The 143,022-nt window shown below is 49.4% G+C and overlaps 2 protein-coding genes across 4 annotated transcripts; one reads left to right on the top strand and one right to left on the bottom strand.

The window, feature by feature from the left end:
- Window positions 1-6,570: 6,570 nt before the first annotated feature.
- On the top strand, window positions 6,571-56,969 carry ST3GAL5 (ST3 beta-galactoside alpha-2,3-sialyltransferase 5). 2 transcript variants are annotated; one of them, XM_079941041.1, is made up of 7 exons: window positions 6,571-6,782; window positions 32,404-32,527; window positions 34,997-35,108; window positions 45,280-45,623; window positions 49,759-49,945; window positions 51,406-51,564; window positions 55,736-56,969. In XM_079941041.1, the coding sequence occupies exons 1-7, from the start codon at window positions 6,689-6,691 to the stop codon at window positions 55,982-55,984; spliced, it is 1,269 nt and encodes a 422-aa protein (XP_079797167.1). In that variant the 5' UTR covers window positions 6,571-6,688; the 3' UTR covers window positions 55,985-56,969. The 2 variants fall into 2 exon arrangements, with proteins under 2 accessions (XP_079797167.1, XP_079797168.1); XM_079941042.1 differs by lacking the exon at window positions 6,571-6,782 and adding an exon at window positions 6,795-7,329.
- Window positions 56,970-99,663: 42,694 nt separating this feature from the next.
- On the bottom strand, window positions 99,664-134,021 carry ATOH8 (atonal bHLH transcription factor 8). Of its 2 annotated transcripts, none has more exons than XM_079941348.1 (3): window positions 133,137-134,021; window positions 123,349-123,540; window positions 99,664-100,711 (listed from the first exon to the last, which is right to left on the bottom strand). In XM_079941348.1, the coding sequence occupies exons 1-3, from the start codon at window positions 133,890-133,892 to the stop codon at window positions 100,706-100,708; spliced, it is 954 nt and encodes a 317-aa protein (XP_079797474.1). In that variant the 5' UTR covers window positions 133,893-134,021; the 3' UTR covers window positions 99,664-100,705. The 2 variants fall into 2 exon arrangements, with proteins under 2 accessions (XP_079797474.1, XP_079797475.1); XM_079941349.1 differs by lacking the exon at window positions 99,664-100,711 and adding an exon at window positions 118,908-119,053.
- Between the last annotated feature and the right edge of the window lie 9,001 nt (window positions 134,022-143,022).

Consider the following 143,022-nt stretch of genomic DNA (forward strand, 5'->3'; position numbering starts at 1 on the left):
TCAGGAACAAGACAAGGATGCCTACTTTTGCCACTTTTATTGAACATAGTATTGGAAGTCCTAGCCACAGCAATCAGACAAGAAAAAGAAATAAATGGAATCCAAATTGGAAAGGAAGAAGTAAAACTGTCACTGTTTGCAGATGACATGATACTATACACAGAATATCCTAAAGATCCCACCAAACAACTACCAGAACTCATCAATGAATTTGGTAAAATTTCAGGATAAAAAATTAATACAGAGATCATTTCTATACACTAAGAGTGAACTATCGGAAAGAGAAATTAAGAAAATAATCTCATTTACAATCACATCAAAAAAAATAAAATACCTGGGAATAAATCTAACTAAGGAGGTGAATGACCTCTACTTAGAAACCTATAAGATTCTGATGAAACTGAAGATGACCCAAACAAATGGAAAGATATACACATAGATTAGAAGAACTAATATTGTTAAACTTACCAAGCTACCCAGTGCAATCTACAGATTCAACATAATCACTATCAAAATACCAATGGCATTTTTCACAAAACTAGAACAAATAATTCTAAACTTTGTTTGGAAACACAAAAGACCCCAAGTAACCAAAACAGTCTTGGAAAAGAAAAACAAAGCTGCAGGTATTATGCTCCCTGATTTCAAACTATATTACAAAACTTCAGTAAGCAAAACAGTATTGTACTAGCACAAAAACAGACACAGAGATCAATGGAACAGAATAGAAAGCCCAGAAATGAACTCACACTTATATGGGCAATTAATCTCCGACAAAGTAGGCAAGAATATATAATGGGGGAAAGAACATCTTCAATAAATGGTGTTGGGAAAACTGGACAGCTACACGCAAAAGGACCAAACTGGACTACTCTCACACACCATGCACAAAAATAAATTCAAAATGGATTAAAGACTTCAATGTAAGACCTGAAAGGTCGAAGAGTATAGGCAGTATACTCTTTGACCTCAGTCTTTGTAATTTTGCGGGGGGATATTTCTCCTCAGGCAAAGGAAACAAAAGCAAAAATAAAAAAAAATGGGACTACATCAAACTAAAAAGCTTTTGCATAGCAAAGGAAACTACCAACAAAACGAATAGGTCACCTACTGAATGGGAGAAGATATTTGCAGGCGATATATCCAATAAGGGGTCAATACCCAAAATATACAAAGAATTCATACAACTCAACATCAAGAAAACAAACAACAGATTAAAAAATGGACAGAGGATCTAAATAGACATTTTTCCAAAGAAGAAACACAAATGGCCAATAGGCACATGAAAAGATGCTCAACATTACTAATCATCAGGGAAATGCAAATTAAAACCACAAAGAGATACCATCACACCTGCCAGAATGGCTATCATCAAAAAGACAACAAATAACAAATTTTGGCGGAGATGTGGAGAAAAGGAAACCCTTGTGCACTGTTGCAGCCACTATGGAAAGCAGTATGGAGAACCCTCCAAAAATTGAAAATGGACTACCATATGATCTAGCAATTCCACTCCTGGATATTTATCTGAAGAAAATGAAAATATTAACTCAAAAAGATATATGCACCCCTATGTTCACTGCAGCATTATTTACAATAGCCAAGATATGGAAGCAACTTAAGCGCCCATCAATAGATGAATGGGTAAAGAAGATGTGAGATACACACACACACACACACACACACACACACACACTGGAATATTACTCAGCCATAAAAAAAAGAATGAAATCTTGCCATTTGTGGTAACATATATGGACCTAAAGGGTATTACGCTAAGTGAAATAATTCAGACAGAAAAAGACATAGACTGTATTTCACCTATATGTGGTATCTAAAAAACAAATGAACAAACATAACAAAACAGAAACGGAGTTATAGATACAGAGAACAAACAGGTTTTTGCCAGAGGGGAGAAAGGTGAAGGGAGGAAAGAAATAGGTGAGGGTGATTAAGAGATACAAACTTCCAGTTGCAAAATAAATGAGTAACGAGTATGAAATGTACAGTGTGGGGAATATAGTCAATAATTATTTAATATCTTTATATGGTGACAGATTGTAACTGGACTTATCATGGTGATCATTTTGAAATGTATAGAAATATTGAACCACTATACTATATAACAGGAACTAACATAGTGTTGTAGGTTGATTATACTTTAAAAACAAGCAAACAATAAACAAGCAGACTCAGAAAAAGAGATCAGGCTTGTGGTTACCAAACGCAGAGGATGGGGGGGAGGTGAATTGGATGAGAGCAGTCAAAAAGTACAAACTTCCAGATATACAGTAAATAAGTACTAGGGATGTAATGTACAACATGATAAATATAATCAACACTGTTGTACATTATATATGAACACTGTTAAGAGAGTAAATCTTAAGAGTTCTCACCATGAGGGAATAATTTTTTTCTATTTCTTTAATTTTGTATCTGTATGAGATGATGGGTGTTCACTAAACTTATTATGATAATCATTTCATGATGTATGTAAGTCAAAGCATTATGTTGTGCATCTTAAATTTATACAGTGCTGTATGTCAATTATATCTCAATAAAACTGGAAGAAAAAATTAAATTCTTTAAAAAAACATAATTCATAAAAAATAATAAAATTATATGTTAATATGTTGGCAAAAAAGCCTATGTTTTCCAAAACAAAAAGATGGTGAGAAGAATGGCTTTTTTAAAAAACATATTTGCAAGTCTCTTTAAGTCTGGCTTAATAGAATTAAGCTGGATTTTCATATCTGCTTCTGCATTCAATCTGTTGAAAATCGTTTTGGTTAAAGTACGTGAAGAAAACCTGCTTCACATTAACATGTAATTGGAAAAGCGAGGAATATTTTAATGGCCTTTTAGGATAATTGTGGATATTCTTTGATAGTACACCAAAACTCTACAAGAGGTGATTTCTTAAAAGTTTGTTGCATTGTGGAATCTGAAACCTTATCTATGAACTTTTCATACTGTTAAATTAAAATCCATTGGGGAATTCCCTGGCGGTCCAGTGGTTAGGACTCCGCGCTTCCACTGCAGGTGGCAGGCGTTCAATCCCTGGTTGGGGAACTAAGATTCCCATATGCCACGTGGCTCGGCCAGTAAATAAATAAACAAGTCAAATCTGTTTTATATTAAAATATAAATAAAATAAAAGAAAACCTATTGTCTGCCTTGCATTTAAAATGGATCTTTTACCCACACATGATTTTGTAACATCATGCATTAGCCATTTGGAAAACATCGATTCACTGAGTAAATGCAGGTCTTCCAAATATTGGCACACAATACATTATCCAATGTCCAAAAATCACCTTCATTTATATTACCATTGATCACATCAGAAAAGTCCTGAAATACTGACAAGCTGTCAAGCTGATGGTGATACAAGTTTTCCAAAATTCCAAATCCCTTTTGAAATCTGGAATTTTTTCACCATTGGCAACAAGTAGTCAATTGTCCTTGAAGAGACAGGATTGCTTAGTTGATTTTCAGGAAAATGTCTACCAAATACCCAAGTTGAAATAACCATAATTTGTCAGCTGTTTTCTCAAGCAAAAATGGTGTTCCATGAAAAAAACAAAACAAAAACCAACCAGCTAGTTCAGCTTGCAACTCAAACGATTGCATCAGTGCTTCTCCTTACACAACCATCATACTTCAGTTTGCAGCAAAAGTGTTTTATGTGCAGTTTCCATTTTGCCATATAAAATATTTAAAAGGTGTGTACTCAAGAGAGATTGAGATTTTTTTTTAATTATTTAATTTTTAAATTATTTATTTGGTTGGTGCAAGCAGCTTTTCTCTAGTTGCGTTGAGCAGGGGCTACTCTTCATTGCGGTGCGCGGGCTTCTCATTGTGGCGGCTTCTCCTGTTGCAGAGCATGGGCTCTAGGCGCGTGGGCTCAGTAGTTGTGGCTCACAGGCTTAGTTGCTCCACGGCATGTGGGATCTTCCCGGACCAGGGCTCGAACCCATGTCCCCTGCATTGGCAGGCGGATTCTTAACTGCTGCGCTACCAGGAAGGTCCCAGAGATTGAGATTTTAATGAGGTAATCACATTTTTGCTGCTCCATCAAGAACATTCTTAAATGAAACCGCATTTTTTTTTCACCATGAACGTGTGGTGGTGAAAATACTACTACAGTTGCATACCTTTTGCACACCTTTGCTTTTGCACCATCAGTGAGAAAGGTAAATAAAGTCTTAGATTATAATGAAATAATTTTGACTTCAGAGATACTCTGAAAGGTCCTCAGGGATCCGATCCCCACCCCCGCCCCTCCCCAGCCAAGGGTCTGCGGACCATACTTTGAGAACCACCAATCGCAGCCCAGTCATAGAGCTAAGAGTGGGGCAGACTTACCTAAACTGTATGTTGCATCACAGAGGGGGAAGATGGGATGGATGTTGGGGGCAGTGCCTGCTAGAAGAATGACCAAAGTAATGAGCATAAGGAACTAACAAATTACAAAATCATGGGTGCTGTCCCAGATTCACAAATAGCCCCACCATTTTTCTAGTCAGGGTCCAAAGGCTTTTCTGAGACCAGTCACTGACTTGAAGAGATTCTAGTTGAGGCTTTGAGATCCAGTGGCTGATTCTCATCTACCGTTTGGGGATCTCTGTCTTAACCCTGAACAGTAACTAAGCGTGGCAGGGACTCCCCTGGCGGTCCCGTGGTTAAGACTCTGTGCTTCCACTGCATGGGGTGCAGGTTAGATGCCTGGCCGGGGAACTAAGATCCTGCATGCCCTGTGGTGTGGCCAAAAGTAACTAAGGGTGACCCTGCGGGCAGTGGAAAGGATGTTTAGGGCACAGCTTGTCTTGCTGCACAAGTGGGTCAGCTTCTCTCACTACCCTCCAAGCCAGAGTACTGCTGACCCCCGTGCCAGCCATAAAGGGTGTCTGGGCCATGCCTGCCTCAGGGCTGGCTGAAATGGGGAGGTGGATGGATGAGGGTCCTGCCCAGGAGAGGACAGTGGTGGTGATAAGGCCTCATCATGGTTCTGCTAGTGGTGGATTGACTGGAAGGTCAACTGTTCCTGCTCTAAATAAATACTTCCAAACAAGGCCTGGCTTTATGGACAAGCAGTATCTGGGAGAAAAGGGGAAAAGCCGCTGAGGCAAGTAGAGGTAAAGAGTATCTGATAATCAGGCAGGCAGCCGCTGAGGCAAGTAGAGGTAAAGAGTATCTGATAATCAGGCAGGCCTCTGCTGGTCTCCAAGAGAGGAGGGGGAGGTGCTCAGCATTTTCCTTGCAGCTGTCACTGACCCCGGAGACAACAGGGAGCTAGGCTGCTGCTCTGTTGGCCAGCCTTGGCCAATACACTGGATTCAGATCTCCTAGTGACAGCTTTTCCTCCAACATTTTCAAAATGCTCATGTGTCTTCAAATTAAAATAATCCAGAAACATTTTTACTACAAAATCCCTCTGAAAGGTGTGAAGGCAGAGTCCTTCCAACCCTTCATCTCCGAGATTTCCCTTCTGATCTTGTTACCCAGATACCACAATTTTTTTTTCCCCCCAGCACCCCTGCCCCCACCCAGGGAAGAACACAGACAGCTCCAAAGAGAGTCTGGAGCTATACAAACCGTGTGCAAGCTGTTGAACAAAAAGAGTGACAGGACTCTCGGTGCACGCAAATATATTTTGCTCCTTGTCTAGGATCTTCTTTTTCAAACGGGAACTGGAACCGGTATCACAGGCACATGACTGCGATGCTCTGTGCTCACCAACCCGAAAGGAAATTATGAGAGCAGATCAACTTCACTGACTTTACTGAAGAGTCAACAAGTCCTACGGCACAGCAATGTACCAGGCGCATTATACACACCTGCCTGTGTTAAAGAAATAACATATCCGTGCTTTCAAGTCCTCTTAATTCCTGAATTTGGGGATTCACTAATATTCACACTTTTAAAAATTGTATGACACTTCCGCTCCAGAATTGAGGGGGACTCCGGAGTTATGGAAATGGGAGCTCCAAGCACAGGTTCTGATCCTGGCTCTGCCACTAAATGCCCTAATGATTTAGGGTGACTCACTTCTGCTCTCTGGGTCTTAATTACCCATCTGTGAAACTAGTGCTCCCTCGATTTTTTCTGATACGTGGAACAACAGAAAGCTGTTCGGCAAATGCCCAGACACACTCAGGCTGCTCTCATTGTGTCGAGGGCTCCAGGAACTCCAAACCAGTATTGCCTGCGGGTCCGTCCTAGAGAATAAAGCACGTGACTACATAAAGCCCCTTCATTCAGCGGCTCCGCATCTACGAGTCCTCTGTGCAGTAAAAGCCTATAACCAGCCTATAAACACCTTTTGTTCCTTCGCCATCTAACCGCACGCAGAGATCCAGAGGGCGGTGGGTGCCCGGGACCCTCACCCGGGCCAGCACACAGCCAAGCGCGTTTCCAGCTACGGGCGTCTGGCTGGGGGTGGCCAGTTCCCCTAAGCCCGCAGGGTGGAGGATTGAGCATCGGTGGAGCAGGGCAGCCTCTGGGGCCCTCGCGCGCTCCGATTGGTTCTCGTGTCCTCGTGACTCCAGGCCCCGCCCCACGCCCCTCCTCCGCATCTGAGCTGGGGAGCGGACGGTCCAGGACTGAATGGGCGCTAGCGCGGCGCAGGGGGCGGGCCGGGGCGCCGGGCCCAGGACTGGTGGCAGGCTGGCGCCCGCTCCCTAATATGCGGACGAAGGCGGAGGGCGGCGCGGAGCGGCGTCCCCTACAGCCGCGGACCAAGGCGGCGGCGGCGGCGGCGGCGGCACCTGCCGGTCGAGGTACGTGGCGCAGCCCCCTCCTCTGCGTAGCGGGGCCCGCGGGCAGGGGGCGGCGGCTCAGATCCGTCCCTGCCCCCGCGTGGCTGGGCCCGGAGACTCCGCCCAAACCCCCGCGGGCAGCGCCCAGGGCACGGTTCCCCAAAACGCGCCTGGCGGGGGCGCAGGCTGGGAGTCGTGGCCTCGCGCGGAGTGGACCGGCGGGAGGCGCCGCGGCCCGCGCAAGTGTGGACGCGGTGGAGGCGGAGGGGTGAACGACCGGGACGTGGGGTCCAGGCGCGGTGTCCCTTTCCCCTCAGTCTTTCACATCGACTTGGGGTTTAATTCATTGCTGGAAGCTTCCGAGCCCAGGAGAGCAGAGTTGACTCATTTTCCCGGGACAGAATTGGGGGACCCTATGACTAGCAGCTCTGGAAACTGACCTTTGCATCCATCGGGAAAGCGTGCGGTGTCTGCAGGTAGAAATTCGCCAGTGATCTTCCCTGCTTCCTCAATGCGGCCAGCCCTGCGGAAGAGACACGTTTTGGTGACCTTTGGTTTCTCCTGAATTGTAAGCAATGGCATTCATATGAGCCTTTAGTGTGTAAGTAATGCAAGATTTTCGGGGAGCATCTTCGAATAGGAAGAGGCGAGGGGTCCTGCCCAACCCCACATCAGGTGGGTGACCTTGGCGGACACTGATCCCCCTGTAGGACTCCATCTCCTGATCTGTACTGGGAGGTTTGACCTGCTGATGGCCAAGGCCCCTTTCAGGCCCCTGGTTCTGTGGTTCTGACTGCAAAATGTGTTGACCAATGAAGAGGGTCCTGCAGAATCATTAGCTGACTTGAAAGACAAATTTATGTCCTCATGTCTTAATTCATGTTTACGACGTTGCTTCATTAGGTATTGTTCATTTAAAAGGGAAAATGGTTTTACCTGCTACCCTTCATCTGGCACCCTCGGGTTGCCTGCTCATTAGGCCACGCACCATGCTGGGTGTTGGGATTACAAAGAGAAAGGAGACGCATCTCCTGCCCTCTGGTGTTAAGCGGAGCCCTTCTCTTGGTAATGCTCTTCCACAGAAGAGTTGCGCTATCCTGAACCTGGAAGAGGAATCCTGTCTGTTGAGTGAAGGGGCACAAACTCAAAACTGTCAGGATGGGTTGTGGTTTCACTCACATAATCCTGAAAGCTTGATGGTTTAGAAGAATGTCTTAAATTTCTAGTCGTAGAGCAGGGGATCACCTAAATTCCAGTCAGTGCTGGGACAAGGAGAGACTGATGTGAATTGGCAGAGCCCTGTGACTGGAATGTCATTAGCCTTTTCATGTGTCTGTCCGTTGTCTGAGTGCCGCTGTTTCTGTAAGATAAAATGAACCTTGGTTACGATTAGTAGCTGTGTCTTCCTCTAGGCGAGAAAAGAAATGGGTGAGGTGGGAAGGCACGAAGGTGTTTGTAGAAGACGGAGAGGGCCAACAGGCAGAAATTCTAAAAATGCACATTTATGACTACCTATTTTGAAAATACTTATAATTTTGGCACAGACTGCCAAATTGTTTCATATTACCACAATAGATTAGTATTGAATTTTTGTAATTTAATTTTTATTGGAGTATAGTTGATGTACAATGTTGTGTTAATTTCTGCTGTACAGCAAAGTGTATCAGTTATACATGTACATATATCCACACTTTTTTAGATTCTTTTCCCATATAGGTTATTACAGAGTACTGAGTAGAGTTCACTGTGCTATACAGTAGGTCCCTATTAGTTATCTGGTGTATATACGGTAGCGTGTATATGTCAATCCCAATCTCCCAGTTTATCCCTCCCCCCACCCCCTTTAGTAACCATAAGTTTCTTTTCTACATCTGTGACTCTATTTCTGTTTTGTAAATAAGTTCATTTGTACCATTTTTTTAGATTCCACATATAAGTGATATTATATGATATTTGTCTGACTTCACTTAGTATGACAATCTCTAGGTCTATCCATGTTGCTGCAAATGGCATTATTTCGTTCTTTTTTATGGCTGAGTAGTAGTATTGAATTTTAAGACTATATTCAAGACAGGATAAGAACAAACCCTTTGTTCTTTGATGTGTCTCCTTCAGTCCTTCCCTGCTTTCCCTGCTGGTCTGTTTGGCAGGAGTTTATCTAGCAGGTTGGCTCTTGGGAGGTGAATGGGACAGTAAAAAAGGTTCTGGGTCCTCTGTGTGAGTCATCCAGGTGCTGAGGGTGGAAGGGCTAGTCTTGGAAGAGGGTCAAACCTCACTTTCCACACCTTGCTAGTTCCTGAGAAGCGATTTAATCTGAACTGCCTGTGGAGACACTCCCAGAGAGCATGCTCTATGTTTTTGGTCTAGCTGGGAAGCCTGGGCAGAATTAAAGCAACTGGGAGTATACACACATTAATGATGGAACGAACTTCCCTAACTGCTGAGGAAGGAGAAGCAAGGGCTGGATCGGTATGAGGGGTATAAGTTAGCAAAGGCATCCAGAAGTGGGTGAATCAATGGCCTAGTGTGGGAGGGAGCCATGACTGCATGACTGTGGTTGGTGACACGCAGGCTGTCCGGGGAGAGAGACCCAGCTTGAGCACACGTGCAGAGGGGGAGTGAGGAAGAGGGATAGGGGAGCGGGAGAAAAACGAGGTTGGAGGGCTACAAGGACGCTACCAGGCTTTCCTTACCTGGACAGCTTTTTCTTTGTTTTTCTAAGTAGAGCATACATACTAGGAAAGTAGGCATAAGTATACTACTGTTCAACAGATTTTCCAAACTCAGCAAGACATTTTTGTTCCCCCTTTAGAGTGTGGAAGAACATCCAGGATTAAGTTACTGGATGGTTCATCAACGCCTTATACCCATGAATTCTTCCCCTTTTCCAGTTTTAAATATCTGGAATTAATAGTTCAGAATCAGGTGGTATGATTTGATTAATTTAAACAGGGAAAAAGTGATACAAATAACAAATTTGTTTTGATGGAATAGTAGGTTGTGTTTTGAACATGAAGTCTGCCTTTAAGACTAGGTGTCATTTTCATAATTAAAGGCTTATATGTATTGAGTTCATCAACTCCTTTCTGCTTTTCACAAGCGTCTTGTTCTCATTTCCAATCTAGACTTCAGCAGCAAGAGAGGAGAACAGAGTTGTGGTACTTTTACAGGGCTGCCAGTACTCTCCTCTCTTTGCTTGTCATTTTCTGCAGTCAAGTCCTTAGTCGCCCAGGATTTGGTAGCTGGTTTCCTTGCTTATTCTTCCTCTAGACCAGCTCTGTCCAACGGAAATATAACCCAAGCCATGTATATAATTAAAATTTTTCTAGTAGCTACATTTAAAAAATTAAAAGGAAACCGGTGGATCAAAGTTTCAGTTTCCCAGGAAGATAAAAAAAAACCTTCTAACTCTTATGCTTATTCTTCTAACCTAATGACACAGCTTCAAACTGTATAAAGTAAAAAGTGACAGAATGACAGAAAAAGTTGACAAACCTGCCGTAATAGTGAGAGATTTTAGCATATCTCTTTCCGTAATTGATAGAACAAGCTTACTAAAAACGAGTAAGGGATTTTTTTTTTCCAATAAGGGATTGATTCAACAAGCAACACAATTAATAAGCTTGATCAAACTGATTAAATAGAAAACATAGTTCCAGCAAGTGAAGATTATATGTTTACAAAAATCGAACATATACCAGGTCATAAAGTAAGTCCTAACATTTAAAATAATCGGTATCGTATTGACCAAGTTCTCTGAACACAGTGAAACTAAATTATGTATCAATTTAAGAATATAATTTTAAAAATTAAAAATTTTGAATTTGAAAGATAAAGAAGTAATAACAATGAAAATATATAAATCAAAACTTGTAGAATGGGGCTTCCCTGGTGGCGCAGTGGTTGAGAGTCCGCCTGCCGATGCAGGGGACACGGGTTCGTGCCCTGGTCCGGGAGGATCCCACATGCTGCGGAGCGGCTGGGCCCGTGGGCCATGGCCGCTGAGCCTGCGCGTCCGGAGCCTGTGCTCTGCAGCGAGAGAGGCCACAACAGTGAGAGGCCCGCTTACCGCAAAAAAAAAAAAAAACTTGTAGAATGAATTGTACACGTAAGGCTTGTGGGATGCAACTAAATCAGTATTTAAAGAGAAATACACAGTCTTAATTACTCATATTAGCAAGAAAATAGTCAAAAACTAATGAGCTAGTCAGCTAAATTAGGAAGAAGTTAGGAACACAGCAATTAAAATAAATCCAAGGAGTTAGAAGGAAGGAATTTAAAAAAAAAAGGTGACTTAATTTTAATAATATATTTTAGTTAACCCAATATGTATAATATATTATGAAATCAATATAAAAATTGTTATTGAGCTATTTTACATTCTTCTGGTCAAACTAAGTCTTCAAAGCCTTGTGTGTATCTTATACTTTTATTAGCGCACATCTCAATGTGGTCTGGCCATGTCTGAATTACTCAGCAGCCACACGTGACTATGGTGTCTTCGCCTCCTGTAAATGTTGAGGAGATCTGTGGTGATAAACAGGACAGTCAGAGCTAACAGTGGTGGGGTTCAGTTATCTGCCAAGTGAATCGAGGGTCATGGGAATCTAAGAGTGTTTTGTGGTTAGCAGAGGGTGGCTCTTTTTGAAAATCTTATAAGCACCCCCCCCAACAAACCCACATGCTACAAAACATAGGACAGAAACAAAGATAAATGCTCTACTGACTCACTTTGTCCTTACCTGTTTTAGACATGTTACGTATATGTGTGTGTGTGTGTGTATATATATATATATATATATATATGTTCTTTTAATTTTCACAAAAGCCATATGAGTTTGGTACCATTATTATCCCCATTTTACAGATGAGGATATTGAGGCTCAGGGAGGTTAAGAAACTAAGAAACTCGAGGGAACAGAGCCGGGATCCAGACTCAGGCAGTCTGGCCTGGAGGGCGCAGATGAGGCAAATGCATCCCTGTCTTTGCAGTGTACAGGACATTCCTACCCCACCCCTCAGAAGGGCTCCTAAGAGGATGATCTGAGGTGGCTGAGGCAGCTCTGTTCCCTGGTCCAGGTTCCTGCGTTTCCAGGCACAGCATTGTCACTCTGCTGGGTCTCCACGACAGCCTCCTCACTGGTCCTGCCTCACAAAAGGACTTCCCCATCTCCAGTCCTGCCTCAAACTCCAATTCCAGTTCAAATCCACACCCCAACCCCCAGTTGCTTCTTTTATCTTAGGATAAAATTCCAACCCACCATGGCATGACCTGCTTCCTTTCCCAGCCTCTGGGTACGTTGTTCCCTCTGGGGCTAGACCTTCAGAAACTCCCCTCAGTGCCTACTGTCCCTGCTCAGGCGGCACCTGTCTCCCCACCCCCAGCAAGTCCTACCCATTCTTTTCCTGGGGTGGGGGTGAGCCTTTTCTAAGCCCCTCCCAAACACACACATACACACGTCCTCCAAATGTAAAATACCTCCTGACACTGCCCTCATGTCCAATGTAGAGTGAGTTAAAAAGAAAAATGAGGAAAATAATTACATTGGTGTTAGATCTACTTGTCTGATTTTGAAAATGAGATGAGAGCTTTTAGAAGAGGCTGTTTCTGTGTTGCTTCTTGCTCTACCCCCAGGCACGTACTCCCTGCCTGTTTAAAAACGGGGTTACGTGAATGACAGTATGCCTGGTTGGGAGCTTGCCCAAGTGCTGGTTTCCCAAATTTTTGGAGCAGAGAGTAAAAGGGACATGTGATTGGGGTGTGAAAGGCAACTGTATGTTTTAACCATGCCTCTTACAGACCTAAATACATGTTGTCAGTTTTAGGAACTCAAACATGCTTAACTTATTCTGGGCTTAAAGCGACCCAAACAAAACTTTCCTTTGTCTCCTGTGTTTGCTCCCTCTCTTTCAAGTCTCTCAACTGCCAGGGCCTGTCAGCCTCCAGGTTGTTCCCTGTCGCTGTCCCTCCAGTTCCTTTTCTGGGGTCATTACCACTTTCTGGTAATGGATTTGGGGTTTTACATGACTAGTATGGTTCTTCTGTTCCAGTAGAACAAAGAGGGTTATTGAATACAGCCAGCCCTCCGTATCAACCAACCGTGGCTCAGAAATACTCAAAACGGAAACTTTCTTGAAAGTTCCGAAAAACAACGCTTGAGTTTGCCGCATAGTGTCAGCTACATACATAGCATTTACATTGTATTAGGTATTATAAGTAATCTAGAGATGATTTAAAGTATACGGGAGGGGGGCTTCCCCAGTGGCGCAGTGGTTGGGAGACCGCCTGCCAATGCAGGGGACACGGGTTCGTGTCCCGGTCCGGGAAGATCCTGCATGCCACGGAGCGGCTGGGCCCGTGAGCCATGGCCGCTGGGCCTGCGCGTCCGGAGCCTGTGCTCCGCAACAGGAGAGGCCACAACAGTGAGAGGCCCGCGTACCGCAAAAAAAAAGAAAAATAAATAAAGTATACGGGAGGATGTGCATAGGTTATATGCAAATACTGCACCGTTTAACATAAGGGACTTGAGCATCCATGGATATGGTATCCAAGGGGGGGTCCGGGAACCAATTTCCTCTGGATACTGAGGGACCACTGTACCGGATTAGTGTATCAACTGCCTATCGAATCCTCCACCTTCCCTTCCCCATTGACCAGCCAGCTGCTCCCTGAGGACTATTGCTAAGGTCCTGTTTGGGGATGTCTCTTCATAATCCCAAACCTTAAGAAGCCATATCCTCACCCTTTCTTTCTGGGGTGGGGTCTTGGTTATTTTAGAATTTGCACACTCACTTTTCCATCATCTACCTGGTGTTTCCCTTTATGCTCCTGTTTGGGGGAAGGTCGCCATTTTGGAGCTTGTTTCTGTTGGGTCCCGGAGTTGCTTTTGTTAACTGTTCATTCTACTGACTTTCACTTTCTCCTGTTAAGTATTCTTTATTCAGCCTGACTCCTTGTATTTCCTTTAGATTAAGAGGGAAATCTCCCGTTAAAAAGGCAGCTTCTAGATTTGGCTTTATCTATGGCACTCATGAGGTTGCCACAGACGTGCTCTGCTGTGGCATATTCTGCTCGTCTAATTTGCTGTCACGTGGAGGCCCACCGCCAGAGAGCTGTTACGTAAGGTGTTTCGTTAGAGCTTGGTGGGGCCCAAGGAGGACAGGCGGTTCTCTGGGCAGTTTCCTCAGTTTATCCCAGTGTCCTGTCTTATTCCCTCTGGCCTCCTCCTCTTTGATGGGTGCCCACACCTCCGCCGGGCAATCAGCTCAGCGGCTGGTGGGATGGTGGCAGCTGGTGGAGCCTTCTTGCATACTTTGCTATTCTTTTTCTTCTTTTTCTCCTGTTAGCGGCCTGAATTTGTTATGCAGGCCGGATCTCGGCTGGCTGGGTGCGACAAGAACAGCCCCTGCCAGCTCAGTCACCAAGTTCCGTGGCCTCTTCTTCCTCCACCACTCTTGTCGGCCCCCATCTCGCCGTCCCTGCTCTGGCTCAGCTGCCCCATCACCCCTGGCTGCGGTGGTCACAGCAGCCCCTTGACCGCTCCGTCCGTCGCCTCCTACATCCCAGTGTGAGCTCTCCGCCCCCCTGCTTAAGAACCACTTAAGGCCGCTTCCTCCTCTGGGGCCAGTTGGGAGGGCCTGGTTCCTTCTTTGTCACATCTTCTGCCACTTCCCCCCAGGTCCCCTGTGACCTGGCCTGAGCAGCCCTCTCTGGGCATCTTGACATGTCCTTCCTTCCATCCAGAGTGCCTGCTCTCTCTTCTTTCTGTCTCTGAGGTCTTGCCTATCCCTCAAAGATCCGTTTACACATCATGTCCTCAGGGAGGCCTCCTTGATTTCGTCTGATGGAGCTAGTGGTCCCTTGGCCCGGGGCTCTCCAGGTTCCTCTGTTATTTGGCATTTTGAGTAGTTAACTATTTTTTGCTTTCCCTAGCTGGGTTTTTCATTTCAAGAGAAAGGCTGTGTCTTAGTTTTCTTTATATTCCCAGTGCTTGGTGTATGCTTATTAAATGTCTGTTTAAAGGATTATTAGGTGAACAAAGGAAATTATACAGCAGTACAGACCAGCCCTCCCCAGCTGGGGCTCTACAAGAGAATTAAGCCCTAATGCGCTAAGGTCACCATTGTATACTATGAATGAACTTCTCACCTGTGCTTCTGGAGTGATTCTAGTTATATACCATCCTTGGGAGAATTAAGAAAATAGACACTCAGGGACTTCCCTGGCGGTCTAGTGGTTAAGACTTCACACCTTCCAGGGCAGTGGGTGAGGGTTTGATCCCTGGTCAGGGAGCTAGGATCCCACATGTCTCGCAGCTGGAAAACCAAAACGTAAAACAGAAGTAATATTGTAACAAATTCAATGAAGACTTTAAAAATGGTCCACGTCAAAAAAAAAAAAAATCTTGAAAGAAAATAGACACTCAAATCCTTTTCTGTAGGGCTTAATCTCCAGTGGACCCAGCCTGAAGAGGGCTAGTATAGGTAATATGATCCCAAACCTGATAAAATATACATACGCCACGAGGAAAGGCAGATGGAATATAGACCAGAATGTTAGCAGTGGATATCACTGCACTGTAGTGTAACGACCGGTGTGTGATTTCAAAATGTTCTCTCTGAAGTTTCTAACTTTGCGATAACAGAGTTGTTGTTGTTGTTGTTTTTTAACGTTTCTTGAATAATCCAACTCGGAGTTCCTAAACCTGATTGTGCTTTAATATAAGGCAAGGGAGAGTTGGAGTTTTGTTTTTGAATATAGCTCCCTGTGCCATGCCACAGCGGACCAGAAATCACCGAGCTGACCCCTCAGCATTGCCCCTGGAGAACCAGGCCTCCACAGGAGGATGGGTAGCTGTCAGCCCTCTGAACCTGGGTGTTGCCACTGGACACTTGTAAATGAACGGCTGTGTCCAGCAGGCATGACTCAACGTAAGAGAAAATAGCACAGTCATAGGCACTCATGGTATACTCTCCAAAGCAAATCTAGAGGTGTTTTTTTCTTAATAGCAAAGAGTGAACACACCTTGTGGTTATCTGAATTAAGTCTGGTAGAGGCGTCTCAATGCTACTTCTTGCTCATCAGCTACTGCTTCAACCAGCCCTGGATTTTTTTCCTGAACTTTGACCTTGCTTGACCTCACACAGAATTGTATCCTTATCCTGGGTGCTGAAACCAGTAGATTGGATGAGGAACAGGGTAATTACTTAGTCTCTAAGTATCTCCCATCAAGTTACTTATTAATTACAAAGGGAAAAGAGTAACTTGACAGTAGTTAAACTTGCCTTACACAGCTTTTTTTTTTTTTTTTTTTTTTTTTTTTTTGCGGTACGCGGGCCTCTCACTGTTGTGGCCTCTCCCGTTGCGGAGCACAGGCTCCGGACGCGCAGGCTCAGCGGCCATGGCTCACGGGCCCAGCCGCTCCGCGGCATGTGGGATCTTCCCGGACCGGGGCACGAACCCGTGTCCCCTGCATCGGCAGGCGGACTCTCAACCACTGCGCCACCAGGGAAGCCCTACAGCAATATTCTTGTCGCACAACCTCTGCAGGTGCCCCTTCAGCCAATCTGTCACACAACTACCAGTAACTAAAACCTAGAGCTGATGCTTTGACGTCCTTGCTCAAAGCCTTTTAATGTTTCCCTGCTGTTTCGAGAATATACCCCAACACATCACCATGGTAGACAAGGCCTTCCAGAAGCTCATTCCTGTAGCCAGCTGTTCTTCCATCACTTCCTGTCAATACTCAATGCCTGAGAACCACAGGACTGAGCTGTCATTGGTTTCCATTCTTCTGTTCTCAACACCTTTTTACGAAGCATATCCCCCTCCCCTCCCACTCTCTTCATCTGGCTACCTCCAATGTGTCGTTTAAGATTCAGCTCAAGTGTCCCATCATCCTCGTCACCCGAGGATGGGGCTAGACCCCCTCCTCTACTCTCCCATGGTTCTCTTGGATGGCTTCATCACTGCTTTCATCACACAGCTGTATAACCAACTGCTTTGTGTGTGTCTCCTCTACTGGAAGGCAGGGGCCGTATCTTCTTCATCCTTGTATTCCAAATGCAGGGTACGTAGTAGGTGCTCAAGAAACGTTCCTTCCGTAACCAAATAAAAAGTTTGCGTTGGCATGGTAGATCTGTACTGGACCAGTTGGCATGCAATGTTGCAGCATACAAAATGAGTTCACTTATTTCCCTTCATTTTATCATTGCAAGGACAGGGGATGAGCAGGCCATACAATGCCCATTATAGATGAGAAATTGAGGCTCGGGGAACCTAAGTGTCAGACGTCTGGTGTCAGACGTCTTTTACATGGTAAAGCTCTCTCTCTCTCTCAGACCTGGATCTTCTGACTTGTGGTCCAAGTCTTTCTCTCTGACAGATTTCAGTCGTGATTTTTGCTGGTTGACTAAGTGTTGGGGGTGAACTTCACGGAGAGCAGGTGTTTTGTTCATTTTGTCCACTGTTCTTCAAATGCCTAGAACCCATGGTAGGTACTGAATACACATTTGTTGAATTAATTAATTCATGAGTTAGTGAATGCCAGCCTGAAGTCAAGTTTTGTTGGTTGCAGTGGGGAAGCCAAGCATTTGAGAATTCAATAACAGTGTATAAAAGAGATATCAAACTATCCCTCAGTTCTAGAACAGGAGGTAGAAAGAGAGCACTTTCTCTCCTGAACCAGATCATAGGATGTCTGTAGGGTCTCTCAGAGCTGAAGTCCATGACATTCCACTCTCCCTGAGCAGGTGAGAAGAAGCGTTAGCTGGCGGTCAGCTTCTACCACACCAGGAGTGGGGTTCTTGGAAAGGTATTATCCCTCCCAACTGTCAGGACTGGGGCTGGAGCTCATTGCCTTCCAAGAATGTGACCGATGGCAAATTCAAGTTCAAAAGAAGATTGGATTTCAAGGCAACTGGAAGCTATTCTGTCAAAGCCAAGTTTTACAGGGAGAGTTTCTTCCTGTCTCCTCTCTTCTCCTCCCCCCACCCCCAGGGCTTGTGGAGACCTGAAAAAGAACACACAGTGCTCAACTGTTTCCCTAATTGAGAAAAGGAGAGACAGAAAACCAGGCTCTGGACTCATTCACGAGCCCAGGGAGGATCCAAGAAGTGCATCTCCCTGGGTGCCCTGGTTACTTGCATTGAGTCCAACATGGTGACCAGTGGATGCCTAGGCTGGGCCTGAGCACTGTGTCCAGCACTCAGCATCCTCTCTCAGGAAAAGAGACCTTTACCACGCTGTTGACTGTAATGGAAAAAGAAGGGGCCACTAAGAACAAATTGAAATCTTACCTGCGTGCAGAACTTCTCCAGTTTACTATCCCAACAATACCGCGAAGCAATTACACAGGTGCCACCAACATTTTGCAGATGAGACATCTGGGACCAAGAGAGGTGAAAGGTCATGGTCACACTGCCAGCCGACGGTAGTGCAGGCTTGAAGCACGCCCTTGATGGAAGACAGCCACCAATGCCTGAGTACCTCTTCCGTGCCTGGGACACGTCTAAGCACTTTCATGTATTAGGCATCTCATGTTCATAGCAACACTATGAAGTAGATGCTACTTTTATTTCCATTTCATAGAGGAGGAAACAGAAGCTCAGAAACATGAAGCAAGTTGCCGTTAATAGTGGAGCCAGAATCCGTTTTTTTTGTTTTTTGTTTTTTTTTTGCAGTACGCGGGCCTCTCACTGTTGTGGCCTCTCCCGTTGCAGAGCACAGGCTCCAGACGCGCAGGCTCAGCGGCCATGGCTCACGGGCCCAGCCGCTCCGCGGCATGTGGGATCCTCCCGGACCGGGGCACGAACCCATGTCCCTTGCATCGGCAGGCGGGCTCTCAACCGCTGCGCCACCAGGGAAGCCCGCTGCCTTACCCAACTTTGACCAATTGATTTAACATCACCAGTAATGGGACAAAGCAACATCAGGTGCCTCCTGAGAAAATGCACCAAGACGGACGAGCACCACTTCTGTGATATTCCTGCCGGAAATGTGTAACTTGAATCATGAAGAAACGGACAAATCTCCACTGAGGGACATTCTACAAAACGGTTAGCCTGTACTTTTCAAAAAAGGCCAAAGTCATGAAACATAAAGGAACTCTTTCAGATCAGAGGAGGCTGAAAAGATATGACAGCTGAATGCCACATGTGATCCTGTTTTTGCTCTGAGGCCATTATTGGGACTGCTAAAGAAATTTGTCTGAGGTCTTTAAATTAGAGAACAGTATTAAAGTAACAGTAATTTCCTGATTTTTATCATAATACTGCAGTTGTGTCTGGGAATGTCCTTGTTTTTAGGAAATACTAAAATATTTAGGGGTGAAAGTCATTGTGTCCTCAGCTTACTTTCAAGTGGTTAAAAAAGTAGTATCGGCTTCCCTGGTGGCACAGTGCTTGAGAGTCCGCCTGCCGATGCAGGGGACACGGGTTCGTGCCCCGGTCCGGGAGGATCCCACATGCCACGGAGCGGCTGGGCCCGTGAGCCATGGCAGCTGAGCCTGCGCGTCCGGAGCCTGTGCTCCGCAGCGGGAGAGGCCACAACAGTGAGAGGCCCGTGTACCGCAAGAAAAAAAAAAAGTGGTGTGTGCATCATATAATAGAATCACCAAGCAAATGTGGTAGAATGGTAACAAGTGGGTAGTCTGGGTGAGGGGAATTCTTTGTAGTTTTCTTGCAGTCTCTCTGTAAGTTTGAGATTATTTCCAAAAATAAAGTTTTTAAAACCCAGAAGCCTCCAGATCATGGTGCCGCGGCCAGTGTAGGATCAGAGGCCAGCGCTCTCAGTGGCTGCCTTTCCAGGGTTGCTGCTGAATCATTTGCAGCAACACTGAGCTCTCTTCAGAACTGGTTTTGTAGAATACAGGATAGAGACCACTCGGTGTGGTTTCACCTGACAGGAAGGTTCTTTCTCCAACTCCCTGTTGATGTCGCCACCACTGTTGTCCCAGAAGGCGTCGCTCCTGCTGCATCCCCGGGTATCTGGTCAACCAACTCCAATGCACATATTTGCCTGGTTGGGAATAGACCTCCAGCTGTCCTGCGAAAGAGGCTTCCCAGGCAGAGTGTAACTTCATTAGCACCCAACCTGCTTCTTACATGTTAGCAGACATCCTCAGAGAGGTGACTTGGCCACCGTGACACAGGCAACAGCCAAACAGTTAAGTATTTTCTCCCTCTTTTCTTGAAAAACAAAACAGATCCAGTCTCTCTTTTATTTCTATTGGATTTTTCCTCAGCTTTAGTGAGATATAATTGACATATAACATTGTATGAATTTAAGTTGTACAACATGTAGACTTGATACACTCGTATGTTGCCAAATGATGACCACCATAGCCTTGGCTAAAACATCCATTACTTCACATAGTTTTTTTTTTTTTTTTTTTTTTGTGGTGAGAACATTTAAGATCTATTCTCTTAGCAACTTTCAAGTATGCAAATACAGTATTACTAACTATAATCACCATGCTGTGCATTAGATCCCCAGAACTTATTCTTATAACTGGGCACTGACACCTCCCCATTTCTCCCACCCACCCCCCCCGGCCCCTGTTGACTACCACTCTACTCTCTGTTTCTACGAGTTATACTTTTTTAGATTCCACATATAAGTGTTGTTCCAGTTGCTCTTTTATTTCCTTGGTGGTGAGTGGGACAATCATTTATCTCCCTTCCTCACCCTTCCTCACCATACACATGCAGTGATGCTTGTTTGAAAAAGGATTCCTGTCCCTGTTCTCTGTATGCCAGGTGTGCCCTGGAGACTGTACAAATAACCAATGATTGTGATATCTGGACGCATAGAAGGGTCTGGTCTTCACATCTGCCTCCTGTTAGGATCTTGCTGAGTTTGGGTTAGCTTTTCTGTGGGGATCTGGGTCCAGGCTGCTGACCAGTGCATTCATTTATTCATTGGTTCATTCGTTCAAGTATTTAAGTGCCTTTTACATGCTAGGCACTGTTTTAGGTTCTGAGGTTACAGCAGTGAACAACACCGACAGTCTAGGAATCTTATGTTTTAGGGGGGAGAGCAGACAGTAGGCAAATACGTACGGGTCGTAATGAGTGTATGAGGTAAAGTAAAGCAGGAAAGTGAATCACAGGGCTTAGGGTGAGAATGCAGTGCTACAGAGGGTGATCAAGGAGGCGACTTTATTTATTTATTTTGCGGTATGCGGGCCTCTCGCTGTTGTGGCCTCTCCCGTCGCGGAGCACAGGCTCCGGACGCACAGGCTCAGCGGCCATGGCTCACGGGCCCAGCCGCTCCGCGGCATGAGGGATCCTCCGGACCGGGACACGAACCCGTGTCCCTGCATCGGCAGGTGGACTCTCAACCACTGCGCCACCAGGGAAGCCCAAGGAGGCAACTTTTGAATAAAAACCAGGATAAAAATGGTGCGGGAGGGAGCCTTCTGGAAGAGGGGCAGAGGGAACCACCAGTGAAGACCCTGAAGTGGAAGTGGGGATGGCCTCCCCACCCCTTGAGGAAGAGCAGGAGGCCTGCTAGGCTGAAGCAGAGAGAAGAGGCGAGTGAGGAGAGTGGGGGACGGGGAGAGGGCTCCAGATTTGGCACTGCAACAGTCGATGTCCTGTTAATATCTTTTGTCACTTCAGTAAAACCTTGGAGAAATACCATCTGCAGTTGCCGGGCATGTTCTCATTTTGGAAAATGTTTACGTACTGTGAGGGCTCAGTTAATTGCCTTGAACAATTTTAAACATATAAAAAGCAGGCGATTGAATGATAGTCATCATGTATTCTCCGCATTGGAGCTATACCGGTTGATTAGAAGTAGATTAAAAAGCATACCTCAGAATCATCTTGCAGTTGCTTGCATCTTGGTAGGTGGTCAAAATTAGTAGAGTGTAGACTACATATTCGCAGAGCAACACTTTTATTTGCTTTCTCAGAAGACAGGTCCTCATAATTTTGTGCAGTTTGCAGGAGGATTTGAAAATCTTTAGGCTGAAATCTGTTGTTAATCGCAGCTGTGAGAAGCTTGCTGGAGAGCAAGGGTTCCTAAAGGGCCATACCCACAGAACTCGGGGGAACGTGCTTAAAATGCACATCTGGTGTCCTCACCTGGTCCTGCCAGGTGGGAAATTCTGGGGATGTTACAGCAGCAAGTGGTTCTTGTGCGTGGTCAGGTTGGAGAACCGCAGGCTGAGACGGGTGGAGGCATTGATCAATTAAATTGAACAAAGAAGCTTTGGGGAGATGTCTGAGCGTGATCTCAGCATCAGTGCTCTCACCAGCACTTTTGTTGTGGTTTTGACATCATGGGTGAAATCTCACATTCCTAAAATAGAAATGAGACACTGCCTACCCAGCAGAAATAGGAAGGTCCCATATAGCAGAGGTTTGCACCCTTTGCCGGTGGGCATGGACTGAGATGGTTAAGGTGATCTGCTTGAGTTGCATGGATCCAGGAGTGAAAGCGGTCCTTCCTCCCCCATGCACGCCTGTGAACCCGCCTCAGCAGGCTGGTGTGTGAATGCAGGGCTGTGCCTGCCAGTTGGTTCCTGTTCCATTGTACACATGAGAACACGACCACGTATCTTGCTGAATCAGGATTTTCTGAGCTTATGCAACCCAAACCAAATCTAGAAAAAGATTGGATACCGAAGGTCAAGTAACATCAATTTTCAGCCCACAGTCTTTGATTTTCAGTTTTTGCATTGTTTAATTACCTGCAATCCTTTAAAAACTACAGCAGTATTGAGATTTTAATATATATAGTGACTTTATCCCAATGGGTAAAGTCAGGGGCGATTTTGTCCTCCAGGGTTTGTTTGGCAAGGTCAGAAGACATTTTTGGTTGTCACAACTGGGAGAGAGGGCAGGACCAGAGATGCTAGCAGCATCTAGTGGGCGGAGGCCAGGGATGCTGTGAAACATCCCACAGTGCACAAGACAGCCTCCCTGCCTCCTACAACGAGGAATTACCCAGCCCCAAATGTCAGTAGTGCCGAGGCAGAGGAACCCTGCAAGCGATCAACTCCATGCCTCTTATCTGTGTTATATGTTAGGATTCTAAGCGAGTGTTCCTGTTTGAAACACAAAAAGAGTTCCACGGCTGAAACTGGTTTGAAATTAGCCACCTAGATTATATGAGGATGCCTGTCAGCTTGGTTGGACAGGGAGCACAGGTCACCAAGACTCTGTGAGCCCCAGATAAGGCCCTGGCTGGTGTGCTTTTGAACTTTTCCAACGAGACCATCTTCCCCCCGCCACTTCTCCTTCCTGTTGGCTGGGGGCAGAAGAAAGTTTAGTTTAGAACTTCACTCTGACCCACTGCTTCCCAGCTTCTGGGCCCTAGCCCCGTGGCTTTGGTGATAGTACCTGTGGGTGGGCTTTGGGGAGGCCACCGTGCCTGTGTCTGCGCTGGATGTCAGGCACCACACTTGTGAACAGCCTCCTTTCCTGAAGCCCTCCCCACGCAGTTGGAGTCACGTTCCTGTTGTCATTTCCCTGGACCTCGGGTTTCTAGAAAGCGGGGACTGAATCCATTTCATCTTGGCATTCCCACAGAGCATGTTGGAGGAACTGATGAAATTAGAAGTCACCCTTTTTTCTGTGTACAGTGGGGGCACCCATATTACTTTTTTAGGTTAAAGCGATCCAAAATGCATTTTGTTTTAGGAACTGTTGTGCTCCTTTCTTAAATAGTTGAATTTCCGGAGCGTTATGGAACCCAGGCTTGGAACTGTCACAGCAGAGTCACAGATTTTACTTGAGGTTTCCTTTTCTGATTTCCAGCAGCACCTCCTGTGCTTCTTCCTCACCTCTCCAACCCCTAGAAGGCTCTGCCTTTTGTTCTTCCCCTTGGAGATCTAATCTCTTTAGAACAGCCTTAATTGTTCCTTTATCTAAACAGCCCCAGGCCCTTATCGCGGCTGTGGCTGGCCCTACTGCTGATTTAGAGATTCCCTCTCTCCTCCTTCATTACTGGCAGAATCCTAATTTTGTGTGGAAGCAGCCTGCCCAATTTGTGAAAAGCTCCTGGCCAACTTTGCGGCTGGGGGTAGTCACGTGATGCAGTTCTGGCTAACAAGATAGAATTGGAAGCCTGTCAGGGATTTCTGGGGAGGTTTTTCCTTTCCTGATGGGGGTGCTTCCCCTTCCTCTCTGGCTCATCCCTCTTCTCCTTCCTGCTTGGAGTTTGGAGCAGAGGCTGGTGGGAGCCAGGGACAGGGACAGCTTTGCAGAGCCACTGCGCCTGTTCTGTAAGAAAAACACACGCCTGGGGAATTCCCTGGCAGTCTAGTGGTTAGGACTTCAAACATCCACTGCAGGGGGTACAGGTTTGATCCCTGGTTGGGGAACTAAGATCCCGCATGCCTCGTGGCATGGCCAAAAAAAAGAAAAAAAAAAAAAAAGACACCCCCAGTTGGCTGAAAGCCTCGGCTGGTGCCCAGGTTTCTGTTACGTGCGACCAAGTGCACCCCTGACTGATACTCCAGCTTAGATCCCTCCCCAGGGCTCCAAGCTGGCATTTATCAGCCTAATGGCCCACTGGCACTGGGGACTCCGCAAGGGCACACGTCCTCCTTGTGACCTCCCTGACACTTGAGTTCTCCTCCCGCCTGCCTGCTTGCCATATCTGACCTGCCTCAAGCCCTGTCTCTTCTGCAGCTGGAAGCCCTTCCTGCCCGCCTGGCCACAGCATGGGGGCTGGGGCACAGGGTCTGCTGCTGAGACCAGTCCAGTCTCTGGCTCTCCCCCTCCACCCCGTCCCTGCTGCCTCCCCGGCGACTCTCTTCCACATCTCATGACCCCCCTGAATAAAATCTTCAGGGGCTTCTCATGATCGTCCGTGACCTTCTGCCATCACCCATATGTTGACCCTGCTGACCTAATGACCTGTCTTAGGTCAGGTTCCCTAGAAGCAGAGCCTGGAACAGGAATTGTGGTCTCAGCTGCTCCCCCAGGGAGCTCTGGAGCTCGAATTGCTCTCCAGGGTAATCCCAGGCCTTTTGTCCCCCTGTCAGTCAATCGTTTGCTGGGGACAGAGGACAGATCCTCAGAAAAGGGGGCAGCGGTGTGCTGTCAGCAGTCAACACTCACAGCCGAGATGTGGCACCAGCCCTGGGGCGTCCAACGAGACCACAGTATTGCCCTTAACTCCTGCCTGCGCCCACACCCCAGGCCATACTTTCGCAGCTGTACCTAGTCACTCGCTCTCCAGACTCCCCAGGCCTCTGCTTTGCTCATTCCTTCTGCCCACGGGGTGGGTCTCCCCTCCTCACCCAGCCCCCTCTGCTCCTGCTGTAGCTGGGTGTGTTATCCTTGGCACTGGGAGGTGTTTAATCTCTGTGCATTCCAAAGCCGTCTCCCCCTGAGGCAGGCTTTCTGTCTTGTCTCCTGTCCTCCTTTATCAAGTACAGTTCTTCATCTAAAACATAAAATCCAAGCATGATTTCAGTGACTGTCTTCTCCACTTTCCCGTGGATGGCGTGTGACTTGTACCAGTCGAGGTTCACAGGAGAGAAGTTAATCAGTCTCGGACCTGCCAAGAAAGGCTGGCTGGAGGGAGGGGCGTTCTGGGGAGTCCAGGCCGCATTTCCAGCTGCGTCCTGGGCGTCTTTGTCGAGTTATTTATCATCTCAAGTTCTTCACATCATCATCACTAAACCACAAAAATTGACTTCCAGTCCTATTGCTTTCCGTAACCGGGACCCAGGTTGATCTTTGCCTGCTTCTTTTTGGCGCTAGTCTTCATCATTTCTTTTTTTTTTTTTTGCGGTACGTGGGCCTCTCACTGTTGTGGCCTCTCCCATCGCGGAGCACAGGCTCCGGACGCGCAGGCTCAGCGGCCACGGCTCACAGGCCCAGCCGCTCCGCGGCATGTGGGATCCTCCCGGACAGGGACATGAACCCACGTCCCCTGCATCGGCAGGCGGACTCTCAACCACTGCGCCACCAGGGAAGCCCCTTCATCATTTCTTTTTTTTTTTTAACATCTTTATTGGGGTATAATTGCTTTACAATGGTGTGTTAGTTTCTGCTTTATAACAAAGTGAATCAGTCATACATAAACATATCATCATTTCTTGATCGATCTCTGTCCTCGTCCCATCCTCTTCCTCACCAGGATGGGCCTCAGGCTCCCTTTCCACCCGAGCGTCCAGTGTCGTGCCCCGCTGTCCCCGGACAGCCTAGGGTGAGGCTTCCTTCTCTCTTGCTGTGAAGTCCTTCTCAAGACACCTTCCACCTTGAAGGGCATATGCTCTTCCGGCTGCCGTGTTAATATCTAAGCTCTACCTGCTCATCTTCCCAGATTGTCCGCTCCAGCTGTGTCGGTTTATTTACTGCTTTGTCAGTTTCAGGTTTTTGTTAATAATCTGTGCTTTGGCGTGCCTTTATTATTAAAAAAAATAAAGAACCAAAAAACCTTCACATACAGGCATACCCACCTAATTCCAATATCTACCGTGCCTAAGCACCCCCAGGTGGAAGGGCGTGGACCTGGACATGGATAGATGTTGGCTGAAAATTTCAGCTCCCTACTTGTCTGTGTGTGACCTTCGGCAGGTTAAATGCAGATAGCAATTCAAAAAAGTAGGTGTTTGGGTTTTTTAAATATTGATTGATTGATTGATGTGGCAGCATCGGGTCTTAGTTGCGGCACGTGGGATCTTTGTTGTGGTATGCGGGCTTCTCTAGTTGTGGTGTGAGGGCTCCAGAGCGGGTGGGTTCAGTAGTTGCGGCGTGCAGGCTTAGTTGCCCCGTGGCACGTGGGATCTTAGTTCCCTGACCAGGGATCGAACCTGCGTCCCCTGCATTGGAAGGTGGATTCTTAACCACTGGACCACCAGGGAAGTCCCCAAAGAAGGTGTTTTTCGGATTTAATGATATCGTGTGTAGGCTTATTCCTCCCAATAAATATTAATGTCCTACCCTCTCTTGCACCAGTAATTGGCTCTACAGTTAATCTGACAGTTTGTCATGTACTGCTTTGCAGCATCTGTTGTATTCTTATCTTGGATGGTTAAGTCTTAATTTGAAAATGTTAGTGCCAGTTCTACAAGTGGACTGAAGGCCTGGACCTTGCCTTAGTATTTCTTCATCAGGGCCTTAATAAGAATGATTTCTTCATCAGGTATACAGGCACTTGAGAAGCATCTGTGACAGTTTTACCTGTGAGTAGAAATATATAATTTTGAAAGCCAGGCCTTTTCTGCGTAGAAAGGGTTAGTGGAGGCTCTTACTCTGGCAGTCTGAATGAAAGGAGGGACACATCTATGAGCCTTGGGACCCTAGCACTTAGAAGGAGGTGGTAGGGGACGAGCTGCCCGTGAAGGAAATGGAGAAGCAGAGCCAGGAGAGTGCCACGGGACAGATGGTGATGGCTTGCCAACACACGTCCTGGGAGGAATGCCTGAAACCAGCATCACCTCTGAAACCTCATAAGAAGCTTGAGTATTTATTCAGTAAATACGTATTAGTTGCCTATTGTGTGCCCCTTACCATCCTAGGCACTGGGAACTCAGTGGTGAGCAAAACAAAGACCCCTGCTTTCATGGAGTCTACATTCCGGTGGGGAAGACGAGAGATAAATGTATATTAAAAAGACAGAAATGATGTGTAACACGTCTCATGATGATAAGCGTTTTAATTGCACTTTTCATTGCAACCCGTCCTCCACCAAACAGCACATTAAAGACAAAAGCAATGAATGGACACAGTGCAGATGGTGTAGAGATGATCATGACTAGAAATACGTAAACCCCAGGTTCTCCGAGGGAGCATCTTAAGGCCACCCAGCCGTACGTCAACAGCACGTGTGTGAAGATGACTCTGCTTGGCCCTCCTTTTGTCGTGTTGAATCCATATGGTCCCTTCTAAATTGGAAGAAGACATTCCAACCCAAGTAGGAGGATTCACTGACTTCACGGGAAATCAAATTCTCCTACCTTGAGTAGGTGCACCCTAGAACACGATTATAGGTATATAGACGTAATTTTTTACAGACCTGCTTTTTTCTTGCAGTATCTTTCTGTGCCAATAAATGTATGAACCGAATACCTTGAGTGCTTCTCAGACTTTAATGTTCGTATGAATCCTGTGATTCAGCAGATGGAGGGGGCAGTGCTGAGACTTTGCAAGTCTAACCTGCTCCCAGCTGATGCTGAGGCTGTGGTCACAGATTGCACTTCCTGTAGCAAAGGCTTTAACAACTGCAGAGTATTCTAAGTGGTTTGCACCATAATTTACCAACAAATTCCCCCGTTGCTCGACATGTTAGATGTTTCAGTAGAGTTTACACTTTACTCTTTGCTCTTAGAATTGCTGTTAACATTCAGTTTTAGTTTTAATCTTAAATATCATTGGGAAAGTACACTTGTGGGGAGGGGGAGTTTATCTTGTTTGATAACAGGCCATAGGCGAGTCATGCACATTCCATTCAATGTGGGATGTTTCTTAAGGGCCTGCTGTGTGCCAAGCCCTATCCTAGGTGTTAGGGTTACAAAGATGAGCAGAGCCCCGGCCCTGCAGCTCAGTCCTCCAGGTGCTTGCAGAAAGGTAGAGGAGACCCCAAACGTACACAGAACATTTCAGTTCATAAACAGAGATGGGGAAGTGCCCAGGGACAGTTGTGGTGTTGAAAATGATCTTCACAGAGCAGGAGAAGGGTTTAAGGATGAAAGGAGACACTTCACCAGGCAGATCGTTGGTGGGGGGATTCCCACCAGGATTCCAGACGGAGCGTGCATCTGTACAAAGGCACGGAGGCAACAGTGTGGCACATCCAGGCTTCTAACAGTACTTCTTTGTGGCTAGAGTGTAACAGACAAGTTTGTCACCTGAAGTCACAGCACCTGAGATGAGCTGGGAGCCCGTAAGCAGGTACACGGAAAGATGGCGTTGAAGGGACAAAACGGAGACAGGGGAGTCTGGGTAAGTGACCTCCACTAGGAGAATGCCCGTGGGCCCGGGAAGTTCAAGAAGGTGTGATCGAGAGGCCCTGGGGATTGATTGAGCCTGGGGTTGCCAGGGAGAAGTCTGGGGTCAACCTGCAGGTTTGGACTTGGATGACTGAGTAGATGGTACAGCTACCAAATGATGGGAGAAAAGATTCTGCTTTGTGATTTTGTTTGAGGAGAAGATAGCAGGCAGGTCGTTAGCTAGACAGGTCTGAGCTGGGTGAGAGGCCTGCAGAGGGTGATGGATTTGGGGTCTGATCCCTTGAGGAGGTGAGTAAAAGGCAAGTGGTGAACCTTGTGAATATACGTGAGCGAGGAGGAAATGGTGCTGAGGATGGGAACCGGGACCCTGGGGTCCTGCACCGTGTGTAGGGGAGTTTACCGTTGCAGGGGTCGGGAGGGAAGCGTGGTTCTAAGGCACCCGGCGTGGTGCGCAGACCGAGTGAAGGAGCGGCTGGGCTGTCAGGGTGGGGAGGAGGGGCCGGTGAAGGAAGCTGGGCGTTTAGAAAGGGGTTGGGGAGAGAGAGACTGACCGGGACCTGACTGGGTGAGCGCAGGAGGGGCTTCGGGAGGACGCTGCCTCTCCAGAGATCCCCAGGAAGGGACATGGATAGGATTGGAGACAGGCCCCTGATGGGGCTGGAGTGGAAACCTGTGGCCAGAAATGAGAGTGCCTAAAGGATGCAGATGTCTTAAAGCCCTGTCAGATAGTTGTATAAAATGCCTGTCACTTCCCTCTCTGTGTAACAGTAGCAACAGCCAGCACTGAGGTAGTGCTTCTTATGTGCAACCACCATTCCCACATGAATCCTGGGAGGTAGGTAATATTGGACCCATTTTCCAGATGGGGAAACTGAGCTACAAGAGTTAGAGTCAGTTGCCCCAGACTTCTCAGGTGGCAGGTGGAGGAGCTGAGCCTAGGGGTCTCTCCTGAGATCCCCTCCAGTGTGATAGGAAAAACAAAACAAAAACACAACCGTCTTTTTCTTTTCTTTTGTATCTCTCTCTCTCTTTTTTCTTTTTTTTGAGCGTTGGAATGCTGCGTGAGTGTGTTGTGTGGCAGTAGTGGTGAGAAGAGGAAGGAGTCCAGGACTGTAGACCCTCCTCTCACCTCCAGAACCTCTTCCTGTTTGGTTCCACTTTCCTAAAAGTAGCAGAAGAGAGTTATCTGATCTCCCAGTCCATATCCAGCAGGAAACCAGAAACCATGGAGATATGAAAGGCTGCCCCCTCCCTTTGCCTTCCAGTTTTCCACCCAGACAGCACACAATCATGGTTCCTCAGGAAGCTGGGTGGCACAAGAGAGAGTCTGGGAATGCAGTTTGCAGGCTTGCGGCCTGAGTGGCAGAGCAGATGAGAAAGAGGGGGCAGAGTAGAGCCCAGAGCCCACAGCGCCAGCCAGCGCGCCAGCCGTGGGCAAGGGTGGGATCCCGGTTCCAATACCACCGTCTGCTTTGTTCTCGGGAGGTCCATGCGGGTGTGAAGTGTCATTCTGGTCATAAAAACACGGGCATCATAGAATCTTCCTTTTTATAGATGCCCTGGTCATAGGCAGCCCCCTAGGACCCACCACTTGGCTGACTGTGCATCTAAGTAACCATGAAGCTGTGGTGATTGAAAACCTTCCAGGGTCTCAGTTGATCTCGCTTCTCCTTTAAGAATTCAGTAGATTCTTCAGCAGAGGTTTGCTAGTGAGGCCCTTGGCTCAGTTTTTTGAAACTACTCAAGTGGAGTGATGCAAGTCTATGAAAATTCTTGTACTCTAGTGTTACACAGTTAAAATTGCAGTTGAGGGAGAGTGTGTACAGTAGCAAGAAATCAAATACTTGGATGTCAATTTGATAAAAGATTTTTTTTTCAAAGAAAATGACACAGCACTAATGGGGGAAATGAAGTGAATAATGAGGTATAACTTCCTCCTGGCTTCAAGACTAAGTATAGTAAAGACATTATTTCTTGAATTAATATGTAAATATCATAACACAATCGGTGCCTGTATTAGCTGGGATTTAATTAACAGTTGCTTCAACAAGACGGAGGGTTATTTCTCCTTCATGTAAGAGTCCAGAGGCAGGCAGTCTAAGGTGGATTGGCAGCTCCGTCCTTGGGCTGGTCCAGGGACCCGGGCCCCTTCTCTCTTGTTGCTCCTCCATCCCTTGGGTGACATGCTGCGTGGTCCAAACTGGCTCATCAAGTGTCAGTATTTCAGCCAGCAGGAAGGGGGATAAAGGAGAAAAGGGCGTATGCCAAGGAAAGCACCCTGAAAGTTCTCCGGGTCACTTTTGCTTGTATCCCATTGACTAGAACTTAGTCACAAGGCTGTACTTAGCTCCAAGGGTGGCTGAGAAATGTACTCTTTTTTCTGGGAGGCCATGTGGCCCGCTAAAAATCCAGAGGAGAGAGGAAGGGGGAAACTGATATGAGGGGAGATGTTTTGATTTCTACTACAATACCCCTTGTAATATTGCTTAAAAATTGAAAATTTGAGAATAAAATTAATTCAAAAGAATAAGTAGGCAGGCATACAAGAGAACATATGTATTTTTTAAAGAAAACCTCTTTTAAAGTTGCCATTAAAATTTTTTTAAACTGCTATGTTTTCTTTTTCTTTTTTTCTTAGTGTAACCCTTTTCCTGTCTTTTAATATACCACTTTCTTTTTAAACTTTTATTATCGAATATTTCAAAAAGTTTTGAGAATTGTATAGTAAGCCCCATGTACCCATTGCCCAGATTCTACAGCAGTTTAAAGCTCAACTTGTGTCAGCTATTCCCACAAACACTTATCCCCTTTTTTGAAGCAGATTTCATTTCTCCTGTTTCATCTGTAAATAGTTCCGTAAGTATCTCTAATAGTTAAAGACTCAACAAAAATTAGACTTTTACTTTTGGGATAGTTGTAGAGTCACACACAGTTGTAAGAAATAACACAGATTACTCCTTTCCCCCCAATGGTAGCATCTTGCAAAACCGTAGAATAGCACAGCTGGGATAGTGACAGGGGTACAGTCAAGATACAGAATATTTCCATCACCAAAAGGACCCCTCCTGTTGCCCTTCCATAGCCACTGCACCACCCGCTCCCTAACCCCTGACACCTAATCTGTTTACATTTCTGTAATTTTGTCATTTCAAGAATATTATATAAATGGAATCCTGCAACGTGTAACCTTTTAGTATTGGCTCAGCATAATTGCCTCGAGATTCATCCAGTGGCGTGTATCAATCGGTCACTCATTTCTTTGGCTGAGTAGTATTTCACGGTACGGCTATACCGCATCAAAGCTCTTTAGGAGGGCTTCCCTGGTGGCGCAGTGGTTGAGAGTCCGCCTGCCGATGCAGGGGACACGGGTTCGTGCCCCGGTCCGGGAAGATCCCACATGCCGTGGAGCGGCTGGGCCCGTGAGCCATGGCCGCTGAGCCTGCGCGTCCGGAGCCTGTGCTCCGCAACGGGAGAGGTCACAACAGCGAGAGGCCCGCGTACCGCAAAAAAAAAAAAAGCTCTTTAGGAAATTCCCTGGCGGTCCAGTGGTTAGGACTCAGCGCTTTCATTGCCAAGGGCCCAGGTTCAGTCCCTGGTCGGGGAACTAAGATCCCACAAGCTGCGCAGAGAGGCCAAGAAAAAAAAAAAAAAAAAGCTCTTTAAAAGCATAATCTGCTGAACTCACTTTCCTCTTTCCCTTCTCCTGCCCTCTCCTCTCTTCACAGCAATGCCAAGCCAGTACAACCGTGTGAAGCTGAAAAGCGATTGCTCGCGGCCCTCCCTGCAATGGTACACCCGTGCTCAGAACAAGATGAGAAGACCCAGCTTGTTGTTAAAAGACATCCTCAAGTAAGCACGAGCCCTCAGGTCGCAAGACACCTCTGATTTGGGTCAACTGGGTAGAACTGGGGGAAAAATTCAGTGAGAACCCTGAAGATGGCTCTCATCCGCTGTCACCCTTGTTCAGGATCATTTAAAGGCACATCTGGGTTTCCCTGGTGGCGCAGTGGTTGAGAGTCCGCCTGCCGATGCAGGGGACACGGGTTCGTGCCCCGGTCCGGGAAGATCCCACGTGCCGCGGAGCGGCTGGGCCCGTGAGCCATGGCCTCTGAGCCTGCGCGTCCGGAGCCTGTGCTCCACAACGGGAAAGGCCACAACAGTGAGAGGCCCGCGTACCGCAAAAAAAAAAAAAAAAAAAAGAAAGAAATAAGGCACATCTGAGTCAAGGCTCAGAGCACAGGTGCTGTGGGCTCCTGCATCAGGCTGTGCTTGGTGGGAGTCTCCAGGCTCCACAGCTTCCAGTGCACAGCCCTTCCAGCCGCTGCCCAGTGCAAGAGGGCTGTCCCCTTTGCCTTTGCCATTTCCGGTGAATCTAAAAATACAGTTAATTAAAGTCCCCTACAGGCATTTGAATAACATTGAACATCAAACACTAAAAAGGATGAGAGGGGTACCAGCCAGGTCACCCGTACATCCTAGTAAGAGATAGAATTGTTTTTTTGTTTTTTTAATATTTTATTATATTTATTTATTTAATTTTGGCCACTCGGCAAGGCTTGTGGGATCTCAGTTCCCCGACCGAGGATTGAACCCAGGCCACTGCAGTGAAAGCACCCAATCCTAACCACTAGACCACCAGGGAACTCCCGAGATAGAATTGTTAAAGGAGGAACTTGTCAGTTTTACTTGGTACCAGCCAAACTAGGTGGTAAACTACCCTTTCTTTCATGCCGACAGGTAGAAATCCAACCCTGAAATCTAGCCTCCCATCTCATGTTACTAATTCGGGAGGTGTAGAAGAAGAAAGGTGGGAAAGGAAATGTATGTTAATAAACACTCAGATCATTTTCCATCTCCTTTTGTCATCAGCCAGTAATTATCGAGGCCCCCATACGCCTGGCACCATGCTGGGTGCTGGCCGCATGGGAGATAGACCTGGGCCCCGTGCTGCTTACAGTGTGGCCGAGACAGACTTGCAACCAGGAATTACAGAACAACGGAATCAGGGCTGTAGATTCTGGGCCTGCTTTTAACTTTTTCTTCCTTCCTTTTTTTTTTTTCTTTTCTGGCCACACCGCACAGCTTGTGGGATCATAGTTCCCCGACCAGGGATTGAACCCGTACTCCCTGCATCTAAAGCTCGGAGTTCTAACCACTGGACCGCCAGGGAATTCCCCCTTTTTTTTCTTTTATAATCAAAATAAGGGAATTATTAATGCACTGAATATAATACCTTTTCTGGGACTGGAGAAAAGAATAGGTCATACTGCATTCACAAGATTCGAAAGATGTTAAAGGTACTCAGTAAAACATCTTCCCATCCCTGCTCCCCACATTTCCTCTTTCCACTTAAAGATGACCAATATTAGCAGTCTTGTGTATGTAAGAAATACTGTGTGTGTGTATTCCCCTCCCCCGACCGTCTCTTTTTTATGCAAATGGTTGCATCCCATTCACTTAGCGTTGTATTTGATCCCAGAGAAGAATTAAGATGCTTGTCCAAGTTTTCATGGTAGAGTCTATTGAAATGAGAATCAAGAAGTCTTGAAAACACTTCCTAGCAATACTTTCTTGCAACATAATCCTCAAATATTAAGAACTATTTAGCATCTATGGTATACTATGCTAAATGCTATATATATATATTTTTTTAATTTTAAAAAATTTATTTATTTGGTCACACCGGGTCTTCTCTGCGGCAGGTGGGCTCCTTAGTTGTGGCACGTGGGCTCCTTAGTTGTAGAGTGAACTCTTAATGCGGCATGCATGTGAGATCTAGTTCCCTCACCAGGGATTGAACCTGGGCCCCATGCATTGGGAGCGCAGAATCTTAACCACTGCGCCACCAGGGAAGTCCCAAGACTGACTTTTTTTTTCTTTTTTTTAATTGAGGCAAGGAATATGACTTTATTCCGAAAGCCAGGCATCTGAGAAGATGGCAGACTAAAGTCTCAAAATAACCATCTTCAGGACTGACTATTTTAAAGTGGCAAAAAATTGAAGCTGAGATTCTGTCGTTCAAAATTTATTACTTAGTTTTTTTTTAAGTCCAGTAATCTATATTGTGATTCAGATTTTATTGCAGTACCTTTGCAGAAAATTTTTTTTTCTATATTTGCTTATAACAAAGACAGTCATAAATGACTTGTTAGAAAAATAAGAAATGCTACCTTAAATTAAGAGGTCTTCTTAAAGACTGTACTTTTATGCTGTGTGGCAGGCAGACTCTATTTGGGTTAGGTTTTCAGTTATTTCACATGATCTCTCTTGATCATCACATGACGACGTCATTATATGTAATTGATCTTTTTTTTCTAGGTGTACATTGCTTGTGTTTGGAGTGTGGATCCTTTATATCCTCAAGTTAAATTATACTACTGAAGAATGTGACATGAAAAAAGTGCATTATGTGGACCCCAACCGCATAAAGGTTAGATATTCCATCAGTGTGGTTTCAATTAGAATATTTCCAAGTGTACGCTTAAATAGTAATATTGTCTCTCAAGTGTTATAAATAAATGTTCATGAAAGTTATAAACAGAAGGGAAAACACTTAACCTTAGCACTTCAAAATGCCCACCTAACACTCACTGTTCTTCCCCCATGTACTGAAGTCGTGGGGTGAGGTGAGTTCCATTTGACCCCGTAGGGCACCTGTCATGGAGTTAATACACCATGACGCTGCCGGCGTACCTGTTCTTAAAGCAGGTCAGGAAGAAATTCTTTTAGTATCATTTGTCATTTCTGTGTTTTATTTTTCGTTTTAATGATTTCACATTGTATTTCAAGATTTTTCCTTCAATGTATATTTATTTTTTTAATCAGTTGACATATTAAATCCTGATTTCACTGATTGTTTGAGTTGTAAATTATCTGATACTGTTCAGCCTTGGACAAAAGACAGGTGATTTTAAGTAAAGTAGCATGGTAATAATGATAACCGACATGTATAGCTGCTTTACATACATTATCTCATTTAGTGATCATCATGACTGAGAGATATCCCAGGATTCTCTGCATCTTACAGATGATGGCCTGGGAGGTTAGGCTGCTGGCCCAAGTTCACACCTAGTTTAGTTAACTATTTTAGTTAATCTAGTTTAGTATATACTGTGTAGCTGTTCTGAAAATGCTTTAGCAATAGAAACTCATTGAACCCTCATAACAGTCCTGGGGATACAGCTGCTGTTATCATCCTCACGTCATAGATGAGTATAGGGAAGAACCTTAAGTAACCTGTCTAAGGTTATCTCAGCAAGTAAGTGGTGGTGTGAAGGCTTGGACCCAGCAGTGTGGTTTCAGAGTCCCGTCTCCTGATGACTCTGCTCTCTGCTGGGGTAGGGAGCGTCCACCAAGAGGAAGCCAGAAGTTACAGGTGGCATGATGCAGAGGAGAGAGCTCAAACTTCTGACCTGGATTCAAATCTAAATGCCACTTCGTAACAGTGAGACCCGAGGCAAGTGACTGAATCGTTTGGAGTCCCAGTTTCCTCAGCTGTGAGGTGTAGATAACAACATCTATGCAGTGGGGTGGTCATCCAAGTCCAGTAAGCTAGTATGCACAAAGCTCCTTTTCTAGGCCTGGTTTTTATTCACGTGTTTCTCTTCTGTATATGCTTTGAAGTACCTCACATTTTTCATAGCACAGACAGGTATAAACATGTAAATGAAAGGAGTGTATTGTAGTTAATACATGCACAGCTTGGCCTGTGCAGAACCCTTGTGTCTCAGGGGTCTTGCTGATCACGGGGCCTTCCTCCCCTGCTGTTTCTGCCCCTCAGATGTTGGCCGACTCAGTTCATCTCGGCAGCATGAGCCCCTCCTCTCTGCTGGAGCAGGATGTGGTCCCGCATCGTCCGCTCGGGCTTTCCCTCCCGAACGGCTGGCCTTGCAGACGTTCCCAAATCCCTTTCAATTCCAAGGCCTTCCACAGCTCGCTTGGATAAACTTTGCAGACATCCTGTCTCTGTTTTTTGTCTCCTGGAAAAACCCTGAAATGCTGACACTTGACACTGTGATATACGATTGCTGATATCTGTGAACTCGTCCCTTTGCTACACTTCTCCACATTCTCTGTGCGTCCCCCTCTGTCCTGTCCATTTCATTCATCAGGCCGTTGACCTCCTGACCAACAACAGAGATCATTGCTCTCGAGTCTGGGTTAATTGAGGAGAGACGTGAGCTCTCTGTGCAAGAGTAGAGCACTGTGTGTACTTGTGAGATGGATGGAGAAGATGTGGTTTGCTAACACCTTGGGTGAAATCAACTTAGTGGTTTTCGTGCCTGGCCAGCGCTGCCTGCATCAACTGTGCTGTGACGGCCTACAGCTGTTTTCTTTTTAGCTACATTAATAGGCCAGTGGTGGTCTGTTTAAGTTTCCCCTAAGGAATTCCTAGTGACTTTTAAAATTTGTTTGGCCCCACCTCGTGGCTTGCGGGATCTTAGTTCTTCAACCCAGGATTGAACCCGGGCCCCAGCAGTGAAAGCACCAAGCCCTCACCACTGGATCGCCAGGGAATTCCCTAGTGATTTCTGAGAAGGACCAGAGAAGAGATTCTAGACCTTGTCCCCGAGGAACCTTTGAAGGGATGGGAACATTTGCATAGAGAAGACCAGTGCAGGACACATGGCAGCTCCTGCCAACAAGCCAGAGGCCTGCCCCGGTGGCCTCACTGGAAGAACTTCGGGTCAAGGGTGACAGCCAAGCCGCAAGGAGAAGGGTTTGATGGTCCACGACATCCAAAGATGGAAAAACTGAGCTACCTTTGTGGCGAATCTCTGGAGGTCTTTGACCAAAGCCAGGATAACTATTTTGGGGTAGAACTCAGGCATCAGACAGTTGGTGGCTCAAGGACCTTGGGATCCCTTCCAGCCCTGGAATTCCGTGCTTCACTGCAATCATCTAGTACCTGGCCGGAAAGTGTAGGCTGGGTTCTTCCTATTCTGAATGAGCTTCCTTCTTCCTCATTATGGTTTTGATCTGATAACTAATGATGTTGACCATCTTTTCATGTACTCTTTGGCCATTTGTAGGTCTTCTAAGGAGAGATGTCTATTCAGATTCTTTGCCCAATTTTTAATTGGCCTGTCTTTTTATTATTGAGCTGTTTAAGTGTTCTCTGTGTATTCTAGATACCAGTTCCTTATCAGATATATGATTTGCAGCTATTTTTTCCCATTCTGCGCGTGGTCTTTTTACTTTTATTTGATGGTATCATTTTTAGCACACAAGTTTCTAATTTTGATGAAGTCCATTTTATCTACTTTTCATTTTGTTCCTTGTGCTTTTGATGTCATATCTAAGAAACCATTGCCTAATGTTTCCTTCTAAAAGTTTTCTAGTTGTAGCTCTTATATGTAGGCCTTTGATCCACTTTTGAGCTACTTTTTATATATGGTGTGAAGTCAGGGTCCAGCGTCATTCTTTTGCTTGTGGCTTTCCAGTTGTCCCAGCATCTTTGCTGAGCACTTTACTCTGTGTTTGCTGCATTGTGTGTTTTTTTTTAATGTATTTTATTGAAGTAGAGTTGATTTACAATGTTGTGTTAATTTCCGCTGTATGGCAAAGTGATTCAGTTTTATATATTTTATATATACACACGCGCACACACGCATATATTCTTTTTCATTTTTTCCATATTTTCCATTATGGTTTATCACAGGATATTGAATATAGTTCCTTGTGCTCTACAGTAGGACCTTGTTGTTTATCCATTCTCTCTGTAATAGTTTGTATTTGCTGCATTCTTTCTTCTCTGCCTGGAGCCCTTCCTTTGCCTCTCTGTTATTCATCTTTTACATCAAATCTCAGCTCAGGGGTTACTTTTTCTAAGATCCTTCTCCGATCACCCTTCCCTCTTGTCTTCTAGGAACCCCCTCCTACCTTAATCTTGACAGTTACCACGGTGGTACTTTTAACTGTTTTGTCTTCCCCACTTGTCCTCCAGGCAAGCCCTTGGGAGATAGGGATTGTGGGATAACATTTTACATTAACGAATATGTACTTATATGTATTGAACTCCAGAGGGAGGAGAGATATTACTCAAACCTCCGCACGGTGTCTCATCTTTGAACTCCAGATTGCACAGAAAATCCACAGTTAAATTTTAACAGGCAATTCTTTGAGGACTTTCAGTTATGTACATTAAGTTTAATATCCCTTTGAGGGATAGGACAGATACCTCCTATCCAACTCTTCATATCCCCCAGTAAACAGACTCTCCCTTCTCTTTCCCCCTAAACCATGGCATGTGAGTCCCCCCCTTTAGGCTGGTGGGACCAGTTTTAAACCTAAGCTCACTGCTGGGCCAGTAACAGCCTCTCATGGGTGCTAGTGCCCTGTCCCGACTGGCTCCAGTAAGGATTCCTAACTCGTCCCTGATGGGGGGATGGAAGGACCTGATGAGTGAGATCAGCCTCCCAAGCCCCACTGCCTGCGTGGAGAAGGGGTGACGGCTGCCTGAAGGAAGGACACTACGGTTCCCGAAGAGGAAGGAACAGGAAATGGAGACCCAGGAGGTAGCCCACGGTGACCGCCACGTCAACCCATTTCCAAAAGACTTCTAAAAAGATCATTATTTTTTCCAATTAGAAAGTCCCCCGTAATGGTGTGGAAAGAAGGAGGAACGGGGGCACGGTTAAGTCAAACAGGTTTGTGCAAGTCTCCGTTCAGAAATTAATAAAGTAGAAAGTGAAAGCCTGCTCTAACCGTGGTGGAATGAGGGGTGACTTTTATTCTATTGCTTGAGACTTTTTTAAAAAAATGTAGCTTTTTAGCACTATTGACTCTGTCAGATTGCCCTACTTTTCACAGTGGTCGTGACAGCGTGTGCAGAAAGCCCATGTCTCAGCGGGCTTTGCAAAGTAGAGGAACAGCAAGAGTTAGCTACTGCCGAGGATTTGGGGTGGGGAGTAGCAGGATATGAGACTGAAAATGAGACAGGGCCAGAGCGTGAGAGGCCTTGAATGCCACACTGAGCAGTTCCTAACTTTGATATCTGGTCACACGTCCCTAAACAAGAAGAGAAATCCTCTCTCAAATCCCCAGAATAGAGGAAGTAGCCAGCAAGCCGGCTGGTATGAAGGGCTGGGAGATGGTGTTCAGCGTGAGCTCTCTACAAAGAAAAGCCTGCCTCCAGGCTTCGGTGGAGATTGAGCCTTACTACCAAGAGAGTTTGGACGAATCAGAATGATTGTGGCTGTGTATCAGCAGAAGAGGGTCTCAGGGTCGTGAGAGTGGGGCCCTGTGAGCTTTGTTGATGACATTCAACAACTTGCAAGGTCAATAACCCTGCTGGACTCTGAATACCTGGTTGCATTCTGCCTGCATGTATACAGCGGAAGTGTGGCCATGTTTGCTGTGGGTTTTATATTTTCTATTTAAAGATGTCCCTGAACGTGCCATTTGTGAAAAAAGACAAACAGTGGTCTCTGCGGGGATGCTTGGATAGTTTGAATGTGGTGCAGATGTGAAATTGCACTTAAAAGGTGTGAAGGATTTCCCTGGTGGCGCAGTGGTTGGGAGTCCGCCTGCTGGTGCAGGGGACACGGGTTCGTGCCCCGGTCCGGGAGGATCCCACATGCCGCAGAGCGGCTGGGCCCGTGGGCCATGGCCGCTGAGTCTGCGCGTCCGGAGCCTGTGCTCTGCAACGGGAGAGGCCACAACAGTGAGAGGCCTGCGTACCACAAAAAAAAAAAAAAAAAAAAAAAAATGTGTGAAGAGCACATTCACATCAATTTAGGTTCAGACCGCATGGTAGCACCAGTTTGAACTTGGCCTTCTCTCAGGAACTAAAGACCACACATCGCCCTGGGGACTGCATCCTGGGCTGTGTGGTTCATCATGGCCAAGTTTACGTCTTCACCGTGACTCCATAGACCTACACTCACGTATCCAAAGTCAGCAGAGTAGGACTCCCCTGGTGGCCCAGTGGTTAAGACTCCGCGTTCCCAGCGCAGGGGGCACGGGTTCGATCCTAGGTCGGGGAACTACGATCCTGCAAGCAACGCAGTGTGGCCCAAAAAAAAAAAAAAAAGTAAGCAGAGTAACCCTGGGCTGAGTTAAATCAGTCCAGACACTCGCACTTCCAAACCGATCCGTTTCTCTCCTGGGTCCTGCTCTTGCTTTTCCCAGACCATCCTTCAGTGGTCTCATACAGGTGAGGAAACTGAAGCCTTGAAAAGCCTTCAAGTTCATGCTTTAACCAAGTGTACACTACTGATAAAGAGATCCGAAACGGGGTCTAGATCCAGATCGTCTGATGGTTTTCTTCTTAACCGTGTATTGTGGTAAAATGTACGTACAGAAGACTTCCACCTTCGAAGCATCCGGTTGGAGGAGTGTTAGTAGATTTACAGTTAAATGTACACCATCACCACAATCCTATTTAGAACATTTCAGCACACAAGTTAGATTCCCTCTCACCCCTTCTGTGGTCAATCGCTACCCTCAACTACCAGCCCGAGGCAACCATTGATCGGCTGAGATTTTACTGTGCTGTTCCCTCTGTGACTTGTTTATTCAGATTTTTCTGCTTTTAACCGGTAAAAGTTACAGACAGCTGACTCATGGAAGTTAAACCAGAGTTTACAAACGTGGAAATGAAAGTGTCGTTGCATAAGTCATACCCTCGGTTCATGCGGTCCGTGGCGGAGTTGGGCTCCTACCCAGGTCCAGTCAGCCCCAGGCCCCAAACTCTCCTTCATCCCACATGCTGTGCCCTGTCCTGGGTTTAAATCAATAAATAAAAGAACACATTGCCTTTTACTAAGAATTATGCCACTTACCTATATTTCTGAGAAGGGTTGTCCTAAAAATTATGGGGTAGAAATGAAAATGGAGATTTTTACTGAGGAAAATTCGTTTTTTAGTATCCTTCAGGGGATTCTCACATTGTGGTTTAACATCCTTCAGGGGATTCTCACATTGTGGTTTTCCGTGGTACATCACCACATCAGTGACAACTGAAACTGCCTGATGTCTGTTTATTCTCAGTTGTGGGCAGCCAGCAAGCTCAGCCTTTAAGCCTTTCAAGAAATGAAGCTCTTGTGTCCATGCCTCGATTTGGGAGAAGAGGGGTTCCTGTATCTTTGGGGAGGTCACCAGTCCTCTGGTTCCCAGTGGTTCTCATCCGAGACGGATGCCATCCGGACCCCACTGCGTCCTTCCTCTCCAGCCTGCTCCGGCTCCCAGGCTTGGCACTGTCTGCAGTGGAGAAGAGGAAGGTCGAGATGCTTGCGGTCATGACCGCAGCTCCACGAGGCGAGCTGTCCTCCCAAGGCATTTTTCTTCTGAGCTTTGAAACCTGAAAGAGGAAGGAGGGAGGCTGAGCCACTTATGGGGCGTGTTACATGTTTAAACGAGTTGAAACAAGAGAAGGAAAGGAATCGCTGTGGCTTTGGCCATTTCCAGTGGCATTTAGAACATTGTCCCTGGGATTGATTGACTGCACCTGCGGAGGGACGGGAGGGGTCACCATCAGAAGATGCTCTTTCCACAGTCTAGAAAATTAAGTCTGAAGCCTGAGATGGAACTCTTTGCCAGAATGGAAATGGAATGAAATGTCACTCCTTCCAAATGAGACTAGAACATTTGGCGCCCAAGAGAGTCATGCTCTGGTGTCCGGCTCCATCACCTAACCCCTCTCTCCAGTCCTGAGTCAGTCACTAAGCTTCTGTCTCTTGGCGCTTCTCGGATGTTCATTTCTATCCCAGGAGATTTGTAAAACAAGATGCTTGGGATGTCCTTCCATAGTGAAGAATTAGACCTTTTGTTCTCTAAAAACTTGTTCACAACCCTCAGGCCCGGGGTGTAGAGACAAGTATGGATGGTACATGTGGCTCCTCTGCTTGCCCTGCCCCCCAGTTGGGCATTAAGTGCCTGTAGGTGCAGAGTGTCACCAACCTGGAGGCCCGGTCAGGGCGAGCCCTCCACGCAGGGGCTGTTCTGGGTTACGACCGATTTCCTCGCGAAGATGCTAATTCGCGAGGTATCAGTGGTGGTGTTTGTCACCTGCTCTCTGTGGGCAGAGGCTGGGATTGTAGGGGTTTGGGAGGTGATGAGGCGACGTGAGCCTGCCAGCTCAGCCCTCTTCCTGGGCGTGCCACCTGCAACCCACAAAGCTCAGGACCGTCTTGCGAGGTGTCCTAGGTGTCGTGCCGGTGACCTCAGACAGTGACCTTATGTCGTGTCTGCGGCATCTTCTGAGGCTCAAAGAAAATCCATTCCCTTCTTCAGACATGGGGCCAGACTCTTAAGATGTAGACGGCGTGCTCTTCCCAGTACTAAGAACTTTCTGAAGCTGTAATTTAAAGAAAAGGGAGTGGGGTTCTCCTGCAGTAAGATTATTATTTCCACAAAAATTTTATTATACAAAAATCAGACAAGACTTCGAGGAAAAACATAGTTGAGACAAACATTTAAAACTGTATATGGCTGGGCTTCCCTGGTGGCGCAGTGGTTGAGAGTCCGCCTGCCAATGCAGGGGACACGGGTTCGTGCCCCGGTCCGGGAAGATCCCACATGCCGCGGAGCGGCTGGGCCCGTGAGCCATGGCCGCTGAGCCTGCACGTCCGGAGCCTGTGCTCCACAACGGGAGAGGCCACAAACAGTGAGAGGCCCGCGTACCACAAAAAAAAAAAAAACTGTATATGGCAATTATAATCCTCATAATAGTACTGACACAGTTCAAAAGACATATCCTAAAAATAAATATCCCAGCAAATAAAATAGAGGAACACACACACACACGCACACACACACACACACGCACACGCAGCTTGGTGGGAGGAGGGATACGGTAGGGCCAAGACTGCTGCACGTGGCAATGAGGACAGAAAGCTCAGTGATGCTGCCAGATGATCCCGAGGCAGCATTTGGCCAGACTGAGCCCAGGGGCAGACTGGGGGGCAAGTGGGTGTCTGTCCCTTGTCTCTCCGTGTCTTGCTGTGTTCAGCCGGGCTAGTGTACTTGGCCTTCAACAGTCATTTCTTGTTGTTGCAAAATATTAACGTGCAGGGAAGATGGTATACAAAACCAAGGCAACTTCTTTGTTGACCGGACACCGTGGCAGGTTACACCTGGTTCCCATTCCAGACTGTGTGAAGCTCATTACTCCCTCTGATAAATAAGCCTGTTTCTCATCCAACTAGACAGGAACCTGAAATAGGAAATCTTTTTCTCTTTTGGCTGTGCTGCACAGCATGTGGGATCTTAGTTCCCTGACCAGGGGTTAAACCCATGCCCCCTGCATTGGGAGCTCGGAGTCTTAACCGCAGGACCGCCAGTAAAGTCCCGGAAATCATTTTTTTTTAATTGTGTTTAAAAAAGAAACCCACATAAAATTTACCGTCTTCATTATTTTTAAATGCATAGTTTGGCCCTGTTAAGTATATTCACATTGTTGTGAAACAGATTTCTGGAACGTTTTCATCTTGCAGAACTGAAACTCTACCCATTAAACAGCAGTTCCCCATTTCCCCTCCCCCTCAGCCCCTGGTAACTACTGTTCTTCCTATTTCTGCGAATTTGACTGTTAGATACCGTCTATAAATGGAGTCCTACAGTATTTGTCTTTTTGCGGCTGGCTTATTTCACTGAGTATAATGTCCTCAAGATTCATCCACGTTGTAGCGCATGTAAGGATTTGTGTGTGTGTGTGTGGCCACACCACGCGATTTGCGGGATCTTAGTTCCCCGACCAGGGATCGAACCCAGGCCTTCGGCATTGGAAGCACAGAGTCCTAACCACTGGACCACCAGGGAATTCCCATGTCAGGATTTTATGAAACATGAAATCTTAAACACCTCAAATTTGAACAGCTTAAACACCTCAAAATTTCTTCAAAATTTACTTGTTCAAAATTTATTTGAAAATTTGTTCAGATTTGTTCAAATCTTGTTCAAAATTTATTTGAACACCCTGAATTTATTTGAACAGCTTAGGCTGGGAGGGTAGGAGGTGGGGGTCCTTCCTGTTCTACTTGTGCCGTGAAATAAATACCCTTGTTGAGTTTGTCTCCTTGTCATGTGCTTCTCCCATGTTTCCCCCTCAAGTTTCTAGCATAAATTAACTCTTTAAAGCAGATTTTTGTTGTTGTTTTTTAAAATTTATTTATTTTATTTATTTGCTTTTGGCTGCGTTGGGTCTTTGTTGCTGCGCGCGGGCTAGAGGGGGACCACTCTTCATTGCGGTGCGAGGTCTTCTTATTGCAGTGGCTCCTCTGGTTGCAGAGCACGGGCTCTAGGCGCGCGGGCTTCGGTAGTTGTGCCGTGTGGGCTCAGTAGTTGTGGCGCGTGGGCTCAGTAGTTGTGGATCAAGGACCCTAGAGCACAGGATCAGTAGTTGTGGCGCACGGGCTTAGTTGCCCTGCAGCATGTGGGATCTTCCCGGACCAGGGCTCGAACCCGTGTCCCCTGCGTCGGCAGGTGGATTCTTAACCACTGCGCCACCAGGGAAGCCCCCTAAAGCAGACGTTTTGTGTTACAAGACAGTCATCCACAAGGGAGCTACACCAAACATCGCAGGACAAAGTGTCACCTGTCAGAGTATATTTATGATGCCTGAGAGCCTTTGAAGCTCAGGCCTGTGTGCTTCATTCCAGAGAGCCCAGCAATATGCCCAGGAAGTCCTGCAGAAGGAATGCCGGCCCCAGTTCGCCAAGAGGTCGATGGTGCAGCTCTTCAGGCACAGGTACACCTCGGACCTGCCACCTTTCGTGACGAAGGCCCCCGCAGGGAGCGAGGCCGAGTACAAGTACGACCCTCCTTTCGGATTCCGCAAGTTCTCCGAGAAAGTCCAGAGCCTCTTGGAACTCTTGCCCGAGCATGACTTTCCTGCACACTTGAAAGCCAAGAGCTGCAGGCGTTGTGTGGTCATTGGAAGTGGTGGAATCCTCCACGGGCTAGAGCTGGGCCGGGCCCTGAACCAGTTCGATGTTGTGATAAGGTACGTTGGCTTTCAGACCATCCTCTCCCGTCTGGACTTTAGTTCTCTGCTGTGGGTCAGGGCAGCACCAAAAACAGGAGGGACCCAGGCAGCCCTACATGTCCCTGCCTGCAGGGGACTCACTGTTTGAGAAGTGGAAACAAAGACATGAAAGGATTGGACGCCCCAAACTGTGCAGTACTGACCCTAATTTTGGTAAAAACCCTTTCAGAGGAGGTGAAGGTTGGAAGGATCGGTAGATTCAGATAAGCCAGCAAAGGTGGAAGGCTGTGCTAGGCAGGGCCCAGAGGAGGAGGCAGTGCAGGGAGCTTGAGTCCGTGGGACACCTGGCTTCTGGGAGTGGGGGTTGGGGTAGGTGAGCCCTGGAAGGTGGTACCGGTTGGGACCAGAAAGCACACAGAGGTGTTTGAAAGCCACATAACAGGCAATAGGCAGTCATCCTACATTACAGGAGTTTCTGATAGTTTGACAGTCACGTCAGGGGACGCCAAGGTTTCTAGTCTGGGGTCTGAGACGTTAGTGGGACCGCTGTCAGAAACGGAGAAGTTGAGGAAAATCTCTGGCTAGTGAGGGAGGATGACAAGATCCATCTCAGATATTCTGAGCCTGAAAGTGGTGCTAGATCCCCATAATGCCTTTAGCCCCAGTAGCTGTGACCTCGGGCAAGTTTCCTCGCTGTCCTGTGCCTCCGTTTCCTCGCTGTCCCGTGCCTCCGTTTCCTCGCTGTCCCGTGCCTCCGTTTCCTCGCTGTCCCGTGCCTCCGTTTCCTCGCTGTCCCGTGCCTCCGTTTCCTCGCTGTCCCGTGCCTCCGTTTCCTCGCTGTCCCGTGCCTCCGTTTCCTCGCTGTCCCGTGCCTCCGTTTCCTCGCTGTCCCGTGCCTCCGTTTCCTCGCTGTCCCGTGCCTCCGTTTCCTCGCTGTCCCGTGCCTCCGTTTCCTCGCTGTCCCGTGCCTCCGTTTCCTCATCTGTAAATGGGGGCAGTGATGGCACAGACCTTACAGGGTGACTGTGAAAACAAAACGAGTTCACATCTAGATGTAAAGCACTTGGAACAGTGTCAGAATTGGGTAGATGCTCAGTACATGTTAGCAGCTATTTTGGGAGGATGTGTAGGAAGCTAAGGAGGAAAGGACACGGGGTGTAAGATGTTTGTAGGAAAGAACCAGACTTTTGTAAGGGCCAAGAGATAGAAGAAACAAGAACTACGTTTTCAGGTGAAACGTGGGAAGTGAGGGTGTGGGAGTGGGGTTGTGGGCTTTGGTGGGGTGAAGGAGGAGGGAACTGCTTCCTTTCTCTGGGTGCTTCCTGTGTGCCCGACACTGTCACGTGCCCTGGATGTTCTCGTTCCATAGTGAAGCCATCCCCTTAGCCAGTGTCAGGCATGAGGACACAGAGACACTGTAGGGCACAGAGTCCAGGCCAGAGCCTAGCATTCCGAAGGCAGGGTTTTGAGGCTTCCAGAACCTCACCCTGACTCTGTGTAAGCAGCTGAATGATCAGCTGTGCACAGGCAGCACTGGGGGAGGCAGACAGGACCCCATATGCCCTTCTAATGGTGTGCGACCGATATACGGGAGGAGAAGAGGTAAGAAACTGGGGTGCGCACTCCGGTCCAGAGGAGAGATGCAGTGGAAGAGAAGGGCGGCCTTGAGCTGACCTTGAAGAATGGTGGCATTTAGCCCTTTAGGAAGGAGGTGGCCAGGAGATCTGGTTGGGGAAGCTTACCTGGCAGGAGGAACGAGGACCTGGGAGAGGGAAAGGGGGCTGGACAGGTGGCTCAATGCCCAGTGATGGTGAGGCCAGGCTGGACAGCATGGACTTCAGGCACAGGCACTGGGGGACACGGAGCACTGGGGACCCAGGAAGGGGACTTAGACTGATTATGATGGAGATCAGTTGAAAAACTTTTTTGGGGTAACTTTTATTTTATTTTATTTTTTATTTATTTATTTTTTTTTTTTGCGGTACGCGGGCCTCTCACTGTTGTGGCCTCTCCCGCTGCGGAGCACAGGCTCCGGACGCGCAGGCTCAGCGGCCATGGCTCACGGGCCCAGCCGCTCTGCGGCATGTGGGATCTTCCCGGACCGGCTCACGAACCCGTGTCCCCTGCATCGGCAGGCGGACTCTCAACCACTGCGCCACCAGGGAAGCCCTATTTTATTTATTTATTTTTAAAATTAATATTTATTGGAGTATAGTTGATTTACAATGCCGTGATAGTTTCTGCTGTACAGAAAAGTGAATCAGCTGTGTGTGTATATATATATATATCTCCACTCTTTTTTAGATTCTTTTCCCATATAGGTCATTACAGAGTATTGAGTAGAGTTCCCTGTGCTATACAGTCGGTCCCTATTAGTTACCTGTTTTATATATCGTAGTATGTATATGTCAATCCTAGTCTCCCAATTTACCTCTCCCGCCCTGGGGTAACTTTTAGGTTTAAAGCAATTCTGAACTTAACAGGAAAGTTGCAAGAGTAGTACAAAGAACTCCCATTCACCCTTTTCCCAGATTCCTCAGTTGATAACGCTGTATCACACTGGCTTTATAATTTTCTCTCTTTATATACTATTATTCTTTTCTGAACCCTTTAAGAGTTAGTTACACATCTCAAACTCCTTCTTTACCCCTAAATACTTCAGTGTGCGTTTCTTAAGAACAAGGACATTCTCTTATAGAACCGCATGATGATATTCAGAATTACGGAATTAACACTGATGCAGTACAGACCTTAGCTACAGTCCTTATTCAGACTTCACCAGTTATTCCAGTCGTGTCCATTATTTAAAAAGAAAGGAAAAGAGGGCTTCCCTGGTGGCACAGTGGTTAAGAATCCACCTCCAAGGCAGGGGACACGGGTTCAAGCCCTGGTCCAGGAAGATCCCACATGCCACGGAGCAACTAAGCCCATGCACCACAACTACTGAGCCCACGTGCCACAGCTACTGAAGCCTGCTCACCTAGAGCCCTTGCTCCACAGCAAGAGAAGCCACCGCAATGAGAAGCTCGTGCACCGCAACAAAGAGTAGCCCCTGCTCGCCACAACTAGAGAAAGCCCGTGTGCTGCAACGAAGACCAAAAAAATGCAGCCAAAAATAAATAAGTAATAAAATATAAAGAAAGGAAAAGAAAAAGAAAATTCCTCATCCAGGATCATGCCGTGCATTTAGTTGTCATGTCTAATAATAGCTTTTTTTTTTTTTTTTTTTTGCGGTACGCGGGCCTCTCACTGCTGTGGTCTCTCCCGTTGCGGAGCACAGGCTCCGGATGCGCAGGCTCAGCAGCCATGGCCCACGGGCTCAGCCGCTCCGCGGCATGTGGGATCCTCCGGAATCCGGGCACTAACCCGTGTCCCCTGCATTGGCAGGCGGACTCCCAACCACTGCGCCACCAGGGAAGCCCTAATAATAGCTTTTAATAATCCAAGAGTTAGGTATCTGAGTTCTGGAAGAGGAAGTGACGGTGGAATAGAAAAGAAAGGTTTGTACAGGTGTGATAATACAGGGAAAGAACCAAACAGACTTTTTTTGAGATTTCAAAACTGTGTACCTGTGTGAGTGGTACTGCTTTGGGAAGAATTCTTAGCATTTTCCCCAGAGCATCCACCCCGGCAAAGCCTTCATTGATCTAACGGTTCTGAGTGCCCCAAATTCCTGCTTTAATTTAAGACCAGGTTGCACTTGGACCCAGTGCCCTCCTCGGGCCCAACCCTGTCTATATATAACTATGGTTTGTGTCTGCCTTTCCCCGGTTTTTAGGTTTTCTTTTTTGATTCCCTTTTTGAAATTCTGGCAAGAACCACTAATATCTAAGCACAATGGGAAGCTTTCAAGGAAACATTACTAGTGCCCAGAGTGTAATGTGTTTGGGTTGGCTTAAAGTGGCAGGACTAGATGGAATTGCTTGTCATTCAGAAATTGGATACGGGAGTCTCTTGCAGACTGAAGACTGCGTTCATCAAGCACCTGGAAAGGGCAGAGCTGAGGGATGACAGGGCTGCTGGGAGGGGTGCCCTACCCCCCAACCACACCCTCGTTCCCAGTCCTAAAAAAATGTGGAAAACACGCTGCAGGAATTTGGCATGTGTTAAAGTGGTTAATGTCAGTTTGTCTTTGTCCTTTTTACTTAAATAGGTTAAACAGTGCACCGGTTGAAGGATATTCAGAGCATGTTGGAAATAAAACTACTATAAGGATGACTTATCCGGAGGGTGCACCACTGTCTGACCTTGAATATTATTCCAATGACTTGTTTGTTACTGTTTTATTTAAAAGTGTTGACTTCAACTGGCTTCAGGCGATGGTCAAAAATGAAACCCTGGTAAGCACTAGAAATTCAGCCATCAGATATGCCTCCGTAAAAAGCGAAGGGGCCTCTGATTGGAATTAACAGGTTTTTATTTTTAAACTAACACACATGCTTTCAAATAAACACTCCCTTTGTAGAAGCCCCTCAGAACTTCCCCTGGAAATTGCTTTCAGAACTTGACTGAGTCACATGTGGAAACTGGGATCATTACTTAGTGGAAATAACAAGCTTGGGACCAAAATGGCTATCATTGAGGTTGGCCACCCACCTCATTCACCAGACATGAATTTACATGGCTTCTGACTATTTTCAGAAATTAGTTTTATGTGCATGAGTATAAACCATTATTGAGGCAATTCAGAAGAAGATACATAAATTCTCCGAAGAGTATTTTCAAAGAGATTCTCCAAAAATGCTTTGGTGGTGTTCTTTTTTTTTTCCTTTTTTTAATGTTTATTTATTTGGCCGCGCTGGGTGTTAGTTGTGGCAGGCGGGCTCCTTAGTTGCGGCATGCAAACTCTTAGTTGCGGCATGCCTGTGGGATCTAGTTCCCTGACCAGGGATAGAACCCGGGCCCCCCGCATGGGGAGCGCGGCGTCTTATGCAGTGCGCCACCGGGGAAACCCCTGGTGGTGTTCTCGCTGGAGTCAATTCACGGCGTTCCAGAGGGGCAGATGTGGAGGAGATGGCCCCAACTTGGTCATATTCCTTTTCTTTGTCTTTACAATAATCTCTCACCTTACTTTATAGTCCCCCAGCCCCCCACATTATGTTGAAATGAATTCCAGAGGTCAGCTGTTAAGCAGTGTGTGTGCGTTTATATGCACTTGCACAAACCAGCTGACTGTAAAGTTAACAGGACATATCAGACCTTTCACAGAAGCTTCACGTGCTGGAGAATTTGTATCTCCAAAGCTCGATTCCGTACAGGTTACTGTGGTCCTCTGGATTTTCTCTTGGGTAGTTGTTCTAGTTGAAAGATGAAGCACATACGAAATGACTTACAGTCAGTTACCAAGAGACATCACAGGACTAGGAAGTGGAGTAAGTGGAGAAGGGGGTGCGTGGTGGGGGCCTGAGCACAGGAGGGGCACCCAGAACACTTCATACCCTCGAATTGGATCTGTTTGCTTGGTTTTCCCTGGGCAAAATGGTGGCTTTGGATCCTAAAAAGGCTGACTCTCTCAGGTCATTACCTGAAGAATTTCTTCCCCAAATCAATAAGAGCTGCTTCTGCAGTTCCTTTCCTTGTCCAGTGCCACCTTCATAGATCAGATCCTTAGAGTTGCTTGCCTGAGTTGAGGTACTGGATTTGCATAGATCTGTGACTTGGCCACAGAATGCAGCCTACAAACCCACAAGGGGCCACACCCACGGTTCTGGCCTCATTAGCAGGGGATGCGCTCTGCCCGCTCCGCTGATAAGATGACTTGATTAAATCCCCCTAACGATCGCTTGCTTTCTTTCCTTAGCCGTTTTGGGTGCGACTCTTCTTTTGGAAGCAGGTGGCGGAAAAAATCCCACTCCAGCCAAAACAGTTCAGGATTTTGAATCCGGTTATCATCAAAGAGACTGCCTTTGACATCCTTCGATACTCAGAGCCTCAGTCAAGGTTCTGGGGCCGAGATAAGGTATTTTTGTCGCTACTGAAACTTAACTGTTCTTCTCTGTGTTGGAAAGGAGGCACCTATACAGCTTTCAGTTAGGCTCAGCTGTATACCCAGAAGCATCTTCCAGGGGTGAAACCTAGTCATTGATTAGATGTTCCATGTGTTTTTCCCTCTCTACATCGTCACCTTAGGGCTCCCCACTGATTGATCCCCCCACTCCTGGTGGCTCATCTGACTAGTACAGTCGGCACGTTAGCACTTCGGTCACTGAGATATTATTTAAGGTATTCTTACTCCAGGATTCCATATAATTAGCTGCAGGACACTGAAAGGAACTTCGGTGATCAGAAAGTTCTTTACATTTTAACTCTACAGGCCACTTGGGTGAAAATTGACGTTTATCCTCACTTTATAGGTGAGAGCAGTGCTTTTCAGTTGATGCCTGGATCCCACCCCAGACGTTCTGATTTAATCTGTCTGTGTTGTGGTCTGTACGTTGGGATTTTCAGAGTTCCCTGGGTGATTTTTATTTTTCAGCCTGCTCTGAGAACCTTGGTGCTATAGGCTGTTCACTGCGGTAGGTTCTTTACCTGCAATTAGCCTGTGTTGCTACTGGGCGGAGATGCCTTTATTACCTGTTTCTTCATGATCTGAATAGCTAAACCTGTGTCTTTAAATAAAACTTTTTTAAAAGCAGTGGAAATGGTTTAAGCAAAACATTTATATTTAAGGAAAAGCAAGGAATTTTGAAACATGGGGACTGCTACCCACACTGGGGACCTGAGATACCTCCTAGGAAATGGGGCTGGTCCAGGGTGCAATTTGCAAATGGAGCTAGATTCAGGGGTCCTCATCCAATAGGCAGATGAGCAGAGTCTTCTATTTGCCCTTTGAATCAAATTCTAATTAAAAAGATGCTTTAACACAACTGTGTAAATTTTAAAGGAAGAATTCTGTGCTTGTTAAGGAAAACAAATACCTGAATAGTCTCCTTAAAAACAAAAACCTAGTTCTTCACTGCGATCAGTAAGAGCTAAATCCAACTCTGGCTCCAACTTCAGGCTTGAACACCTCGGGTGAAATGGTTCACATAGTGGAAGCTGTTCCCTTCGCAGTCCGCTGTTTTCCTCCAGGGCTCTGGCCTTTCCATCCATGGGGAGCCCAGGAGGGCCATGTAGTTTCTGCCCACTGCAGGAACGTGTCCAGAACCCGTGATGTGTTTTCCCTCTCATAGGAGAGCAGCCCTACCCCCGACCAGTGACTGTCGGGTCTCTGATTGGCTTTAGCTGGGCTCTCCCACACAGAGCACATGGGTTCCTCCGGAATGTGGGCTTACAACTTTTAACCTGTTGGCATCGCTTTTAACAAAACAATTTTATAAAAAAGACAACATACTTTGGCAAGATTCTTAAACTAAGTTATAAAGAGGTTTCACTATAAGTGCACTTAGATTTCTGTATCTTTTAAACTGCCCCGTTTCTTTATTAGATTCCATAGTATTTTTTTTAAACACAGGCAGATGCTCATTTGTTGGCTTGCAGGTCGATTTTATTTTAAAAATAACCTTTAAAAAATGGACAGATTTAATTACGTGAAATACGAAATTGCTGAATGGTGAAGGGTATCAGAAACAAAGTTAGTGGGGGAAAATTTATCATAGAAATCACAGAGTAAATATTCTCAAAGCATTTAGAGATCTTATTAAATCAAAAAGAAAAAGATGAGCCAATAAAGAAATGAGGAAAGGATATGAACAGACATTTCACAGAAGAAATTAGTACAGCCCAGGAATACATGATAAAATGTTCATCTTCACCAGTAATCAAGTAAAAGCGAATTAGAGCCACAGTGACATTTTTTGCCTGTTTTCTTAGCAGAGATTTAAAAGCTTGATAATGTCCTTGTTTGGCAGGAATGTAGGTAGAATTATAAGTTGGCACTTTTTCCGGATGGTGGTTTGGCAATACATATATCACTTTAAAACATGAATAGTCTTGGGCTTCCCTGGTGGCGCAGTGGTTGAGAGTCCGCCTGCTGATGCAGGGGACACGGGTTCGTGCCCCGGTCCGGGAGGATCCCACATGCCACGGAGCGGCTGGGCCCGTGAGCCATGGCCGCTGAGCCTGCGCGTCCAGAGCCTGTGCTCCGCAGCGGGAGAGGCCACAGCAGTGAGAGGCCCGCGTACCGCAAAAAAAAAATATATATATATGAATAGTCTTTGACCCCGCAATTTGACTCTAAAAATTTTATTAGAAGGAAATTAGAGAAAATCTGCAAGGCTATTCTATGATGTTCATCATAGCATTGATAGCAAAGGACTAAAAACAGCCTAAACATTCATCATTAGAGAATTGTTTAAACGTTATGGTATAGTCGATGCAATATCGTGTGACTGTCGAGGATGAAGAAAAACTAATGGATATGAAAACACCTCCACAATGTATTAAGCAAGAAAATCAAGTTGCAGAACATTTATTTAATCCCGTTTTTGTTTAAAAACTAAAAATGTATATATAGTTGCATAGGAAAAAGCTTGGAAAGAATGACCAAACTGTGAAGAATGCCCTTCTCTGGAGAGTGAGTCTATAGGAGTCTTTTACATTCTACTTTATAATTTATCATTTGAATTGAATATTTGCTTATTTTTTATCATTGTCAAAATGGTATTCTTCTTTTGGATAAAAACAGTAACTTGGAAGATGGCTTCTGATCTAAAATTACATCGTCAGAAACTCCCTCATGCATCTGCCCTCCCAGCAGACAGAGAAGCCTGTTGGACAGTGAGGGCTGCTCTTGGGGGACGTGTTCTGGAGATAACGTGCTCTGGGGAGCTTTTGATAGTTTCTGAGTTTCTCTCCATGCATTACCCCTATATACTCCTCCACGGACACTGATGGGTACTCCTAAGGTGCTGTGTGCCGAGCTGGCCGCAGGTGGAGAAGACAGGGCGCACTGCCTTAGAGTCCTAAGCCCAAACAGGAGGCTGGCTTCTTTAGGGTCAATTTCCCTTGGTTTTTATTTCCAAACATGTAAAATGACTGTTGAGTTCCTTTTTAATAAGGGAGGTTGGCTTTGAGAGGTAGACAGGACACACTGGGGAGCAGGAAGCAGTTTTTATCAAATGATGGGTTCCCTGGATGTTCGCTATTCCCACCTTAATCTCTGAACTCTGAAAGGTTCACTGTTGTTCCAGTTTACAGAAAAGGAGAGCTGGTCATGGAAGTCACAGACTCGGCTGAGATGAACCAAGGAGGTATATTTGCACATGAAAGACGATACAAGAGAATATCGAGTACTAGATGGGCAGCAGTCTCCAAGGAGGGCTTAGGCACTGCAGGGCTTTCCGTATTCCTGTCTGCCGCCCTGTGTGCTGTCTTTACCCAAGTCTGTGAGGGAGATCCCGAGAACCAGTTCCAGATTTACAAGTGGCAAGATATTGGACGTGAAGAGGGAGTGGTGATACAGTCAGAATCCAAAATTCTGGACATCTGGCATTCTAGGCCAAAGTCAGCAAGGGTACATTTTGGAAAAAACAAATGTGAAAGCCCGTAATTTGAGGCGAAAAATGTACTTGCCTGAACAGAGAGCCAGCAGAAACTGGCTGAGCTGCAGGACGTGTGAAAATGGCCTGGGGGTGTTATTTGCCAGAAAGGCAAGTAGGGGTGAAGTAAGACTGTCTTCACAAGTAAGGGGTGAAGACAGTCTTCACCAACGAGAGCTGAGCCCGCTCTGTTCTCAGGCAGAGGCTGTACAGGAGCCAGCCAGGACGGGACGGGTTCCCAAACCATGTCCGGAGAAGGGCTGTGGCCACTTGTCCCAGAGCAGACCTTGTAGACGTTTGTCGCATGAGAGAGGAAATGGGTTAGTCTTGCTATTATGGTCATTCTGTGCAGGACCGGTGGGTGGAAGTTTTAGAAAGAATACCTTTTAGCTTGGTGCAGCAGGACCTGCCAGGCTGCCCCTTGCTGTGTGTTAAAAGAATTCACATCACAGACCATGATTTAGAGTCTAGATTCCTGACCTGGATGGCAAGTCAGACTTTAGAATTGGGTGATATTTGAAATTGTGTGACGTATAAATTGCAGCCCCCAGTGCCACTTTCATCACTTTGCATGGCATGTAGCCTACCTGTAAAGCAGCGACTTGTGCTAAGACCTTTTTTTTTTTTTTTTTTGTCTTTTCTCCTTTCCAGAACGTCCCCACGATTGGTGTCATTGCCGTTGTCTTAGCCACGCATCTGTGCGATGAAGTCAGTTTGGCAGGCTTTGGCTATGACCTCAGCCAACCCAGAACACCTTTGCACTACTTTGACAATCTCTGTATGGCTGCCATGAACTTTCAGACCATGCACAATGTGACCACAGAGACGGGGTTCCTCCTGAAGCTGGTCAGAGAGGGCGTGGTGAGGGATCTCAGCGGAGGCATCCATTGTGAATTTTGAACCCAGAAAACCTCACTTGAAAATGCAGTTCTGACCAGGAGGGCTGTTTTTCACAGCCTTCTTGACGCGTCCTGCAAGAACTTTGAAGTGCAGCTGGTGTTTTTTAACTTTTAATTTAAAAAACAAAAACAATACAAAAAGTTCTGCTCTTCCCACTTTTTTTCCCTATTTATTTGAAGCCAGTGTTTTTGCACAAAATTTTGTAAGTTAATTTTGAGAATGGGAAAGACTTTCCAAAGAGAATTGTATGTAATGATGTTTTATTGTATTTTAAGAAAGTTATTTAATTTGTAAAAACTCTGTTCATGTCTACTGCACATAGAATCCCAGGTCATTATGTGGAAGAAGGGAGGCGACTCCTTTGATGACAGCCCTGAATGCCTGACTCTGGTTCTCTGTTAGTCTGTTTGGTGGGACAGATGTCGGAAGCACTTCCAGGGTGACGTGCTGGGTAGCTAAACCACTGGGACTGGTTGGGCCATGCTGCTGCATGAGGCCTGGGCCGGTCGGAGAAGTTCACCGTCCCTCTCTGTTGATCTGCCTTCTGCAGGAAGACTTGTAGGAATCAAGCAGGGGAGCTGTCCTGCAGGTCCCAGGTCAAGGAGGGACACAGAGACATTTTCTGTGTCCTCCGAGTACTGCAACACTGCCCCAGGCGGACAACTCTTGGATTTCTTGAGAGTTTTTAACTGCCTTCCAAACACTTAAATGTTAATCCAGATTATTCCACTGTCTGTCTGAGGTGGCTTATAAAAATTAGGACAAAACCTCTGTTCTCCGGAGTCGTAGAGGAATAAACTCTTTCCAGGAATAATCATGTTTTCTGAAACACTGAAATGAAGTCTTCCCAGTGTTATAAATTGCCTGTTTAAGAAAAAACGTTTTTTTTTTTTTTTTTGAACGCCTCCTTGGCAGTGTGTACCAGGCAGTGTGCTGGTCAAAAAAAAAAAAAAAAAAAAAGAATAAAAGCTTTTGAGGAACTCTTACAGTCTAGTTAATTTGAGTGCTTTTTTTTTTTTTCCCCTAGAAAATAAGTTTATAAGTCTAGCTAAAATGTCCTTCTTGGATGCCACTGCTAGTCAGGACCTCACTGCAGATGCCTGTGAGGAGGGCTGGGGGATGAAGGGGTCTCCTCTGCTGGCTGCTACTGCCACCCCTCCCCCAATTCTATTTCTCCCACAGCCCCCGGTGCAGCTCTTGACTCCCAGGCCAGGCCGATGGCTCCCGCATCTGCCGGCTCCTCGGCATATGCGGGGCAAGGAGCCAGGTCATAGCTCTGAATGAGTCCCTTGGATCTCCAAGGTTCTGGGGTCAAGCTCAGAGCAGCCTGCGTAGCAAAATAGGATTTCTCTGGTTTTATGTCTTTTCTTAAAATTTTCTATGGATTCTACTCTGTAAGATACTGTTTAGGAAAAAATGCTTTAAAATTCCTATCTGGGGCTTCCCTGGTGGCGCAGTGGTTGAGAGTCCGCCTGCCGATGCAGGGGACACGGGTTCGTGCCCCGGTCCGGGAAGATCCCACGTGCCGCGCAGTGGCTGGGCCCGTGAGCCATGGCCGCTGAGCCTGCGCGTCCGGAGCCTGTGCTCCATAACGGGAGAGGCCACAACAGTGAGAGGCCCGCGTACCGCAAAAAAAAAAAAAAAAGAAAGAAAATTCCTATCTGTTAAACGGTGAGACTTAGCTCTGAATATTGAGACTCAGGAAACGGCCTGCAGCTGTCCTGTGTTTCAGGTGAGGCCAGGCCTGCACCACACACCTCCACCCCCTCGTTCCTCAGGGGCTACTTAGAGAAGCCCAAATGCTTATTAGAAAAGACAAGAAACAGCCAGGGTCCAACAGTTGGAAAGCTTTCCCGGTGCGCCCCTTCACGGGTGCGCGTGGTCTCGTGGTCTCGTTTCCCCTGCCTTGCACAGCTGCTGGGAAGTAGCCCGTCCAGCACTTCCTCAGCTTTCAACAAATACCAGACCTGGCCTCGTCCCTCCCCTCCTACTCTGTGTGTCTTTTTTTAATTCATTTTTACATTGTTTTGCCCGTGCCTCTCAATGTTTAATTACTGGCAGGCAGTAAGTGCCCTAAGTGAATAAAAAGGCGTATTTTTTTCAATGACCTTTCATGGTGTCCACCAATGAGAGTTGACCAGAGACCATCTTTGAGAACTTTAAGCACTTCGGCAGTTTTCATTAGAAGTTGCTTCTCTGCTTCAGGGTTGTGTCTCCGCCTGCTTTTCTGGGAACAGACCTCCAGGTGCCCCAGGGTGTCACAAGGTTGGTCTCCAGTAACTTGAGTTTCCTCCGTCACACTTTCAACTTTGTGCAGCCTTGTAGGCACACATGCTCTTACGTGGATGTAATCATTGGTTTTGAGGCAACTTAGGATGACTTACACATGTTCTGTACTTTAACATACTTCTCACTAGAACTTTGAGCCACAGAAAATTTCAGTGTGTTTTAGTTTTCTGTTTTTTCCTACAGAGAGCTTATTCTCTCCAGAAACCTAGGCTGGACGTAGAAAAATGTTTTGGGGACCAGGATGAGTATCTCCTGATGACGTGTGCCATGTTTCTAGGCAAAGATGAATTGGGATCTTCTGAACAACTTCATTCCTCTAGGTGTTACCTTGTCTTCTTCACTGATACTTTTGTGTCACGGTGGTGGTGGTGTTTTTTTTAAATTTCCCAACAATGTACTAATAAGGCATTGGTGATGTCTATTCTCACAGATTTGGGGGTGGGGGCGGGTCTCATCATCTGTGGACCCATTAGTTAAAATAAGTTGTCAAGCCCACTTTTTGGACTGTTTCTGTTGAACTATGACCTTTTGACCGGCAACGGTCAATCTGGTTTGCAGACATGGGCTGATTATAAAAGAGAACAAGAAGTAGTCACACCCTAGTCTCCCCAGGGTATTAAAGATTTCTGAAACCAAGGACCTCTTTATTTTAACTACATTCTAACTCCAGTGCTTTTGGACTTGATATCAAAGGGATTGTTACGTTCACCTTATTTCTGTCTCAGGAGAAACTTTCAGACCAGCATCATAGGAAGATTTTGAAATGGGATCTATTCTCCTTGGCAGCTTTACAGCATCCAAGTGTGGGTTATTTTTTCTTCCTTTCTTTGGTGCACTTCAGTCAAGCGCATTAAGAAAGATGGAAATGACTAGTTCTTTGATTTAGCAGAATTCCCCTTAGAATGAAGTGAGCTTTTAGAATGCTTGTGTAGCAAGCAGGAACTGTGCAACGCTGGGCCTGACTTCCGTTCACGCACATGGTGACAAAATGCTTCCCTCAAACGAAGGACTCTGTGTTGCTGCCCGTGGGACCGACACCGTCTTCCCAGACGCTGACCCTCCCTGAAGGCCGCCCAGATGACCGCACCTTCAGCTCTCAGACTAAAGTGCAGACAACAGGGGAAAAGACCCAGTACATAGCGCACCCCCTGCCCTTCCCTGGAGGGCCAGGCACCCTGGCCCAAACTTGTCTTTTTCTCTTCTTTCCTACATCCCAATGCCATTTTAGCCTGTTTTTGTGTTCACAGAACAAGGTGTTTATCTGTATTTACCTACAACCGACACAACATAAAACTGAAGTAAATTGAAGAGAACCATTCATTCATATGCACATTCAAATTTTGACAAGAGGGCTTCCCTGGTGGTGCAGTGGTTGAGAGTCCGCCTGCCAATGCAGGGGACACGGGTTCGTGCCCCGGTCCGGGAGGATCCCACATTCCACGGAGCGGCTGGGCCTATGAGCCATGGCTGCTGAGCCTGCGCGTCCAGAGCCTGTGCTCCGCAACGGGAGAGGCCACAGCAGTGAGAGGCCCGCATACCGCAAAAAAAAAAAAATTTTGACAAGAAAGTAGTACTCCCCAAAAGGAAACTGCAGTCTTCGTAGTTGGACTTTCATTACCCAAATGATTCAATTTGACTAGTTCCCAGTATTAAATTCCAACCCATTCTGCAGACAGGAAAAGTAGCCACTCAGCGGGGCTGTGGTGAAATGAGAATAAATTACATGCTGTGAAATTTAGTTATGACTTTTTTAAAAGATTTTTCCAATGAGCTGTGTCAATAAGACATGTCCAAAGAATGACAGGTTTATAAGTTTCCTTCTGTCTGGCAGAAGTGAGATGTCAAGTTTTGCTCTGGTGTCAGGCAGCCATCCAAGATTGGGCAGATGTAGCCATTACAGCCTTTGTGTAGCTGGAAATATTAACAAAGTGAACTTTCAGAAAATGTACAGTAAGAAACTATTCAGGAGATATGTCATAACAGCAATAACTTTGTACACTAAAAACTTGTAACTTCTAAAGGAGTAACGTATTTCCACTCTGTTCTCTGTTACCTGGCTTATATTCTTTTGATTTATCGAAGAAAGTCAGTTTCAAGAAAAATGACATTAAAGACAATGACGGAATTCCCTGGCGGTCCAGTGGTTGGGACTCCGCGCTTTCACTCCTGAGGGCGCAGGTTCAATCCCTTGTGGGGGAACTAAGATCCCACAGGTCACACAGTGTGGCCAACAAATAAATAAATAATAAAATAAATGGTGGACAAAATACTTTCTGACTATGAGGTTTTGTTCTAGAGCTGCTTCCTCTTCCAGTGTGATATTTAGTATGAACAGGAAGACTCAAAAAAAATATACGTACACACACACACACACTCCAAACAGGCAAAACTATAGATTCCAGTGTAAACCAAAAGTCTTGTCCTAAAGTTAAAAGTTGAGTGGAATGTCCCAGCAGTGGCCTTTCCCCCTCTGTCTCGTCTGTGGCTCATCTATGTCACTTTGCTCTAAATTGACCTAAATTTAAGAACACGGTGTGTACTGTGATCCTGGAGGGTGAGCTGAGGAGAAGTCAGAGGGACAGACCCTCTGTTCTCTTACTAACCTCTCCTATTCTCCCAACATCACCACCACTCATGATCCGGAAACAGGACCAGGAATCAGGAAACATCTGGTCGACCTCTTGCTTCACGGCTGAGCATTTAGGGTTCATGCACGCCAGCCTGGCATCTCTCATCTGGAAGGGGTGGGCAGGCTCAGTTCCAATTATACTGTCCAATTAGCTTGTCAAATATCCTGGTTTTGACTTTAAATAGTATAATCACCATACTCATTGCTTTATAGATTTATTCCTAGTGACCTATTTTGTGTTTTTTTAAAGTATTTATGCCAAGACAGTTGGAGTAACTTTCAGAAGGGGTTCTCCGGACCACTTACATCTCAGCCTGAAGCTACTTCAAAGTTGCTCCAGAATTTTCCCCAAACCTTTCTCTATAGAGAGCCAGTCCTGATTTTCTTCCCCTCTCCCTTTTCTCTGCCCACCCCACCCCCTGTTCACATCCTGTACTAAACATTGATTTAGCTTCTCTCCAACTAGAAAGAATCCTTCCTCTTTAGGAAGTTTGCGAAATTAGGCTGACAACTGAGGAGATTCTGGCCTGGAGCTAGGAGGCAGATTTAAAAACCACAGCCTTGTGTCAAAACTTCCTGCAGAAACAAAGGACTATCTAATTTCTATTGTCCAATTTTGAATACTCCTGAAAAAAGTTAACAGGATTTTAAATATCATTTAGCATTGAGATATGAAATAGAAAGAAGAAAAGCTTATTTAGATCATTTTTCATTTCTTCAGGCTTTTTGAAGTCTCTGTGCATGACCTCCTTTGCATAACAAACTTGGGTTTCAGTAGCCCTGCAGCTGGCCTATGCACTGGGGAAATCCAAAACGTCTATTAACACCCACTGCTACAGCTTTGTTGTAAGAGAGAAAGGAGAGGGAAATATTTTTACATGTTTGTCCTATTGGCCAACAGCCCAAAGTTGGTAATGTCCGCAGCGACAGCATGGCGGGGCGCTGGTCCACCATCCGCTTTGTGGGTGCCTCCACATTAGTCATTGTCTGGCTCAAGGGTCTGTTGGCCTCATCTCTGGGAGAGGTCTGACCAGGTGAGAACAAAGGCCGTGCTGATTCCTACCTGCTCCAGATGCAGCCCCACATTCTCCAAAACTTGGAACTGAAACCCTGATTGTTCTATCTTTAAAAACAGTAAAATATACCAGCTCCTAGAATACAAAAGTGAGACCAACCGTGGGGGCCCCTTCTGCTGACTCGATTCTGTGGCTCTGGCTGACCGTTCTGTATGGAACACCATTGGTTCAAACGCTGAGAACAGCTGATGGTCTGCCCACGGTTCCAGACAGATGCTCTTGGCTATACGTTAGTACTCAGTGGACCTGCCCCAAAGATCCTGTCCCGTGACACCTGGTGCTAGCTCCTCGCCCGCTCTGCCAGCATGGTCATCCTTAGTGCGATAGCCTTCCTAGAGCCACGGCTGGACCCTGATGGACAGGCTGCAGACAAAATGGACCCTGTCCTAGTGCCCTGGAGTTCAGTCCAGAGGGGAAAAAACATTAAAGACATGAACAGGACAACGCAGGCATTAGAGCACAGGGGAGGGCACTGTAGAGCCAGGAAAGTCAGCCTGAGACCAAGGGGGTAGTTAGAGGAGAGAGGAGGAGTGGGGAAGCAGAGCGAAGAGATTGGTGGAGGTGACACAGCAGGACCCGCTTTATCAGAGCAAACCCAAAAGGCAAGTATGCATAGGCTCAGGGTGAAGCTTCTAGAGGCATGAAGCCCTGCGGGCCAGGCTAAGCTGAATGTCGGGGTAAAAAGCAATCTGGAGCCACCACAGGGTGTTACTGGGAGAGCAACTTGATTCAGTTTATACTGAAACACATCTCTGTGGCTGCAGGTGGACGGAGAATGGGGGTGGGGCCGATGGGGAACCGGAAACAGAAAGGATGGGAAAACCAAGGAAGGTGATTTCACTGTTGGCAAGACTAAAAAGTGGGTGGTGCTGGAGGGCTGGGCCTGGTGGGCAAGGTGGCCCTACCTCGGCCATGACACCCCTGTATGCTTTGGGGAGAACCACAGTCCCTCTCTGAGCTTCTCATCTGTTAAACAGGAAATGGGGGGGTGGGATGGGGAGGGCAGCACACATTAATTTCTCTTTAAAAAGAAGAAAACCCCGACACGAAAAGGAGTGGCTGTTAGAATGGGCCACAGCGCCGCCTAGTGTCTTGCGGTGCGTGCGCGGCTCTCAGAGCCCTGGGCTTCCAAGCAGCCCCAAGGGCGGCCGGTGGGACCCACTCCTCTGCGTGTCAGGCCTCTTCTTCGGCTGGGCTAATTTCCTCCTTCCTGCCCGATCTCTGACCACTTCTCTTTGGGTTCCCCTTCCTCCTCCCACGCCTCTGGCCGTGATCCTCTTTTCCCCTTCCCGTTGTAATTTCTCCCTGGAGGGTCATCCACTCCCATGGGTCACACTTTGATACAGCCTCTCTTTACTCCACACCCAGGTCTGCAGTGAGGCCTCCCCGTCAAGTCTCCAGAGCCACAGCCCAGCGTGTCCACCTCCTTCAGGACACTGCCTCCTCCCCAGCTAGCCTGGACCTCAGACTCCAAATGCCAAAAATTCCAGGGCTCTTCTGCTGAACGACTCAGTTTCTGATAGGCAGAATCTCACAGATACCATGACCCCGAGTCCTCCAGTTTCAGGTGGAAGGTCAGGTGGATTCTGCCTTTGCAACACCTCTTACATCCAAGTTTGTCCCTTGTTAAGTGGACGGTTTGGGAGAGTGAGGCTCTGGGAGGCAGTGGAGCTCCTATAGACCCTGCAGAGCCCAGCTTGGCCTTGACAATTCCTTGATCTGCTGGTCCCTGCCCACCACAACTCCTGATTCCTAGACCCGCCATCAGGAAGAAACACTACTTGTGTTTTTTCTTTATGGTACAAATAATACACATCCACAGGAGATACTGATACATTTAAACATACATGCTGGGACTTCCCTGGTGGTCCAGTGGTTAGTGGCCATTGTTCTAGAAAATGTCCTGCTTGGCCTAGTTTGCGTAGAACGTTGTTCAAGTCATTTATTGTAGAGCGTTGTTCAAGTCATTTATTTCCTTGTTGGCCTTCTGCCCAGTTGTTCTATCCAATGTATATAAAACAAGCCTTAATAAACTTAAAAGGATTGAAATGATGCAAAGAATGTTATCCAATCACAATGCAGTAAAATTAGAAGTTAGTCAAAGAAATAAATTAGGGAAATTCACAAGGATGTGGAAATTAAATGACACACAACTGAGTAGCCAAAGAGTTAAAGAAAAAATTTATGAGAAATTAGAAAATACTTTGAAATTAATGAAAATAAAAAACACAAAGTACCAGAAATTGTGGGATGAAGTTAAGCAGTCCTTAGAAAGAAATTTATAACTGTAAATGCCTACATTAAAAAAGAAAATCTCAGGACTTCCCTGGTGGTCCAGTGGTTAGGACTCCACATTTCCACTGCAGGGGGCGTGGGTTCGATCCCTGGTCGGGGAACTAGGATCCCGCATGCCATGTGGTGCGGCCAAAATAAATAAATAAATAAAGCTTAAAAAAAAAAAAAGATATCAAGTCAACAGCCTAACCTTCCACCTTGAGACACTAGAAAAAAGAAGAGCCAACTAAACCCAAAGCAAGAAGAAGGAGAGAAATTACAAGGATTAGCATAGAAATTAATGAAATGGAGACTAGAAAAATTATAGGATCAACAAAACAAAAAGCTGGTTCTTTGAAAAGATCAACAAAATTGACAAACCTTTGGCTACATTGATCAAGAAAAATGAGAATACTTAAATTACTAAATTAAAAAATAAACAAGGGTATATTACTACTGACCTTCCTTATAGAAAATAATCATAAGTGGCTACTATGAGCAACTGAATTCCAACAAATTAGATAATAGATGAAGAGGAAAAACTCCTAGAAAGACATAGAAACTAATTCAAGAAAAAAAAATCTGAATAGACCTATAACAAGTAAAGAGATCAAGTTAATAATTAATCAATAAACTTCCCACAAAGGATAGCCCAGGCCTAGATGGCTTCATTGGTGAATTCTACCAAACACTTAAAGAATCAATACCAATTTTTCACAAACGCTTCCAAAACACAGAAGAGAACACTTCCCAACTCATTCTGTGAGACCAGTATTACCCTGATATCAAAACCAGAAAAGACATCACAAGAAAAGAAAACTATAGAGCAATATCTCTTATGAGTATAGATGCAAAAATCCTCAACAAAATATTATCAAATCTAATCCAGCACTCTATTAATAGAATTATACACCAGGACCAGGGATTTATCCCAGGAAAGCAAGGTTGGTTTAACTTAGAAAAAACACTTTTTGTAATACACTATATCAATAGAATAAAAAACAAAATTCACATGATCATCCCACTAGATGGGGGCAGGAGAATCATTTGACAAAATCCAATACCATTTCATGGTAAAAAAAAACACTCAACAAGTTAAGAATAGAAGGGAAATTTCTTAACTGGATAAAAGACATCTACAAAAGGCCCACAGCTAATGGGTTTTCACTTAATGGTGAAAGACTAAATGCTTTCCCCCAAACTGGAGATTTCTAGGCAAGAAAACGAAATATCAGTCACCCAGATTGGAAAGGAACAATTACAACAGTCTCTGTTTTCAGATAACATAATCTTGCACATAGAAAATCCTAAGGTATCCACTGAAAATGATTGAAGTAATAAATGAGTTCAGCGAGTTTGCAGAATACGAGATCGACTTATAAAAATCAATCATATTTCTGTATAATAGCTTTGAGCACACTAAAAATGAAATTACAAAAACAATTCTATTTACAATAGTATCAAAAAGAATAAAATACTTATGAATATAAAAGTATACTTTTAACAAAAGAAGTGCAAAAGTCATAGTCTGAAAACTACCAAACACTGTTGAAAAATTAAAGAAGACCTAAATAAGGGGAAAGACATCCCATGTTCATTGATCAAAAAACTTAAAATTGCTAAGATGGCAGCACTCCTCCCAAACTGATCTACAGATTCAGTGCAATCTCTATCAAAATTCCAAATGCCTGATTTGCAGTAATGGATCAGATGACCCTAAAATTCATATGGACATGCAAGGAAACACAAGTAGCCAAAGTAATCTAGAAAAAGAAAAAAAAAAGTTGGAAGATACACACTTCCAAATTTCAAAACTTACAATAAAGTGACATTAATCAAAACAATGTGGTACTGGCATAAGGATAGTTAAATAGACCAACAGTACAGAATTGAAAGTCTAGAAATAAACTCATACATAGACAGCCAATTGATTTTTTTTCTTTTTCTTTTTAATCCATTCTTTTTCAGATTCTTTTCCCATATAGGTTATTACAGAATACTGAGTAAAGTTCCCTGTGCTATACAGATTTTCAACAAGGGTTCCAAGTCCTTTCAATGGGGAAAGAGCAGTCTCCCCAATAAATGCTGTTGGGACAACTAGATTTCCACAAGCAAAAGAATGAAGTTGGATCCCTATCTCACACCACATACAAAAAACTAATTCTAAATGGATCAATGGCCTAAATATGAGAGCTAAAACTATATATATATAAAAAAAAACTTAGCAGGAAACATAAGGGTAAATCTTTATGACCTTGGATTTGACATTGACTTTTTAGATATGACAACAAAGTTATGAACAACAAAAGAAAGGAAGGTGAGGGCATTGGGGTACTTATAGGATTAGCAGGGTGGCCTTAGGTGTGGGGCAAGGTGATTGGATGTATGGGAAAAAGATGAAGTAATTGGTGTTTGGGAAGGTGCATCTGGGTTACATGCTTCTGCATATTCATGTGCTTAGCATGATCTGAGGGTGGAGTTTTCTGGCCCTCTGATGTCAAAAGGCTGTTGGTTGGACATCTGCACAGGCCAGGTCTAGGATTCATGGTCCCAGTCGTCCCCCAGCCGTCTTGCACTGAATAGGAGCTGACTCCAAGTTCCTGTAGAACAGCTGGCTGTGTGAAGCTGGGAAGGTATGTAATTAAAGAGAGGGGGGAAAAAAGAAAGAAAAAAACTAAAGTGAACTTAATCAACGAAGGCAGTTTACAAGCAAAGGACTTTTAACAAGTTGTTCCTTTATCTGTTGTTATGTAAGACAAGTTCAAGAATTTCTGTTATCAGCTTCTGTTAATTCTATGGGGCATGGTTTCATAAACAATGGAAATTTATTTTCTCGCAGTTCTGGAAACTGGAACTGCAAGTTAGAGGGAGTTGCCAGTAGGTGTCTGGTGTGGGCTTTCCCCTGGGCCTGCAGACGGCTGCCTTCTTGCTCTGTGCTCACATGATGTCTCTCCTAATAAGGACACTAATTGTATTGGATCAGGGCCCCACCATTATGATCTCATTGCAACCTTAACTACTACCTCAGAGGCCCCACCTCCAAATACAGCCACACCGGGAGTTAGGGCATCAACATGTGAATTTGGGGAAGACACAAACACTTGGTGAGAGTTCTGTGTGAGCTCGAGTAGAATGTGTATTCTGTTCTTGTTGGGTAAGTATTCTATAAGTGTCAATTAGATCCAGACAACTGATGGTGCTCTTTAGCTCAACTATGTAATTACTGATTTTCTGTCTCCTTGATCTGTCAGTTTGTTCAGCTTTTCTCCTGCTGTAAGGATGGGAGCAACGACTTCCAAGATTTCAGAGCTAAAACCGGGGTCCCCCTGATTTGCTGTTTTGAGTTTGTAACTCAATAAGAGGTGGGGAAGTAGAGACAGCCCCCTCCCGGGGTGCCCTTGGGAATGTATGTAGATGAAATGTCTTCATTCATTCATGTTGGAAAGGAAGAAGGTTGCCTTTGGAGTGTGGAAAATAAAGATGGGATGGAGACAGGGGCAGAGGAGAAGGAAGAGGTCTCAGAAGGGATCCTGAGGCTGTGGCCCCAGTACCAGATACAGAAGGCTGCCTAATGTTCCCACAGGGCATCCAGAAAGAGTGTTTACAAACTCAGAGAGACACTGGAGCATAAGCATGAGGGGGCTTTGGGGACCTTATGTTCGATGCGCAGGTTGGATGCCAACGAGTCAGAATTTCCAGAGGGTCAAGCAGACAGAATCCGCAGTATTGAAACTGTCTACCAGCCCCAGAATCTCCGCCAGGCACTGTGCCAGGCACTTTGCAAACATTATCCCTAATCCCTACAGTAAACCTGTAAAGGCGATGATACCCCACTTCACAGATGGGAAAACTAAGACCCCAGGGGAAAAGCTGACTTACCCAAGCCACATTGCTGATGAGTCTCGAGGCCAGGATTCATTTTACAGATGAGGCAACAGAGGTCCAAAGATGTGACATCACTTGCACAAGATCACACAGATGGTAGAGTTGTGGACTTTGAATCAATTCTATCCCTTCATGGCACACAACCTTGTACAGATGCTCCGCTGCCTAACCAGAGGTTATTGCCCTGTCTCACCCACCCCAGGGCTCAGGAAGGCCCTGGTAAGGATCTTGGCTCTGCAGAAATCAGGGAACCTCAGGAAGGGCTCTCGCAGCCAGAGGCCTTGATCATGCAGCAGTGGGGCAAACGGTGTGGAGACATCCTGTTACTCTAAAAAGACCCAGGTGTCCCAAGCCAAAAGGTTGCTAAATTCAGGCTGGCATTTGCTGCCAGAACTCCAGTGCAATAGTCAGGCAGTCTAAGAATCCCACACTTTAATGATAAATTTTAAAAAACATTTTTTATTGAGGTATAGTTGATTCATAATGTTGTGTTAGTGTCAGGTATACAGCAAAGTGATTCAGATATATATATATATTCTTTTTCAGATCCTTTTCCCTTATAAGTTATTACAAAATATTGAGTATAGTTCCCTGTGCTATACAGTAGGTCCTTGCTGTTTTCTATTCTATATATAGTAGTGTGTATATGTTAATCCCAAACTCCTAATTTATCACTCCCCACACCCTTTCCCCTTTGGTAACCAACCATAAGCTTGTTTTCTGTGTCTGTGAGTCTATTTCTGTTTTGTAAATAAGTTGATTTGTATCATATTTTTTAGATTCCACATATAAGTCCTATCATATGATATTTATCTTTCTCTGTCTGACTTCTTTCACTTAGTAAGATGTGAATTTATTAATGATAAATTTAATGCTATGTGTTTTTTACAACAGCAAGAATAATAATAAAAAATCTTGAACTTCATTGCAGCATTGTTGAGAAATAGCAAAAAAGTTGTATATTACCTAAATATTCAACAATAATAGCCAACAGCAGTATTCTGAACACTTTATGTGCGTTATCTCATTTAATTCTCACAACCTCCTAATAAGGTAGGTACTATTAACATCTCCATTTTACAAGTGGGTAAAACAAGGCACAGGGAAGTTAAGCAACTGTCCCAAAGTCACACAGCTAGTGCATGGTGAAGCTGGAATTTGCAGTCTCGTTCTAGAAGCTGTTATCCAAAACACCGTTTCTGTTGTTTCAGTAGAATTGATTATAATTGCACCTTAATTAAAAACAATTTTTCCCTAGTTGGAATTATTTGAATTTTCGTCTGACCTAAAGTGGGAGAAATTTAATTACAGAATAGTATATGTAGCATTATCTTATATTTTGGGGAGGTGTGGCTATTCAGGGTCATGACCTTATAATACTTAGTCAGATGTAGTATGGATATACCTATGATCTATGACAAAGCAATTTCAGTTCTGGGTATACGTTTTAATTGCAGATAAGTTCTCACACAGGTATAAAAAGGAAATATGTATAAGAATATTTATGACAGCATGTTGGGGGGCAATCTGGGTGTCCACCCTGGAGGAGGAGATAGGTCCAGTGCGGTCCATGCACACCCCATGAAGTTAGAGGCGACAGACCTGGTGTAGACGCTACAAGATGGATTATCTTCAAATCAAAGAGCTGAGCACAAAAAGCAAACAAGAGAATGAGATCTGTTTCAGGCCAATCAACAAAATGGAAAGCACCATAAACATTTTAAACAGAGGGGATTGAACACAGAGCATTAGTGATAAAGGGGGTGGAATTGCTGGAGGGACAAAAGTGGAAGTTCAGGCTACCTACAGATTCGTACCTGCGGGAAGCAAAAAAGGGCAGCAGTGTTACCCAGTACCACCACCCCTGCCACTGCTGCCACCACTGCCAGCACTGCTACCAGGAGAGTTGCTATCAGAAGCCCCCACCCCTAAAAAGGCTTTTCCCATCTCCGCCTTCCAGTCTCCCACCATTGCCTCTCATCAGCAGAACCTCACAGGTAGAGAGTCAGGGAACACGGTTTTCAGATTTCCAAATCCTTCCGTGGAGAGTATGGTTAGACAAGCAATCAGGAGACAGCGGACGTGACCCAGCACAGCCCTCTGAGTGACAGGGATCACTACACCCTCACACTGCTGCCTAGCAGAATGCAACTGTCACTCACACGCACTCTCTTTACAAAATTTTAGACACCAAGTCCCACTAGTCTCTGCCTCCATCTTTCCGCAATGTTAATTTCTCTTCTAGTTCAATCACCAATCCCACCTGAATTTTCTGTTACCTAGAAACGATGCTGTAATGTTAAACACCATTTCTTACGTAAATCGTTAGGAGAGGGACAGTAAGGGAAAAGGACTAATGTATACAACAAGGAAGAAAATATGCATAGCTCCTGGTTCACACCTGTCACAAGGCCAGGCTATTGTCAGAAGTTCTGTGTTTACAGGACACAAGTATATGGCAGTTCCACAAATGGTACTTAGGGGTTCAGATTGGCCACTCAGAAGTCCCTTCCCCAAGGAGGGGTAAGATAGGAGTAAGGAGTTAAGAGGCATAAACTACTATGTATAAAATAAATAAGCCACAGGGATATATTGTACAATGCAAGGAATATAGGCAATATTTTATAATAACTGTGAAAGGAGTATAACCTTCAAAAATTGTGCATCACATGTTGTACACCTGAAACATACTGCACATCAACTGTAGCTCAATATTAAAAAAAAAATCCTGAAGGCATACATTTTAAGGGAAAATGGGACAAAGTATATGTACAAAAAAATTAATAGGGGCTTCCCTGGTGGCGCAGTGGTTGAGAGTCCGCCTGCCGATGCAGGGGACACGGGTTCGTGCCCCGGTCTGGGAGGATCCCACATGCCGCGGAGCGGCTGGGCCCGTGAGCCATGGCCGCTGAGCCTGCGCGTCCGGAGCCTGTGCTCCGCAACGGGAGAGGCCACAACAGTGAGAGGCCCGCGTACCGCAAAAAAAAAAGAAAAGAAAAAATTAATAGGGCTTCCCTGGTGGTGCAGTGGTTAAGAATCCACCTGTCAATGCAGGACACAGGTTCGATCCCTGGCCTGGGAAGATCCCACATACCGCAGAGCAACTAAGCCCAGGCGCCACAACTACTGAGCCTGCACTCTAGAGCCCACGAGCCACAGCTACTGAGCCTGCAAGCCACAACTACTGAAGCCAACGCACCTAGAGCCCGTGCTTTAGGTGACAAGAGAAGCCACGACAATGAGAAGCCCGCACACTGCAACAAAGAGTAGCCCCCGCTTGCCACAGCTAGAGAAAGCCCGTGCACAGCAACGAAGACCCAATACAGCCAAAAATAAAAACAAATAAATAAATAAATTTATTTTAAAAAAATTAATAGATGTCAAAAAAAAAATCCCTTCCCTATTTCTGCTGAGCACCAAAGCAGCTGGGCAGATGGGGCCCTGACAAGCTCACATTCACTGGTATGAGTTAGGGAAGTGTAGCCATTCTCCAGGGACCTCGGTGCAGACCCTGGAAACCCAGGCCCCAAAGATCGTTCAGCACTGTGGTTAATACTGCAGCTTCTGGGGACTTCCCTGGTGGTCCAGGTGTTAAGACTCTGAGCTTCCACTGCAGGGGGTATGGGTTTGATCCCTGGTTGGAGAACTAAGATCCCATATGCTCTGCGGCAAGGCCAAAAAAAAAAAAAAAAAAAAAAGGGAGAATGCAGAATTTCTCCTCCAAAAATTAATACCGTAGCCTCTGGAGTGGAAGAGCCAACTCAAGTCCAACCTGTAAACCTGTACAGCCTCCTAGATGTGTGGCCTTGAGCAAGTTCCTGACCTCCCAGGGTCTCATCTAGAATGGAAGATGGAATGAGATCGTCCGTGTAAAGCCCTCCATAAATATTAGCTGTTAGCATTAATAGCTGTTCCTGTGAATTATTTTTTTAAATCTGAGGGCAGTCCAGAAGGGACTACTTAGAGTTACTTAGATTTTAAATTAATGTTCCCTTCATAACACAGAAATAACCTCGTTATCCTTAAGCAGTTATGTTCAGTTTACAAATCTTGTTATCCTGTTTATAAATATGGCAAGATAAGACTAGTGACCTTCGATTCTCTTTGATTTAATGATCTATTAACTCAACTTGAAGACCCTAAGCTCCTTTGAAAAATCATTTACAAACTTAATTAATTAAATTCCCCTAAACACTTTGAACTGCAATCATAAATTTAATATATTACATTTCCTTTGTAAGTACTTCAGTTGCCTGACAAAGAAAAATATCTCTAAGTAATAAATTCTTATAAACCTAAGAAATAAAATGTATTAATATAGTGAAGCACCAGTTTTCTTTAAAATCTCATAATATTCCCAAAAATGGAGTCAAATTTTCTTTCCCCTTCCAACTGAAAGTCACAAGTCTAAATTCTATTACATATTTAAAACACATCGTTAATCTGTCAGTCTTTAATGTGTTAGAGTCTCTTAACTATTACAATATTTTAAAGAAACCACTATAAACATGTTACTTCTAAACTTAACATGAGAGTTTGATCCTTAGGGCTTAATTTGTTTCATCATCTTCATGTTTAAACCTAAACTTTCCCAGATTGGAAAAGGGCCCTTGAGGAAGCAGATGCACCATCTCTAGCAGGCCATGGGCACCACCCTCAGGGAACCGGTGACACTAAGCTGGTAGTTTATGGCCAAGCAGTGGATGGTTTTTGGTCAGAACTTCAAGACAGTATTGTGGATTTGGGAACTGCAGAGTCCAGAGGGTCGCAGTTTGGACCCACCAGGCCCTTTGTACACTTGAGATGAAAACAGGGGCCCCAAGTCCATCCCTTTCAGATAGGAATGGCTTTGCAACCCCGGCTCCCTGGGTATTTATCCCCTTACCCAGTTTTCCATAACCTCTTTTTCAGCTTTTATCGGTTTAGTTGGGACATGAGTTAACACGTTCCATTCCTCATGACCAACCGCTCCCCCAGGCTTTCTTCAGTTGTTTTCAACCAACCTGCTCACTGTCTGAGCCGTGTCTTATTGGCTTCAGCTGCAGCAAGAAGGTCATTCCAAGGACATAGCATTTTCCCATAGGCACAAGTTGCTGCCGGGCAGCGTTTAGAGGGGCAGGAACTTTTCTCGAGATAATTATTTACCCTTTGTTCTTGATCTACTTTCCTTCCCTTATTCAACCTACTTTTCCTGCTTTTATTTTCAGGATCTGGAGCAATTTAAGGGGATTGGGCTGGGGGTTTGGGGAGAAGAGAAAGAGGTAGTTTGGGGAGAATGCGGTGACCCAGAGTAGCAGTGTTCACCAGGAAGAGACAGGACCTCAGGTGGCAAGGCTGCGCTGTGTGGGGGCGTCCGGGGAGCATGTGAGCATGGGCCCAGGCCCCAGGGCTGCCGATCTTGGCAAGGAAGCAGCAGAGCCTCCTGGAGGCTTAGACATGACGCTCTCACAGTGGCCCCAACATACTGAAGATTTGCCCTCCCCCACACTCACCCCTTTTCTGGCATCATGTTAGGCTCCTGGGTCCTTGCATGGGCCTAGGGGAGAGGAGCCCCACTCCCACTTCCAAAAGCAAGTAACAGTGAATTTTTCTGCAGCCCTGGAAAGGTGGTGTCAGGTCTAATTTGATTTTTTTTTTTTATTGAAGTATAATGGATTTACAATGTCCTGTTAGTTTCAGGCGTACAGTACAGTGATTCAGTTATATATGAATATATATATATATATTCTTTTTCAGATTCTTTTCCCTTATAGGTTATTACAAAATATTGAGTAGAGTTCCCCGTACTATATAATAGGTCCTTGTTGGCTATCTATTTTATATATAGTAGTGTGTATATGTTAATCCTAACCTCCTAATTTATCCCTCCCCCACCCAGGTCTAATTTGATTTTAATGAAATAAAGAAGGGCACTGTTTCCAGTATGCCTATTCCGTTACATTCACACAAAATGACTCTATCTGGAGTAGGAGGAAGAGCACTGCGGGGTGGGTCTGGCTTGACCATTCAACAGCAGTTTACTTCACTTCTCTGATCCTCGGTTTTCTCATCTGTAAAATGGGAATGGGCTTCCCGCCTACCAGAGTCCCTCCTGGGCCGGGGCCTGGCCTGCCTGCCCAGTACAGGGGTTGGAGGCCCTGCCTGAGGCTGCTTTTAGGGTCACCATCACCCTGTGCTGAGGAGCAGCCAGTGCCAGCCCAGCCTGGCCAGCAGAGGGCGCTGCCATGCCGTGTAGACTGTTTCTGCTTCAGTCTGCGGGATGGGTGGCTCAGGGAGGCCGCCAGCCCCCAGGGCTGTATGGAGCAGATATGCTGTCCAGCATCCATCCTCCTTTCAGGGGAGCAGCCTCACAGCTGGGACCAGGTCACAGGGTCATCCACTCAGGCTCAGGTCCCAGACTGTCTGGCGGGTCCAGGTCACCCCACCTGTGCGACTCCACTTAACCCCACCAACACTTCTGTTCCCACAGTGTGCCAGGTCCTCTCATACTCCTGCTGTCACTTAATCTCGAGGAAATGAGGTAGAGAACATCACCCCCATGGGGAAACTGAGGCTCAGGATAGGCGAAGTGACTTGCCCAAGACCTCATGGCACTGCACTGAAACCCAGACCTCCAGATTCCAAAGGCCATGTGATTTTCACAGCACTGTTGAGTCTCTTGAACATGGGCACCGAGGGTTCGGCTGTTTGGGGGAAGTAGCATGGGAGGGTGTGTGGGTCAAGCTGCCCGGCAGAGGGCTAGAAGATGCACTTGCTCCAGCTGAGGTTGGTGTCACGTGGAGCACAGACAGGCCTGGAAAATAGACGCCCTTTGCAGGCCGCTTGTTTGGGACAGCCCAGCCAGAATGAGCTCAGACCCCTGTGAGGCGTCCGTCCTTACCTGAGACTGAGCAGGGCTCCTGGGAAACCCTGATGACAGGACACTTAAGGGGGAAGTAGAGGCAGGGGTGGGCAGGGGAGCCCAGGCCACACTCTCACTGTCCTGGCTGATTCCTGGGCCGGTGGCAGATGTTAGCAACATGGGGCTGGTGCCCACCTTGTCTCCCACCTCCTCTGAGCAAGCTGGTTTGAGCCCCTCTTCTGTTTCCCTCACACACGTCACCAGTGTGATGTCGCCCATCAGCCCAGATTTACCATCAGTGAAAATTCAATTCCCCCAAATGGGAGGTCCTGTCTGCGCAAGAAACCGGGTCAGACATGCAGGGGTCTTGATGAGGGACCAGATGAGGAAGATGAACACATCCACAACTCAAGGTGGCCCAAGGTCAAGGGCATGGGAGACCTGAAGGTGGGGGGAGGCGAGTATTGGGGAAGCTCAGAGAGGGAGGGAACCTCTCTGGCCAGGGTAGCCTGGGAGGACCTAACGCACAGATGGTCAGCGGACAGAGCTTTGCGCTAGGAGAGGCGCTGAGCCCTGGCCGAGAGGTGGGAGGAGGAACACAGGTTCAGAACCAGGGAGATGCGTGGTGGCTACGTAGGAGCCCTGAGGGCATTCAGCAGGGATGAAACTGGGAAGGTGGGCAGGCGCCAAGTGTGGGGGGCTTCGTTTCAGGCTGAGGACACCATGGGCACATACAGCTGACCAGCAGTTCAGAGCGGCAGCAAAGCACCTAAGTCTCTGAAGCAGAGGTTGGTTCAAATCCCAACCCAGCCAATCACTAGCTGTGTGACCTTGGGTAAGTCATTCTGCTCATTGCTGTTCTAGTTTCTCACCTAAAATGTGGTTAAATTACTACTTCATGGGGCTACTGCGAGGATGAAATGAATTAAACTGCATGCAACACTTAACAAGGGCCTGGCTCATAACGGTGCTCTTACTATTACCTCATATAAATAATAACAACGGCTACCATTGGGGGAGCACATATAATGTACCAGACTCGGAGACGTTTCCCTAACTACGTCATCTCTTTAATCCTCACAGGAGATCTCAGGGGTACCATCATCTTACCATTATCACACCCATTTTACAGATGGGGAAAGGGGGTGTCCTTGCCCACAGTCACAGAGCTGCAAAGCGCTGAGCCAGGCTCCCACCCAGGCCTGCCTGGCTCTAGGGACCTCTAAGCCACCGTCTCCTCTGGCTGCATCTTTCTGCCAGCGAAGGGGCCTGGCTGTGCCCTGTGGTTCATGGATCCCAGGATTCTGAACGCAGCTCTGTGGGTCTTGGATGGGGTAGGAGAAAAGTTCAGCACCCCCACACACAACCCCTACAGACACCTCCCGGGGCCCACGTCCAGGAGTCTAGGTTTTAGGCGACACATCAGTGCTGCCTGTTCAAAGCAGAGCAGGGGGAAAGGCGTGGAACCCTTAAAACAGTACAAACGTGTCCCTCACAGCCGCGCCTGATTCTCCCGGAGCCCGGGCGCGCACAGACAGAAGTTGTGTACGCAGGATTTTAGTATTTCCTCTCCGGCTCCAGCCCCAATTTGAGGGCCTGTAAAAGCTTGAATGGCGTCCAGTGCGGCGTGGTTTGCCTAAGCTCGGCTCCCGGCACGGAGTCAGAGCAGCCCACACAGGGATGGGGCGCCCACAGGAGGCCCTGGGGGGCAGAGGGCGCCCATGCCCATGCCCGGACCGCCTAGCCTACCCCCAGCAACCCCTCACCCTCAGCCTGGGGCACTGATGGGGGGAGGCGAGGGCCAGACCACGTGACCCTGTGCTCCCCCCTGGCCTGGAGGAAGAAAGGGTGAGCTGGGACCCTCTTTCACTTCATAGGAGGTGGGAAGGGCTCCCCCGTGACTGAGGGGACTGGTCCAGGCTGCACCCCGGGAGGTGGGAGGCTTGTCCAGTCCCCGCTTTTAAACCTGCCCCCGGCATCTCTGCCACTGTCTGCAATCACTCAGTCTCCTTCCCTAACTGGCTGTGTGAGACTACACAGCTCATTCGCCCTCCCCGGGCCTCAATTCCCTCACCTGTAAAAAGGGGCTGTTGCTGCTCTAGCTCAGGCCCCAGCCCCAGCCCCAGCTCCAGCATCTTGGGGTCCGAGGAGCCTGTGAGCTGTCTGCGCTGTAGACAAGGTGCTCTCTCAGGAAGGGAGGACTGGCCCCCTCCTCCGGGGGCTGTGACCCTGCACAGCCAGGCAATAAGGGGAGGAATGTGTCTCAGGGCCAGGAAGGGACACCCCAGGACCCCCATGCTCGGGGGACTGGTCACAGGCCTTCCAGGGGTCACTCACACCCTGAGCACAGCCGCCTTTGTGGGCACAACGCAGGTCACCCAGGCCTCCGCGCATGGAGGTGCTCAGCCCGCCCTCCACCATCACCGCTCTGCAATTCCCTCGTGTGCGTTTGTCTTCGAGGCTCTCAACCAGGGACTTTTGCAGAGGAAAGTTTTTCATTTTAATGAGGCCCAGTTTATCCATTTTTCCTTTTGTCGATCAGGCCTGGGTTTAGACCTCGAAGATTTTTCTCCTATGCTTTTTCAAGTTTTATAGTTTTGTGTTTAAGCCCATTTACGTCTACAATCCATTTTGAGTTGATTTTTGTATAAGGCATGGGGTTAAGTGGAGGTTCCTTCCTTTGTCTGTGGATAACCAATGGCTAAAGGGATTATAAGAGCCGTTTTGACCATACGCAGTGTCTGCCTTAGAGTGCCACTTTTAGATAAAGTAAAGGAAGCCTGGAGAAATTAGACGACTTTCCCCAAATGACTATGTTCATCACGAGTGCCGCTTACTAACCCCTTCCCACTCTCTCTTTTCCGGGCGCATGGTGGGATCCCTCCTCGGGGGTCCCTCTATGGTTGCGTGGGTCCTCGCCAGTGAGTTGTGAGTAGAAATTACATGAGTCTCTCCCAAATCAGAGCATTTAAATGCCATTTCAAGACCCTCCAGATCTTTCCTTTCCCTCTGTCCCGGCAACCAGCAAGTTCCAAATGGTGACCATCATTAGCCTGCGTTCCAGAGGGCGGAGAAATGGAACAGAGCCCGCAGTGGACTCATGATGGACATTTAGAATGAACAAGATATAAACGTTGTGTTTAAACCATTACACTTTTCAGGCCTTTTGTTACCACAGCATGACTCAGCCTCTCCTGACTGATACAGCCACCAAGTTGGACTGAGGGCCCCTCACTCCCCTCACTATGGACTTGCCAGGAGAGGAGACCAACCATAGAGTTATATGGACAATACAGCCCCTACAGCGTATTGCTGCTAGTACCCTCTGCTACTAGGACACCAGGCTCCAAGCAGCAGCTGTCCCCAGGCCCCTTGCACCCACTCAGCTCAGAAAAGGCCCACAGGGAGTTCAGCAATGGTGCTGTGTCAGATGACCCAGGGATGCCCTCCCCACTCTGCTTAGCACCAACCACTACCCCAGACACAGGGGCTGGATCTACTTCTAATGGCCCCTGTTAGGGGGGGTAGGGATAAACTGCCACCCACTGAGGAGAGTGTCTGGAATGGAAGTGGGGAGACACAGTGGGTTTCACAGTGTTAAGTCCAGAAGCTTCTGCTTTCCTGATAAAAGGGGATGGATTCAGCTGGCGTGGCCCCTTTCTTTTCATCTTTTTGTCTCTGTTTTCTTTTGAATGTGGGCATGATACCTAGAGTTGTACCAACCATCGAAGACCATGAAGAAAAGGCCAAGGAAACCCTCCTGCACTGTTGGTGGGAATGTAAATTGGTGCAGCCGCTATGGAGAACAGCATGTAGTCTGTCATACAGAGTGAAGCAAGTCAGACAGAGAAAAACAAATACCGTATGCTAACACGTATATATGGAATCTAAAATTTCTTTTAAAATGGTTATGAAGAACCTAGGGGCAGGACAGAAGTAAAGACGCAGACGTAGAGAATGGACTTGAGGACACAGGGAGGGGGAGGTGTAAGCTGGGATGAAGTGAGAGAGAGGCATGGATATATATACACTACCAAATGTAAAATAGATAGCTAGTGGGAAGCAGCCGCATAGCACAGGGAGATGAGCTCGGTGCTTTGTGACCACCTAGAGGGGTGGGATAGGGAGGATGGGAGGGAGACACAAGAGGGAGGGGATATGGGGATATATGTATACATATAGCTGATTCACTTTGTTATAAAGCAGAAACTAACACACCATTGTAAAGCAATTATACTCCAATAAAGATGTTAAACATAAATAAATAAAATAATAGAACTACCATACGATCCAGCAATCCTACTCCTGGGCATATATCCAGAAAAGATGAAAACTCTAACTTGAAAAGATACATGTACCCCAATATTCATAGCAGCACTATTTACAATAGCCAAGACATGGAAGCAAACCAAGTGTCCATCAACCAATGAATGGATAAAGAAGATGTGGCATATACATGCAATGGAATATTACTCGGCCATAAAAAAGAATGAAATATTCCATTTACAGCAATATGGATGGACCTAGAGATTATCATACTAAGTGAAGTAAGTCAGACAAAGACAAGTACCATATGATATCACGTATATGTGGAAACTAAAGAAATGATACAGATGAACTTATTTACAAAACAGAAACAGATTCACAGGTGTAGAAAACAAACTTATGGCTACCAAAGGGGAAAGGGGGCAGGGAGTGATAAATTGGGAATTTGGAATTAACAGATACACTCTATTATACATAAAATAGATAAACAACAAGGACCTATTCTATAGCACAGGGAACTATGTTCAATATCTTGTAATAGCCTATAACGGAAAACAATCTGAAAAAATATATATATATGTATATTTAACTGAATCCCTTTGCTGTACACCTGAAGCATTGTAAATCAACTATACTTCAGTTAAATAAATAAAGAAGAAAATGCCAAAGGAAATCTCAGAGTCGTTGAGCTACAACAATGTTATGACGGCCTCCTCTTGATTTCTTGTTCTGAGAAAAAGACTCCCCTGTGTGTTTAAACTTCTATAACCAGGCTTCCTGCTACTTGCAGCCCAATACTTTCCTAACTGGTACAGTTCCTAGCAGGGGAGTTGGAAGAAAGGACTTTTTCTGGTTATCAACGCCTGTGCTCCTCCTCTTTCCTCACCCGGGGTTGTATGGCCCCAGATCAATCCTGTCCCCAGAAGCTGTCCCCGATCAGTTCTGACTGCAGCAGGAGGTGAGATTTAAGTGCCCCACATCCGGGGCTTTTTGCACCTTTCACATCAACTCCAGAGTTATCTCCCCAAGACACAAACCTGAACATGGCACTGCTCTGCCCCCAGACCCTACCACCTTCTCTCGGACCCTAAGAATGACATTCAGGTTCCCTTCCCAGGCCCTCAAGGCCCTTCCCACTCCGGATTCAGCTAACCTTTGCAGCTTTAAATACCTTGCCTCCTCACCAGGCACCATCCCCTTCCTAAGCCACCACCTCTGTCACCCCACATCCACCGTGGGTGGATGTGCTGTTACCCTCCTTGGCACCCTTTGTCCACATCTTTATTATAGCAAGTGCACTTCACCTTGTAATTACTTGTTTGCAAATCTTTCCTTCCAGAGATTGTCAGCTCTGGGGACAAGGGTCAATCCTTTTTCTATTTATATATGCTTTAGCTTCCAGAATGGCTAGTACTCAAAACACAGCCTGTTGAATAAATAAAACCCCAGTGCTTTGGTTATACTTTGGATGTTAACTGTGAGCTTTCTCTTTGGGTCCTATATGGAGCCACTCTTCAGGTAACCTGTGAATTCCCCATTACAAGGAAAGGGCTTGCTTAGTTTCCTGTTAAGCAATATTTATTGAGCACCTACCATGTGCTTGTATCAGTTAGCTATTAGCACAATCATGCTGTATAACAAACACCCACAAATCCCTGAGGCACATAATCATAAGCCCTTATTTGCCACTTGTTTTTGTGTTGGCTGGGGGTATCTAAAGTTGCTATTACAAACCCCATTTTTCAGATGAGGAGACCAGAGGTGTAGAGAGGTAAAGTAACAGTCTAAGTCTGCACAGTTGATAAGCAGCAGAGCCAGAAGGAAAACCTAGGGAGCCTGGCTCACATCTGGATTCTTAACCATTAGGTTGCACTGCCTCTCTGATATAGACTGAATGCTTGTGCCCTTTCCTCCCCAAATTTAATTGTTGAAACCTAATCCCCAATGTGATGGTATTTGGAGGTGGGGGCTTTGGGAGGTGATTAGGACATGAGAGTGGATGGGGTTAGTGTCCTTATAAAAGAGGCCCAGAGAGCTCTCTAGTCCCTTCTGCCATGTGAGAACACAGGGAAAAGACGGACATCCATGAACCAGTAAGCTGGCTCTCACCAGACAGTGAATCTGCTGGTTTCTTGATCTTGAAAGTCTCAGCTCCTAGAACTGTGAGAAATAAATTTCTGTTGTTTGTAATCTGCCCAGTTTGTGGTATCTTGTTGTAGCAGCCCCAACAGACTAAGACGCTCTCCATCTTTGAAAGCATCTCACCTCTATGCATAAAGAGTTTGCTCATCTTTTAAAATCACTACCTAAGGACTTCCCTGGTGGCACAGTGGTTAAGAATCCGCCTGCCAATGCAGGGGACACGGGTTCGATTCCTGGTCCGGGAAGATCCCACATGCCGCGGAGCAACTAAGCCCATGCACCACAACTACTGAGCCTGTGTGCTGCAACTACTGAAGCCTGTGAGCCTAGAGCCCGTGCTCCACAGCAAGAGAAGCCACCGAAATGAGAAGCCCAAGCACCACAACGAAGAGTAGCCCCTGCTCGCCGCAACTAGAGAAAAGCCCACGCGCAGCAAAAAAAAACCCCAAAAAACAAAAAAAACCACAACCTAATATTTCAATGAATGGACGGCAATATATCATAAGTACTTAGTCAGTCCCTACTGATGCGCATTTAAATTGTTTCCAAACTTTTGCTGTTACAAACAACGCTACATGAATAATTTGTGCCCAAGTCATTCAGCATTGGTGAAGTGTATCTGCAGGGAAAATTCCTAGAAGTGGAATTGCTGAGCCAAAATTATGTGCCTTTATAATTTTGAATGCTATCACTTAATTGCCTGCCAGCAGTCTATGGACTGTCAATTTCCCCACACCCTTTCCCACATGGTGCGTTAGCAAGCTTTTTGATCTTTAATAGCATGATGAATGAAAAATACTATCTCAGTGTTGTTTTAATTTGCGTGGTTTTCATTATGAGTAAGGTTGAAAAAATTATAATGTTACCTCATGGGGTTATTGTGAAGATGAAATGAATTAAGACAATTAAAAGGATCAAGTTCTTAGGACAGTACCCAGTACATGGTAAGCACTTAATAAACGTTCATCACTATTAATATTATATACTCCGGGGGTGAGGAGAAGGGCGAGACACAGAACAGTATGTATAATATGCTGTTATTTGTGAAAAAAAAGTATATTATTTGTGAAAAAAGAATATATATGTATATATATACATGCACACACATTCACACATATATATGTATATATGTACTTGCAGGTATATATAACTTTTCTCAGAAAAGATATACAAAAGTAGAGAATGGACTTGAGGATATGGGAAGGGGGAAGGGTAAGCTGGGACAAAGTGAGAGAGCGGCATGGACATATACACACTACCAAATGTAACATAGATAGCTAGTGGGAAGCAGCCGCATAGCACAGGGGGATCAGCTCGGTGCTCTGTGACCGCCCGGAGGGGTGGGATAGGGAGGGTGGGAGGGAGGGAGACGCAAGAGGGGAGAGATAGGGGAACATGTGTATATGTATAACTGATTCACTTTGTTATAAAGCAGAAACTGACACACCATTGTAAAGCAATTATACTCTAATAAAGATGTTTAAAAAAAAAGTAGTAAATATTGATGCCTCTAATAGAGGAACTGGGTGCTGGTGACGGCAGTGAGAAGAGATTCTTTCCTGCATTCTCTTGGTATCGCATAATATCTGAACCATGTGCAGGAAACATTTATTCGCAACAAACGCTGCAGTTACTGGCACTTCCTGTAGGAAGGCTGCACAAGTAAGGAGAAGGCTCCCAGCCCCATAGCTTTAGCCCTAAGCCCCCAGGCGATACAACGCATTTTGCCACCTTCCCACCCTTGCCTCTTGAGGGCGCCAGACTCAGCCCTAATTGTAGCTCAAAAGAAGGTTGGCTTTGCCGCAAGCTGAGGGATGGAAAGAGCTGTTCATTCTTCCCCATTTGTCCATGCTCTCCAAACCCTATCATTCCATCCAACCCCCTCAAGGCAGCAGGAGGAAGGACGACGGAAGAAGGGAGCCTGAAGCATTTGCTGCCTTCACGACGCCCGACGAAGTAAGAGAAGAATTCATCGACTTGGGCGCCTTCATCCAGTCTCAGTGATGCCACTGACCTCCTGGGCAGGCAAGAGCCATCACCTCCCTAGGCCCGAGTTTCCTCAGAGTGAAAAAGGGCTACTGACACCCAGCCTACATCATGGATTTTAGGTGAAATCAAATAAGCAATGTGAAGCCACATTGAAAAACCAAAGCATGATGTCAGCCAGGCATACAGAACGTGGGAGTGGAGTGTACCAGTGAATGCTCCTGATCTGCCACCATAGAGAGACGCCACTCCCCAGGGCATCTTTTCCCAGAACAGACTCCAACCTCGGAGCCCTCTTCTCATCCAAGAGAACAGAATGAAACACCTTGCCCAGACACTGTCAGATGTCAGATACCACGTCAAGGATAAAGAGAAAAAGGATGCAGGAAAGAGGAAAGCTGATTCCAGGTTTAATAAATGTCTGCGGGAATTCGGCAGGATGTATTGGAAACATCAATCCTTGATGAAAATCTGTTGATTAAAAGCCATCCTCAGCCATAAGAAGGAATGAAACTCCGATACATGCTACAACAGAAAGGAACCTTGAAGACATTAGGCTAAGTGAAATAAGCCAGACACGAAGGACAAATAATGTCTGATCCCACATCTATAAGGTATCTAGAATAGGCAAAGTCATGGAGACAGACAGTAGAATAGGGTTACCAAGGGGGGCTTCCCTGGTGGCGCAGTGGTTGAGAGTAAGCCTGCCGATGCAGGGGACGCGGGTTCGTGCCTCGGTCTGGGAAGATCCCACATGCCGCGGAGCGGCTGGGCCCGTGAGCCATGGCCGCTGAGCCTGCGCGTCTGGAGGCTGTGCTCCGCAACGGGAGAGGCCATAACAGTGAGAGGCCCGCGTACTGCAAAAAAAAAAAAAAAAGAATAGGGTTACCAGGGGCTGGGGAAGGGGGAAGTTGGGAGTTATTGGTAATGGGTTCTGAGTTTCCATCGGGGTGATAAAGAAAATTCTGAAGATGGATGGTGGTGCTGGTACACTGTGAATGTATTTAATGTCACTGAATTGTATGCTTAGAGATCGTTAAAATGGTAAATTTTTGTTAATCCACAAATAAATAATCTCCCTCCAAAAAGAGGGGAAAATATCCCTTAATGCTCAAAGTGAACTTTGTGCAAGCATCTTAGCAGGTAATAAGGCTAATTGGAAAATAAGGGCCCAGGAACAAGAAAACACCCAGTCCCAAGACCAGCAGTGTCGGGCTGGCACGAAGTGGAGGGTGTAGAGGGTGTGGAAGGTGGAAGGGGGCAGCGGGGCTTCCCAGGAGAGGAGCCCACCCTGTCCAAGCCGGTGTCATCTCCCCGCCACACTCCTCAGCGCTCCTTCTGGTTATTAGTGAGAAACCTCTGGGCAGTGACACCAGAAGGCACCGTGGAGTATTCATAGTCACATAGATTTGAGTCTATGTTTGTATAAGCTGTGTCGTAAAATGCATTCTCATGTCACAAAAAAATGTGAGTTCATTCATGCTAAGACGAATCCTTTTGTTGAATTCATATCGTCCTGAGTTTAAACAAAAGGAAGGACCCTTTGGCGGATGCCCTGGATCAGGGGAACCTTACCAAGCTATAAAAATTCAGACTCTGCTGTTCTGAGTGGGGAAATCAGGAAAGCCCCAGGCCCAACCCTCTTAATAGAATTCTGTCCAAGGGAGGCTTGGTTCATGGGTCATGTGTGACCCATGACCGTCATCAGGGAGAAACGACATTATTAAACAGCCTATGAGAAGATGGAAGGCATCCACCTCAGCTCTGCTGCCACCTCTGTTCCTGAGGCGGGCAGAGCCCGAAGAGAAGGTAGGTTGGGGCATGGAGGCAGCTCAGGAGCAAGAGACAAGGAGTCCAAGACAGCCCAAGCGGTTCTCTGAGGCTGGGGAGGGGAGGTCGTTCCGGTTCGCTGAGCTAGCTCTCTGCGCAGGCAGGGGGCGTGGCCATCACGCTGGGGCTTCTTGCCCCTGGGGAAAGCCGAACCACCTATAGCACCCACCAGCCTCGTGCGCCAAGATCTGACTGACCCCTTCAGGGCATGACCACCCAGGGGCCTTATCAAGGAGAGAAGCACGTGTCAAACTACTAAGCAAAAGCTCACTTTGCAGAGAGTCTTCGTTAGGATAAAATTTGGTTGTTGTGACCGAGATCCAAAGCTTCCCAAATTGTATTCCCATTCTGGCACGCAGGGAAAATGACAACAATTATATAGCTCCACTGGCCCAGGGATGGCTCTAGGCAATCAGTAGCTTCACACACCTGTAACCCACACACCAGGGAAGCCCAACATGGGTGGGGAAGCTCTGATCTTATTTTTTATTTTTTTTGCGGTACACGGGCCTCTCACTGTTGTGGCCTCTCCCGTTGCGGAGCACAGGCTCTGGACATACAGGCTCAGCGGCCATGGCTCACAGGCCCAGCCGCTCTGAGGCATGTGGGATCCTCCCGGACCGGGGCACGAACCCATATACCCCTGCATTGGCAGGCGGACTCTCAACCACTGCGCCACCAGGGAAGCCCCACTCTGACCTTATTAATACAGATGTTTACTTCCCTGTCAGATAGAAGAGCGAGTTATTATGTTGATTTTGCTCTATGGAGCTATCAAGAGCCCACACCCTGTCTTGTTGCTCCTCCATCCTTAGCATGTTGCCCTCATCTGAAAGATCCAGGATCGCACAGCCACACCCACCTTCCATACAGAGAGAGGGCGAAGGGGAAGCAAAGGCCCACCCATCCTCTTAAGAGCATGTGTTATCTGAGGCCGCATAACAAATTACCCCGGAACTTAGTTACTTCGAGCAATATACATTTATTATCTCAGTTTCAGCAAGTCAGGAGTTCAGAGGTTGCAGTCAAGATGTCAGCAGGACTGTGACCATCTGAATGCCAGCTAGACTGAGGCTTGAGGATGTGCTTCCAAAATGTCTCCGTCATGTGGCTGTTGGCAAGAAGCCTCAGGTCCTTGCCACGTGGGCCACTCCATAGGGGCTTCTTGATTGTCCTTATGACATGGCAATTGGCTTCCCCATCGTGCTTATTACAAGAGAAAGCAAGGAGGAAGCCAACTGCTTCCTTGCCCTAACCTATGACTTCTGCCATATTCTGTCCATTAGAATCAAGTCACTAATTCGAAAAGATACCTGCACCCTGATGTTCATAGCAGCATTATTTACAATTGCCAAGGAAGCAATTGGAAGCAACCAATTGTCTTTGGAAGCAACCCAAGTGTCCATCAACAGATGAGTGGGTAAAGAAGATGTGGCGTATATATACAATGGAATATTACTCAGCCATAAAAAATAACAAAATGTTGCCATTTGCATGCAGCAACATGGATGGACTTGGAGGGCATGATGCTAATGTGGCATAAGTCAGATACAGGAAGACATAAATATTGTATGACATCACTTATATGTGGAATCTAAAAAATACAACAAACTAGTGAGTGTAACCAAAAAGAAGCAGACTCACAGATATAGAGAATAAACTAGTGGTTACCAGTGAGGAGAGGGATGGGGGAGGGGCAATATGGGGTGGGAGAAAATAGGGTTATTATGGGATTACATGAAATCGAGTGTGTGAAACTTTTGAAAATTGTAAAGCACTATAGAATTTAAAGCATCTTTCATTCAATTAAAAAAATTCAGGAAAAAAAAAAAGGCAAGTCACTAAGCACAGCATAAACCTAAGCAGAGGGGAATTAGGCTTCACCTTAATGAAAGGAGTGTCAAAGAATTTATGAACATGTATAAAACCACCACAGGACACATCCAAAAAATTGTGCATATTCCTCTTCTGCTCACCCCCCATTGGCTAGAACTCAGTCACATGACCAAACACAGTCCAAGGGGAGCTGGAATGTATTGTCTTTGTGGTAGTGGCTGGACACCCGGTGGGTGGTCTGTTACTATGGGAGGGAAATGGAGCATGAGTAAAGTTTCTGCCTCCAAAGAAGCAACAATGCAGATATGCCAGGTGAAAAAAGGACCCTGTGGAATATAATTTACATTCTAGGCAAGGGAAACCATGTTTCTCATCACTGGCATCCTTGAAAATGCTCATGACATATGGACGAGTGAAACACGCAGGTTGAATAACAGCGTGATGCCATTTAAGACAATTGATATACGCAGATCTCAATGGGCGCGGAGGCTGAGAGGTGATTGGATGTTTGCCAGCACAATAATTGTGGTTATCTCCACGTGGCTGAATTACTGGCAGTTTTTTCATACATTTCTGTCATTTTTCTATATCATTTACTATTTTTCCCCAAAATAGAAAAAGACATAAACAATATTTCTTCCTATCCTTTCTAATCAACCCACCTCCCCCAAGCTGGTCTAAAAAGAATGTCGGTGAGAAATTCCTGGGTGTCCTGCCGTGAGTCTTGCTGGAGAATCTGTCAGTTCAGAGACAAGCCAAGCACGGGCAGCAGGAGGAGAAGAGCCAGGGGTCTGGTTAGACCGTGAGGATGTGCCAGTGGGACATAGTACCAGGGCACGAAATCGCAGCTGAGACCATGAGATCAGTGGTGGGGGGCAGGCCGTGAGAACGGAAGTCAGAACAGAGAGTCAGACCAAAGCTGGGAGCCGCTAAGGTGTAGTGCCTGAGGGGATGTGCCAGGGTCTGGGCCAAGTCACAGTCTAAGCACCCAGGCTGAAGACAGTGTTCCCGGTTCCAGTGAGTCCTAGGGAGCAAGAGGAAAAGAGATTTCAGAAACTGATGCTTGGTATGAGTGATGGGAGCCAAGGCAGGTTGAAAAGACCCCTGGAACCTCAGCCAGGGCACTTCTGGGGAGACGCAGCCAACTGGCAGCCCCTATGCAACCAGGAGGCTGCCGGGGAGCGTGCTACCACCCCAGCAAGAGAGGCCTCTGCGGGGCTGCTGCTGACTGCACTGCCTCCCGCCTGGGCAAGGATGGGTGGATGGGTTTAATGTTGCCTGCCAGCTCTGATCTATGACTAGTAGTTCCCTGTACTCCTGGGTTGAGAAAGGTTCTAAGGCTAAGTCTGGGCTTAGGAGGAACCACTGAAGTGATTGATTGGTGATGTCTGCCAAGGTCCAGAGGAGAGAGTAGGCCAAGTGATGTGATTCCAACAGCTTATCCTTCTCCGCTGGGGATTCAGCACCACCCCCGCTTCCCCCACTTGCCTGTCTCCCATAGTAGGGAAAAATTATCCATAATCCCCCCCTTTTCACTTTGGCTGATTCACTGCTAGAGTTTCTATATACAGAGAGCCTTTTTATGTAGCTGTCATCAAAAAGTACATCCTAATTATAAATGTTTTTTCCACTTGGCAATACAACACAAGGATTTTCCTATGACTTTTTTTAATATCTTGTTTTTTAAAAACTAACACAAGTACATTGTAGAAGAGACAAAGAGCCAACAAGAAAAAAACTTTAAAACATCTTTAATTCCAAAATGCACAGGGGACCCCAGAGCATGTCAGGAAGTGGCAAACCAGGAAGATGTTCACTCTAGACCAATCACTCCAGAACCTCCATAAGTATCAGCAATGTATGGGATTTTCTTTCAAGAAATGAGGATTCCCTCTACAAACTCATTAGAAAAGGTAAACCTCTCCCCCCGACAACAACAACAAAAAAGGGGAGCAAAGACTATAAAAGAGACAATTCATAGAAATAAAAATTCATGAGGTCCATAAATAAGAAGCATGTTCTTCTCTAATCAGTCAGGAAAATGAAAATTAAAACAATGAGATGCCTTCCCCCGCCTCCAGCACGCTGACATCGCACATTCAAGGGTGAAAACATCCAGCACAAGCAGGGCAGTGGGCATGAATTGCTACAGCCTCTTGGGCAAGTAATCTAGAGTTGATTATGAAAATTAAAAACAAATCTATATGTACATTTTTTATTACAACCTCACTTCCAGGATCTCCTCTACAGAAGTGAAAAACCCAGAACATGAAGATCCATGTACTAGGACATCTACTGAAACACCCACCTATTTGTTCAACAAACATTTGTTGATTAACTACCATGTACCAGGCACTAGGAATACAATGAATAAAACAAACACACATCCGCGATCCCATCGAGTTTATCTTGCAGAGGGAGGAATCAATTTAAAAACCAGATACATTTAAAAGACATAGCATGGAGAAAAATACAACAGAAAGAAAGACGGAGAGAATGCTAGGGGAAGTGGAGTATGTGGGGTGGGGGGAAGAGGGTTGCACTCTGAAACAGTGATCACGAAAGGCCTCACTGAGAAGGTGGCATCTGATCAAAGCACTGAAGAAGGGGAGGGAACAAGTCATGGGGATATGCAGGAGTGGAGCATTCCAGGTGGGGGAACGTCCGACACAAAGGCCAAGAGGCAGAATGGGTCTGGTGTGTCCAAGAACCAGATAGAGGTATGTACGGGTGGTACAGGCCTTGGAGGCCACTGCAAGGACTCGGTTTTACCCTGAGAGGGATCTAGCCGTCTCTGGGATGCAGGTAGGAATTTGGAAGTCAACAGCCTACAAAGGGCATGCGGCCCTGAGGGAGGGAGGAGGGGGAGATTGTGGGGACTGAGGACCAGGCCGCAGGGCATCCCAACAAGCAAAGGAGGCCGAGGACAGCAACCAGAGAGGTAGAGAGCAACCCAGGGAGACTGGGCTCCATTTCAGGGAGGGCGGATGGGCTGCGTCAAATGTGCTGGCTGACAGGTCAAGTCTGATGAGGACCTAAGGACCAGCATCCTGAAGGAGACGGGCTGGTCCAGCCCTGACGGAGGACTTAAGTCACTGAGCGTGGGCACTTGTACAAGCCCCTCAGGAAGGGAAGTGGAAAGAACAGCGAGAGCAGAGGGGATCAAGAGGCAGCAGCTGAGCAGCCTGATGAGGGGCTGCAGGGGCAGCTGGCCGGCTCCAGAGAACAATGGAGTGCCCTGTGTCCTTGAGCTCCGAGAAGGGCGCCTCTCACCCAGGGCCGGGAGGAAAGCGGATCCCCGCGTTAATTAAGTCCCATCAGCAGCAAGTCGGTGCTTGCCAAGCTGCCGGGCGGGGCCTGATCCAGGTCCTGCCTCTAAGGAAGCATCCAGGCTGCCAGGACAGGCACTGGCTCCTCGGAAAAGTGCTCATGCCTGGAGGAGGAAATGAGTCCCTGACCGAGAGCCCGGCCAGAGGAAGGCCACAGCCCTGGGAGGAGCCCGGGTGCCTGGGGAGAGGCCAGGCCAGCGGAGGCCAGTCCTGAGTGAGAAAAGCAGATGGAATGAAATGCCTCTCCCTTCCTGCTGTGGGTGATGCCTGGTGGGGCAGGGCAGGCTGAAAATGGTGAATTTAAAATAGAGATGAAACAGATTTTTAACTCAGCCTGGCGCTGAGTGGTATTTTCTGGAGAGAGAGAGCTATATAGCTGGAAGAGGCTTTAGTCGTCATGTCCTCAAACCACATATTTTACAAATGGAGAAACTGAGGTTCAGAGAGGGGAGGCATTTGCCCTGGGTCACACAGCCAGTGAGCAGAGGGGCTGAGAACCAGCCTCAGGGCCCCCGGCACCTGTGACAAAGTGCAGGCCAGGGGGTGCCTGGGAAATGTGGCTGCCACCTGAGTCCATGTACTGAGGAAAGGAGGCTGGGGAGGGGAAAGCAGGAGACGTCAGAAGCCAATGGGCAGAGGAGGGAGCAGAGCAGTGGCCTGGCTCCCAGCAGGAGCGGGCTCTGTGAGCGGGGTGGGGGGAAGACCCTGGGAACAGCCTGGCCCAGGTGGGAGAGGGGGCTACAGGTCCGTGAGAAGGTGGGTCTCAGTGGGCTCAGGACCTAGAGGGAAGGGCAGACAGGCCCTGGGAGGGACGAACACCCTGCACCTCGGCCTGTGGGCAAGTCAATTTCACTTCAATCCTCTGAATACCTTCGGGCTGGAGAAGCTCACGTACTCCCCGGGTTCCACTCCCTGTGTGTTCCGTCTGGCGTCCGCTCCTTATTTATTTCGTGCTGAGGACACTCATCCTGTTTAATACTTTCTCCCTTGCCTGGATCTCTGCTGGGCTCTGCGGGACAACCTGGGCTGAAGAGGGATGGGCAGGACCCTCTGGGCTCACCCTGCAGCCCCTCACCAGGGCAAGGAAACCCCAGGAGCCCTCCCAGCCCAGGCCAGCAGTGCTGTACATCGAGGCCACAGGGCCTAGGACTGTCCTGCAACGTGTAGACAGATAGACCTACTCTCTGTCCTCCAGGAGCCCACAATCAAGCCAGAAACATAGATGGAGAGGCAAGCAACAGTGTCAGAAGAGGGAAAGTGGGTGTCCTGAGAGGCCCGAGGCATGTGGAGTTTGGACAAAGGTTAAAGGACCTTTCGTTGAGGCAGCAGGTCAGCAGTCTGGGGGTCTGGGGAGGTGAGCTGTACCCAGATTAGAAGGATGACCACTTGTTTATTTGTAATTTCTCTTAAGATGCTCTGTTGGTTTTTGTTTAACAACTCTGGAAGGTATCTGCTCCTTCAAATAATTCTCTGGTTCAAAAGGTAATCCCTCAGGAGAAATACAGCTGTTCTAGCGAGACGGAGGAAGAACCTCAGCGTCCGGGTGGTGGGAGAGCCCGTGTGGGGAGCTGTAATCTGAGCCTTGAACTCAGAAATGCAGGCAGGACAAGGCAGGGTGGAACCCAGGATGGAAATCAGCTGCGAGGGACCTTGGAGGTCACAGAGCCACTGTCTACTTGTCTACTCAAGACGGGTCACACGGGGAGTTGAAGGTCTGGCCAAGCTGACCCCAGGCCCCCAGGTTCCCAGAGGACGGCGCGTTCTCCCCCCAGTCACAAGGGGCTTGGTTCTGGGTGTTTCCTCCCTTGCATTTCCCAGATCCCTGAGCTTGGGAGAAGAATGCACTGCAGAAGGCCCTCTGGAGGGGGGTGAGCACAGAGGGCACGCACTTTGCCCCAGCAGGTCTGCCCGTGGGAAGTGCTGGCTCCCAGTGCCCGTGGGGAGGGCAGTGGTTCGGAATAATCTGTCCAGCTCCCTGAGGAGCAGGACAGGGTGCACCTGTGAGGCCGCCAAAAGGGGGCTGGGGCCTCCCTCAGGCTTGGCTCTGGTCCAGTCCTGTCATCAATGCCAAGGGAGGCCGCCCTGACAGATGTCACCGGCACGGAGCTGTCAGTCATCCCAGCAGGTCTCCTCAGCACAGCCACCATCCTGTGAGGGTTGGAGGACAGGGCTCTTCCTGGCTTTCCCCCAGCGCTGATCACTGATCACCGCTCCCGGGTCCTTCGCAGACAGCTTCAGCCTCTGCCTTCAGTTTCGAGACTGAGCCGATCAGAGTGCCTCTGGCAGTGCCTGGGGCAGCCATGTGGGTAAGGAAATCCTGGCCCATCCAAAATCCCCATTAACCAGCAGTCCCCAAACTGTGTTCCATGGACCTCCCCACATGGTGTCCAGTGAGAGATTGGGGCATGAAATAAAGAATAAGTGCCCTGCATCAACAGATGAATGGGTAAACCAAATGTAACACACACATGCAACGGAACATTATTCAGCCATAAAAAAAGAATGCAGTTCTGATATACGCTTCAGCATGGATAGACCTCGAAAATCTTATGCTTAGTGAAATAAGCCAGACACAGAAGGACAAATATTGTATGATTCCACTTATATGAGGTACTAAGAATAGGCAAATTCATAGAGACGGAAAGTAGAATTGAGTTTACCAGGGGTGTATTGGGAGAGGTGGGAAAGGGGGAGTTATTGTTGAATGGGTACAGAGTTTTTGTTGGGGATGATGAAACAGTTTGGGGTATAGATAGTGGTGATGTTTACACAACATTGTGACTATATTTAATGCCACAGAACTGTGTACTTAAAATGATTTAAATGATAAATATTATGTTATACATTTTACCACGATAAAAACATTTTTTTAAAGAGTAAGTAGTCAAACAACTTTGGGAGACACTGTGTCCTCAAATTTAAATGGAGGGGCAGTACAGGGGTAGGGGATTAAATTTTTTTTTAATAAAAAATTTTTTTAATTTAAAAAATTTTTAATTAAATATATTTTTTAAAAAGGGTTGTTATGTGGGATTATATGAAATCATGTGTGTAAAACTTTTGAAAATTGTAAAGCACTGTAGAATTTAAAGAATCTTTCACTCAATAAAAAATAAATTTAAAAAAATTTAAATGGGTTTTCCTTGTGCAGGACTTTTCAGAGCCTTTATGAAGGGGATATATTAGCTATGGTTCCCAGTGGAGAGGATCACTGAACACTTTGTTCTTAGAGAGCCTATACATCTTTTTTTTTTTTTTTAATTTATTTTTGGCTGCGTTGGGTCTTCGTTGCTTTGCGCAGGCTTTCTCTAGTTGAGGCGAGCGGGGGGCTACTCTTTGTTGTAGTGCGCAGGCTTCTCTCACTGTGGTGCCTTCTCTTGCTGCGGAACACGGGCTCTAGGCGCACGGCTTCAGTAGTTGCAGCACGTGGGCTCAGTAGTTGTTGCGCACGGGCTTAGTTGCTCCGCGGCATGTGGGATCTTCCCGGACCAGGGATGGAACCCATGTCCCCTGCACTGGTAGATGGATTCTTAACCCCTGCCCCACCAGGGAAGTCCCCCTATTTAATCTTAGATCTGCCCCTGAAGTTACAACATTTGACTTCCTAGGCTGCCTCTCACACCTGAAGGAGACACTAAAATCTTTGTCAAACCCTTTGTCCTGATTTTTATTCAGAAAATAAAGCATAGCATAGCTATCCCAAAGCATACCCGAAGCTTGATTTTTTTTGTTCTATTTTCTTCTCCAAAAATAGAAATTTATTTCCTGGGACTTGGAAGGGTTTTGAGTTCTTTATTAAAAAAAAAAAAAAAAAAGTGTGTGAGTTGCATGCATATGTGTGCCTGCAAGAGGAAAATTCTCTAGAAACTTCTGATTGTGGGGATGGAAATGAAGTCCCGGAGGAGGAATGCATGTTGTCTGTGGGCCAGATGGCTTTGAATGTGGTTTGGGGTATGGGCTTGGCACGGGGCTAAGTTCAGGGCCCTGCTTGCCTCTTGGGGGAGGGGGCAGGCTCTGTCCTGTCCCCTCCTCCCCATGGTATTACCAGTCAGCTGCCCTTGGTTATAGGAGAGCCTGGGGAAAGGAATGTGCATCTCTCCAGGTCATGCATCTCTCCTCCCAGAGGCAAGACCCTGGATGCCTGCTCAGCTGAGTGTGGGTGAGCTGCCCGGCCAGCTGTCATATTTGCTTGTGACCTTTCCACTGGGCATCGTATTTTATAGTCTCCTGTTTTCAGGCTGGGATTTGGTGGTGACCTGGGGTTGGGTAGGGAGATGTTAAATTGAAGAAAAAAGACTGGATTCAAGCCCCAGCTGTGGGACAACTTCGGTGAGTCACAGCCCAGAAATGTAGTGTCAGAGAGTGAAGCCAGAGGGGAAAATATTTATAACTGCCGGAAACATGATGAACCTGTCAAAAATACATGAAATCAGCTAAATAAATTGGGAAGAAAAAGGCAAGGTCTTATTTGGTTTTCTGTGAGTGTAAACATTTTTAAAAATCATCAGGAAGGAGAAAAATAATTCCTCTATACACAACTGCCTTGTGTGAGTGATGTTTTGGGGAAATCAAGGGAAAGTGGCTATGTTCCCTTGAACTAAAGCGGAGTAAAGAGAAGGCATCAGCCATAGGCGGCGATTGAGAGAGAGATAATTAGATCAAAGCAGAGACAACCATGGGATGTAAGCCCCTCAAGAATCCTCAGAGATCTGGGGCAATGTTGGCTTCTCAATGAAGATGGGGCAGCGAAGTGATGTTCTGATTAATATATATGAACAGGAAAGACGAGTCCTTAGGATAGGAGGACATGTACCCAGGCCACTGCTGTTGGGTTAAGCAGGGCCTCTCTGCCTGTCCAGGTTCTGGGATTGAGAAACCTAGATTTCCCCTAGGGAACCAGGGGCCTGGGTGGATGCAATAGAGGAAAGTTAGATTAAACAGGAACTGTTTCCATTGCAGTGAACACGAGGGTCCAGAAAGAATCTTGTTTTGTGGGCAGCCAGAGGAAAGGGAATTGAGACATGATTAAGAAAGAAGGGCTGTTAACACCTGGGGATAGGATTCAGCCAGCAACCTTAGATGCCCAAACTGGGGGTCACTGAGTCTGGGGAGGCATTGGAGTCACTGGGGGAGGGGATGTGACCATCCGTGACAAGTCCTATAGGTAGCTAAGGAGATTGGATTTTGCCTGGAGGCGATGGGTCCAGGGCAGGAACTTCAGGAACCACCTCCATCAGCAGGAGGAAGGGGCGGCAGGGAATAGATCAGAAAGTGGGAGGCCAGCCAGGAGGTGGCCGCACAGCCCTATGGGCATAAGGAAGGCGACCTCCTCACATATCCTCAGTCTTATCATCCTGATGGTGCCCCAGGAGGCTGGTCTGAGGGTGTCCCCACCTACCACTTACCACAGGATGGCCCTGAGACCAAGACGGCCAAGAGAGCACATCTCTTCAATGGATTAATAGTGACTGCCTGAAGCACTGTCCTGAACTCGGGCAGCTTCAGGGACCAGGCAGAAAAAGAGCCACCATCGATTAGAGATGCCTGAGGAGGGGCACGAGGGTGGGGCAGCGTTCATTCATTCATTCATCCCCACACCTTCAATAAATGTTTATTCAGCACCTACTGCATGCCAGGTGCAGGTGCCATGAAGCTCTCCTCTTTGCAGGAGCACAGTTCTCAAAGGCTCAGCCACAGAAAGAGCAAAAAGCCCCAGGCCTGGGCTCCACTCTGCTCTGGACTTTCTCCCTTTGAGCCTCTTGGAAGCCTTGGCAAAGGCCTGTGTCCGAGTCTCTCAGGGTCTTGAATAAATTAGCTGCTTGGTAGTTATTTGCGGAAGGAAGAAAATACATGCGTGACTTACCATATTTTTCATTTTTATCCATTCATTCAACAAAGAAACCAATATATACATTTTGCAAGGCCTTTTCAAGGATTTGGAGATGTATTTGACCTAATCTTTGCCCTCTAGGAATCCATAGCGCCATGTGGAGATTAGACACATGCCCGCATAGCCGTAAAACAAAGTCGTTATTTATAAATCCAAGTTCCTTGGAGTGCCTGGCTTCAGGGAGGCAGACATAGCTTGTCTGGGGTCCAGGGGACCAGAGGGGACCCGTGAGAAGGTGAGGACCCTGGGGCAAAGGGCCAAGCCAGCCGCCCCCTCCTCTCCACCCCTTGCCTAGGCAGGGTCTCCTCCATGCCTTCCTGTCGTCCTGGAGCCTGGAAACAGAAAGCAGCTGTGCAGGTGGCAGAGAGACAGAGGGAGAATGGCAACACAAATCCGCTGAAGGAAACACGATGGAGATGTCTGAGTCTTGCTTTGAGGAGGCCAGGCTATCTGTCAGCCGGCCTGCTGGCAGCAGTCCCTTTTAGCCCAGGAAGCAGCGTGGAAGGTGGGAGGCAAGTGCAACCCCTGCTCCAGGCCCCTAGCAGGCCTGCCTGGCTGCCTTACTGTACGGCTCAGCCTATTTAGCGGTACCCAGGTCTCTGCCCTGTATCTCGGGCACACAGGAGCCCTGTCTGCACCTCAGCTCCCTACACGGTCCCTGCTCACGGCTCTGCTACCCAGTTCCCAGCCCCTGAGACCTGCCGGCTCCTGCCTCTCTCACTGGCTCGGAAGGAAGGGGAGATGGGTGGGAGGGATCAGGAAAAGAAATAGGACTGCACAGGACAAGGTGAGGTGGAGGGGGGCGGGGGAAGGAGGAGGTCCAGGACAGCGCGGTGGGCCATGGGGCCGGGAGGAAGGACAGTGTGGGGTGACAGAATCCACCGGGGCCCTGGCCACGCTGTGAGACCAAAAAGGGGCCCAGGAACACGTGGAAGGCCCTCCCCAGAATTCACACCTCTCTTCTGGCATTGTCCGAGGCCGGAACCGGGAAGCAGCGGGCAGCCCGTGTGCACGGAGTTTTTGAAGAGTCTTGGAAGGCCCAGCCTTGAGCTGGGGAGATCTCCGACTTGCAGAGGCATTGTTTGTGGTTTTGTCCTTTGGAGAGCAGGAAGCAAGCACGCTGCAGGAACCAGGCATGCACCAGAGCTGCAGACACGTGTGTACACACGTGGCCTCCAACATGGACACCCTCCCTCTGTGGCTGGTGTCTGATGAGCCATCCCCGGCATGCGGAGCCAGGACCCAGAGCAAACAACGGAGCACAGAGGGGGTGTGTGCAAACAAATCTGTGACCACACCCTCGGCTGCCCAGGACGGGCGCTGTCAAGGCCCACGAGGGTGGCTCTTCATAACTTTTATTCTGCTGAGGGCCTTCTTGCGTGGCTGTTTACACAAACTGTTGAGAAGGCTGCCGATGAAATCTGAACCCATGTGAAATGGACTTCCCTTCCCTGGGAATGTACACAGTGGGTATCTGGGTGTGCATATGCACACGAGAAGGAGTGTGCGTGTGTACATGTGTGTGCACAAGAACACAAGCTGCTGTATTGGGAGAGGAGCTGAAAAAGGAAAGAAAAGCGTGGACTTTCAATCACTCATATACACACATACCTGTGTGCATACGTTCGTGCCGTCGTCTGACGGTATCACAATTAGCTTGTCTATTTGGATACGCACGCGCGCGCACACACACACACACACACACACACACACATATCCCTGTACATTTTTGGCACAGCCTGGAGCCCATATCAGTGATTCTAAATCACTTGTCAGAGATCTCAGCCCACTTCAACCAGTAGCTCTCAACCTTGCCTGCACATTGGAATCACTTGGGGAGCTTTTAAAAATCCCAGATGCCCAGACCACACTCCAGACCAATAGAGCAGAATTTCTAGAGACGGAACTTTGGTATTAATACTTTATGTCAGTATTTTAAAATCTCCTCAGATGATTCCAATGTCTTTCGAGGGCTGAATACTTCTCTGCATAGAAAGTCCTTCTTCCTTTCCTCTGCTCAGAAAACTTCTATTCATCCTTCATGACCCAACTCACATAGCTCCTTTCTAGGATAGCCCTTCAGGATACCTCCCCAGGGAGAGTTACCTTTTTCTTTCCCGAAACTTCCAACAACACCTTAGTCATCCAACTGTATCACAGTTATTTGCTTGCCTATCTGTCCGTCCCACCTTCTGTTCAGAACTCTGAGCTCTGTGAAGACACTGCATGGGATCCATCTCTCTATTCCTGATACCCAGCTTAGAGTCGGCTATGCAGCTGGTGATCAATAGATGCTTCAGAATGGAAGGGAAGTACGTAATGAAGGCCTTGAGCAGGAGAGGGGTGGGGAGTAGAGACCATTATTGTTTCTGGGTAGAAAGGCCACAGGTCTGCTCCCTTGTCAGCAGGATGGGGGTATCTCCCCAAACCGTTTGTAACAGGGTCCTCTTATGTCAACAAGTTTGATGCAGGTTGGTCCACATTTCCTGCTTCCCTAGGAAATGCCACCAGTGTTACTCAGAGGCTCAGAGGGACACCAGAGTGAGTCTGTCATCTGTGCCTAGAGGCCTGGGGTGACTGTGACCACCTCCCCCCCACTCCAAGCCCACTCTACCTGGCCTGTTTCCAGGGCACTGTTGCTCTGAGGAGCTCCATGAGCAGCCTGTGGCCCCTGCTTCTGCCCCAGATCCAGGACCAGCCCACACAGCTCGGTCCTTGGCCAGAGCCATGTCTGGAAAACACTGGTGCAAGAGGAGGCGCAGACACTGCAGCTCCAGCCCAGGAGCCCGGGAGTAGACAAGAGAGGGTGACACTGGGCGGAACCATGGGACAGGTGTGTATTCTGCAAGGGCACAGCCTCCTTCCCTCATCACCTCCCCTCTCCTGGGGCAGCCCTGCCCCTCCTACACAGCCCTCTGGCCTGACAGTCCTTTCCTTGTCCTCTTATTAACCCTCCCCCATCCCCACTGAACCATTATTGCCCCATCTTAGGCCAAGGCCACACAAAGACTTCGGGCACGAGCTGGCCTATGGGGCTGGAGAGGCACTAAGAGCACAGGCAGTGGAGTGAGGCCGCCCTGATGTGAGAACTGTTTCTGTCACTGCCTGGCCCTGTCTCCTCCCCGCCTCAGGTTCCTCATCTGTACAATGGGATTAAAACTTCAGTCCCCACCTTATAAACTCACAGTCTGGAGTGAACGAGGCACGTTCCTGACCTGGCCTCCTGGTCACTAGTCCAGGCCGAGGCCATGGCGAGGGCCCCACCCCCTTACACACATACAGCTCACTTCCCGAAGGGCTCTCAAGCTCTCCCTCCCCCCACAGCCCTCTCCAACTGACCGGCCAAAGTCCTGGTCACCCACGGAGTCCATCAACACAAGCAAGCGTTTTCGTTACATGTTGGGGCTTTTACTTCAATTTGAAGCAGATGGTTGAGCACAGATGTGAACAGCTTTGGCCTTGTGCACAAGGAAGGAACAGGCCTTGACTTTGAACATGCCCGCCTCCCCACATACTGGCCCATTCCCCTGGTCCCTTCCTCCCCTCCGCCCCCCTGCACAGCCATCACAGCCCGCCGGCCCCCAGGCAGGGTGCCATCTTGTGTGCCCAGTCAGGAGGGCGGGGCCCTGGCAAGGAGTGGCTGGCTGGACCGGCTGGGGGGTCACCTTGGGGCAAGTCCCTGGGGTGAGGTACGGGTGGTCAGTATTGCCCCCCACCCTCCCATTCACTTCTCACGATGCTTAGGGCCCAAGAAGGAGCCTGCGCCCAGGGAACATGGGAAAATCAGGGTCAGAGGTCTGGGCAGCCAGTGGGAAGGAGAGGGGGGCCGGGATCTCAGACCTCACTCCCCACAGGTGCCCCCAGCCTCCCTGTCACAGCCTCCCTATCACCGATAAGCCAGAAGGCTTATCTGCGTCCAGCCAGCTCGGGGCCCAGCTGTAGAAAGGGAGTTCCGGGTCAGAGGGTCAAGCGCTTCCAACAGTCACCAAACGTCCATCCTTTCCACGAGTTCCTAGTGGAACTGCTGACTCTTCTTTGGCGTGAGATGGGACCCGGGCAACAGGAGGAGTAAACATCACAGAGCAACAGTGTGGCTTTTCACTATGGGGTCTTCTCACCCCATTTTGTTCAGTGTCTCTGTCGAATCTTTGGCAATGAATTTCTGCAGCCAGACGGTGGGCCTCAGGCCCGGGCAAGGGGAAGGCTTTGCTCTCCCCGTCCCACCAGGCAGAGAGCAAAGTGCAAAGTCACTGTGGAGTGGTTGCGGGGTGGGGCGGGGGGAGAGGGCGAGAGGGGGCAGGCAAGCTTCTGTCCTGAGAGGTGGTGGTCTGAGCATCCGGTGGCAACTTAGAGAGGACGACAAGGCTGGACTTGGCGAGCTCACCTTCTCCTCAAGCTTGACTGGAAAGAGGGCCCACAGCAGCGTCCTTGGACAAGCCCATGGCCGGTCACTCCTGAAAGAAACAACCAATGGGAGGAGAGGGAGAAATTAGGAGGTTGGGATTAACATATACACACTACTATATCTAAAACAGGTAATCAACAAGGACCTACCGTAGAGCACCGGGAACTCTACTCAATACTCTGTCATAACCTATATGGGAAAATAATCTGAAAAAGAATAGATATCTGTATATATCTATATATAAAACTGAATCACTTTGCTGTACACCTGAAACTAACAACATTATAAATCAAATATACTCCAATATAAAAAAATAAACTAAAGAAATAAAGAAACAGCAGCTAAGACCCGGCACAGCCAAATAAATAAATAAATAAATGTTTTTTAAAAATAAAGAAACAAACAAAAAATAAAATAAATAAGTTAAAAGGATATATTGTATAGCACAGGCATTAGAGCCAATATTTTATACTAACTTTAAATGGAATATAATCTATAAAAATTTTGAATCCCTATATTACATACCTGAAACTAATATAATATTGTAAACCAACTATACGTCAATAAATAAGCAAACAAACAAAAAGAAGGGCTTCCCCGGTGGCGCAGTGGTTACGGATCCGCCTGCCAACGCAGAGGACACGGGTTCAAGCCCTGGTCCCGGAAGATCCCACATGCCGCGGAGCAACTAAGCCCGTGCGCCACAACTACTGAAGCCCACAAGCCTAGAGCCCACGAGCCACAGCTACTGAAGCCCATGAGCCCGTGCTCCGCAACAAGAGAAGCCACCACAATGAGAATCCACAAGAGAAACCACCGCAGTGAGAAGCCCGCGCACCGCAAGGAAGAGTAGCCCCCGCCCGCCACAACTAGAGAAAGCCCGTGCGCAGCAACAAAGACCCAACGCAGCCAAAAATAAAAATTAAATAAATAAAAATTTTTAAAAAGCCAAAAAACAAACAAACGAAAACCAACCAATGGTCAGAAGTAGCCCCTACTGGTCCTGACTCCACAAGGCCGACCTGTACCAGGTGCCGGCGCCCATGGTACCTCCTCTTACTCGATCCTCGCGGCTGCCCGGGGAGGGGCTCGGGAGGGACTCGTATGGCCCAGGCAGGGACTGAATCTTGAAAGGTTCGGTAAGGGATGGAGCCAGGATCTGGACCCAGGACCGGCTGCTGCCAGAGCCCACGTCGTCCCCTTACTCCCCACCCCTACCTTGCTGCATTTCAGAGCCACTGCTGATTTTGCTGGTTTGGGGGATGGGCGGGGTTGTAGAGGAAGCTCAGGGACCCCTGATCCTGATACCACAGTCCGCCAGGTCACACCTCTGAGGGATATCAGAGTCAGCCCTGTCCCCCCACGGGAATGGCATCCTTACCTCCTTCTCCCTACACCAGGGGTCCCCAACCCCCGGGACCCCTGTACCAGTCTGCAGCCTGTTAGGAACCGGGCTGCGCAGCAGGAGGTGAGCGGTGGCCGAGCCAGCAAAGCTTCGTCTGCCGCTGCCCATCGCTCCCATCACCGCCTGAACCCTCCCCTCCCCCATGGTCCGTGGAAAATCTGTCTTCCACGAAACCGGGCCCTGCTGCCAAAAAGGTTGGGGACCGCTGCCCTACACCCTTCAGACAAGACACTACACCGGCAGCCAAGAGGCTGACTCTAGGTGCAGCCCATCCCCCCGCCAGCTGGGCCTCAGTGGTCTCATCTATAAAATGACAGTGTCTTCATCTATAAGAGGACAGTGTCCTCAGCTGTAGTAGAAATGAAGTCTGACCTGGGAATTCGAACCCAGAAAACAGATGAACACGGTTCTAGTCTATTTGGATCGGGAGAGTACAGGGGACACAGAGAGAGGGGAGCCCAGAGTCTACAGTATTCCTTCCAACGTGGAGCCTGGGGTGGCTGTGAGAACCCAGGTGCTCTGGGGCAAATTGGGAAACCCCTAGGTTAGACCGTCTTTCAGTTCCTTGCAGTCCTGACCTTCGGAAACTTCACACTGGCAGCTGAACTTGGTGTTGCTCATGAGAAAACTGACCAGAGGCATGATTTTGCTACAGGAAGGGACAGGAGATGCGAAAAGGTCCTGGGGCTGCCGGGCTTTAGCTTTGGGGGAGGTCAGAGCTGGTGGGGAGGCTCTTCAGGGGCTCCCAGTCCACCCAGAAGACGCACGAGAATAACAGCCATCCGCTAACTGGGCACAGCACAGCCCTAATACCGCAGTTCCAAATCCTTCTCTCCCGTTTCCTGCAACAACCCTGAACAAACAGCTAAGCACTTACTTTTGAAGCAAAACATCTGTCAGGCACCTCTGACACGCCAGGGCGCTTCTCACGTCCCCAGCTCAGAGGTAAGTGCTACGAGTTGGCAGCACCACGATTCGAATCCAGATCGGCAGTGTTTATTCTACCACAAGGAGCCTGCTCCTGCTGAAAGGGAGGCTCGGGGAGCCGGGCTGCAGCCAAACCACGAGGCTGGAGGGGCTGCTAACCACAGGCCCTAGTGAGCCTCAGGCCTGGGCGGCGCTGGGCAGGCAGCCAAGGTGCGAGGCCGGGGCAAGGCTGGAAGTGGGGTCCAGGGAGGGCGAGGGAGCCCAGCCAGGAGGAGGGAGTGTCCTCCAGCTAACAGAGGCTAAGAAGGGGAAAAGGAAAAGTGAGAGGAGGTAGCATCTTGATGTGGTGAATCCAGGCTCACATTCTCCGAGCCCATGGTGCGTGGCTGGCCCCAGCAGGAATCTGCTTTTTGTTACCGAGTCTGAGGAGGATTAAGAAGCGGAAAGGAAACCCGTGGGGATGGCACTGGGTCTGTGGTCCACGGGGTGATTTACAGCCGCGTCATCCCGGCGCTGGCTGCCTGGGCGGGCCCTGCGGAGGACTGGCCCGGAGTTCCTCCCTTGTTCAGTCTGCCTGCGGTCAGGGAAGGCACGGAAGGCTAGGGCAGCTGAAGCCATCCCACTGGCTGCCCTGTAAAGGCGGCCGCCTGGCCGGGCCCAGCCCCAAGCCCTCCGTCGGCTCTCAGACTCCACTGAAGCCATGGCTACCACCCAAGAGCAAGGGAGACAGGGGTTTCTCTCGCCAAGGCCCGACCTGCAATTCTCAACCCCACCCTTTCCCTAACGTCTACACTGGACCTGCGTTCCCACCACCCACCTTGGTCCAGGAATGCCAGCACATGCATCATCCGTCCAAGGAAGCCTCATGTCAACTGGAGCGTGGTGGGAACACTGGGAGGCCTTAGGTGCCACGACCTTTTTTTGCAACTAACCGACTGTGTGACCTTGGGGAACTGACTCTCCCTCTCTGTGCTTTGATTCCTTCACCTGTACGGCAAGTGCACGTACATGGATTAGCACTCCCCGAAGGGTGCTCTTCAGAATACTAGCCAGGTGAGGTATATCCCGTGAGTTTGGGAAACATCACAGACCTTGGCCCGACTTTGGAAAGTCACCGTGTATATGAACATATTAAAGTCTCTGAAAAGTCCTACAGTAAAGAAATTCGTGTGGCTTTACTTACCCAGTGTTTTCCCAACCCATCTGATTGTGTGACTGCAACCGCACTGTGAGGAGTAGAAACTCACTCTACTCTTCCCGTTATTTAAGGCTGCACAAGGGCATTTCAGAGGGGCTGGGGGAAAGTCTCAGGAAAGCTTGCTGAACTGCAGTAGGGGCAATCTGTGGCCCTTCCCTCCAGGTACCTGCCAACAACATCACTCAGCCACCTCCAGGCTCTGCTTCTTTCTTGCCTGTCTGCCCATTGGCCCAATCTCTCAGCATCCCAACCCCGAAGACCCAGTGAAGGCAGTCAGTTGGTCCAGCCTCAGGCAGATTCCTTCCCCTAGACCAATCTGGTGTGGCTGAGAGACAGGAGACAAACCTACCTATGCCATCCCTTCAGAAGAGGTGGGGGGGGTGTGTGTGTGTGTGTGTGTGTGTGTGCGCGCGCGGACGCGTGTACGTAAGTGTAGGTGTGGACGTGGATGTGTATGCACGCACACATGCAAGCATAACTGCAAATACAGGGGAGAGGGCTGGACATACTCCCCACTGTGACAACCACACCACAGACCCCCTTCTCATGTAACTCCTGGCAACATCCCGCTTGGGTCCATGTGAGAAGCACAGCTTGAAAGGGCCTCTTGCATCCCCTCTGGCTCTGGCCTTCTGTGTGTGGTGTTCCCACTGCGGCCAAGCCTCTGATTATAGCTGGGTAAGGCTCTCACCGTCCTGAGGAGCCCCCTGCAGCATGACCCCTCCACACAAAAGATGCCCTTTAAACACAGGTCTTGCTGCTCACTAACACAAACTTTAAAAATGACTAGACAAGATGCCTCCCAGGTCCCTTTCAGCAGGTCTGACGTGCTGAGTCCGACTGAAGTGATTTGGTCAGGGTGACGAAGTGTCTGGGTTTATCACATTCAGAAATCATCTTTTTTTCTTTTTTGGCCACAGTATGGCATTCAGGATCTTAGTTCCCCAACCAGGGATCAAACCGTGCCCTCGGCAGTGAAAGTGCAGAGTCCTAACCACTGGACCGCCAGGGAATTCCCAGAAATCATCTTTTTATCTGCCCACTCATTTGTGGCAGCTCCACAATGGCAGGGACATGGTCGTTCTGTTCGCTGCTATAGCCCCAGAGCCTAGAACAGTCTGGACACACAGTAGCATCTCAATAAATATTTGTTATTTGTTGGACGTGTGAATATTTCCAGTTACCAGGCATTTTATTTACTGTAGCGTTTAAGTACCACCAGATACGTTTCCTATTTCAAATGTAACACTGAGCATTTTTGTAACTGTGCCTATGTTTTAGGGGAACTTTTGGTAATTGTTGTGAACCCAGGAACAATGTTGTATCTGTCTGGTTTTGTTCACTTCCAGTTTTTAAATTTCTAATTATACTTCCTCTGCTTACTAAGTTTGTCCCTGGCTTTAAGTGGATTGGTTTCCTCTCCTCGTCACTTCTATGTGCTTCAGGGTAATTTTATCACTTTGGGGGCATTTTAAAAAAAACGATTATTTCTGCCTATAAGTTATTTTACCTTTTAAGTTCATTTTCAGTCACTTCACCTATTTAACCTTTTTGTTTGTTTGTTTGTTTTTTGTTTTTCTGCGGGACGCGGGCCTCTCACTGTTGTGGCCTCTCCCGTTGCGGAGCACAGGCTCCGGACACGTAGGCTCAGCGGCCATGGCTCACGGGCCCAGCCGCTCCGCGGCATGTGGGATCTTCCCGGACCGGGGCACGAACCCGTGTCCCCTGCATCGGCAGGCGGACTCTCAACCACTGCGCCACCAGGGAAGCCCTATTTAACCATTTTTGACTGTTTTCAAATCATACATCTTTCTGTATTTAAGCAATTTGTATAGAGCCTTCTATGTGTAGAGAAAGACGTCAAATGGGACTGAAATCCTGAGTTTTTTGTTTTTTATGGTTTGTCCTAAAAGGAGCAGTCAGATTGCAATGTTACTTTAAAACTAAAATATGAAAGACAAGCAGGGAGGGCATGGGAGAAGTATTCTTCAAGCCCCACACTATCAGGCATTATTTTACCTTTCACTTTTACGTACACCAATATATGGGCTAGAAAGGGTTTGGTTCTAAATGCTGACCACTAGGGTTCATCTTGGCCCCAAAGTCAGCGGGACTCTGGGGCCCTGGGCAGGCTGGTTGATCTCTCAAAGCCTCAGTTTACTCATCTTTAAAATGAGCACAGGGGAGGGATAAACTGTGAGATCGGGATTGACATATACACCTATTATATATAAAATAGGTAACTAATAAGGACCTACTGTACAGCACAGGAAACTCTACTCAGTCCTCTGTAATGACCTATATGGGAAAAGAATCGGAAAAAAAGTGGATATATGTATATGTATAACTGATTCACTTTTCTGTACACCTGAAACTAACACAACACTGCCAATCAACTATACTCCAGTAAAAATTAAAAAGATAAAATGAGCACAGTAATAGTATCCACTTTCTAGCTCAGTTGCAAAGAATCAATGGGACGAGAGAGCCACACTCCCAGCAGGGCCTGGCACACAGTATAAGCACCAGTTCCCATTCCTGCAAAGAGCCGGGTCCTTGGTGTGACTCACTGGTGTTTGAAAACATAAAATGGCATCACAGGCTGAAAGGTCTCAAAAGAAGTAACCAGAAATAGTCATATGGAACCAACTGTCATCTCGGCCAATCTGCTTTAGACGAATTCTTTTTTAAAAATAAGCACAACTTTTAAATTACTTAAGTCACATCCATGACGAATGAATAACCAAAGTGTGGTCTATTCATACAATGGAATATTATTCAGCCATAAAAAGGAATGAAGTACTGACATATGACAGAACTTGGATGAACCTTGAAAACAGTACGCTAGGTGAAAGGAGCCAGGCACAAAAGCCCACGTATTACAGGATTCCATTCCCATGAAATGTCCAGAACAGGGAAACCCATAGATTAGCGGTTGCCTAGGGCTGGGAGGGAGGAGATTCCTAAAGCATATGGGGTTTCTTTGGGGGCTGATGAAAATGCTCTAAAATTGGCTGTGGTGATGGCCACATTTTAGTGAAAAAACCAAAAAATCATTGAATTGTACACTTTAAATGGGTAAACTATAATCTCAATAAAAATGTTAAAGATTTTGGGACTTCCCTGGTGGCACAGTGGTTAAGAATCCGCCTGCCAATGCAGGGGACACGGGTTCAATCCCTGGTCCGGGAAGATCCCACATGCGGCGGAGCAACTAAGCCCGTGCACCACAACTGCTGAGCCTGTGTGCCACAACTGCTGAAGCCCACGCACCTAGATCCCGTGCTCCACAACAAGAGAAGCCACCGCAACGAGAAGCCCGCGCACCACAACAAAGAGTCGTCCCCGCTCGCCACAACTAGAGAAAGCCCGCGCACAGCAACGAAGACCCAACGCAGCCAAAAATAAATAAATTAATTTATAATTTAAAAAACTGTTAAAATTTTTGTAAACGCCTAAGTAGTATATGTTAATTATAGAAAAGTTAGAAAACACAGAAGAGTGAACAGAAGAAAACCATTTAAATCACCTCCATCTCCCCACCGAGAGAAACCATGATAGTGCTGGGTGATTGCTGTTCCACATACTTTTCCTTTTTTTTTTTCCTAGTTGATACACAATGCTGTGTTGGTTTCAAGTGCACAGCAAAGTGATTCCGTTTTTTATATATATATATATATATATATATATATATATATATATACACACACACACACATATATGTACATATATATATATTTTTTTAGATTCTTTTCGATTATAGGTTATTACAAGACATTGACTATAGTTCCCTGTGCTATACAGTAGGTCCTCACTGTTTATCTCTTTTATATGTAGTAGTGCGTATTTGTTAATTCCAAACTCCTAATTTATCCCTTCCCACCCTTTTCCCCTTCGGTAACCATGAGTTTGTTTTCTATGCCTTTGAGTCTGTTTTTGTTGTGTAAATAAATTCGCTTGTATCATTTTTAAGATTCTACCGATAAGTGATATCATATGGTATTTGTCTTTCTCTGTCTGACTTGCTTCACTTAGTATGATCATCTCTAGGCCCATCCATCCACATACTTTTCCTATGCGTAGGCAGACCTATGTTGGATTTCATGGGAGTGAAATCAGCTTGTGCAAACTGCACGGCAAGCTGGTGTTTGTGTTTTCTCCAACACTCCAGCCCATACATCTTTGCATCTGGCAGATCTGCTTCCACCTCTCCAAGGGCCAGGCTCTGCTGAGGTTATTCTGGGCACGAGCATAGGCCTGGGCTTCTGGCCTCCAAACTTCCCAGGGAACTGGAAGCAGGTATGGACCAGCCCACCCCCAGCGCCTCCCGCCTCGCCTGGCCTGGGCGCCACGGGTGACAGGCAGGAAATTTATGAGCAGTTGGAGCTGGCGGCCCTTTGCTGAGGGCAGGAACACGGCGTGAATCAACGACCACACTGTGTCCAGGCTGGGAGGGCTCTCCAGGTGCCAGGAACTGAGAGTTGCAAAGTTAGAGCCAGAGCCCCTTGTGAGCCAGGAGAATCCGCCTGGGGACCATGAACTGGGGGAAAACTTCGTTCAGTCATCAAAGATTTATTGAGTTCCTCCTGTCAGCTCTGACAGGCGTCAGGGTTGGAGGCCCTGCCCTGCAGCAGCTTACAGTCTAACCCCAGGGCAGAGCAGAAACCACCAAAATGCTATCCTGGTAGATGCTGTCGAGTCACCTCTTCCCCCTGCCCCCCGCTGTGTCCCTCCAGGCCACTCGTCAGAGAAGTGAATATGATTGCCAGGAGCTCCCGGCTACAGGGTGCAGATAGCTTCCTGTGATGCTAGGAGGACGTCCTGCCCTGCCGGCCCAGGTCAGGAGCAACAGTGGGTCCAGCAGTCTAAACCGCTCGCTGACTGGGGCCAACATTTATGTTCAAACCTCAGGGTCAGTCAAGGACATACAGAAGAACTTTCCTAGCTGTAGGAAACAACCACTGAGTAACACTGGGGACCCCTCCTGTGCTAAGATGCTGGAGCTGAAGCTGGGACCCAGGCACCCGGGCCAGCACTAAGAGAGCACCGTCCAGTCCCGGGCGTCCCCTCTGTTCCAGTACAGCCTTGCGCGGAGTACTTCCACCCACGGGAACAGAGGCTCCAGGAGGGCAGGGTTCTGCTGGCTGTGTCCCTGCTGTGTCCCCAGTCCAGGACAATGAGGCCTCCAGTCCAGCTGCCTGCCCCGAAACCCACCTCACTGCAGTCTGGGGAAATGTGTTTCCCCTCTGAAGCCTCCAAGCACTTCATACCGACTCCTCCTACACCCCTCTGTGCTCGAGTTATGGCTGCTGCAGCTGCCATCGCCCACTTGCTCCCCCCACACGGCTCCACCACGGGCTCCTGAGACAGGGGGCCAGGTCATCGTCCCAGGCCTGGGGACAGTAGTCCGTGAATCGGCTGAGGGCGGCCTCGTCCGGAGCCCAACACACTCCTTTGCATGTGCGGTTGTACAGTCCTTGGGAGGTGCTGTCGCTGCTTCCATTTTGCAGATGGGGAAATGGAGGCCCTCGGTCACACGCTAGGATGCAGCAGAGCAAGGCAGACCCCTCAGTCCCTAGAGGATTCAGCTTCTTCACGGGCAATCGGGACTAGAAAGTCCTCAAGCCACCCCCCCAGCTGCCACCTCTCTTGGTGCTAAGAAAGCCTCAGCCTTCATCCCCTGGGGCCTAAGGGAAGGTGGGAGGCCCGGCGCTTGCAGAGCCAGGCCAGAGCTCAGAGGGAGAACCCACGCCTGCAGGGGACGGGCAGGGAGACCCCAGGGGCCGCCGGGCCGACCCTTCTCGGGCTGCAGGCTGACCATCTCTGCTTCTCTCTCCGTGCTCCCGCCGCGTCTCTCTGTGCCAGCTCTCTCTTGGCCTCCCCTCTACTTCTCTCTCCACGTCTGTCAGCCTATCTGCCTTTCTTGGTCCCCACCTCACCCCACCCACAGCACAGGGCACGGCAAGGGCCGAGCTGGCCTGGGTGAGGCCTGAGGCCCAGCTGCTGCAGCTTCCCATCTGCTCCCCGTCCTGTGAGGTTGTCCAGCCAATTCCACTTCGCTGCACGCTGCCCTTCCAGATCCCAGAAGCTCAAGGAGCTCCTGCCCTTGCCCCATAGCCAGAGAAGGCACCCGGGCTGGAGGGCAGCAGATAGCTGGGCAGACACGTGGCCCAGCCAGGTGAGGAAGGCCCTGCTCCCTGGAAGCGTCCCTAGGGCCCCGACTCATGACCCTCACACACGGCCCCACCCCCCGCCAACACTACACATATACACACACCCCCAACCACAGTGTCGGGGGTCCCCGGGGGCCCCATCATGCTTCTGCATATCTCCGTGCCTCCCCTCTCCCCAATCCTTTTTTTATTTAATTTATTTTGGCTGCATCAGGTCTTGGTTGTGTCACACAGGATCTTCGCTGCAGCACGCGGGATCTTTAGTGCTGGCCCGTGGGATCTAGTTCCCTGACCAGGGATCGAACCTAGGCCCCCTGCATTGGGAGCGTGGAGCCTTAGCCACTGGACCACCAGGGAAGTCCCTCCCCTCCCCTCCCCTCCCCAAGCCTTATAGCAAAGCGACAGCAGGAGTGAGGGGGCATCAACCAGACAAGCCAATTCATGCTGAAGTGCCGGCCCACAAGCCTTTGCAAAGCCCACAGCATGTCTTCAGGAGACCCCCAGTCAGAGTCTAGCTGTGGATAGTTCAGGATCAGTGGAGGCAATAATGGGGTGGCTGGGAGAGGCCACCAGGCCCCTGGACAAATGATTTCTGAAAAAACAGTGTGCAAACCCCTCCTCTGGCCCCTCCCATCGTCCCTAAGCCCCTCATAGCCAGACTCTGGAGCTACCGTGGGATTCAGGAAAGGGCAGGACATCTCTGATCAGGGCTCTTTACTCACCACCACCCTGACCGTCAGTGACACCACAAAAGTACCGGGAAGAGAAACGGATCTTTCACCCACACACACACTTAAGTGCACGTACATACGCCCCCTGACGCACAAGCACCCTCACGGACGCAGCGCGGCGGAGTGGCTAAAGGTGCGGCTGTGGCATCATACAGCCTCTGCTTGAATCCTGACTTCCCCATTCCACCAGCCGTGGGACTTGGAGCACTGACGTCACCTCTCTGTGCCTCGGTTTCTCCACCTATAAAATGGCAATAATAGTAGTCTACTGTCTGAGGCTGAAGAGAGGATTAAAGGTCACAAAGGCTGCGAAGCCAAGCACTCAGGGTGAGGCAGCCACATGTCAGTACACACACGTGTGTATGTATGTGTGTCGGGGGGTCTCCCCCCATTTGCATGTCAGCTCCTCAAGGCAGGAACTGTGTCTCCCCATCAGGTGGCCAGGGCCCCACTGGGGACACGGCAGAGAGGAGCTAGCTGCCCACGAGATAGTGTGGAAGGCAGCTAGAAACACCTCACTTGCTTGGGCTCTCACGCTTCCATTCATTCGGCAAGCATGTACTGAGTGTTCAGACTGTGCCCGGCTCCATTCGGAGCACGGGGGGCCCCCCCGCAGTGAGCAAAACAGACAAGGACCCTGACCCGCCCAGCGCTGCCCCCGCAGGAGAACAAGCCCCTGAGCAGGAGTGACTTTCCCTAGAGAAAGGAAGCCGTGTGTTTTCTGTGCCCAAACAGCTTGGACAGGTCCCAGTTCCCAATAATTGATGCACTTCCCTGCATTCTCCGTCAGACGCTACTGGATGAACTTCAGCTTCCCCTTGACAACTCAAGGTCAAGCCCGGGAATGTCAGTCTACAGAGGACTCCCCAGGTCCTTGAGGCTCCCGGGGCCCCTCACCCCGACACTAAATGGCTCCAATCCCTTGGCTTTCCTGAGCCCCTGGTGTTGCCCTCTTTGTTCTCTGTTTCCTCCCACGCCATCAGGCCACTGGCTGTGATTCTGGGGGCTGTCACTGCACCTGCTCCAGGAGCTGGTCTCCTGGTTGTTTCTGCTCAGCTGCTCTGACCCGAGCCTCCAGGGAGGCAGGCTTGTAAGAACTGTGCACAGAGCTAAGCACAGTGGGCTGCGAACAAGGTCCTGCAGGGCTCTCCTGTGAGCTTTCCTGCCCGGGCTTTGTGTCGTTCAGCCTGAGTTCCAAAGGGTGGGGCCTTTGTTTTGTTCTCCAGAGTGACCCAGCACCTAAAACAATGCCTGGCACATAGTAAACACTCAAAACTGTTTATTCTTAAATAAACGTACAGCGTCCTTCGAGCTTAATTCATCTTTTTCTGCTTCTGTTGAATAAACGAACCACCACTGCGTGTAAACGTGGAGGGGGTGGGTGGGTGCCAAAGTGGATCCTGACCCCTGGGGGAGAGGGGAAGTTCTGAAGCCCTTGAAGACCTCCGGGCACCTCCCCAGTGCCAGACACTCAGTCCACCATGTGGGAGGCCCTCCGTCTGATCCTGGCAGACAGTGCCTACAGATGCCCCAACAAACCTGTGCACACACACACACACACACACACACACACACACACACACGCACACACACGCAGCAGAAGGACGGACTCGGTGTCTGCTGCCTGGCAACAGAGTCAAGTCCACCCAGTCTAAGTCCCTGGGTGGGGAGGGGACACTCAAGGTCCCTCTTCCCACCTTCCGGATGGACAGCAGTGTCCTCCAGGAGCCCCAGTGACTGCGTAGTGCAGCCAGTTGACGTAGCCCTTTCATGGCCATCATTTCCTTGAACCCTCCTCACCCATGGACATTTCTATCCACGTCTCACGAGGAAAGCGAAGCTTGGAGAAGGCAAGTGCTCGAGCTGACAAAGCTCATGAGTGGCTGCGCTGAGACAGACCCGCGTCACTGCTAGACCCCCTCACCTTGGGAGAACAGAGGGCAGTGATGGTCTAGATTCGGAAGCGCTTGTTTCACGGGGCTGGATGAGCCTAGGTCCTGCCCGGCCCCACCCAGCTGTGTGGCACTGAGTGACTTCACCCCCCGGGTCCCAGCCTCCTCGTCTAGCTCCCATGGTTAGTGACGTGGATCTCAGGAGGTCACTGCAAAACTCAAGAGGGTAAGAGGCATAAGAAGGCTCTGCAAACTGAAAAGCACTGTGCAGAGGAAGCAGGTCACCAGTGGCCTAGTCACCTAGGTTCTCTGAACCTCAGTGCTGTCAACTGAAAACAGGGCTACTGGCCCTCACTTTGCGGGGCTGGGGGGAGGAGTAGGCAAACTCGCAGAGATGGGGTTCTGACACTGTGGTTGAGGTTATGATGACATCCGTCAGCCCCATTGGGAAGAAAACCACTCTGTCAAAAATCAGGGTCAACTTTCCAGGATGAGCCACGTGGCCGTTTACCCTACTGTCCTCCCAGATGAGAGGCCCCAATCTCCTCCTCGGTTTCAGGGAGAGCACCCCTTCTTCCAGGGCAGGTAGGGGATGGCTGGACAGGACTGACTGAAGTGGTGAGGAGAAACGCTCTTCCCGGCAAGGCCCTGCCCTGCCTTGGATGTAGCATGTGGATGAAGTACTCAGTGCTGTGGCAGCCACTGTGCAGTCATGAGGTAAAGACCAAGAAAGAAGCCCGAAGCCTTAGCATCACCAGAGCCTTGGAGCCAGGGAACAGTCTCCTCACTTCACCTTTCCTAACTGTGAGAAACAGGAGCCCTGTTAGTTTAAGCTGCTGCTAGAGGCGTTTCTGTGATCTGAAATGCAAAGCTCTCTGCACTGATTCAAGGCAACAAGAGCCCAAACTCCCCAAACAGGAGCCTGGGGGAGCCCAGGGGCACTTCCCTGTCTGTGTCCTAAAGCCCCTAGTTCACGCTTCCCTAGAGTCTTTGCCTTCAGCTCAGGAATATTCAGCCCCAGCGTGTGTGGATTTTCGTGGAAGGAACGCTGTGCATTACTTGGCAGCCTCCTCTGTGCCAGGAGCTGGGACACAAAGATGAAAGGGCTGACAGTCTAGCTAGAGAGGTGTCCTAAACACACATTGTGTGACATAAGGTAATGTAGTATAGAGTTTTAATATCACATAATTTATCAGGTAACATATCACCTAAAAACACAATAAAATGAGCTCTCAAATATCACATAACGGAGTATCACATAATATATCATGACTTCATACTGTATCATAGGATGCGCTCCTGAATTAGACTCTACACCCCCCTAAGGTAAGGGCAGGGAGGTGGCCATGCTATGGGGCCCTGCGGTGGAGGCTGGGGTAGGGGTCAGGGAGGGCTTCCAGGAGCAGGACTTAGCCAGACAGACAGGGTAGAAGGGCATTCCAGGCAGAAGGGACGGCGTGAGCACAGAGGCCAAAAATAGCCCCTCTGGGCGAGGAGTTCTGCGTTGATGGAGTGTAAATTGGGACACCGGGAGTGACCGGCTGGAGCCAGGTCACTTAGGGGGAGGGGCAGCTGCCCTGTAAGGGAGTCTGGCCTCTACCCTTGGCCTGTGGAGAGCCCCTGAGGGGTCCTGAGCAGGGGGAGTGAGGCAGTCAGACCCGGCTTTCAGCAGAGCTGCTGGGAGGGGCTCAGGTGGGTATGAACCGTGCCAGGGAGCAGCTGGGCGGCAGGGCCAGGCCCCAGGTGGCCGTGAAGTCTGGGCAGAGAACTAAGCACCGTGAAGGCAGGAAAGGCTCCTGCTTCGCCCTCTAGAAACGTTTATACTAGGAGGCCAGGAAGGCAGGGATTTATACCTTCCCCTAGAACCAGCCTCCAGTCTGCAGGGGGAGGTAGAAAAAGGACAACCAGGGCCTGCTGGCGCCCCCTGTGCCAGGCGATCCACTGTGCCAGGGGCAGGCGCTCAAGAATGGGCAGTGGGAGGGCAGCCCTGCCCTCCATTCTCCTCCCACTGCTCCTCTGGAAGCTCCAGGTCTGGAAAGCAAGTTCTGGTCACTGGTCAGACCCCACGTCATCACCAGGGGCCTGGGGCCAGCGGCCACGCCTCCTTCCCCAGGCCCTCCTCACCTTCGGCTCCACGGGGACCAGCTTCTCAGGCAGCAGACACGGGAGGGAGGACAGAGTTCACAGAACAGTTTCACATCCTTTGTGCCACTGACCCCTGGATAGGTGGGCAGTCAGGCTGGCATCTCCCAGATACGACACTTGAGCAAGGCCACCCAGCTATGCAGGCCCCTGGGCAGAGACGAGACCAGCCTCAGAGTCCAGATAGGTAGCTGCCCACCCAGGCCTTAGCAGGGAGGGGGGACCTCGGCCCATGCCCAGCCCTGCAGACGGGGAGACGAATGGCCCTGAAATTGTGATAAACTTATATATATTTTGTCCTGCCAGAGCTGCCACTTCTCCAACCGAAACTGGGAAGAGAGGAGAAAGGAGTGAAGTACGGCGCCTGAGTAAAGCGCAGAAGAAACGCCCTCCGTAGCCCGAGCCTCAGCGTGTGAGGACCGGCCACCCACGGCGATGTGGACGACAGGCTTTTTCCACTGCCGGGGTGAGGGGCAGCCGAGCTTCTGGGTCTCACGGGACAGTGCCGGGGCAGGCAGTGAAAAAGGGGTGCCGGCACTGAGAAAGGAAAGGGGAAGCCCCCAGTCCCCTGCCCCTGCCCCGTGACCCCCCATGAGGTCACACCCATCTGACACCTGGGAGGTGTCCCTCTCCCCACCTCCACCTGGCAGCCCTGGGCCTGACTCTCAGCTCCCCCTCAGGGGTCCAGGGGGTGTGAGGAAGGTGGCCAGGCCTTGCCCTCCCCTCCCCACCGCCGCCAATGCTGGCCTCCCAGCTGCCAGCCCTGCCCCAGCACAGCCCAAGGGCCCCACTCAGGCCACCCGGTGACTGCTCCCAGGAGGTGCCCAGATTCCAGGCAGACGTCTCCCAGAAGTTTCTGGCGGTGGCGGCGGTTCTTAAAAAAGGCTTCCTGTCATACTGCAATCAGCTGGGGCGCCAGGCGCTGAGCGTCTCATGAACGCCACTGCTCTCCCAGAGCGTCTCCGTGTTGCCTTCCGATGTGTTGATGGCAGTCTCCACGCCCTCTCTGCCCCCGACCCTCCCTCGGGTTGATGACTTTCTGCTGCCCTGCCCACACTGTGCCCTCCCGGGCACCTTCTTTCTGCCCCGTCTCCTCCAGCCCAGGTTTTATGACAACAGTCACTTCTAACCGCCTCCCATTTTAAGAGCTTTGGGAAGGAAAAACAGTTCGGCAGCGTCCAGGATACCTAATTAGGTGGCCTTCAGGCACCTTAGAGGAGGAAGAAAAGTCACAACTGGTGCAAGAAGGGGAAGAAACACCATTAAAAGAAAACAAGGGGAAACCAAATAAAGAGCGGAGATAAAGAGTCGGGAGAAAACAGCGGCGCCTGAGAAACACGGATTCCAGCCGCCAACTTTTACGGCGTCCAGCCCTGTTATTCATAAGCGAGTTTCCTCTCTCACAAAGGACCTTTTGCACGGTTTTCCCTGCTGCCTCCAAACCAGCTGCTTGTGCTGTTGTATCCTGAGTGATGATGAGGCTCTGAAAGGGTTTTTTGGGAACAGATGGCCAGGGGAGAGCTGGGGAATGTGCCAGCAGAGCGCTGGGCGGGCTGCCAGGGCCTGCGGTGACTGAGTGCTTGGGCTTCCAGCTCGCGTGCTTTCCCTGCCCTCTGCCCTCCGTGGCGCCAGCAGGCCTTCCCAGCGAGCGCTCGGAACATCTGGAGTCTGGGGCTGCCAGGAGGGGGGGCCGCGGCGGCCGGGCGGGGGACCCTCTGTTCCAGCGGAGCTCCCAGGGCCTCGCCACCAGGCCCGCCTTGTGGAACAGCTAATCAAAACCACAGCGCTCGAATGGGAACCAGGCGCGCTCCCAGCTGCAGCCAGAGGCCGCCAGGGCAACTTAACCCCGTGTCAGGCCTCGCTGGCGGCGGCACTGGGGGCGGGGGGCTGCTGACACCACCACCCCCACCGGCCCGGCCCACCCCTTGCCACCCTCAGCGGTCTGTGGGCTCCCCGCGGCTCAATGGAGCCTGCAAGCGCCACAGCCTGGCTGCTTACATAAGAGCTGCTGCTCCTGACAAGGCCCTGCACCCGCATTTGCTGGGGGTCTCCGGGCTCAGGCCACCCTACTGGGCGGTATGTGAGCTTCAGGGCCCGGGCGCGGCTGAAGAGCTCGGAGTTTGGAACCAAAGAGACACGGGCTCAAAGCAGCTCCACCACTTCCTCGCTGCATGGCCTTGGGCAAGCTACTGCCCTTCTCTTGGCCTCAGTTTCCCCTCCGTGCAATGGGGAAGTGGTGCTAACTTGTGGGGTCAGCATAAAGGGTAGAGATAAAGTATGGGAGGTGCTCGGCACGCAATGGGCACCCCCCGCTCGGTCAGCGCGACTGTTGGTGAGAGTCTGTTTATTAGCATTATTACCACGTACAACCACACGTTATGCATGTTCTTTGGTATGAATCCGTGAACTTTGAAAGCCCAGGGATTTCTGGACTGGCTAGGTGCTCGCCCCCCTTTAAGGATGCAGGGCCAGGGGGTTTGTCCCGAACGCCGGACAAACAGGAGTCCCCCATTCAGAATTATTTGCCCTTATCTGCCCTTTGTCTGGTCATTCATCCATTCCAGGCACTGCCCTTTGCTGAGATGATCCTTCCTGGGATTCCATATGAAGTTGTTACCTTGTGGCTGTAAATTCCTGAGATTTCCCTTCTGGCACTGAGAAAAGGCCAGCCCTTTCTCATACTGGATCTCCTTTAATCCTTCCAGCAAGGTGGCGAGGAAGGTTTATAAGCTCACACTTTACACACGAGAGAACGGGGGATCAGAGAAGTTAGGTAACACACCCAAGGTCACATGGGTAGGAAGTACCAGTGCCATGATTCAAACCCAGGTCTCCAGCGCCAAAGCCTACACTTCCCCTACTTCGTGGTCTTGCCAAGGGTCTCCCTGTTGTATGTGCCTTAAAGTTAAATGACAGCACCAGAGAGAACTGAAAGGAACTATAGGGTTCTCTCAACTCAACACCCACCTGTAGCATCCTGGACCACTGAGCCTCTGAAGGGGTTTCCAGAGGGGCACTGGCTCGAAGAGATGCCCTGGAGGTTAGAGCATCAGAGGGGACTTTGCACGTCTCTGACTTTCTGAGCAGGAGAGGTTGGTCCCTTCTCACTGTCCGAGACCCCAAGTTTTCATTCATACACAGCACGGTGGGGAGAAGGGTGGGGTCTGTGAGTGCGTGTCAGCGGGGGAGAGGAGGAAGAGGTGAAGACAGTGTGAAAGGAGAGGGGAAAGCAGTGCCCCAGTCTCTCCCCCACCTCGGGACCACCCGGCGAACAGCAGAGGGCCAAGTTCTGCGTTCCAAGGAAGCTAACCTGGGGGGCTCCCCAGCCCACGACCCCTCCATCCCAGTCCCTGCCAGCCGTGTGGACTAACGGTGTCAACCGAGAGAGGAGAAACGGCAGCTGAGAGAACACTCCGTGTTGGAACAAACAGCTGGCGACAAACGTCTATGTAATTGGAATGCCAGAAAAAATAAATTGCATCCATTTTTATGACAAGAAGGGAATTTAATGGTGGTTTCCCACCCACCCCCCTTCTTTCCCAGCATAGACGGACTCCATGGGCTTTGAAAGCACATGGTATTTAACTCAGTAACATGGCTCGGAGGATGTGGAAACAGGACCTCCTCTCACCACCCCATTTCCATGCGGGGGGCGGGACAGGGAAGTGATAGGAGCCCCGGGCACCTCTCCTACTGGCCAGTTCCTCGGGCCTCTGAGCCTAAGATTCATTGTTCCTGGGACAACGTCAGGATCCACCTTGAAGGGGTGGCGGGAGGAGTCAACGGGGTGATCTGTCAGAAGTACTAAGCACCCAGCACCTCGCCTGGCGTGGGATCCAGGCTCTAAGAACGTCAGGTAGTATCAGGATTCTCCGGGTGCACTGCACTGGGGTCCTGACAGTCTCTGTGAGCAGCTTTCAGATCTGTGTGAAATGCCCGTGATGGGCAGAGGGGAAGGGAGAGTAAACGCCTGTTGTCATTGAGACAGAAAAAGGAGCTGAGGTGACCTCAGTTCGGAAAGTCTGACCAGAAGGGGCCTTAGAAATCACTTCTGGGGTCAACTCACCTTACAGAAGTGGAGACCAAAGCCCCAGTGGGGGTGACTGTGTACGTGGCATGTGGGGACAGAGACAGGACAGTGTCCCTCAATGGGGACTCTGGGGATGCAGGAGACCCTGCACACGAGGGGCTGGATCCAGCCAGAGCAGGAGCTGGAGACTGCCTCACATACTCTGGGGCTCCGGAACAGACCACAGAGAGAGCAGGTGCCACCAGGTCCTGTCCGAGGCCTGGTTTCAACCACCCAGACAGAACCCTCTCGGCTCCCACTGACCCCCCAACCCAAAACCAATGTGCTACCTCAGCTGGCCCCCAGCACCAAAAGTACAGAAGTCTGCACCCAAGATGTTCTTCCCAACAGGGGTCCGGCTACCCTCGAACCTGCCATCACCACGAAAAGCCTCCCCTACCCAGAAAGCAGCAGGAAGAGAGAAGATGCGGTCGAGCTATGCCAGCCTCACTGCCTCCTCTGGCACTGGACCACCCACAGGGTGAGAAGCAGCCTCTGGCCTTGCAGAGCCAGCCTTCCCTGCCCAGCTGGCACACACGGCTACAGCCACAGCTCTGGGGTCACCAATCGGTGCCCAGGTGTCTGGTAGGGCCCTTAGCTCAGCGCACCGTAATGGACTTATCTCTCCCCCCACCCCACCCCCGCCAACCTGGGGCCTGTGAGAAACCTGGGGGCAGGAACTTACTGGCCATTTACCGCCAGGGCTTAAGCTATGCCATCAGTGTTTGTAGCTGCTGCCGCTGTCATTATTATTATTATCATTATTCACTGGAAGGCAGGGCCCTAGACTGTGGGAAACTGCTCGTCTCCTATCCCGCAGGCCCGGCAATGCCCACCCTGCCCAGGTGTGGAACAGTTCTGCTTCTCTTCCCTTCTCTCCTCCTCAGAAGCTCCCAGGAGTCGCTGCTTTAAAAACAGGAGCTGCGGAAACATGGCCCAGAGCCAGGTGCTTAATGTGCATTATCTCCGGCTGCAGCCGGAGCTCGAGCTGAGATCTGCAGAGCCCTTCCACTCCTCCCACCTGTCTCTCCGCTTGGCAGCCTCCGACGAGCCTCTCTGCACGACCAGGGCTTCCAAACGGACCCTGGACCCTCAAAGTCACCTCCTGTGAGGTCCAGATACAGAGGACTCACCCGTCAAGGTCCCCACCCCCAGCAAGGAAGGGCTGAGACAGGCAAAAGGATGTGCCTGGGGCCTAGAGGGTAAGGAAAGATCACTTTAAATCCCACTCTTAACACAGGTCTGGAGGGACAAGGCAGCTCATCAGGGAACACTGAGTACAGTCTGTCAAGGCGGTGTTCTGGAAAAGGGTCGCCCAGCCTCTGGGGCACATGAACGGTGAGAGAGCCGCGTTCCGTGGGACAGCTCAGAGCGCCATCAGTGGCACTGGTGATGACCATTTATGAAAGACTTCCTTTCAGCTGGTCACTGACATCAGCATCGTTTTCTAGTTTCTTCCTTTCTTTATCCTCCATTAGAATGTAAGCCTGACTCACTCCCATCCCCAAACCCTCAGGCCGCCCTGAATGGCTGCAGGGGAGGGGAACAGGGGCTTGATTTGAGCCTCACATCCACCTGCCCTGTCCACAGGGACTAGGGAGGGTCAAGCCCGCCCCATCGCAAATACCCGTCACAGTGCCCACGTGCTGAGGATGGGATTCCCCAACACGGAGCTCACTGCCGCTGCTCGATAGACACTGAACGAATGAATGTATGAACAAATGAAGGAACGCGTCTCCAGGGACACCAGCTCCCTTGGTTCTGGTTAACAACAGGATGGCCTATCCCAGGCACTCAGGGCCACTGGGCGGGTCACTGAAGTCCACCCCTGAGGGCATCCCTGAAACTCACCTACCTGCATGGTGAAAGATGCAGGAAGGCACACACACCAGGAGTGGGGTGGTGCTGTGATCCGCCAATCTACCAGGGCAGTTACAGGGCCCAAGAGGCCTCAGATGCCCCAGCAGCCCCAAGACCCTGTCCCATCCCTCCCTCTAAGTCCTCTGGGCAACGGTGGCTGTGCAGGCATGGTCCTCGGGAGATGGCAGCCTCAGGACAGCCCGCTCGGCAGGAAGGGCTGCAGGATGCAAGGGGCCCCTTGCCCTTCAGAGGTGAGGCAGGACCTCTGCTCGTAGAGTCAGACTAGAAAGGGCCTTGGACATCTCTGATGTTTCCACCATCCCCGTTTATTGAGGAGAAAACTGAGGCAGGAAGAGGTAAAGAAATGGGTCCAAAATGATACAGCTAGTAGGTGGTGAGCCAGGCCTTGAACTCAGGGCTGTTTGATGCTCTTACCCACAATCTAACACCTCAGTCTCCCAATCTGGACAATGGGGAGGCTGGACCAGATAGTCTCTAAGGTGTCTTAGATTTGATGTGATTTCAGGGGAAGCCAAAAGCTCGTCTCTGCTGGGCATCATCACCCCACCACCCCCCTTCTTCCCCCTCACCTCCCAAGCGTCTAGTTTCCTCCCCAGCCCAGGCACTTGCTCCAATCAAAGAACAGGGAAGGAGGGGGACCCAGCACTCTGGCCTTTGGTGGCTGACGGGAGGACTTGGGGAGGGGGAAGAGGGGCAGAGATGGGGGAAATGGCGCCTGTCCATCCTGCCCATCCACACCTCCGACCGACCACCACCGAACGCCAGGGGAAGTTCACCGAGAGTTTACAACCCTCCTTTGTCACCGAGCGCTGCATGGGGCCATCAATCACGCCCTTAATTTACCCGCGTCACCTTCCAGAGGAAAAGCCGCCCTGCGAGCAGCCAGTGGCGCTTCCTCTCTCACCCCTTGAGGAAGATTTCATCTAATTGGTCCACATTAAATCACTCCCAGGATCGCAACGTGCCATCGCCGCAGCAGCGGCAGTGGCTGGCGGTGGGGACGTGCCGGGGCCCTCCCTGCTGTGGGCAGGAGAGTCCACAGAGGGCCTCCCTGGCTGCAAGCCTCTTGAAGGGGCCCCTGGGAAACCTGGAGAACCCAGAGAGGGGCCTCCTTGAAAGGGGGGCTGGGGGAGGAATGTCAGGGATGCGGGGAGGGGCCGGCCAGGAAGGAAGGAGGAGGTGGTAGGAAGGAATGAATGGAGGATGCCAGAGCCACTTGGCTACCCCCCCCCCACTCCCCATCCCTGGATGCCCAGGGGAGTCAGGCATCTCTTACCACCTCTACCCTCTTCATGGATGCAGACTGGGTCCCACCCTCTGTCTCTCTCCCTCTAGCCTCGTGGGCACAGAGATCCAGAGGGTTGCCATGAGCCTTGCTCCACACAGCCTGGCAATGACCCCCAACTGGAAATGCTGGAAGTCTAGGCCATCTGCGAAGCGAAGCTGTGCCCGACATCTTTCCTCCCGCCCGTATTTCTCCAAACACATCAGGCTTTGTACAGGCTGTTCCCTCTGCCTCAGATACTGTTCCTGCTTCATCTGCCCGGTGACCTCCTTGTTGTCCAGCTCAAACACCACTTACACAAAGATGACTTTTCCAACTCCCTTGGGCAGGAGAGGTCACCTGTCCCTCTCTGCCTGGCCTTCCCCTGCCCCAGCACAGGCCTCCAGTGCCTCCTTTCCTACACTCTTCTGCCCTTATCCACAGGCAGGAGGGTCTCTGAGCATCCTGTGACCTGCAGGGGTGCTGCGACCATACGTGTATCATTTTTATACCCCTGCCCGGCAAGCGCGGCACATGGCTGGGGCTCAGCAAATCTCTTCAGAACGAATGAATGAATATCACGTGCCTTAATACGCGGCCTCAGGTAACCCACAGGCCAAGTCACATTACCGAAACACACCAGAGGGCTCTCCTGGGCTGTTACCAGTTCAGGAGATCTCACCCTGATATGACATCCATCAGGGGTCGCATGGGGGATGCATCCTAAGAGCACGTAAGGCCAGAAAGAGCTTCAGAGATAAGCTGTCCTCCTCATTTAAGTGATGAACACACGCAGGCCCAGGGTGACTGTCCCAGGTACCCAGCAGCCCCGTTCCCAGGAGCAGAGTCACACACAGTCCCAGGGGTCTGAGGAGCCCTGAAGCTGGCACGAACCCCAGCAAAGCTCCTAAGGGCCGAGCTCACCGGTCCCTCTGGAAGCCCAAGCTCCCGTCCCCACCTCTCTGTCTTCCCAGGAGGCTGCCGCCTGCGTGGCTGGCACGTACCTTGCGCTTCTTGGCGCGGCCCTCGGCCTGCAGGGTGCGGGTGCAGCGCTGCACGCACTCGGAGAAGCTGAGGTTGCTGTGGTCGGCGCTGTAGTCCAGGTCGGCCAGCCGCGCCAGGGACAGGATGTAGTTACAGGCGATCCTCAGGATGGCCAGCTTGGACAGCTTCTGCCCATATGAGTAGCATGGCACCTGGAGGGTGAGAAGGCGTCAGGAGGGGCTGCCAGGCTCTCTGCTGAGAACGGCCTGGGGGCACCTCAGCCAGGCAGGGGTAGGGTCCCTCTCACGGACATCTGCACCGCCGGGCAGGGGACTGCAGGGCGGCAGAGGTGGCCCATCGAGTCCCTCAACCCGGATTTTATTCCCTGTTCTGAGCACCCGCCGTTTCCACACTCACCACCTTGGGAGGCATCCACGTTCCCACGTCACAGGGGAAGAAACCGAGACTTAGCTCTTGCCCGAACGTCAGTGCGCACGAAACACAGTGAGTTCCCCCAGGACAGAGCTCCACCCCCCTCCCTCCCTGAGAAGGAATCTCTCAGAGAGAACCGATGTTTTTTAGCTCTGAGGGTCTATTTACTCATTCAGTGGCACTTGTCTTGCTGGGCACTTGGGGTCCGACCACAGATAATAACTCGGGTCTGCCATCAGAGAACTTACACTCAAGAGGGATGTTATAACGTCAGAGCAGAGTTAGGTGCCCGGGACTCTGGGAACAGACCAGAAGCAAAGTGTCAGTGCTCAGCTGGGGGGCCCACACACGATTGGCTTTCTTTTGCTTTTCTCTTTTTCTTTCCGCCCTCTGGACCTGGGGCGCTGCTGGGCATTGCAACAGGACAGCCCCAACCAGACTTGACAGCCTTGACGTTCATCACCAACTAGACACTCACTAATGGCACAGGGATTTGTATGCGTGAAGCGATGGGGTCTCTAACATTGTCCACCAATGCTCCTGCTACTTGAGCAAAAAGCTACAAAGACTGCAGCAGAGTTCTGTGTCGTAACACGGAGACATCACCACAAAGTCCACCCGACAGGTGCTAACCAATACAGCTGCTCTGACGCGACGTTCACCTAAATGGCCCAAACGTGCGCTGCAGCCAAGGCTGCGGCATCCTCCTCTCTACGGCTCTCCAGGATCTACACGCAGCGTCCATCCCCACCACGGATACCTGGTACTAACCCTCAGCCCACAGAGAGTGGGGCGCCTTGCAGGGACCACTCAACAAGCACGCCGGGCACTGTTCTGAACCAGCGGTTCTCAACCAGGGACAATGTCGTCCCTAAGGGGCAGCTGGCAATGTCTGCAGACACTCTTGATCGTCACCACCGGGGAGCAGGCGGGGAGGGGCTACTGGCCTGTAGTGGGCAGAGGCCAGGGAAGCCGCTAAACATCGTACAATGCTCAGGATCCTACGATGCCTCCACAGCAAAGAATGACTCAGCCCAAAACGTCAGCAGCGCTGTGGTCGAGAAAGCATGATCAAGAGAGCCGCTTCAGATGAGGACCCTAAACGCGTCAACATCTTGATCTCACGTTAAAGCTCACTTCGTCCAGCAGCTTTCCCTGACCTCCCACCCAACCCTACCCCGGGGACTAGGGCTGCCTCCCCTTGCTGGTGCTCTGATAGCCTGCCATCTGTCCTTAACTCCTGATTACTGGGACTCATTTCATGGTCAGTCTCTGTGTGAGCTGTCAGGGGAAGGCCTCTGTATGCAGAGCCTAGCCCTGGTCCTGCCCATCACCGGCCTCCAAAGGGTTTGTTGACTGAGGGAATGAATGAACAAATGAACGCTCTCCCTCCATATCTAGCAGGTGACTCCAGAAGGTTTAGAACTGGGTTCAAAAACCGTTCTCTCTCTCCCTCTCTCCCTCTCTCTCTCTCTCTCTCTTTTTCTTTTTGGCCACACCGCTCAGCTTGTAGGATCTTAGTTCCCGGACCTGAGATTGAACCCGTGCCCCCTACAGTGGAAGCATGGAGTCCTAACCACTGGACTACCAGGGAATTCCCAAAATTCTCTGAGGATAAAGATTTAGTTATTTGGTGCAGAGGTGAAGCTCATACACCTTTTGGTCACCTGGGCTAACTCCTGGCTCTAGCTACAAACCCTGGGCAAGAGACATAACCGTTCTGAGCCTTGGTGTCCTTGTCATATAGCTAACAGGACTGACCACAAAGCGTGGTAAGGACTAAAGGAGATGGCATATGTGCTGCACATAGTAGGGCCTGATACAAGTCAGTGACATTATTACGGTGGGTGTTGCAGAGGGTCTCTAAAGAGGGTCTCCAGAGAGGGTGAGAAGCAGGAGATCTGGAGCCAGGACATACTGCCTGCTCATCCCCCACCCCCTGGGGGTCCTGAGACCACAGGCCTGAGGTGAAGTTTGCTGTCACCTTTCAAAAATCCTCTAGCACACATATATATGGAATTTAAGGGGAAAAAAATGTCATGAAGAACCTAGGGGTAAGACAGGAATAAAGACACAGACCTACTAGAGAATGGACTTGAGGATATGGGGAGGGGGAAGGGTAAGCTGTGACAAAGCGAGAGAGTGGCATGGACATATATACACTACCAAACGTAAGGTAGATAGCTAGTGGGAAGCAGCTACATAGCACAGGGAAACCAGCTCGGTGGGAGGGGACCGCCTGGAGGGGTGGGATAGGGAGGGAGACGCAAGAGGGAAGAGATATGGGAACATATGTATATGTATAACTGATTCACTTTGTTATAAAGCAGAAACTAACACACCATTGTAAAGCAATTATACTCCAATAAAGATGTTAAAAAAAAAAAAAAATCCTCTAGCAGCCAAGGAGTTGCCCTTCACCAGGCCAGGAAATGCAGGGAGGGGCAGGGAGGTGACACAGGGACCACCAACTCCTGTGCATTCCCCTTCCCCGTCCCAGTCCTGGCCACAGCTCCAAACCCATCTGAGAAAAGCCTGCAGAACAATGCACATTGCCTGTTCTCATCCAGAGTCCAGAGAATCCTGCTTTATCAGCCTGAACAAATGAACAAGGTCTGTGGCACAGAAAAGTTCCCTGGGGCAGGGGCATGGGTCTCAGGGACCAGCCTAGCACCTCTGCCTCCCCTGCACCCAGGGAGGGAGTGCCTGCCTGGTGGAGGCTCTGGACACTGGGCACAGCTCTGTGACACAGGCCCTAGTGTGTTGTTACCCAGAGGCCATGCTGGGAGTTACCCAGCTCTTTGAGCCCTGGGCCCTGAGCAGCTGGGCTTCCCTGCCAGCAGGGAGCAGGGATCTTGGAAGGGATCTGCACATGGGGATCCAGGGTCATTGCGGGACGACCGAGCAACAGGTGAGGCCAAGGCTGACCTAGGGGCTCCCGTGCCAAGTTCTGATCCAGTTTTGCCCCAGATTTGTCACTCTGTCCCACTGCTTGTGTCAAAGTCCAGGTCTAACAAGAAAACCATCTATTGAGGGGGCTGCCCTTGTGGCGCAGTGGTTAAGAATCTGCCTGCCAATGCAGGGGACACAGGTTCAAGTCCTGGTCCGGGAAGATCCCACTTGCCACGGAGCAACTAAGCCCATGCGCCACAGCTACTGAAGCCTGCACGCCTGGAGTCCATGCTCCGCAGTGGGAGAAGCCGCCGCAATGAGAGGCCCGTGCACCGCAGCGAAGAGTGGCCCCTGCTCGCCGCAACTAGAGAAAGCCCTACGTCACTCTGCAACGAAGACCCAATGCAGCCAAAAATAAATTAAGAAGCAACTGTGGAGTTTAAAAAAAAACCAACCCATCTACTGAGCTCTGGTTGTTTACCTGGCACCGTGGTCACTATTCACAGGTAGTTTCAGCCCATTGAAACTTACCCCCAAATAAAGATTGTTACCCCATCTGCACATGAGGAAACAGAGAGGTGACATATTGGGCCCCAGGTCACTCAGCTAAGACCCGGTTGGAGCCAGAAGCTCGTGTGTTTATCGCCCAAGGAAGGCGGGCTCCCCAAACTCCCACCAGGGGCTTGGCCGCTGGGCTCTCCAAACTCCCACCACCAGCGGTGGTGATGCTGGTGCCCACGGCCCAGGATGCAGGAGCTGGGCCCCCAAAAGCCCAGCTCAGAGGCACCCTGGCCTATGAGGATCTGATTCTAGGAGGTTAAGGTAAGGCAGAAAGAGCTGGTCTAAATCCCAAACATCGGGGTGACTTTGGACAGGTAGCTTCACCTCTCTGAGCCTCAGTTTTCTTATCTGGAGAGCGGGAATAATGCCTGGGTACCCTGGATGACTGTTGGAACTAGGTCATCCCCTTGCTGTTTCTTGTGATCTACTAAGGCCAGGCAGAGGGCTGGGTATTGTGAATATAATTCATCTTTCGACAGCGCCATGAGGTAGAAATGACGACTTCCACTTTACAGAGAAGCATTTGATGCCCAGGGAGCGTAAGAACTTCCTGTATCTCTCAGCTGATGAAAGATGAGCTGGGTCTTGAACACACACCTTACTTAGCGGGGCTCTTTCCAATCAGCCAGAAGCGATGGCTTGGGGGTTTGGATAAGCATCTATAGCCTATGGTGGGGAGGTGGGCAGCCCCCCCTTCTGAGCAGGGGATGGAGAGTCCTGGACTCCACGGGACCCCAGCCTTAGTGCATTACCTCTCTGAGCGTCCACAGCGTGGCCCAGAGCCCAGCCATCCCACCACCTGCCGGAGACCACACAGCAGTCATCTGCTCAGCCTGGGCAGGGGACAGAAGCCAAAGGAGGCAGCAGGGCCGCTCGGCTCCAGCTACCGACAGGCAGCAAATCTTCCTGTAAAGGAAAAGGACCTGCCTCACGCTCACCCCACAAGAATCGTTACGCTTCAGAGGAGCAGGTGCAGTATGGGGATTTTTCACCAGGTCCCAAGTGCCCCTAAAAGATTCCATCCCATCTACCCCAAGCTGGACCCTCTCCTGGCTCCAGCAAGTGGGAAAAGGCAGGAAGGGCACTGGCCTGGGATTCTGAGGACCTAGCTCTACTCCGGGCCATCCACGTGATCTTAGGTCCGCAACCATAGGGGACCTCAGTTTCCTCACCAATAAAATGGGCATCAGAATACCTGCTACCTCAGAATGGAATCGCCATGGGCAGATGTAGGGAGGCGCTACAGAGAAGCAAAGCCAGGAACCAACCAGCCAATGCAGGGGAGGCCTGGAAGCCCTCCACCCTCTTGCCTCTGTGCCAACTCCTACCCCACCCTTCAGACCCAGCCCAAGACGCCCACCGAGACTCCTGGACCCACACAGCTCCAACATCACTGCATCCCCGGCACACAGCCGAGCACTTGATCCCATCTGAAATTTTTCTCTAATCGGCTCATGTCAGTGAGTGCTGGCTCCCTGGGATGAAGCCGCTCTACACGGGCTGTTTAAGGTCCTTGTCAAGTTCTATTTAAACAAAATCCCAACCTGCTACACAGCAACGAGGCTGGACCCTGAGAACCTGGGTCTGAGTAGTTAAGAGCCATGGCCCAGGGCCAGACAGGACAAATCCTGGTCACTCACTCCACCTCCGTAAGCATCCCCATCTGTGAAATGGGAAGGCGGCACGACAGGGCCAGGTAAGGCACCTCGCCCCGTGCAATGAGGCTCAACAAGCTACTGTCGTGGTGACTGTGGATGCGAGGGGGCAGGAGAGAGGTTTTTATCACCCTCTCCCATCTGGATGCAAGCAGGTCCGTCCCCCATTCCCTGAGGAAGGGGGTACAGGTCGCAGTGGGGCCATGGGCCCCTGGCATCCTATGGCGTCTGAGACTGAGGGAGGTGCTGGGCTGGGGGTACCATCCTCATGCCCCCTCCTGGGCCATCCTGAGTTCACTTGCTGAGGATCCCCCGGGACACTCCAGGGGCAGCAGAGGAGGGGCCACTGGTTTGGTACTTCAGCAAGTCCCGAGGGCTGCTCCTTGCTGCCCCAGGCCTCTGCCTGGCTCGGCTGCCATTCCTCCATCAATGCTGAGAGGAAACCTGCATAGATCTGCACACACACCAGATGCCCCGAGGGTGAGCACAGCCTGTGAACCAGAAGGTTCTGCGGGGGAGGCCGAGGCCCACAGCTCTGGCCCCTCCCCTCACCCGCCCAGCAAGGCCAGGCTTTCCCTTGGACCCTCTCCCACCCGGCCTGGAGCAGCCCTGCACATGGGCCAGGCCCAGCTATGCACACATGGCCTTCACGTGAGGCGGCGGGGAGGGCCCCGAGCAGCTGGGCTGGTGGCATGTGCTGCGGCCTGACCATCTGCCCCGCATACGCACCCCCTGGCCCCGCTGCCGGGGGCCTCCCTCTCCCCCACCTGCACTTCTCACGGCCAAGCGGCCCCCACCCCATTCCCTTCCTGGTTGAGAGCATGACGGGTTGGACAACACAGAAGACTGTCTGGCTTCCCCCTGCTGGGGGTGGACAGCTCCCGGGTGGTCACCAGGCTGAAGAGCGGGGCCGTCAGGAGCCTGGGCCCTGGAGCGACTCGCTGACTCCGATTCGAATCCAGGCTCTGCAATGACAGTGGCACACAGCCACGCAGGCTGTGACTGCACCACGCGCGGGAGGGCGCCGGCACCCCGGAGCCTAGTGAACGACAGGCCGGGGAGGCCTGCAGTGCAAACCCAGGAGGCCTCATGCGGTGGCCAAAGGCTGCGAGACCTCCACCAACTTACAGAAGTTCCCTGAACCTCGGCCTCACCATCCGTGAAACAGGGGTGGGAATGAGGGCGGGGGGGATGGGGGGGTGGAAACAATACCTACTTCATTAAATGAACTAATACGCATAACACGCTTAGCACACGACCCAGTACAAAGGAAGCATCTGATAAATGGCAGTTTCTATGATTCTTATTAAAATGATTACAGAATTCTTATTTCTACATCTGTCAAGGCCTTTGCCCAGCCCTGAGGACGTTGCAGACGTTCGAGAAATGTTCATTCCTCCTACGGCCCCCATTCCTTTCTTCATGCGCTCTCTGCAGAGAAGCGCTGTGTGAGGTAAGCATTAACACCGTTTCCCAACTTTAGCAACTGAGGCTCAGAGAGGGAAAGTGACTTGTCCACGGTCACACAGAACGCATACAGCAGAGGTATAACTCAAACTCCGGCCTCCGGACTCCCCGCCCAGTGCTCTTTTCACCGTACCAGGAAGCTGCTCAGAGAAATGAAGCCCCAGACCAGAGCCACAGCCCCAGACCTGACCTCGGTGATGCAACAGCCATGGCCTCATTTCAGGAAGAACCATCCTTCTTCCTCACCCTCCTTTCCCAGGGTCCATTTCAGACAGTCAAGCCTACGCCTAGATCCAGAGTCACAGCCTGCCTGGATAAGGGCACACACACACACACACGCACACGAGTGTGAGTGTGTATTCACGTGCGCACTTTCTACAGGTGGGATACTGAGGTCCAGAGGAGGAAGGAGTGCCTCTGAGACACAGGACTTTCCCCATCGGATGGAGGCTGTGATGTGGACATGGTGAGTGTGCCCTAGCGATACTTCTTTCCCTCGCAGACAATAGACCGGTGCCCACCAGCAGCCTTTTTGGGGAAGGGACAGATGGACTGGGCAAGGGGGGGAACAAACCAGAGGAGGCGCTTCTGATCACGCATTTGTGTGTGCTCTTGGGCACTAGTACTGATCGTGTGTATAGGTACAGCTGTTAGTACCTGTGTGTGTGTGTGTGTGTGTGTGTGTGTGTGTGCACACTTTCTCCCTGAATTTGTCCCTCTTATATAGAACTTCCGCACAAGAAGGGTGGAAGGGAAAGGAAACCACGATTAACCATCTCATCTCAGAGAGTCAGCCATGTGTACATCCACCTTCCGACTTAACAATACTGCGAGCGCAGGGCCCACAGCGCTGATACAGCTGACATTGTGAGAAGCATTTGGCCAGGCGGGCATTCCAGAAACTTCTGTCACCTTCCCTAACCCACTAGGTGATCTTGGAAGCGTTTCCTTCATTCTTTCTCCAGGCCCCAGTTTTCCATTCCATTAAATGGAAAGCTAATTCAATCGACAGGGATGTTAAGATCAAATAAGATGGAATTTATTACTGAAAGAGGTTAAAGCCACTGGACAAATGAGATGTAGTTGAACACACAGAGACCGTGAATACTTTCTCGGAACTGAAAGAGGCAGCTGGAGGAGTAAAAAGGACGCTGAACTGTCAGTTAAAGGACCTAGGTGCCAGCCCTGACCGTCCTCTCACCAGCTGTGATGCTCTGGGCACGTGGCCTCCCCAATCTGAGAGGGGTTGCCCTAGCTGCAAGGTGAGCAGGTGGACAGTCATCTCTCTGCCATCTCATCCTTCCATCCTGGGCGGTAGGTAGCAGGATGCCCTCCAGGCTGCCACCCTCTGACACAGAGCCACTGCCTGAGGGTGAAACTGAATTCTCCACTGGGCCTACTGCCCAAGGTCCCAACTGTCTATGACAGTTACCTGACTCCTCCACTCCACTCCACCTCACTGACCAATCATCTTACTCAAGCCCAAATGTGACACTTTGGCTCAAAAGTCATAGAAACTCTTTTCCCCAGGAGTTTAATTCCCTTCCCATGGATGGACACAGGCACCTTCCCTGCCCCACCCACAGGAGGAAGAGGAGAGTGTGTGATCCAAAAAGAAGATCATGTTTTCTGAAATCCTTTGTTGTTGGCTAAAGCCCAGAGAGGGTAAGTAACTTTCCTGAAGTCACACAGGAAGTCAGCTGCAGAGCAAGCAAAAATCCTGACCATTCAAACCAGTCACATCCACCCCCCCTCCAACCCTTCCCCATGCCCTGTGTGGGCTGGGGGCAGGGGGCACTTACCACACTCTTCTTAGATCTCCGCTCTGTGAAAATGCCCAGCCTAGAATCCCGGGGCAGTCTCAATCTTGTCTAAATGGAATTGTAAAACTGCCACTCCCCACTATGGGTAACTCTTGGACAAATATTCTTTCCCATCGGCCCCAGAAGACAGTGTCTGGTGAAGACAGCCCCCACCTGCCCCAAACTAAGAAGCCCCTAACCCACCCAGAACTAGTTTCTGAAGATTCCCCGAACCAATCAGTCCCCTCAGCAGACCTGCCTGCTTCAGCATGCGGCGGGCGGCGAACGGCAGCAGTGGAGGGGATCTCCTGGAAAGGCCCTCTCCAGCCAATTCCTGAGGCCGCCCCTGCAGAGGGGGCTCAGGCTTGTACCCCGGGTCCTTAAGGGACACCAGGAGCGAGGGGTGCAGAGCGCAGAAGCAACCTGAGTTCAGGGGCATCCCTGCTGGGAGGTGGGGGCTGAGGAGGTGCTGACAGGTTCCCGCGGGCTGCGGGACCCTTATGTTCTGGCAAAGCCAGGACCACCCCTCCGCAGCGTTCCGGGCCTCCAAGACCACGCCAAATTGCCAGAAGAGTAAGGGTCTTCCCCCTTTCCCCGCCGGAGACAGATTCCCACATTGCCCCTCTCCACTCCCCACCGCGCCCAAGGGACCCCGGGAGACGAATATTCGCTGCCATAAAAGTGAACTATGAGGGGTGAAGTCAGACGCGCAGACAGGGTCACCCCAGGGGGGACGGGGGTGGCTGTAACCAGGGCGTGCCCGAGCCAGAGATCTCGAACCTTCACCCCGACTTTGCAGACTAAGAGCCGTACCAACGCTGTGGCAAAGGTCACTGCCCCAGGAGGACCCAAACCTGTCTGGGCCCTGGGGCCGACCGGGCGGGGACAACTTGCCGGTTACCCACGCCCTCATCCTCCCTAAAGTCCCCCAGCCACTTACCCACCCACTCCCGCAGTCATACCCGGGCGCAGTGAGGGTGTGTGGCTGGGAGCCGGTACCTGCTTCCTGAGCGCCTCGAAGGCTGCGCTGATGGTGTGCACCCTCGTCCGCTCCCTGGCGTTCGCCAGGAGCCTCCGGGTCTGCTGCAGGGCTTTGATCTCGGAGGAGGCGGCGGTAGCTTCGCCTGGCCGTTTCCTAGGCGACGCGGAGGAATCCGGGTGGTTATTGTAAATTACGTGTGAAATTGACGAGTAAGAACTTTCCCCAGGGCGCGTGGGGGGAGCCGGGCGCACTGAGGGCTCCGGGGGAGCAGGGGCCGCCGACGGCGTGGGGCGTGCTGGCGGTGCGCACAGCAAGATGCGGGGACGTAGGCCGGCCTCCCGGAAAGGCTGTGCCTCGGGACCCCCAGGTACCTGGCCCTGGGGCGCTGGAGGCGGCGGCGGTGGCGGCGGCGTGGGGAGTCCCGGCCCCACTGCGCCCAGGGCGAAGCCGCGTTTCCGCGCGTCCAAGACCTCCGGAGCCCGGGCGCCCCCGCGCTCCCCGGCCGTGTCCGCGCCCCCACCTGAGGGAACGGCCGGCGCCACCCGGGCTGGCACCGGGGCCGGGACCGGCTGCAGCCGCTGGGTCCTGTCCCGCAGCCCGTCGGTGGCGGCGGCGCCGTGCTCGGGCGCTTCCAAGTCCAATCGGAAAGTTTTATAGCCGTTCGCGCGCCGCGCCGGCTCCTTGCCTTTCCTCTTGAGCTTCTTGAGGCCGTTCAGCTCCTTCACACACACGGTCTTCCACGGCCCGTCCTCGAGAACCGGGATGTGCTTCATGGCGCGGGCAGCGCGCAAGGCAGGGGCGTGGGGCTGCCCGGGAAGCGCGCCCGCCGCGCTCGCTCTACACGCTGCGCGCCGGCTCTGCCCGGGCGGCCGCGGCGCTCAGCGCCTCGGAGTCTCCAGCTCTCCCCCTGCTCGCTCCCTCCCTCCCTCCCTCCCTTTCTCCCCCTCGTCCGGGGCAGCTGCGCCGCCGGCTCCGCGAAGCCGCCGGGCTGTCCGTTCCCGGAGCGCTCAGAGTGTCATCTGAAGTCGCTGCCGCCGTGCCAGCATTTCTGGAGAACGCCCGCTGCGCTCCATCTGTGTTTGTTTAGCCTCAGTTTACACAGAAGCCCAATTCGCGAGATCAGTCAGCGCCGCCGCCCGGAGAGGAGGCAGCTCCCGCCGCAGCCTCCCCAGCCCCGGCCGCCCGAGCCGCGAGCGCCTTTAAAGAAACAGGAAGCATTTTTCAAAACAGCTGGGCTGCTGGCCGCCTCCTTTGTCCGCGTCCTCTCCACCTCCCCCCACCCCCATCCCTTCTGCCCAGAACCTGGTCCTCTGACTCTCCCTCCCCGCCCCCTCCTCAAGTCCGGGGCGCTTCTCTGTCCCCAGAGGACAGTCCGCTCCCGAGCACGTGCCCTCTAGGCCCTTCGGCCCTTCCCCAGATCAGAGCCGGGCCTTGTCTCCCTGGCCTTGCTGACCTCTCGGTGACGCAGCGTCGCCTTCCGCACCCAGCACCTCCACGTCCAGCCCTCCACCCCAGCTTGCCAATCGAGAAAGAAACAGAATGGCGACTTCTCCTGGGGGGCGGGGGTGGGGGTAGGTCGACGAGGGAAGGGAAAGGCTCTGGGGTTGCCCGAGACCCTCACTCCCCCTGCACCGCATCCCCATCCGCTCGGGTCACTTGCTGGAGCAGAGAGACCAGGAGCAGAAGGGCTAAGCGCCAGGCAAACTGAGGCTCTGAAAAGGAACGGGCTTTCCCACGGTCACGCAGCGAGTTAAAGAGGCCGAGCAGCGTGGAAGCTTTGGTTTTAGACGCAGCATCTGGGAGAATCTCAAGTCACCTCACCGCAGGTTGCCCGCTGCGTTGCTGTGGGGAATTCAGGCCCAGGCACATAGGGGGTACCAGTCAAATGGAAGCTTTGGTTATTATTAATAACAGAGGCAGAATAGCTTCTAGAGGCAGATTTCCTGGGTTCCAGTGCCAGCTCTGCCGCTTACAAACTGAGTGTCGTTGGGCAAGTCACTGAACCTCTCTGTGCCTCCCTTTCCCCATCTGTAGAATGGAAGTAACAATTGTACCTTCTTCCCGAGGTGTTGTGAAGATTAATTGAGCATATATGTGCAAAGCGTTCAGAGCTGCCTGGCACAAAGTGAGAGCTTTGCAGGTAGGTGCCCACTGTTATTGGCAGGGGACAGAGGTCGACTACCCAGACCTTCGGTCCCAGTGCCATCCCACTGGAGATTCTGGGGGAAAATAAAGAGCAAACTAGTGGGCCCTCACCCGAGCCCACCTCCCGGAGGCTGCCCTGAGGACCAGCACACGGTCCTTCACTCTTCGCGGCTCCTTTCTCTGTGGTAGTAAGTTCCTCCTTGGTGGTGGTTGCTTTAAGCAGTTTGAGAGAAGATAGACCCTTGACCCTGGCCTTGGGCTCTGACCTCTGCAGCCACTGGAATCTTTGTCTTTCTGGTTTCAGTCCTTCACTCCCATCCCCAGACCCACCAAACCCGGTGGGGTTTTTCTGGTGAAAATGCAGGTTCATCAGAGTGCCTTCTCTCCTCTAGGGGAGAATGCCCTGGGGGTGGGAGGAGGCAGATGACATGGTGACCTGTGCCATACAGTGTCCTGTGAGGTAGGATGGGGGTCCAGGAAGAAAGTTCAGGGACAAGAGCATAGATTGTACTTGGCTTTTCAACTCTCAAGCTCCATGACCCTGAGCAAGACGGTTCATCCCACTGGGGTTCTGAATCTGTCCTTGAGGATGATATTTCTGTCCAGCCAACCTCTCAAGATAGTTGGGGAAGTAAAAAGAGATCACAGATGTAAAAGGACTTTGACATAAGACTTCAAACATCCCTTCACACGTCAACATTCACACAGGGCCACACGCAGAGGCATGCAGTTTTCTGATCAATGCAAAACCTCATTTTTTCCACCGGGATGGGTCCCGGCATCATGAAATGTGCGTTGCCTGAGGCACCCCCTTCCCTGGGCACTCAGCATCTTCCCATACCTTATCTCTCTCCTGAAGACCAAGGGTAAGCCCCAGAGAGGAGTCCCCATTCTCCTTCTGTTTCCCCCACCAGCCCGGGACCCTCTGAAGAGAACACTCTTCTCACTCTTTGATGACTGGCTCCAGTCTCCCCTCCTCCTGTAAGCCTCCCCTCCTGCTGTAAACCTGGCTGGTCAGCACAGCCCCCTGTCACTCTTGCTGGCCTCTGCATGTGGTCACTCACAAGAATTGCTGCAACTTGCCCTCCACTGAGGTCCTGCCTGAACCCCTGGGTTTGTGAGCTCCCGAAAAGCCACTGTTTCCTTCCTCCCTGTCTTCCAGGAAACTTTTGCTGAAGGCTTCATGCCCTTTACATTCTCCAGATCGCAAGCAGAAGCTGAGACCCCCGCCTACCCACTCCTCACGCACCCAGCCAGTCGGTGGCAGAGTTGGGGGGAAAGCCAAGACCCCCTCTCCAGAGCTGCTGAGGTCCTCTCTGAGCCTCAGTTTCCCCCTCTGTAAAATGGAGATCGTAATATTGTCTCATTGGGCTGGCATGAGGATTAAATGAGGCTGCAAGTACAGCACTGAGCCTGGTAGGTAAGTGGGATGATGGTGGCCTTACGCACCCTGGGTTAGCACAGCTGCCCAGGCGCCTTGCATCCCAGCTTTTCCCCCCAGGCTCGGGGTGCATTTGCAGGCTGGGGTGTCCATGGCTAGTTAGGGCGTGCAGAAGTCTCTTGGCAGGACTGAAAATTGTCCCTAAAGAGGCCAGGCTGTGCTCCAGGAAAGTCACGTGTCTTGGTTGAATAGCGAAGGCTCCACACTCATGCTGATCCTGAGCCTGTCACGAACTCTTCCAAAACAGAGGAGAAGGTCACTGAGATCCCAAGGGGTGGAAGGAAGAGAAGGGAGTGGATAGGAGTGGCCATCTGCACTGGGTGGAGGTAGACGGGACTCAGACCCAGCCAGTCTCCCAGGACATGCTCCCTCGCCATGCTGCCTCTCCCGCCGGTCAAATCGCGGGGCCCAGGGGTTGGCATCAGGCTATTCTAGTGCTTTGCCACTCACCAGCAGCTGTGTGGCCTTGAGCAGCCCCTTCACCTCTCTGAGCCACAGTTTGCTATCTGGGCGTTATCCCCTTAGTCATAAGATGGAATGCCATGTAGCGGAACAGGAGGGCCCAAGTGATGTGAAGGGTCCCTGTTATTGTGATTCTCAGCCCACCAGGTGGCAGACCTTCGAAGTCCAGGCTAACTGCCCAAGGTCCCCCAGCCTAAGGGCAAACCGGCCACCCAGGGCTCCCTTCCCTCAGTCTCCTGGAGAAGTGGAGGGAGACCAGCCTGCCAGCACCCCCTGGTGGTATGTACACTGTCTGGACTACACACAACATAGCCGTCTCCCCACAAGGATTTAGAGCCAGGAGTGGTAGCCCTGCAATGACAGCAATTTGGATTTTGTGAATTCATAGAATTTCCAGGATAGAAAGGCTCTCCAGGCTCTAGGTGGTCTCACCCCCTGTTTGGAATGGGACAACACAGACATCCAAAGAAAACCTATGCCCTACATTAAAAACATCCCCCACTGAATCAAGTGTTTGTGGTTACTCTGGGCTAGCATGATCGTGCCACTGGGAGGTTCCACATCCCCTGTATGGCCGGTCCAGGGAATAGGAATGAAACTAGAAAGGGAAGTGAAGGCAAGAGCTTAGAGCTTAGGCCACTGGGAACAAATGTTAGAAAGCCAGGCAGCAAAACTCACCACCACACAGGGAGTGACTACAGGCTCTAGTTCACTAAATCCTTATAACAACCCAGGGAAGTAAACCCATTCTACAGATAAGGAAACCGAGGCTCCTAGACCAAAAAGCAAAACAAAACAAAAACTTGCCAATGGAAAGGAAATAACAGAAGTGGGAGTTGAACCCAGGCCAACGAACCCAAAGACTTGAGCTTTGAACCATTGTGTTTTGCTGCCTCCTGAGACCTCAGTGAGTAGCATCTGGGGAGGTGAGTCACTGGGCCATCTACAGGGCTGGCCTCTCTGGAAGCCTGGCTGTCCCTGCATGCGCCACCAGCCTGGGTGAGCTTCTTGCTGTCCTCTTCTCAAGGGAAGCCACTGTCCTCCTTTGGACCAGCTCCATGACCCTCCAGCTCCTTCCAGGTCAGGGTCAGATGGCAAGGGCAGTGCCTCTGGACATTTGATGGTCTCAGGCATATGGATCCCAGGTCTTATCCAGGTACTGGTACCCTCCTAGCATTGCCGGGTGGAACCTGCCCAGCAATTCCTAAGTGCATATGCACCACCCATGGGTGAGGACAGGATAGCTCTGCGGGGCGACATCTCAAGATTGCCATCTTCTTGGCCAAATGGGACGGAACCTTGGATACTTGCTACATGGAACACTACATTCCTGAATCCGGAGTTCCTATTTCCGGCTGTCTAGATTGTTCCAAAGTGGGTGTGTCATCCATTCGAGAAAGGGAGGAAGAACAGAAATTAGACTGCCAGAAGGCATGTGATCGGTGCCTTCCAGAGTTGTGCTCATAGCCACCCTGGATAGGACCACCCAAGGGAGTGAGCAGAAAGCAGAATACAGTCAGCCTGTGGCCCCCATGGCCCCTCCCTACCTTTCAGTCGCAGTGTCTGCACTGCCCCCATTAGCCAGCAGGATGCTGGATCCAGGAGACAGGAATGAGACATCCAGGCAGAAAGCTGTTCCAGACTCACTCTCCAGTCTTCCTTCCTACCTCTCTCTATCCAAGTGACCATCCCCGCTGTGGAAAATTCAGAGAGTCTTTGGGGCTGGGAAAGGGGCTGGGAAAGGGGCACGGCAGGAGGGAGCGAGGAAGGCCTTCAGCAGCCCCTCCCTGGGGCTCCCTCTCTGGGATGGGCTAGGGTGCACCTTCTCAGCCCTGAGCACATGCTCTGTGGTTAATGGAGCAGTTTCCCCTGCAACAGGCAGAGCCCGTGGGGTGCACTTAGTCCTGGCCTCTGTGGTCAGGGAGGAAATGGCAGGATTGGCTCAGGAGAGGAGGGGTTCAACAAGCACCCAAAGGAGCCTGGCACAACAAGCTGGTAGGTGCCAGGTTCCCACACAGTTGGCCAGATGTCCTTTGAAACCTAGGACACATCACGTCATTCCTCTGCTCAAAACCTCTCCGTGACTTCCTATTTTTCTCAGATGTGTTAGGAGCTGCCAGCAGTCCTCGCTTCCTGCAAGCTTGGAGACGGGAGTCCGTCCCCTCACCCTGGGAACCCGGACTGCCTTGGCTAACGGAGGCCTGCGGGAGTGGAGGTGACACCGTGCTTTTAAGGCCACTGGCTGTTTCAGCTTGCTGTCAGTGGGAGCCCTGAGCCACCGTGTGAGCAGTCCAGGTGACTCTGCTGGAGAGAGAGGCCTCGTGGGGAGCACCGTGGTGCCTGACCTGTGAGTGAGAAAGGCACCTGGACACCTGGCCCAGGGGAGCCTTCAGACACCTCCAGCCCCAACCTCTATCTGGCTACAGCCACATGGGAAAACCTAAGCGAGAACTGCCCAGCTGAGCCCGGTCAACCCCCAGAACCATGGGAATGAATCCTGAATTGTGTTAAGCCGCTACATTTTGGGGTGGTTTGATATGCAAGCAATAGAGAACTCGAACATTCAGACAGGAGCCAAGGTTGGCATCTGGTCCTCCCTTTCCTCTCTGACTCATCCCCTCAGTCCTCCCCCACCACCCGCCCCATCCCTCTGCTCTCACCGCACTGGGCTTCTTGCTACTCCTTGAACTTACCCAGCAAGCTCCCTCCCGCCTCAGGGCCTTTGCACTGGCTGTTCCTGTGGCCTGGAATGCCAGGTAGCCCAGGTAGACTCGTGGCTTCCTCCCTCACCCCCTTCTGGTGTTTCTATGTCACCTTCTCAGGGAGGTTGTCCCTGGGCACCCCATAGAACCTCCTCTTCAATATCTCTACCTCTTCCCTGCTTTAATTTTTCAAGTACTTACCATTATCTGACATATTACGTTTGTAGATGTATAACTGGGTTTTTTGTTTATTTGTCTCCCCCACCAGAATGTCAGCTCCATGAGGGCAGGGATTTTTACCTGCCTTGTTCACTGCTATATCCCAGGATCTAGAACAATCCTGGTATACAGTAGGCACTCAATAAATATTTACTGAATGAACGAAGGCTCACTGCTCAGTTTGGACCAGATCTTACTCAGCTAGTCAACCAGCTGCTTTAACAGAAGAAACCAGTGGATCCAGAGTTGATCATGTCCCAGGGACAGCTGCTCTGACCACCGGGAACTGGTGGTTGGTCCAATTCACTCTCTTTTCTCTGGTTTCGTGTCTCCTGGCCTGATAAACAAAGTGGGGGACAATGGGTGCAAATCACCAGTCATTCATTCACTCGACAAACCTTGGGCCAAGCCAGGCCTCACGATGGGACTGGGTCAGAGAGATGAGGTGTGTACCATCAGGAGCGCAGGCGATTCCCATCTCCAACTTGGTCCACCTGTGGCAATTCAACACACATCTGTAGACACCTACTGAGGCTGTCTACACCTACAGCACAAAGACAGCTACTGAAGGATACAGCAGTGAACAGAGCAAAAACCCCTGCCTCACGGAGCTAACATCTGGTGAGAGGGCACGAGGTATCCGCCTCAAGGCATTCCAGGTCCAGCAGAGAAATTACACAAATCTGTTAAGAGCCGTAAACACAGCACGAAGCGATACACTCTGTAGGGAAAGCTGTGGGAATTCTGAGCACGGCAGAACTGCTCTGGGAGACTTCCCGAAGGAAGAGGCATTTGAACCAGGCTGGAAGGTCCATGAGATCTGGCCAGGCAGACCCCTTGCCTGACAAATGCCCATGGCTCACTCCCTTACCTCCCCCCAGCCTCCTGTTATGTCACCTCCTCATTAGGCCTCCCCTCACTACCCACTTACAACTGGAACGACCACCAGCCCTTTTCTCCTTGTCACACGCTTACGCATCACGTTTATGGTCTGCGTTGCCACCCAAAGGAGATAGAAAGTGGCAGGAAGGAGCGGCGCCTGCTTGACATTATCCATCATCACTCCATGTTGTTAATGTGAATTTTATCACCTTTGTAGTTGTGTTTATTCATTTATTGACTTATTTCCATTTATAGTTACATAAGAATTAAAAGCATAAAGCATAAGTGTATAACTATGTCTCAGGGCTCTGTGACAGTGTGTCACCTTTCGAGACAGGAGCACACATTACCCAGATTCAAGAAATTCTGGGCAGGACATTATCAAAGTTGTCCTGCAGCTTTGACTTTCTGGTCTGGGAGTCGAAAGATACATTCTCTTCCCAGGATCAGCTATGTACCCTTCCCTTGGGCACCTGCTTCCCCTGTCCCCTGCCCCCTGCAAGCCTCACTTTCTTCTCTTTTCTCTTTTGGCCACGCCGCGTGGCATGTGGGATCCTAGTTCCCGACCAGGGATCGAAACTGCTCCCCCTGCATTGGAAGCGGAGAGTCTTAACCACTGGACCACCAGGGAAGTCCCAAGCCTCAGTTTCTTCATCTATAAAATGGGAAGAGTGAGAAGGTGATGGCACCTGCCTACCCCGAGATCTTCCCATCCCCAGCATCTTAGCATTTGTCATAAGCCTCTCCAAAACCCAGAGCACAATGGGGGAAAATGAAACATTCACTCGCTAGAGAGAAAACTCTCCTGCAGGTCTAACCCCTATTGCAGGCAAGAGAAGCTCTGTCACGAAGCCATCAATCCCACTGGAACACCGAAGCTGGATCAGCCAGGGGTCGGGCGGGGAGCGAGCCAGAGGCCCTTCAGTGCTTTCCTCATCAGGACCTAGTTGTCAACAGCCTAACAAGACCTGGCTTAAGCCAGTGATCTCCCGGGAGCTGTTACCAATCCTCACAGGCGTGCTCTGTGGCTAGATGTGAAACCAGTGTGTGATAAGTCCTTCTTCTTCTTTTTTTTTTTTTTTTTTAGGAAAACAACATTAAATTCCCCAAGGAGCACATTCCTTCATTGTGAAGTATTCCCTACCCATCTCCCCCATTCCCTCAGAAAAGAAAGGAAACAAAAAAGGCTTGGCTACTTCTTCTGTACAGGCTCCTTAAAAAACTATTTTTACAGCTCTCTAGAAAAGTCCCCTCTGATGGCGGCAGCCGGAGCACATGAGGGGGCAGGACGGAGCTGACGCAATGCACATTTATTAGCAATGTGGAAAATTAAAAAGGTACTGGCTCTTCCACGGCCCAGCTCAAGGGCAGCCCCACAGACCTGGGAAGCCCCAGTGACAGCTGTTGATCTGGTGGTCTCCAGGCTGAGTCCTCAGACGCCTCATCAGTTGCAATCCTAGATTGGCACAGCTGGAGGGAGGCTTGGAGAGCATCTAGTGCCCGGGGGGCCAAATGCTTTTTTTTCTCTCTCTTTTTTTTTTGAATTTTATTTTCTTTTTATACAGCAGGTTCTTATTAGTTATCTATTTTACACATATTAGTGTATATATGTCAATCCCAATCTCCCAAAGGACAAATGCTTTTTATCATGCATGCCAAATCTAATTGATTGGTAGGGGCTGCTTGAAGCCCTGTGTTGAAAAGGATTCTGAGGCTGGATCTGGGTCCCATGGGAATGAGTGCTGTAATTGATTAGCAATGTCTGCCATGGATGAAAGAGGAAGAGGGCAGTATTCATGCCATGTGTTGGCCACTCCTGGTCTAGTCCAGTCTTCCCATTTTATTGATGGGGGAGACTGAGTCCCAAAGCCCATTGTTTGTAGGGTCTTCCCCAGCCTTCTTGGGGGCTGGCTGTTGTTGGTAAGTGGCAGGGAGCTTAAATATCTCTGAGGTCCAAAGATGTTAGATCCGAAGACCATCTCTGAAAACCCAAAACAATGATTGGGTTTGGTTAATACAGTCAATTGCCTGTTTCCTGGAAATAACTGGTAC

The sequence above is a fragment of the Stenella coeruleoalba genome (assembly GCF_951394435.1).
Source record: "Stenella coeruleoalba genome assembly, chromosome: 13".
Lineage (NCBI taxonomy): Eukaryota > Metazoa > Chordata > Mammalia > Artiodactyla > Delphinidae > Stenella > Stenella coeruleoalba.

Excerpts from the sequence above, each read along its gene's own strand:
- ST3GAL5 (XM_079941041.1), top strand. The coding sequence starts at position 6,689 with ATGCGGACGAAGGCGGAGGGCGGCGCGGAGCGGCGTCCCCTACAGCCG. Across the intron at positions 6,783-32,403 it reads GGCGGCACCTGCCGGTCGAG|CAATGCCAAGCCAGTACAAC; the intron begins GTACGTGGCGCA and ends CTCTCTTCACAG. Across the intron at positions 32,528-34,996 it reads TTGTTAAAAGACATCCTCAA|GTGTACATTGCTTGTGTTTG; the intron begins GTAAGCACGAGC and ends TTTTTTTTCTAG.
- ATOH8 (XM_079941348.1), bottom strand. The coding sequence starts at position 133,892 with ATGAAGCACATCCCGGTTCTCGAGGACGGGCCGTGGAAGACCGTGTGT. Across the intron at positions 123,541-133,136 it reads TCGAGGCGCTCAGGAAGCAG|GTGCCATGCTACTCATATGG; the intron begins GTACCGGCTCCC and ends CTCACCCTCCAG.